At 43.5% G+C, this 144179-nt stretch overlaps 1 protein-coding gene across 5 annotated transcripts; it reads right to left on the reverse strand.

The window, feature by feature from the left end:
- Positions 1-20574: 20574 nt before the first annotated feature.
- LOC120937804 (serine palmitoyltransferase 3-like) lies at positions 20575-110478 on the reverse strand. 5 transcript variants are annotated; one of them, XM_040351293.1, is made up of 14 exons: positions 110376-110471; positions 92753-92823; positions 92424-92648; positions 75772-75960; positions 68629-68783; positions 66259-66407; positions 61733-61857; positions 57928-58021; positions 53799-53904; positions 46657-46876; positions 43488-43614; positions 37057-37192; positions 35773-35902; positions 20575-21914 (listed from the first exon to the last, which is right to left on the reverse strand). In XM_040351293.1, exons 3-14 carry the CDS (start codon positions 92580-92582, stop codon positions 21801-21803), a joined length of 1704 nt encoding a protein of 567 aa, XP_040207227.1. In that variant the 5' UTR covers positions 92583-92648; positions 92753-92823; positions 110376-110471; the 3' UTR covers positions 20575-21800. The 5 variants fall into 5 exon arrangements, with proteins under 5 accessions (XP_040207227.1, XP_040207226.1, XP_040207229.1 ...); XM_040351292.1 differs by having other exon boundaries at positions 92424-92823; XM_040351295.1 differs by lacking the exons at positions 92424-92648; positions 92753-92823 and having other exon boundaries at positions 110376-110478.
- Between the last annotated feature and the right edge of the window lie 33701 nt (positions 110479-144179).

A 144179-nucleotide genomic window follows, 5' to 3' on the forward strand; every position in this document is an offset into this window, starting at 1 on the left:
TTACACCCCCGCAAAATTTCTACCTAAGTGCCCGATCCACAAAGCACTTACCTTTAAATTTGCGGCGGTGTAACTTAAATGTGTCCGGCGCAAGGCGTGCCGAATCTAATGGGGCGAGTCCCATTTAAATTAGGCGCGCTCCCGCGCCGGACGTACTGCGCATGCTCCGTCGGGTAACTTACCCGACGTGCATTGCGCTAACAGACGTCGCTCCGACGGCATTTGCTTAGACGTTAACGTAATTGGCGTCCAGCGTCATTCACGGACGTCTTACGCAAACGACGTAGAGTTTAAAATTTCGACGCGGGAACGACGGCCATACTTAATAGGGCTTAGTCAAATAGGACTTAGCCCTATTTTTACACGGCGTAACTCGACGTAAACGACGTAGATTTAGCGCGACGGGCCCGACGGAACGTTCATGGATCGCCGTAAGTGTTCATTTGCATATTCTAGGCCGGCCGCAATGGCCTCGCCACCTAGCGGCCGGCCTAGAATTGCATCCTTAAGATCCGACAGTATAATTCAATTACACATGTCGGATCTTCTGCCTATCTATGGTAAACTGATTCTGTGGATCAGTTCCATAGATAGAAACAGGGATACGACGGCGTATCAGTAGATACGCCGGCGTATCCCTTTTGTGGATAACCCCCTATATATTTACCCTTTTCCCAGCCATGTAAAATTGGACTGAAGAACCAAAAACAATTGGTTTCTGATGTCATAATTATATCATCACAATAACATCGTACCTATGAGTAAAGCAATAAACAAGTACAGTGCTCAGCATAAATGAGTGCACCCCTTTAAAAAATACCACTTGCCGACCGACTCACGCGGATATACGTTGGCAAAGTGTCATGTTCCCGTGAAACCCTGTATGGGTACTTTGTCTGCTTTAGGACTCAAAGCAGGCGCCCGCTGCAGGGTGGGGAACCCGATGGCAGCCGGCCACACGCAATCGTGAGCAGGAGAGCCAGCATGGGGATTTGTGTGTGTAAACACACAAATCCCTGTGCTGACAGGGGAGGAGATACAGATTGTCTGTTCCTACTAAGTAGGAACAACAATCTGTCTCCTCCTCTAGTCACTCATATCCCCTCACAGTTAGGCTTGTTTCACACGGGGGCCTCACGGGCATTGGCTGTAAAGCACCGCTACTTTTTGCGTCGATTTACCGTCGTTTTGTCGGGCTCTGCCTGGGAAAGAAAATTAAAAGTCAGCAGCTACAAATACTGCAGCTGCTGAATTTTAATATAAGGACACTTACCTGTCCTGGGAGCCCGCAATGTCGGCACCCAAAGCTGACTTGTCCCTCGGCTCCGGCTTATTAAGGGAATTTCTGGGTGAAACTCCACTTTAAGAGGTTAAGTAACACCCTACTACAGGACACACACCAGTTGAACTGTCCACTAGGGGGAGCCATACAGTTGGGAGCCTATGGGGTAGATTCACAGACAAGATACGACAGCGTATCTCCAGATACGCCGTCGTATCTCTGAGTTCGGCCGGTCGTATCTATGCGCCTGATTCATAAAATCAGTTACGCATAGATTTCTATTAGATCCGACCAGCGTAAGTCTCTTACGCCGTCGGATCTTAACTGCATATTTACGCTGGGCGCTAGGGGCGTGTACGCTGATTTACGCCTAGAAAATGTAAATCAGCTAGATACGCGAATTCACGAACGTACGCCCGGCCGACACAGTACATTTACGCCGTTTACGTTAGGCTTTTCCCGGCGTAAAGTCACCCCTGCTATATGGTGGCGTAAGTGCGGTGTACCAATGTTAAGTATGGCCGTCGTTCCCGCGTCAAATTTTTAATTTTTTACGTCGTTTGCGTAATTCGTCCGTGAATGGGGTGTTCACGTCGAAACCAATGACGTCCTTGCGGCGTACTTTGGAGCAATGCACACTGGGAAATTCCACGGACGGCGCATGCGCCGTTCGGGAAAAACGTCAATCATGTCGGGTCAAGCCTGATTTACATAACACACGCCCACCTCTTCACAATTTGAATTAGGCGGGCTTACGCCGGCCTATTTACGATACGCCGACGCAACTTTCTTTTAAGAAAAGGGCACTTGCCTATAAAAGTTGCGGAGGCGTAATGTAAATAGGATACGTTACGCCCGCACAAAGAAACGCCGATCTACGTGAATCTACCCCTATGTGTTTCTTTTATATAATTGCTTGCATTGCATTGTGATCTTTGTTGTTTTAACAAGACCTGGTGGACAGGTGCCCCAGTGTTGATGTCATCGCATTGGGAGATTCCTCCACCATACTCTCACTCAGATCAAGTCATTTGAGTCTGATTGCAGGGATATTCTGAACCAGCTGTATTCCAGTTACAATTGCAGAAAGCCGTATGTAATGAATGTTCCTTGCATAATCATTGTTCATTGTGTGTACCAGGCATAAGGCTCCCTTCACACTTATCCGCTGCAAAAATGCGTCAAAAATGCATATGCGTTTTTGCAGCGATTTTCCTATGTTTGCAGTGCATTTAAAAAAAAAACATGTGACTCAAAAATCCGCACCAAAAAAGCATTGTGGGTGCGTTTTTGCCACGTTTTCTTTTGCTTTTAATGGGAAGGTGTGTTTTTGGTGTGTTGTTTTTAACTCTCCAAACATGCTCCAAAAATGCAGTAAGCCAGATTTTTTTTTTCACCACCACGGAAGTGCACCACCCCAGTGGGAACACATTTATTGATTTAAAAGGGAAGCGTTTTTCTTTAGCTTTTCAGGTGCTTCTTTTTATTGCAGAAACACTTGGAAATCTCCTCCATGTGAAAGTAGGAGGCTGGGAGGCTAGTGGATATTTAATTGCAAACGGTTGACAGGAGGAAGACAGAAGGCAGGCCTCAAACAGAGTAATGGCGCGTACACACGGTCGTTTTTTAGCATGAAAAAATAAATACATTTTTTAGCATGTCCAAAAAATTATGTTTTTCCAACTTCATCATTAAAAACGACGTTGCCCACACACCATCATTTTTGAAAAATGATGAATAAAGCGTGGTGACATACAACACGTACGACGGCACTCTAAAGGGGGAAGTTCTATTCGCCTTTGGGCTGCTTTTAGCTGATTCCTTGTTAGTAAAAGACGATTTGCGCTTTTTTGTCTGTTACAGTGTGATGAATGTGCTTACTCCATTATGAACGCTAGTTTTACCAGAACGAGCGCTCCCGTCTCATAACTTGCTTCTGAGCATGCGTGGGTTTAAAACGACGTTTTTGCCCACACACGACCATTTTGTACAACACGAAAAACTACATTTTGAAAAAGGACATGAAAAAATTGCGCATGTTCGAATTTTTTTTTTTGTCGTTTTTCAGAAGCCGAAAAATGATGTAAAGCCCACACACAATCATTTTAAATGACGTTTTAAAAAATGTCGTTTTTTTTTATGCCGAAAAAGGACCGTGTGTACGCGGAATTAGAGGAGACATTTATTGCTGTATGTAACCTTTGGAGATTTTATTAATACTTTTGCCATATTCAAAGTTTGCATCTAAATGTAGCCAAAGGGCTCTTTCACACGGAGCGGATCCATATTGATCCGCTCCGTTAGCCCGTTTGGCTCAGCGGGGATTCCTCCGTTAATCCCCGCTGAGCTGTCGGCGGACAGGGCGGTCCCCGCACACAGTGCAGAGACCGCCCTGGCTCACCCCTATGGGGAATCGGATGAATACGGACCGCCTGTCCGTATTCATCCGATCCGTCAGATGGAAAAAAAATAGGGTTTTCTTCCGTCTGAAAAACCGGATCCTGACGGAGGCGGGTGATTACGGACGTTAGCGGATGCTCCATCCGCTAACGGCCGTGATCCCATAGGGAACCATTGTAAATGGACTTATGAAAAGCGGACCGTTCGTCCGCTGGTGTGAAAGGGCCCAAAAGGTCCAGTGAAAGTGGCAGCTATTATTTTTTTTCCCTTTTTTGCTTATCTTTTAAATAACTTAGAACCTAGCATGCTACTTGTTCATATATAGACCTAAATTAAGTTAACTAATCATCATCCTTAAAGGGGTTGGTAAAGGTTTGTTTTTTATTTTCTAAATAGGTTCCTTTAAGCTAGTGCATTGTTGGTTCACTTACCTTTTCCTTCCATTTCCCTTCTAAATGTTTTTTTTTCTTTGTTTGTTTCTTTGTTTTTTCTTTGTTCTCTTTGTCTGAATTTCTCACTTCCTGTTACTCCTCAGTAAAGTGTTCAGTAAGCTGTGCTAAATGACTTTCCAGCACCTGGATGATGGTGGCAAGTTTACTGAGGAGAAACAGGAAGTGAGAAATTCAAACAAAGAAAAAAAACATTTAGAAGGGAAATCGAAGGAAAAGGTAAGTGAACCAACAATGCACTAGCTTAAAGGAACCTATTTAGAAAATAAAAGACAAACCTTTTAAGACAAAATAAAAGCAAAGTAGTGTATCAGTTCTCTTATTCTGATATCACATTTCACCAGCAGGTGGGGCAGCAGTGATGCTTATATTACAGTACAATCACCAGTGTGCATAAAATTAAAGCTGTTTGTTCATTTTTTCGGGGCGGTGTATCACATGTCCTGCAGGATGCAGATTCATGTGAAAATAAACAGTTATTGACCCTTTTCTGGAGGCAATACATGTTTTATGGAACGGCACCTTTTCCCCGGTGGTTGAATGACGGGCCCGCAGCATTGTAGGTGCCATCATTTTTTCTTCCATTTGCTGATCAGACAAACTGCCTCATCTATGGTTCAATATTAGTGATAGCTGAAGATGTGTATGCTTTTGATTATTACATCTCTGCACATCCTTCTCATGTAGCATTCTCATGGATCCAGTTCGGCTACAGAGCAATTTATTTTTTATTTTTCACATACATGTACAAATCTTAATTTTGGCAATAAAATTTATTTAACTCCCAGAAGATTATAAATTCTCTGAAAGCAGAGGCCCTATAGAAAAAAAAGGTGATTTTTTTTTCTCATGATATTTAACTGTTTATTAAACACAGGGCTCAAGTCCTGCGGGAATGCGTGGGAACGGAGTTCCTGCACTTTTTTGACAGCAGGAACTCAGTTCCCTTTGCAGGACTAGAGCAGCCGAGCCGCCCGAGCCAATCCTTCAATAAGCGGCGATGCCCAGCTCGAGTCACTGTCAGGGGCAGGCGAACCTTAGTAATCCTTTGTTACTGGCGGCTTCCTGTATATGGATTCATCGGGTAGTGTGCCGGTATTCCGTCACTTCCTCGATGCCGCAATGTCAGCTCGGAGCTTTTGTCATTGGTCCCAGGAGACATTGCGGAGGTCTGCCGCGAGTTACCGCGGGATTTAGAAAGAACTTGCTGCCGGATCAATCCAAATACAGGAAGCGGGCAGTAACATAAAGGATTACTAAGGTAAAGTGGATCGAAAAGAAAAAAAACATGCGGTTTAGTAATTATGCATATGAGCGTATCATTTATTTATTTTTTTGGTAGGGGAGTGGATCTTGGGTGGGAGTTCCCACACTTTTTTCCCCGGGACTTGACCCCTGATTAAACACAAATTTTCAGGAAAAAATTGAATAAAATGAATTGTATTGCAAAAGCACAACATATAATACCCATTTTAGATTAAAATATAAAAGATGAGGTTGCATCGAGTAAATAGATACCAAACATTCCATGTCTTATGTAGCGCCCCCTTACTTTCAGTACGGGCACTACACTAAAGTTAGCGGGGAATGGGAGAGTTACTTTGCTCCCATTCTAAATTTGTTAAAATTGAGACTTCTGTCACTCCATAAACGTCCACTGGGTCAGTCTGTGACCGGATGCCAGGCTTGTGAGAGGGGTTTGTCCGGGGGCACTTTACCCACTCCAACTAGAGTGGCGACGAATAACAGTTGGTACTATATTGAGCAAGTACTGCTCAATTAATATCCGGGCCTGACACTGCAAGGTTCTTCTTTCTTCTTTATCAACCTGCTCTTCCCACTAAATGTTGATGTTGGCCGTGTTTGGCCTGGAATAAAGCATTGGAAAACCCTTTATTTACTTTCTGGACATTCACTCACTGCTTTGTTATCCACCTGCACCCATACGCCACATTGGGGTAACTCAATATGCCAATCCAAAAAACAAATCAGCGGCTCCTTCGGGGTTAGCTACACTTAAAATTGCTTGTGCCCGCAATTTCGCCAAAAACATCGGTGCCCAAAAATCCCCATAGGTGACACTTTAAAAGCCTTTGCAGCTCATTGGTTTAGAGTTGGTGTTTTTTATTGTTATTTTTCTCTCTCCGACATTCATGGCGTAATGTCACATGTGTGATGCGACTGTGGCTTACATGCACGTGCACACCCTGGGCTCACGTTTCCAATTTGCGCAGGTGTTCCGGGCTCCGAGGGTTTTCACTCGGGTTTTCATTTATTTTTTTAAAATTTTTATATATTTTATTTTTTATCTTTTCTTTTTATAATTGCCTTCTAGGACTGGGGTTGTCCACAAACCACTATATCCACTTAAGCCCCGAACCTTTTTGTAGCTAAAGGACCAGGCCACTTTTTGCGATTAGGCACTGCGTCGCTTTAACTGACAATTGCGCGGACGTGCGACGTGGCTCCCAAACAAAATTGGCGTCCTTTTTTTCCCACAAATAGAGCTTTCTTTTGGTGGTATTTGATCACTTCTGCGGTTTTTATTTTTTGCGCTATAAACAAAAATAGAGCGTCAATTTTTTAAAAAATTCAATATTTTTTAATTTTTGCTATAATAAATATCCCCAAAAAATATATAAAAAAAATTTTTTCCCTCAGATTAGGCTGATACGTATTCTTCTACATATTTTAGGTAAAAAAAATCGCAATAAGCGTTTATTGATCGGTTTGCGCAAAAGTTATAGCGTCTACAAAATAGGGAATAGTTTTATGGCATTTTTATTAATACATTTTTTTTTTACTAGTAATGGCGGCGATCAGCGATTTTTTTTTATCATGACTGCGACATTATGGAGGACACATCAGACACTTTTGACACATTTTTGGGACCATTGTCATTTTTACAGCGATCAGTGCTATAAAAATGCACTGATTACTGTGAAAATGACACTGGCAGTGAAGGGGATAACCACTAGGTGGCACTGAAGGGGTTAAGTGTGCCCTAGTCTGTGATTCTTACTGTAGGGGGGGGGCATTGCCTGACGTGACATGTCACTGATTGTCGTTCCCTATGACAGGGAACAGACGATCACTGACAAGCCACTAGGAAGAACGGGGAGAGGTTTGTTTACACTTACCTCTCCCCGTTCTTCAGCTCTGTGACCCGATCGCGGGACACCGGCGGCGATCGTGCCCGTGGGCGCGGTCACGGTGCTCTGGACCTGTACGTACTTATGCCCAGCTGTGCCGTTTTGCCGACGTATATCGTCATTCGGCGGTCCTTAAGCGGTTAAAAATAAGAGAAAGAGGCGCACTGACTTAGTGTATTATACCACAATTTTTTTTATTAAAGATGCGATAAAAATTACTACTCACAAGCATAGGTAATAACGGTTCTCATCAGGCCACTCTCCGTGGCTATACACTTCCAGACTGGCCGATGACACAAGCATAGGGGGAACCTTACCATGGTCCCTGGAGGCCGACGAGTTTAGAAGGAATGCTGAAGAAGGACATTCCTTCGAAACGCGTCAGCCTGCAGGAACCCTGGTGAGGTCCCCCCTATGCTTGTGTCATCGGCCAGTCTGGAAGTGTATAGCCACGAATAGTGGCCTGATGAGCGCTGCTATTACCTATGCATGTGAGTAGTACTTTTTAACACATCTTTAACCACTACCCGATGGCCGTACGACTTTATATGGCCGCAGGGTGGTTGTGAATCTCTAACTGGCCGTAAAAAGATGGCCTGCGCGCGCATCCAGCGGCACGGGTGCGCGCGCGTCCAACGGCGGCGCTCGCGTGCTCGCCGCATCGCTGAGATGCCGATGCGAGTGCCTGGCGGCCGTGATGTCCGCCAGACACTCGGGATCGGCGGCTACAGGGACAAGACGTGGAGCTCTGTGTGTAAACACAGAGATCCACGTCCTGTCAGGGGAGAGAGGAGACCGATCTGTGTCCCTTGTACATAGGGACATAGATCGGTCACCTCCCCCAGTCACCCCCCCTCCACCTACAGTTAGAACACAATTTAGGGTACACATTTAACCCCTTCCTCACCCCCTAGTGTTAACCCCTTCAATGCCAGTCACATTTATACAGTAATTAGTGCATATTTATAGCACTGATCGCTGTATAAATGCGAATGGTGCCAGAAATGTGTCAAAAGTGTCCGATGTGTCCGCCGTAATGTCGCAGTCACTAAAAAAATGCTGATCGCCGCCATTAGTAGTAAAAAAAAATAATAAAAAATAATAATAATTCTGTCCCCTATTTTGTAAGCGCAATAACTTTTGCGCAAACCAGACGCTTCTTGCGATTTTTTCCCCCCCAAAAATATGTAGAAGAATACGTATCGCCTAGACTGAGAAAAAAAAATGTTTTTTTAAAAAAATTGGGCTATTTATTATAGCAACAAGTAAAAAATATTGTTTTTTTTTCAAAATTGTCGCTCTATTTTTGTTTATAGCGCAAAAAATAAAAACCGCAGAGGCGATCAAATACCACCAAAAGAAAGCTCTATTAGTGGGGAAAAAAGGACGTCAATTTTGTTTGGGAGCCACGTCGCACGACCGCGCAATTGTCAGTTAAAGTAACGCAGTGCCAGAAGCTGAAATTTCACCTGGTCAGGAAGGGGTATATGTGCCCAGTAAGGAAGTGGTTAATAAAAAAAATTGTGGGATAATGCACTAGAGGCCAGTGCTCCCCCTTTCTCTTATTTTTCTTTTAGTAAATCATCTGTGTGTGTTAATTATGCTTTTTGACTTCAGACCTTGGAACAATAATGCCACTTTCACACTGAGGCGCTTTACAGGCGCTATAGTGCCTGTAAAGCCAGAGGGCTTTCACACTGGAGCGGTGCGCTGGTGAGACGGTAAAAAAGTCCTCTAAGCAACATCTTTGCAGCGCTTTAGGAGTGGTTGTTGTGGTTTTCCGTTGTTATTTTGTGTAGTGTGCTCTGTTATTTTGTAATAATGTTGTTACTTCTACCTATAATAAGTTTAGTTGTTTAAAGAGCAATTACAGAAAACCACAAAAGCAAACAGTAAACTGGTAATGCCATCTAAAAAAACATTGCAGCAAGTCACATAGACCATCAAACACACCTTATAACATTATTCACATTCCATTTGGGTGACAGTAGCCCTGCAAAGGGACAAAACTTCAATGCAGCTTGAAAAATGTTACTTTACCACTTAATCGCCGGACCATTTTGCTGGTCAAAGACCAGGCCACTTTTTGCGATTTCAAAAAATATATATAAAAATGTTTTTTTCCTCAGTTTAGGCCGATACGTATTCTACATTTTTTTGGTAAAAAAAATCTCAATAAGTGTTTATTGATTGGTTTGCGCAAAAGTTATAGGCCTGGATTCACGTAACACTTATGCGGCGTATCTCGAGATACACCGCGTAAGTGTAAATGTGTGCCGTCGTATCTATGCGCGGTACCCATAGACCTAGATACGCCTGAAAATAGGCTTCCTCCGACCGACGTAACTTTCCTACGCCGGCGTATCTTGGCCGCATATTTACGCTGGCCGCCTCATTGCAAATGAGGGAGATACGCCGATTCACGAATGTAGTTGCGCCCGGCGCATAATATACGCCATTTACGTAAGGCGTACGTCCGGCGTAAAGTTATTCCACATATAGGAGGCGCATCCCATGCAAAGGTATGGACGACGGAACAGCCGTCGTATTTTACGTAGTTTACGTAGTACTACGTGAATAGGGCTGGCCGTAGGTTACGTTCAGTGATTCGACGTATCTTAGGTGTTCGTTCCGACGTGATTATGAGCATGCGCACTGGGAAGCATCCACGGCACGGCGCATGCGCCCATTATTTGCATGGGGTCACGGTTCATTTAAATGGATCACGCCCACCTTCCACCTACTTTGAATTAGGTGGGGTTACACCGACGATTTTACGTTACGCCGGCGCAACGTTGGGAGCATTTGCATTGTGAATTGGGTGCTTGCCTCTCAGCTTTACGTCGGCGTAGCGCATATGAGTTGCGCTACGCCCGCCTAAAAATGCGCCGATCTACCTGAATCCAGCCCCTAGCGTCTACAAAATAGGGAATAGTTTTATAGCATTTTTATTAATATTTTTTTTTTACTAGAAATGGCAGCAATCAGTGGTTTTTATCATGACTGCAACATTATGGCGGACACATCGGACACTTTTGACACCTTTTTGGGACCATTGTCATTTTTACAGCGATCAGTGCTATAAAAATGCACTATTACTGTAAAAATTACACTGGCAGTGAAGGGGTTAACCATTAGGTGGCGCTGAAGGGGTTAAGTGTGCCTAGGGATGTGTTCTAACTGTAGGGGGGATTGGCTATGTGTGACACAACAGTGATCACAGCTTGCGATTACAGAAAGCTGTGTTCACTGTCATGTCGCTAGGAAGAATGGGGAAATGCTTGTTTACATAAGCATTTCCCCCTTCTTCCTCACCGTGACACGATCGCGGGTGTGCCCGCGGACATCGAGTCCGCGGGACCCACGATCGGAGTCACGGGGGGTTCGCGCGTGCACAAGCCGGCTTCTTAAAGGGGACGTATATATACGTCCTTTTGCCTGCCCGTGCCATTCTGCCGACGTATTTCTGTGTGCGGCGGTCAGCATGTGGTTAACTGACAATTGCGCGGTCGTGCGACGTGGCTCCCAAACAAAATTGACGTCCTTTATTTCCCACAAATAGAGATTTCTTTTGGTGGTATTTGACCACCTCTGCGGTTTTTATTTTTGCGCTATAAAAAAAAAAATTGAGCGCCAATTTTTAATTGGTTTGTGCAAAAGTTATAGGGCCAGATTCACAGAAGAGATACGACGGCATATCTCCTGATATGCCGTCGTATCTCTGTGATCCGCCCGTCCTAACTATGCGACTGATTCATAGAATCAGTTACGCATAGCTAGCCCTAAGATCCGACAGGTGTAATTGACTTACACCGTCGGATCTTATGATGCAGTACCTCGGCCGCCGATGGGTGGAGTTCGCGTCGTATTCCAGCGTCGGGTATGCAAATGAGGTTTTACGGCGATCCACGAAGATCCGCGCATTCGTCGCAATCCCGTACGTCGTCGCTAGTCGTTTTTACCTGTCGCAAAGTTACACCTGCTTTAACATGGCTTATCTTTAGATCAGCCATGTTAAAATATGGCCGTCGTTCCGGCGTCGAATTTCAAATTTTTTTTTTTTGCGTAAGATGTCCGGGAATACGAAATGCCGTAACGCACGTCGCATTAAAAAAAAACGTTGGGGCGCAGGTTTCTGCACAGATGTCAATGTAAATCGCGGCCCGAAATCGCAAAAAGTATTACAGAAACGACTTTTTGAAAATCGGTGCAGCGCCGCAGATGCGGTGTCGCACCGATTAGGACGGTGTCATTGCCGACAAATGCCGCAGATTTGAGATGCGTTTTGACATGTGAAATCGCATCTCAAATCGTACCAAATCGTTCCCAGTGTGAACCTGGGCGTATGGAGGAAATTAGGACTGTAAAGCAACTCAGCTTTCAGATTTTCTTTTAACCATATTCACATCTGTGCATGGGCCTGACACAAATTCCATGTGAGAGCGGGGTGTTCCCAGTGATTAGCTGTGGGAGGCAGCCCCATTGAAAGCTATGGGAGGATGCAAACTTCCGCAGCAAATTGTGGCCCCTTGCATGTGATTACTCATCCACTGATCACCTGTGAGTGATCGGCTCTGGATGCAGACAGCCTGAACCCATGACCGATTACTCACAGGTGATCACTACATAAGCAATCACATGCAAGGGGCCACAATTAGCTGTGGAAGTTTGCATCCTCCCATAGCTTTCAATGGGGCTGCCTCCCACAACTAATTGCCGGGAAACCCCTGCTGGGGTTCTCATGTGTAATCAGAGTCAGGGTGCATTAACTGGTGTGAATATAGCCTTAAAGAGTTTCTAAACCCAGGACCCTGCATTCACTATATCTGGTCTCCCTCAGTACACAGAAAATGGAAATGCAATCGTTTTAAGCCTATTACACACGGGTTGAATGTCGGGCGACATTTGATCCATGTGTATGACAGCCAGTCTGATGGCCGCCTTCTGTCAGATGTGCATACTGGAAAACCAGTGGCCAACTGGCTCCCCATCAGCACTATCATTCAGTGACTGAGATTGCTGACCAGAGTGTTTTGTTGAGAGACTATCCCCCTGTTAGAACACAATAGCTCAGCGAGGAGATCACTGTACTAACATTGGATTGTTAGTACATTGGCTCCAACCTGTCATTTTTTTCTTTCAACTTGCTGGGGACGTTTTTCCTCTCAGAAAGCATCGACTGGGAATGGAGACCCAGTCAATACCTTCTGAGAGTAAACACTTTGGGACGGATCATTCTGCAGACGGCCGTGCAGTTTTTCGATACTTGTCTGCTGAATACAAGCAAATGCTCTGTAAGTGCATTTCGGTTTTCATTAAAATATATTTTAAACATTAATGCACTATGGGTCCTCTCCATTGCTTTTACTATTAAACACTGTGCATGACGAGAGCTTGGATTCACTCCAAATCTCAGAGGCTGGCCGGCAATCAACCTTTGGCTACATCACTACACCGTCACGTGTCGACTGCGGCCATCTTTGTGGTTGGAAACAAATGCTATTCATGACAGATTGCAGCCTTTGATATGCCTGTTTTTATCTGACAAAATGTGAGTACCCTGGCTGTTTTTTTTTAGAAACATTTTTTGCCTAGTTTTAATACTACAGAAAGAAAGGGAAAATATATTGTGCTAATCTAAAAAATATAATAAACCAAAAGGTGAAATCAAAACAAATGAGAGCAGCTACATATAATGTGACTAAGATTAAAATGTGACTGTAATAGAAAATGTAGCGCTAACATTAAGGCCCGGTACACACGGGCAAACATGTACGATGAAACCGGCCCGTCGGACCGTTTTCACCGTACATGCCTGCCAGAGGGCTTCTGTACGATGGCTGTACTAACCATCGTACAGAAGTCCGCGCGTAAACAATACGTGGGGCGTGTCCGCGTCGTCGCCGCGACGATGACGCGGCGACGTGGGCGGGCCTGCCATTTAAAGGCTTCCACGCATGCGTCAGTCATTCGACGCATGCGAGGGACGGCGGGCGCTCGGACATGTACAGTAGGTCTGTACTGACGACCGTACATGTCCGAGCGGGCAGGATTCCAGCGGACGGTTTTAAAACACGTCCAGGAATACTTGTCTGCTGGGAAAAGGCCCGGCGGGCAAATGTTTGCTGGAATTCGGCCCGCTCGCGCCTACACACGACCGAACATGTATGCTGAAATTGGCCCGCGGACCAGTTTCAGCATACATGTTTGGTCGTGTGTACGGGGCCTAAGAGAGACCAAATCATGCATGGTGAGGTTGGCCTCAAAGTGCAACAAAAGTGAATGAAAATAAATAAATAAGTCCACATTAAGGGTCCATTCAAAAAAAACATAGAATGGGATGGTGAAACCAGACGTGTAGCAATATGGGTCATCATATGAACCTTCTTGCAAAGGAGTGAGGGAGAAAACTCTTACCAGAACCGTTGGATCTACTGGTTAGGCAGATCGTTAGAGCGTATGAAATACCAATGGCCAGTCACATCAGCTTGTCTGAAGACTCTAGATGGACCAAACAGATAGCAGCTGACAACTCTTTTAGAAGATATCCCGAATTCGAGGGAGACTCTGAATTCACTGGATGTCCAATGGTCCTCAGACGATAGTAGACCGACTTCCGATCAAGGAATCCTTTTCCGGATTGAGGATGGCATAATGGAAAAAAATCCAAACAGCAACTCAATTACCCAAACATGGAAGAAAGAGGAAAAAGGAGGTGCTCCGATAGTGCAGGTCAAATGTGGATTTATTGAAAAACCAGCAAAGCTTAAAAGTGATCACAGTACAACATTTTTAAAAAGGGGCAATAAATGGAGTGGTGTACCAAGCCTGACGCGTTTCGTACACAAGTACTTCAACTGGGGCATCAACCTGCTCCCACGAATTGCCTTATATTTATAATAAACACTCCAAACCTAACTGAAATCTAACCAATCAGTCTCTGATTGGTTAGATTTCAGGTAGGTTTGGAGTGTTTATGGTTGATGGCCCAGTTTAAGCGCTTGTGTATGAAATGCGTCGGACTTGGTACACCACTTCATTTATTGCCCCTTTTGACCTGCACTATCGGAGCACCTCCTTTTTCCTCTTTCTTCCATGTTTAAGTGATTGAGTTGCTGTTTGGAGTTTTCTCCAATGTGCCATCCTTAATCCGAAAAAGGATTCAGTGATCGGAAGTCGGTCTACTATTGTCTGAGGACCATTTGGACATCCAGTGAATTCAGAGTCTCCCTCAAATTCGGGACATCTTCTAAAAGAGTTGTCAGATGCTATCTGTTTGGTCCATCTAGAGTCTTCAGACAAGCTGATGTGACTGGCCATTGAGATTTCATACGCTCTAATGATCTGCCTAACCAGTAGATCCACCGGTTCCGGTAAGAGTTTTCTCCCTCACTCCTTTGCAAGAAGGTTCATGTGATGACCCATATTGCTACACGTCTGGTTTCACCATCCCATTCTATTTTTTTTTGAATGGACCCTTTATGTGGACTTATTTATTTACATTCACTTTTGTTGCACTTTGAGGCCAATCTCACCACGCATGATTTGGTTTCTCTTAATTTTAGCGCTACATTTCCTATTATAGTTTTAATACTACACCAAAAGGAGTTGCCTTTCTTGTACTTTATGTATGCACCCATGATCTTCCATTTGGTGAGACTACAAGATCCAGCCATCTATGATCCAATTGAAGAGGTTTTGTGGCGCTTGTTTGACCACCTCTAATACAGTGGTCCGTTTTCTTTGGTAAGAGGTCCGGTGTGTTGATGTTCGGTGGAGGATAATTTCATGCTCACCTGATTGTGTCTTTGTTTACACCGTTGGGTGATTCCAGCTTCTTTTCCTGAACAAGGACTTTACTTTAAACACTATGGACTTTTACTTTTAATTCTATGCTACTAGAGCTGCATACACCCATTTTTTATGCTTTTTTATTGTCGCCATACAATTTATGTCAGCTGCTTCTGTAATACTAGCGCAGGGATTAATCTTGAATTTATTAACCTTTGACTACAACCTTGATTATGTGCATACAATCCCCTCTGTGGGATCTATATATCTGGTAAGTGGCCATCCTTCTGTTTTGAAGCACGGTGGTGATACACAAGCATTTTTGATATTTTTGTTTTGCACAAGGACACTTTTTATCTTCTCGAATGTGGGGAAGTTGGAACTACAAATCAAGTTTATGCAAGGAGATGGTATGAACTGTTTGAGCTCATTATTGATTATATGCGTTGTGAAGCACAATGTTCAATTAGCTAATTGTATTTATGCACCATATGCACTTTTGATTAATGCACATAGCGCTTTATTTATAAGGTATAGATTTCACAGCGTGTAAATGAGTTATTATGGGTTATGTTATGGATTGTCACTTTATTAAGTTGTTAGATCCATGATGTAGCTAATTTTTATAATTACATCAAAACACTTGAGGTGTGTATTGTAAAAACCGGCGCACCATTGCATGATTTTACATATTTGATATTTCTGAGTATTGAAGGAAGTTTTTAGGTGCAGCAGTTTTAATTTTCTTTTTCAATATGTATATGTGGCCAATCGCAAACTTTTAGAACCCTTACCAGCTGTCTGTGATAGATGAGACCCAGTGCTAAGTCCAGTATCTGAAACGATCAGCTCTTGGGCAGAACGCTATTAGCACAATGCTTCTGCATCGTTTTTACATTCAAAAGGGATGTGACGTCTTATGTGACATCACATTACTTCCTCTTCGTAGGGAGGAGGGGACACAGCTATTTAAACTCTGTCTATCTCCCTGCAGCAATATAGCATTGCTATAACATACCTCCCAACCATCCCAGATTCTGCGGGACCGTCCCAACATTTTAAGTAAGTCCCAGGGTCCAGCAGATCTGGGCTAGAGTCCTGGATTCCAGTACCAGAACATATTCCAGCACTGGGCTCCACTCGGTGAGAGTATCATCAGTGAGTTCAATGTGTGCTCTAACATACTGTACCCAGTGAGGATTCTAGTCAGCAGGGCATTCCTGCACACTGTGCTTCTGCCCCTCCCTCAATCTTCTTTGCAATCATTGGTTGCTAGGACTGCCGGCATCCTAGCAGCTGATGACACGCTATGCAGGTGCGCACAGCAGGAGGAAACAACCCCCGTACAGAGTGGCTAGTCCTCTAAGCTCCTCCCCCTGACTCTGGCTCCCGGTTCCTGCCTCCAGGTGGCTTCTGCACTCAAAGGAAACAAAGGACTCTTGATTGTCGGCAATAGCCTGAAACTGACAGTGCCAGTGTCAGGAGGAACAACACAGTCTCCCATGGGGTAAGGTGCGGAGGAGAGGAACACAGCAGAACTGGGGAGATCAGATTAGAGCCAGTCTCGCCAGCCCCTCCCCTCCCATCTCAGTGACAGATGTCCTGTAAAATTCTCTCTCTCTCTCCCCATAATATCTTCAGGAGTACAAGGAGCTAGATACTATGGGGGGTACAAGAGATCAGGCGTTATATAGGAGTACAGGGGGTATATGGGGGGTATGGTGTTATCTAGGAGTGGTGGGTATGTGTCTGTGAGACTCTTGCTTGTGGCACAGCAATCAATGCATACTTTATAGCTACAAGGAAGCCCGGGTTTTGCTTAACTGTGCCTTTTTAGCTGCTCCCACTGTTAACAGCTTGGCCGGTCACTGTCTCCCTAAAGTGTCCCTCATTCTCAAGTTCTAAAGTTGGGAAGTATAATATAATGATCTATTAGTTTCTGATTGCAGCCAGAAATAGGTCACTATTAGAATTAATCTGCTGCTGCACAGATTCATGAGGGCTTTTGATCTGGCCTTCATTGGCCATATTCAGACCCTTTATAAAAAAAGGGTAAACAAAAATTGATTCTTCACTGTGGTCATATTTATAAATTCTGTTACAAAGCAAGGACATTCTAAACAGGAGCAGTGTGACAGAATTACTACCAGTTACAGCTTGATTCCCTCAAATACTCTACAGTAGCCCTGCGACAGTCCTGACGTTGACCACTTCTTAGTTTCTGTTATCACAGCTGAGCATTTAGTGACCTCTTGTGGTCATTTTCATTAACATAAATGTTATGTGTAAAGAGTTTCCCTTATTTGGGCTAAGAACGTTTTCAGCAAGTATAGCACCGACACAGTGATCTTTCCAAAAATGACATATCCTTGCTACTTTCTGTGAACTCAAAAGACTGTATTTTGTAAAGTACTAGTCCCATCAATCTAACATGTAATGGAGATAAGCAAAAGAAGACATGATTAAAGTTCAGCCACCAATGAAAATACTGCTGTGGATGGACTACCATGGACATCATTGATACCAGTGTTTCTCAACCTTTTTTCAAACAAAGCACCCTTTAAAATTATGGATAGTCTTGAGGCACCCCATTCTAATATGTAAAAATTATTCTAATAGCTTTACATAACGCAGCAACATTCACAAATGTACGACACCCAGTGATAGAGGCGACTTATTCTTCCAAAGCTAATACAATTTTGCACACTGGTACTGACTAGTATTCCAATGTTCTTTTCTCCCTAAATTTCTCTCCATCAGTCAGCCAATGTGCTGAGGGAGAGGGGCACAGGAAAGTGACAAACAAGGATGTTGTGGAGGCAACAGACATCCTCCTTATTAACTGATGAATCATTGGTTGTTAGGATGCCAGTGTCTAGAAAGTCGTATGGTGCATAATGAAAACCCGTGGTCTTGTGTAACTAAAAGGCAGGCTCAATCCACCTGCTGGCTTGTATACAATTTTTGAGCCAGGAATATTAATAGCCCAGTCATGAGAAGAATGAAGCCAAGATTCAGCAATACCAATTAGGTCATAGTTTCCATTTTGCTTGGCAGACTTCTGTCATTGGTGAACAAACACTTTAATTCATTGTCACATTTTGCAAACGTATGTTGCATATTTTATATTTTATTACAAACTAGCTGAATACCCGGCGTTGCCCGGTCTTCCTATCTTAACCTTTTGGGGAGGAAAATCATAGTAATATAAATATACCCATCTTTTATATAAGGGTGTAGGTAAGGGTTAATTTAACTGTCATATATTTTTATTTGGCATATAAGTAATATGTGTACCAGGTATTATTGAAATATCTCCAGGCGTACAGAAGTTATGTGGGAACATACATTTCCCATTGATTTGCATGGGACTTTAAACAAAAACCCCGACCCTCACAAATGGGGGTAGTTAAGGGATAAATTAACTATCCTATAGTTTAAGTGGACATATAAGTAACATGTGACCAAGTGTTATCGAAATATCTACAGCCGTTTGGAAGTTATGAAGTAACATGTATTTCCCATAGAGTTGAATAGGACTTTAAAGGAAAACGCGACCATGGCAAATGGGGGTGGGTAAGAGTTAAACCACCTATCCTTTGTTTGTTGCTGACATATAAGTAACATGTGTGCCAAGTTTCATGTTAATATCTTTAGCCGTTTGGACGTGATGCTGGAACATGAAGTAACATGTATTTCCCATAAAGTTGAATGGGACTTTAAAGAAAAACCCGAACCATGGCAAATGGGGGTGGGTAAGGGTTAAACCACCTATCCTATGTTTGTTGCTGACATATAAGTAACATGTGTGCCAAGTTTCATGTTAATATCTTTAGCCGTTTGGACGTGATGCTGGAACATACTGTACATACATACACACACACACACACACACGTTGAGTTTTATATATATAGATGGTACCATTTCCAATGGTTGATTGTAACATAGGAACCTTCAGATCACCTGCCAAAGCCCCCCCATCTTTCCCCATTCCACCCACCAATAGGGGTTGACCCCTGTCTGCCCCATTATAATCTAACTTACCCTCCCCCACAATCTTAATTTAAATACTCCTTCAGCCTTCCCCCAGCACAGTAGACCCCCTTCCATTTAGGTACAAACCATCTTTAGCATATAGGTTGCATCCCAATGAAAAGTCAGCCCAGTGCTCTAAAAACCCAAATCCTCCTCCTTACACCAGATCTTTAGCCATGCATTCAGTTCTCTAATCACCCCTGCCTTTCCTGTGTTGCGCATGGCACAGGCAATATGTCAAAGAATATCAACTTGGAGGTCCTTCCCTTCAACTTGCAGGTTAGTTTTTTAAATTGGTTCTTAAGGAACCTTCACCTTCCATATATTCTGTTATTGGTTCCAACATTGACCAAGACAGCTGGGTCATGTCCAGCCCCTCCCAGTAATTTATCAACCCGGTCCATCACATGCCAAACCCTGGCAACGGAGACAGCAAGCCATTCGTTTGAGGCGATCCTGGCGACAAATTATTCCATCAGTCCTTCTGATTATAGAATCCCCTATTACTACCAACTGTTTAGGCCTACCTGCACTCCCCTCACCACCTCTACTAGATGGGCTGCTCTTTCGGCTGTTAGGGGGAGCAGTGAAATCTAGGACTGCCACCTCTGAGCTTGGTACCCCCACACCTTCCCCCAACCTGGCAAATCTGTTAAGGTGCTCAAACTCAGGGCTGGCCTTCCTTTTCTGTGAGCCCCTACCAATCCCTCTAACTGTATTAACCCATCTTCCTACCTCATAATCCTGACTTACCCCTCCACATGCAAAGTGCAAAGGCATGTCTTATATAGGAGGTTCATGCGAGGAGCAAGGAATTCAAGGCTCACCAGAAACAAGACAGGTTGCCCAAAATATCATCAGGGAGCTGTCCAGAAGGTGTCACAGTAAAAAGACCTACTGCCTAATGCAACAGAGGGCCTTGGTTTAGATCTGGCCACTGACACTAGTAGTTACAAAACGGGCCGATTTTAAAATCCTCTGTCTGATCTACAGGGGCTACCACCAGCTGGGCCCACAGTTCCTATCAGATCTGACTCCACACTATATACCTAGACGCTGTCTTCGCTCAGCCGACAAAGCTCTACTCATTGGCAATACTGACAGGCTAATTTTTATAGGAGGAAAACGGATTGGCTCCGCGGGGGCGACTCTCTGGAACCAAATCCCGCTTAACATTCGCATCTCCCGAAGCCTATATACGTTCAGGAAGAAGCTGAAGACCTGGCTATTCTGCCAAGCATTTCAATCCTAGGCCAATTTTTCTTCACTGATTTCTTGTCTTTTTCTCCCTTCTCTTTTATTTATGCTCCCCTCGCCAGAACATCCGGGCTATTTTGTCACAAAGCGCTTTGGCACCACCGACCGGTGGTATATGCGCGCTTCCCAAACAAATAGTAATAAATAAATAAATAAATAGTAGTACTGCATAGTTACAAGAATTGATAAGGTATAAAATGCCAAGCCATAAGAGCTTAAATACATAGTTTATTTTAATTTCATAGTAGTAAACAATGTAATCACTTGCTGGCTTTCATCTTGCAACATATTGTTTCAATTGGTTGCAATTGAGTTGACTGGTAGCACCTAAGGACAAAAATGTAATATATTGAAGCTTATCAGTCCTTGTGGCTGGTGTGGTGGCTCCATTTATTACTCTGTTTCAGGCTTTTTCCTTTATTTTCACCTGGTGATCTTGCCGGTAACATACGTCCTGTTCTAGAGAAACAGCACCCACTAACCATACTGTACATATGGAGGAGAAGCATTGTTGCCCTTGGAAAGGATGACAGTTAGAACTATAGAACAACCCCCTGTCCTTGCTGCACATGGGGAGGTGTTTTGTAGTTCTTATATTATTTCTGATCATATTGATCGACAAAACACTGTAGAGTGCACAGGACTGCAATGCAGACCTGACAGACTCATCAGATATCGTTTCCACTTATTAAACAGGTATAATAAAATACTTCCTGTGGTATATTTAACAGACCGAAAGAAAGTAAATAAGAAAACCTCATTGTTAATCTTGCGTAAAATGGCTTAGTTGCATAGGATTAAAATAACTAGGGATGAGCAAATCTGCCTGGGTTTGGTTTAGAAACAGTTTTGCAAATTTTGCAAAGTTTGAAAACTTTCCAGTGAACCTCTTTGAAGTCAAAAGGGAAGGGGGTTAGTGAGGGTGAAACTTGCTATTTAGTTTTAGCCATGGAAAGGTGGGCACAGCCATTGGCGTCATATATATCTCCCTCCCTCCCCTTTTTATAGAAAGAGGGCTGGGTTATCCATTCCTTCAAATTACTGGCTCTTGTGAGTCAGCTGACCAAGGACAACAGCTATGCACTGCATTATAGGTTGCTCCTTACTGCTGGTGGTACACCTTGAGAACTTTGTGAATCCTGAAGATTTGATGTAGACCCATGATGAACCTAAACCTCGTTCCTGAAAAAAACCCTTGTAGTGGTCTTCGGTTACACAACTGAAATCCAGCCGTTTCATCCTCAAGCAAAAACATAAGTATGTGGCTAATACCAATCATTCAGTGTGGAAATTCAGAAAATCTGTGGGACTACGTTGTGGTTTTGCAGTTGTTTTCCCAAAAAGCAATAAATAATAACATTATATATGCCCACCAATTGTGACTGTATAGAATCTACAGCACTACTGATTGTATCAAAAGCCAAACAAATGTTCTCATTCATCAAGTTCAATATCCGTTTCTTCATAAGCCAATGTACGGTTTACTGTTGACTGCCTTGAATGCTTCACATTTAGGATGTCACCCATCTTGTCAAGCTCATCCAAGACCTGCAAGGCACACAAGGAAGTTATTTAAAGTGGTTGTAGACCTCTGTAATGATAAATGAACAAAGCCTATCTTTCTTTAGTGAGTACTAGCCTCAATCAAAAGCACCAAATGGCATTTTTAGCTTTTATCTCCTCCGTTTGCTATCTGCATGAGTTACTTCTGATCATTTATCCCAACACCAACCAATCCCAGTAGGCAACAACCCCCTAGCACACAGTAGGTGATTAACAACCTCAGCTGTGCATGTTTCCCTATGAGAATGTGTGCATGTGCGTCCACTCTTTCCAACTCTCCTCTATGTACTGTGCAGTGTGTGGCATCAGATCTCCGTCTTCTGCCTCCTAAAGCTCAGAAATGCTATGTAAACTGTGCACTTTGAAAGGGGTTTAGAGGTGGAAAGGCTGCAGATAAACAGGTACAACTTATGTGGGAGGATTTGTTCACCTCTGTGTATCAACTGAGGCTAGTCAATTCAGTTGGTATAGAGGGTCTGTCCAGAAAAAGTTCAGCCATTGGTAATATAACAAGAATGCCTAGTACACACGTACGGGAAAAGTCCACCGTAGTCTTGAGGGCAAAACCGAGAACTTGCTCGATAAGTTTTTCCCCCTACACACCAGAGGTTTTCCCTACAGGAAAACTGCGATGGAGCTTTGGTCGTGAATCCCGGCCGTGTGTATGCTCCATCGCAGTTTTTCAGATAGGAAAACTGTAGGGAAAAAAGAGAGCTGAGAAAACTGCAATGGAGCATACACCAACGGCGGATCCAGGGGGGGGGGGGGTGTGATACATTTGCCTATATGTCTCAGTTTACTGCTCCCTGCTAGCCATATGGGTAGGTACTTCAGAGCCATAACCTGCCCCCTCCCATAGCGGGACACCTAGACGGCGGCGCACAGACCCATTCGCTGTCTTCACACTGACTTCTGGTGACTTTGCAGATCACACACAGACTTGGACTGACCGGCGTGTGATCTGACGACCCGGTGACATACCTGAGTCTGAAGCAGTTGTCAAGGGAGTTAACCTCGGACTAAAAGCTCTGAACCCGTCAACCCTACTGGACCAGGGAAGGTCCAACCGGGTTTGCCGGAGCAGGGAGCAAAAGGGGGGCCATTGTGATACATTTGCCTATATGTCTCAGTTTACTGCTCCCTGCTAGCCATATGGGTAGAGGTAGAAAGGAATTTCATGTGTGATTCATTCCTCTGACAGGTTATTGACGTGCTAATGTCCCCTCACTATTCTAAACGTTAATTGATCTATTGTGTTGTGTGAAGAAGATCTGTGTTTACCCTTAAAAGATGTGTATTGTATCATCAGGCTAAATGATTAGAGAAGTAGTATGTTAATTATTCTGATTGCTTCAGTGTATTAATTAACTCCACTGATGTCTTTATCTAAAGAAACGTGTCTGCATGGTCGGCTCCGACTTGTCTCCTATAATCTGTATGGGAAACCCCACTGTGTGAGGGGGGGCGTTCCTAACAGGTTGTAACCACATATAAGCTGAGTTTTTGTGTCATTAAAGTGTCTTGTTCTAGCAGTAAGCTTGGCATGTGTGGCTTTCTGGGCGATTCCAGGGATATCCCTCCTCGTGGAATATTGGGGTGATTTTCGTTATGGGAAGAAGGGAACGTTGACGGGGATATCATACCGATACCGTCACAATTGGTTGGTAGCAGTGGGATTTTCCCTTCTATTCCCCTTCACACCCGGATTCCAAGCAGACACTGGAAGAACTACTGGAAGTTTGTGGAAGGATTGCTAGCAACAAAACCAAGCGGGTCATCATAGCAGAAGTAATGGAGCTAGACCAGGAGAACATGATTGCAGCAACGCCAGCAGTACAAGAGATGGAGACACCAGTGATTCAGGAGGAGGAATCGCCAGCCAACAAGCTAATGAGAGAGAAGCTAGCGTGGTTCAGCCCGAACCCAACGCCGGATGTGGTGCTGAAAGTGATGGACCTGTTAGTAAACGCAGAGCTACAGAAGGCTAAACAAATAAGAGACGCAGAGCTACAGAAGGATAAAGAAATAAGAGACGCAGAACTACAGAAGGATAAACAAATAAGAGACGCAGAACTACAGAAGGATAAACAAATAAGAGACGCAGAGCTACAGAAGGATAAAGAAATAAGAGACGCAGAACTACAGAAGGATAAACAAATAAGAGACGCAGAGCTACAGTTAAAACTGGCAGCAGTCCAACAAGCAGCCGCACATCCTCCAAACAGTGAGTACAGCACAGCAGACACAAGGAAGATCCCGTTTAGCGCTTTTAATGAAAAGGACTGTGAGATTGATAACTACCTGGCAGACTTTGAGCGACAATGTAACCTGCACCGAATAACTAGAGGAGACTGGGTTGCAATATTGTCAGGCAAACTGTCAGGCAAAGCTTCTGATGCTTTCCGGACCGTGCCAGATCAGGATATCCATAGCTACGCCCGGGTTAAAGAAGTGCTCCTAGCTCGTTATGCAGTAACCCCAGAGTCCCACCGACAGAAGTTCAGGGACTCACGCAAAACCACGAAAGACTCTTACGCGGAGTGGGCATGCCAGTTGTCCCTGTCGGCCTCTAACTGGGTTAACAGCAGCCAGGCCACCACCGCAGAGGACATTTTGCAACTAATGCTCCTGGAGCAATTTTACAATCACATCCAGACGGATGTCAAAGATTGGGTGAGAGATCGCAGGCCCATGACTCTACCAGAGGCCGCGAAGTTGGCGGATGAATATGCGGATACTCGCAAGACGAACCAGGTCACACCACGGGTACAACCTCCACGACCAACGGCGCCCTCACACCCACCAGCCGCTAGATACCAACCTCCTAACAGACCGATGACATCTAGCCCTCGCTATCCACGCCAGGAGGACAACGAACAACGCTGTTTCCGGTGCAAACAGCTGGGTCACTTCAAGCAGAATTGCCCCCTGAGTGACAACACCAGGTCAAATTGGTCTCAACCTGGGTACCGCCCACCAGCAGCAGCCCATTGTGTAGACTCGGCTTGGGATCTCCAGGAGCTGGGTCCGGAAGAACCATCGGACACCGTTTACGAAGTCCTCACGGTACAATCTGGTATTACGGACAACAGGGAACACCATTGTCAGCTGGTCATGGGCGACAGCCATGAGACAGAGGGGCCCTGGAGGGAGCTGGGCAGAAAGAGGCACCGCCAGCTACCCCCCAAGAAGAAGAGGTCCTGGAAGCCGTATAACAAGCTGACCTGGGAGGAGAAGAAGCGACTGGAGGAGAGGGAGTCGCAGCGGGCATCCCAGATGCGGGCCGAGATGTTCACCAAGGGCCCACCGGTGGCCCCTTACACCACCACCCAGTTCCTGATGATGAAGAACCACGTGGAAAGCCTGCAGGACATGAGCAAGCAGGAGCTGATCCGTGAGTACATGGAGCTGGAGGAGTGCATAAGCCGCATGGAGGAGGCGAACAACCACCTGAGGTCACAGCAGGCTGACCCCCCCAGGCTCCATGAACTGGAGATGGAGCTGGAGAAGCTCCAAGAGGAGAACCGGCGGCTGCGGAGGGAGCAGGGGGTGGCTGATCTTATGGGGCTCTGATTCCCCTCCCCCCCGAACTCTGAGCACCAGTGCTACAGCATTTCAACAAATATAACTTTTTCTTTTTATGAATCTCCTGTGATTGTCACTTCAGAGCCATAACCTGCCCCCTCCCATAGCGGGACACCTAGACGGCGGCGCACAGACCCATTCGCTGTCTTCACACTGACTTCTGGTGACTTTGCAGATCACACACAGACTTGGACTGACCGGCGTGTGATCTGACGACCCGGTGACATACCTGAGTCTGAAGCAGTTGTCAAGGGAGTTAACCTCGGACTAAAAGCTCTGAACCCGTCAACCCTACTGGACCAGGGAAGGTCCAACCGGGTTTGCCGGAGCAGGGAGCAAAAGGGGGGCCATTGTGATACATTTGCCTATATGTCTCAGTTTACTGCTCCCTGCTAGCCATATGGGTAGAGGTAGAAAGGAATTTCATGTGTGATTCATTCCTCTGACAGGTTATTGACGTCCCCTCACTATTCTAAACGTTAATTGATCTATTGTGTTGTGTGAAGAAGATCTGTGTTTACCCTTAAAAGATGTGTATTGTATCATCAGGCTAAATGATTAGAGAAGTAGTATGTTAATTATTCTGATTGCTTCAGTGTATTAATTAACTCCACTGATGTCTTTATCTAAAGAAACGTGTCTGCATGGTCGGCTCCGACTTGTCTCCTATAATCTGTATGGGAAACCCCACTGTGTGAGGGGAGGCGTTCCTAACAGGTTGTAACCACATATAAGCTGAGTTTTTGTGTCATTAAAGTGTCTTGTTCTAGCAGTAAGCTTGGCATGTGTGGCTTTCTGGGCGATTCCAGGGATATCCCTCCTCGTGGAATATTGGGGTGATTTTCGTTATGGGAAGAAGGGAACGTTGACGGGGATATCATACCGATACCGTCACAGGGGGCAACAGGGAAATTGCCCCCCAGAGACAGTCATGTCACATTGTCTTTAAAAAAAAAAAAAAAATTATAATTTTTTTTTTAAACTGCTTTGCAGTGCCTGCAGCTGCCACTGCCGAGTCTCTCACTCTCTCTCTGTCATCACCAGGGCCGATCTGGCGCAGCCCGGTAGGCTGCCTGTCCTGAGGCTGCTTTGAGCTGTAGCTGACTGCAGCGCTCCCCCTCTCTCCTGCGTGTATGACACCGGGCATCTCTCGTTGTGTGTGAGAGCTGGGTCTGTGTTTGGCTGTGCTGCCTGTGCTAGACCTGCTCATGTGATAGTAGATGGAGATGGAACACAGATTGAATCAGTGTTTTGTCTATCACACAAGCCCATCTAGGGGAGACCTTGCTAGAGCACACTGCCCTGCCAAACACAGACCTACAGCTCCTGTTTGTTCCATGACACACGTCGGGAGAGGAGATACCTGCTGTGTGTGATCGAGGCAATGCCATGGTGAGTGCCATGCACAGTGAGGCTTCATTCATATACAAAAGTGGGGCTGCATTAATATACAAAGTGGGGCTGCATGCATATACAAAATGGGGCTGCATGCATATACAAACGTGAGACTGCATTCATAGACAAAAGTGGGACTGCATTCATAGACAAAAGTGGGACTGCATTCATAGACAAAAGTGGGACTGCATTCATAGACAAAGTGGGGCTGCATTAATATACAAAAGTGGGGCTGCATTAATATACAAAAGTGGGGCTGCATTAATATACAACAGTGGGGCTGCATTCATATACAAAGTGGGGCTGCATTCATATACAAAGTGGGGCTGCATTCATATACAAAAGTGGGGCTGCATTAATATACAAAAGTGGGGCTGCATTAATATACAAAAGTGGGACTGCATTCATAGACAAAAGTGGGGCTGCATTCATAGACAAAAGTGGGACTGCATTCATATACAAAAGTGGGGCTGCATTTATATACAAAAGTGGGGCTGCATTTATATATACAGTGGGGCTACATTTATATATACAGTGGGGCTGCATTTATATATATATACAGTGGGAATGCATTTATATACAAAAGTGGGACTGCATTAATATACAAAAGTGGGGACTGAATTTATATACAAAAGTGGGACTGAATTTATATACAAAAGTGGGACTGCATTAATATACAAAAGTGGGGCTGCATTCATATACAAAAGTGGGGGCTGCATTCATACACAAAAGTAGTGCTGCATTTATATACAAAAGTGGGGCTGCATTTATATACAAAAATGGGCCCTGCATTTATATAAAAAAGTGGAGCTCTATTTATATACAAAAGTGGGACTGCATTTATATACAAAAGTGGGACTGCATTCATATACAAAAGTGGGGCTGCATTCATATACAAAAGTGGGACTGCATTTATATACAAAAGTGGGACTGAATTTATATATACACAGTGTGACTGAATTTATATACAAAAGTGGGACTGCATTTATATACAAAAGTGGGACTGAATTTATATACAAAAGTGGGACTGAATTTATATACAAAAGTGGGACTGCATTTATATACAAAGGTGGGGCTGCATTTATATATAAAAGTGGGACTGAATTTATATACAAAAGTGGGACTGCATTTATATACAAAAGTGGGGCTGCATTTATATACAAAAGTGGGACTGCATTAATATACAAAAGTGGGGCTGCGTTCATATGTACAGTGAGGCTGCAATGATGGGCACTGATGAGGCTGCATTGATCTCTTGTACCATGTCTTCAGTCTCTGACCATCTCTTGTACCACGTCTACAGTCTCTGACCATCTCTTGTACCATATCTGCAGTCTCTGACCATCCCTTGTACCACGTCTGCAGTCTCTGACCATCCCTTGTACCATGTCTGCAGTCTCTGACGATCCCTTGTACCATGTCTGCAGTCTCTGACCATCTCTTGTACCATGTCTGCAGTCTCTGACCATCTCTTGTACCATGTCTGCAGTCTCTGACCATCCCTTGTACCATGTCTGCAGTCTCTGACCATCTCTTGTACCATGTCTGCAGTCTCTGACCATCTCTTGTACCATGTCTGCAGTCTCTGACCATCTCTTGTACCATGTCTCCAGTCTCTGACCATCCCTTGTACCACGTCTGCAGTCTCTGACCATCCCTTGTACCACGTCTGCAGTCTCTGACCATCTCTTGTACCATGTCTGCAGTCTCTGACCATCTCTTGTACCATGTCTGCAGTCTCTGACCATCCCTTGTACCATGTCTGCAGTCTCTGACCATCTCTTGTACCATGTCTGCAGTCTCTGACCATCTCTTGTACCTTGTCTACAGTCTCTGACCATCTCTTGTACCATGTCTGCAGTCTCTGACATCCCTTGTACCACGTCTGCAGTCTCTGACCATCTCCTGTATCATGTCTGCATTCTCTGACCATCTCTTGTACCACGTCTGCAGTCTCTGACCATCTCTTGTACCATGTCTGCAGTCTCTGACCATCTCTTGTACCATGTCTGCAGTCTCTGACCATCTCTTGTACCACGTCTGCAGTCTCTGACCATCTCTTGTACCATGTCTGCAGTCTCTGACCATCCCTTGTACCACGTCTGCAGTCTCTGACCATCTCTTGTACCATGTCTGCAGTCTCTGACCATCTCTTGTACCACGTCTGCAGTCTCTGACCATCTCTTGTACCATGTCTGCAGTCCCTGACAATCGTCTACAAACTATGGGATAGATTTATGGCATTTATATTTAAATATTTTTTACTAGTAATGGCGGCGATCATTGATTTTTTAGCGGTACTGCAACATTGCAATGGACACACCGGACACCTAATTGATTTCTGTAAGCAACACCTTATTTTCTGGCAGTGCCCCTCCCGAGACTAGACTCTGGATCCGCCCTTGGCATACACACGGCCGGTTTTCCCGGCCGAAAGCTCTCATGGCAGTTTTCCCAATGGGAAAACCGGTCGTGTGTACAAGGCAGAACAGTTTGCACAACATCAATGTAACTTGGCAGTCAAGGACAGTTGACTGTATTGCGTATGTGTGAACCATGACAACTTCACTGTACTAGCCAGTGGGGGTGCTAGACACTCTTGAGTTACCATGTGTACTGTGTGGTCATCTCATTCAAAATGACTGAGCAAGTAAAGCATTGAATCTGCATCAATTTTACATTAAGTTTTACATAAAAGAATAATATGCGGCGCCCAACTACATAATAGTAGATTCATGCAAAGTCCATTCAAGATAGTGAGAATTGATTGAAAGGGATCCATGTTCTGGAAGGCCTGCAACAAGCAGAACACCTGAGAATGTTTAACAAAAACAAAAGTTTTGGGCCTGGATTCAGATACGAGTTACGACAGCGTATCTCGTATCTATGCGCCTGATTCTTAGAATCAGTTATGCATAGATTTCCCTAAGATCCGACCGGCATAAGTCTCTTACACCGTCGTATCTTAGGCTGCATATTTACGCTGGCCGCTAGGTGGCGCTTCCGTAGATTTACGCAAGAAATATGCAAATTAGGTAGATACGCCCATTCAGAAACGTACGTCCGCCCGGCGCATTTTTTTACGTCGTTTACGTAAGGCTTTTTCCGGCGTAAAGTTACCCCTGCTATATGAGGCGTATCCTATGTTAAGTATGGACGTCGGGCCAGCGTCAAATTTTCCGTTGATTACGTTGTTTGCGTAAGTCATTCGCGAATAGGGCTGTACGTAAGTTACGTTCACGTCGAAAGCATTGCCTATTTGCGGCCTAATTTGGAGCATGCGCACTGGGATACGTTCACGGACGGCGCATGCGCCGTTAGTCAAAAACGTCATTACCATACAACACGGACCACATACGCTATGCCGCCTTAACTTAGGGCGCAAGTTCTTTCTGAATACGGAACTTGCGCCCTAAGTTACGGCGGCGTAATGTATCTGAGATACGTTACGCCCGTCGATAGATACGAAAATGTATCTGAATCCGGGCCTTAGGTTTTAAGAGGACAAATTTTGCTAATATGGGGACATTTCTAAAAAATGTATTGAAAGTTTGGAGTAAATAATCAGTGGGCACTATAAAAGTATACCACCCTGGAGGCAACTAGATTATATTTCAGGCAAGTTAGAATAAATTGGAGAAAAAAAATATGGTTCACTAGGGCTGCTTTCACACTGGGGTGGCGTTCTTTTTCAATATGAAAACCAAAATCAAGAACCTGGGAACATGACCTCAAACTAACTGGAGGAAAGTTCAAAACGAATCTTTAGAAAGTATTACATTTACTGAAAGGGTGATGCTTGGAATAAACTACCGGCCGAGGCAGTGAGACAGTCAACAGTAAATGACTCCAAACATGCTTGGGACAAACATAGATCTATAGTCAGACAATAAAGTTAATAAAAAGAAAAACATAAGGAAAATAAATAAAAAATAAATACAAAAAAATGGGCAGACTCAATGGACTACTCAGTCTTTTTCTGCTGTCACTTTTCTTTGTTTCAATGTAACATATACGGGCTGCAATCAACAAAGATCGCCACTGTCCGTGCGAGATGGCGCTGATGGCGACTCCCACAAAGGATTTTACACAGTCTTTCAAACAGTGGGAGAGACACTGTGAGATGCCAAGGTGCCTACTTTGAAGGGGACTGAGGTGTCATTGTCCGATGTACAATATTTCTTGGATCTTGTTTCTTCTTCAATAAATGGCTCAATATTTTCCGTACTACATGGCTTGATACTTTACAGACAGACCTTGTATATAAGGGTTTGCAACCACTTTAATATAATAATAATAATAGTAAATTAACAAAGTACAGGGTTCGTGTACTAGTTTTAATTTTCCAGCTGGTGCAAAAGAAGTGACAGCTGTAACCTATTTATGTGGTTTAATTGAGGGGCAAACTGCTATACTCTGACCTTTTCCTACCACCACCATCAGGCTCCATCCCGCTGCAGTTGGAGAATATACAGATTATTTATTTGATCATTTTTTATTTCTTATTTATTTGATATATTCTTACGTATTTGATTCCTTATCAACTGACACCTAGACTAGGTGCAGGAATTCCTTGTCAGCAAAATTTAGTTTTAAATAGGCAGTAAATTATATTCAGTGAAATTCTGCTGTATTATATTGTATACAGCACTGTCATCGAAATTACACTATGGCGGGGGTCAATCACGTTCCACCTGTCGACTGCAGGCAGGTGACAGGTAGACCGTGAACAGGTTCCTGCGCCGCAGACCCTGTCTTCTAAGTGCCGGTCCTTGTTTCCCTCCTAGCCTTCTCCGTGGCTCCACTGCGCCATCTATGTTCCGGTCTCTCTGTCTCTTTCTCCTACCACCATCCTCCTCCGCCACTGTGTTCAGTGAACAGTGGAGCCCGAGAGGAAGCACAGCTCAGGACGGAGGGCAGGGGGAGGAGATGACCAAATTAACTTTTCATGTTAAACCGCTGGTGATTGGTTGCTAGGACACAGGGTGGTCCTAAGCAACCAATCACCAGCTTGCTAATATGAAAAGTCACTCTGTCAGGCCCTGCCCTCTGTCCAGAACTCTGCTGCCTCCCAGTCTCCGCTGTGGAAACAGGTAGAACACTGTGCTATGGGAGGCAAAAGGTTACTGCTATAGGGGAAAAGGGGGGGGGGGCAGAAGACACCACTGTATGTGTGTGTGTGTGTGGGGGGGGGGGTGATGTGATGAAGCAGAGGACACTGTTATGGGCAGGGTCATCCCCATAGCAGTGTCCTCTACCACCCTTCACATCACCCCCCCCCCTGCATTTTGAGTGCAACGCATTCCCGAACCTCTGCATTCTGAGCGCAACGCACCCCTAAGCCCTGCATTCTGAAGGCAACACACTCCTGTCCCTGCATTCTAAGCGCAACGCACTCCTAAGCCCTGCATTCTGGGCGCAACACACTCCTGATCCCCTGCATTCTGAGTGCAACGCACCCCTAAATCCTGCATTCTGAGCGCAACACACCCCTAAACCCTGCAATCTGAATGCAACGCACTCCTGATTCCATGCATTCTGAGCACAATGCACCCTTAAACCTTGCATTCTGAGCGCATTGCACTCCTGATCCAATACATTCTGAGAACAATGCACTCCTGAACCCTGCATTCTGAGTGCAACGCACTCCTGATCCCTGAATTCTGAGCATAGGGCACTCCTGATTCCTGCATTCTGACTATAACGCACTCCTGAACCCTGCATTCTGAGTGTAACACACTCCTGAACCCTGCATTCTGAGCGTAATGCACTCCTGATCCCTGCATTCTGAGCTTAATGCACTGGTGAACCCTGCATTCTCTGCATAACTCACTCTTAAACCCTACACTCTCATGTAATACTTATTTTTGTTCTAAATAAAAATATTTTATCAAAAGGTCAGTCCTACTGTCTTTTTTTTGGGGAGGGGGGGGGGAAGAGACACTGTGCCCAGTGATCTTTGTTCATCATTGTTGTTCAAATCGATCTCCATAACTCGAAGGTTGCCTACCCCTGCACTATGGCATTGGCATGGACTATTAAGGCACAGCATACATTTTACTGTTAAACAAATATTAACAATAAAAATGTGTTTTAACAACTTCCGGGTTGCCCACTGTACATATACTGTGGCAGAGCGGCTCAGCTGACCAAAATCACATACCTGTACGTGATTTTGTTCACGCGGTGTAGGGGGTGCGTGCACCACCAGAGTGCCACTTCCACTGTGCTTAGACACAGCGGGAGCCAATCAGTGAAAGTAGCAGAATGTATGTAGCAGAATACATATTGACCTAAACTGATGAAGAAATTTGATATATATTTTTTTTATGTTTTATAGCAGAAAGAAGGGAATATTGTTTTTTATTCAAAATTGCTGCTGTTTTTTTTAAAACTCAAAAAATAAAAACCACAGAGGTTATCAAATACCACCAAAAGAAAGCTTTATTTGTGGGGAAAAAAAGGACATTTTATTTTGGTACAGCTAAAACAATGCAGCGCCGCATTGCAAAAAATGGTCTTGTCAGGAAGTGGGTAAAACCTTTCTGTGGCTAAAGTGCACAAAAAAAGGTATATCATATAAAAATTATATAATATTAGGCTGGGTTCAAATGGAGTGGCCCTGTCGGACTGACTTCGCTAGCTCAGTGGGAGATCGCTCTGTTGATCCCCGCTAAGCAGGCGGATGACAGGTCCGTCTCCGCTCACTGTGCAGGGACGGACCTGTCAGAGCCCTGCTGTTCTCTGTTGGAAGATCGAATGAAAACAGACAGCCTGTCCATTTTCATCCAACCCGCTGGACGGATGGCGAACATATCGCCATCTGGCTGTTTTGAGCGGATCTTGTCGAAACGGATGGCAGGCAGGTGTCAGCGAACACATGTCCACTGATGGGTGGCCCGCTCAGATCCACCTAAAAAATAGACAGGTGGATCCTAGTGGGCCGATTGTGTGAAAGGGGCCTTATATCCAAGCGGGAGAAGGGTGAGGGTTTGGGACCTCCAGGCACCTGTATTTATGGGAGTTTCCTGTGGCCCTTTGGGTAGCCTGCCTGTATGCTATCTTCCTTCCCTTCTCCCCCCCTTCCATCTTGGTAATGGGAGGGGAGAATCTTAATGCAATGGGTGGTGGCATAACCACCAACTATTTCAAATGTGGTTGCTGACAATTTTTTCTCTCACTTAGATTGCATAAATATATAAAGTCTATATAGGTGGCTCCTGACAAAGAGCATAATGCCCAAGAAATGCATTGAGTTGCAAAGACTATTATATGCAAATATACTGCAGTACTAATGCTGACCTCTTTTTAGATTATTGCATTTTATCATGAAGTACCTTTGTTGTGCAATAAGAGTATATATTGCTGTTTCTTTCAAACAAATCTGAACAATAAAATTGTGTTTTAACAGTAAAACGTATGCTGTGCCTTAAAAGTCCCATGCCAATAACATAGTGTAATGTTGCTGACTGTTCTAATTCAGGGATGTGGGACTTAAATTTCACAAATGTATGATTGGGCTTAGTATACAGCACTGTGCAATATGTCTGTGCCCAAAAAATGAGAATAATCAAAGTAAAGCTCACAAATGTTTTTGGGTGTACAGTTTCTGAGTTTCTACTGATCTAATGACAAAGTCAACTATGCAGGTCCATGTACACGGGACATTTTTACAACTGCTCCTAAGTGATAAAACTTGACAGATACTAACCCATGTTTAAAACTTTTGCCGCGTTTACATGTCACGTTTAGCGGTGTTTTGCTGCGTTTGCATTTAGAAGCGTTAAAAAGAAACGAAAAACACCAAAAATGAAAAACGCCTATAAACAAAATGCTGCTAAACGCGGATTACTGCGTTTAGTCGCGTTTGGCCTTTATACATTGAATTCTGCGTCTGAACCATCTTTCAAAGAAACGCTGTTAAACGCAACTGCCTAAAAATGGAAATAAACGAGACTGTGTATATGGTCACATAGGATAACATTGAATGAGTTTAGGGGCAGTTGAAAAAAAGCATCCAACTGCATCTGAACGTACGTTTAGCAGCGTCCCGTGTACATGGGGACTTTTCTTTTTCATCAAGAACAGAGTGAATGAATAAATCTGCTAGGAAATACATTTAGGCCCGGATTCACGTACAGCGGCGCTACGCCGACGTAAATCAGTGAGGCAAGAACTGTATTCACAAAGCACTCGCTCCCAAACTTGCCCGGGCCTAACGTAAATTGGCCGGCGTAAGCCCGCCTAATTCAAAGTAGGAAGGTAGTGGGCGTGATCTATTATAATGAAGCGTGACCCCATGTAAATGAAGGGCCGAACGAACGGCGCATGCGCGCGCATGCTCAGAATCACGTCGCATATACTCCCTAAGATACGACGGCTCAATGCCTACGACGTAAACGTAACCTACGCCCAGCCCCATTCACGTACGACTTACGTAAACAACGTAAAATACGACGGCTGTTCCCTGGTCCATACCCTAACATGACTTACCCCTGCTTTATGAGGTTTAACTTTACGCCGGACGTACGCCTTACATAAACGGCGTCGATTACTGTGACGGGCGTAAGTACGTTCGTGAATCGGCGTATCTCGCTCATTTACATATTCAACACGTAAAACAATGGAAGCGCCCCCTTGCGGCCAGCGTAAATATGCGCCCAAGATACGACGGCGTAGGGGACTTACGTCAGTCGGATGGAGCCAAAATTCAGGCGTATCTAGCTTTAAGAATCAGGCGCAACGATACGACGGCTCACCCGTTGACTTACGCGGCGTATCAGTAGATACGTCGGCGTAAGTTCTTTCTGAATCCGGGCCTTACTGTATAAATCTGTGTAGATTTTATGAGTGGAAATTATACCTTGTCTAACATTTCCTTTGTATGTGCTGCAGAGATGCAAAATCTGACTCTGGCTTCAGTTATGGGTGTTGCTGGGAAACCGACTATGACAACACCGATTTTCTTCTTCAGCATATGTCGCGCAAAGGCCCTGTAAATGAAACAATGGAAAAAATAATTATCAACATCTCCAGAATCTTTTTAGTTAATTCAGGCAAACATGAACAAACAATGTGAAACAGGATGCTGCCATTTAGTCTAATAAAAGAGTGTGAAAACATGTTGGTGCATGTCAGTGATCGGAGCTGTGCTGCAGCTTCTATAGCAGTTGGCAACATTTAAAGGGTAAGTTCACCTTTGCATAAAGAATTAAACCCTCCCCAATCCCCAGGCCCCTTGTTTAACTTATCTATAATGATCACCTTCTCCCGTCCCCTACCCCAACCGAAGTACCAGTCAGCACGCTTAAAAGTTTCACTATCATACTAAGTTTCACACCATCATAGTGCATATAATCAGAGGTTATCATTGGTCAACAAGGTCACGTAACCACTATGAACAATGGGAAACACTTTCTTCTGCAATGCTCAGAGCGATTGAGAAGAGATTCCCATTGGCTGCAGTCTCCACTCTGTCCACCACTGCCATCTTCTCCGTTGCTTTTTTAAGCTGTTGTGGGATTCCTCCTTACCCATTGGATGCCCGCTGACTGTGTACTTTGTGCGCCAACACAGAGGAGTTACACCCAGGTCTATTCTCGGTCTATGCTGAGAGTGAGTCAATATGTGCTCTGCTTGGCACATGCACCGCGCACTGTACATTGGAAGTAAACAATTGCTAGCAGCGTGGAGGGGAAATTCTTTTAGCAAAAGAAAGTTTGCATGTCTCTTCTGCCAAAACATTTCTGACTGCCAGATATTTTTTATACTTTCACAAGCTTGGTTAAGAAAACAATTAGAGAAGCAAAGCACTACTTGCCAAATCTTATTACTCATAGCAACCAGTTAGAACCTACTTTTCTGAAGAACAGCAAGTACAAGATATATACTGATTAATTGGTAATTGCACTTTGCACTTACATCTTTGCTACTTGCACTGTTAAATTAAACAACCCAATAACAGTTTTTAAAAAAAAATTGATCGTTGAGTTTTTAAAATTGCATTTTCATTATGAAATCAGAATATTTTAAAGTATTGTTTACAAGAATTATCCTAGAACTAGGAGTTATACAATTAATATTTTGCAAAGGTGTATAGTACATCGAGTGACACTGAAAAACGTGAAAACAGCATTATAGTGCTTACCCTACTTTGCTTGGCATGTACATGAGTACAGGGACAACAGGAGAATCTTCATTGCCGTAGGTAATTAGATTTAATTCACGCAGCCTCCGTCTGAAGTATGTGGTGTTGTGTGCCAACTGATTCACTCTCTTCTGTCCTACAATATGTGCATTCCCACTTGTCATGTAAGATATACAGTCTGTTCATTATTACACTGAGAAAACATCCTTATTGTATTAGAGAATTAAAGTGGTTGTTAAGCCACTCTAATCTGTATACACCATTAGCACTGCTTCCTATTGTAATGTCCCCCTCTGTGTGTGATTTATAAAAATAAATGCTGCAAATACCTAATTTCACTGCCGAGATTGCGATCACATGACTGGCCAGCTTTCTCCATTCCCCCTATGAGATGCAGCGGGTGGGGCTGAGATTCTCCTGCTGATGTCAGTCTGGAGGGCAGGAGGAGGAAGGGAGGAGAGAGCTGGCTGGTAATATGATTGCAACCTCAGCTCTTAAATTAGGTATTTACAGCATTTATATTTATAAATCATTCACAGAGTGGGACACTGCAATATGAGGCAGTGCTTATGGTGTAAACAGGTTAGTGTTATGAGAGCAGCAGGAGGGGGGAGGGTGGCTTACACAGACAAAGAGGAGAGTGGGAGGAGGACACAGGAGCAGAGAGGAGAGCAGATAGCAGGCTACTGACAACGGAGGCACATAAACTGACTACGGTATCGGGGCTCAACAGCCGTGATACACTGTGGTCAGTTTACAGAGGGGTGGAGAGAAACTGTCAGGATCAGCCAGGTTTTTTAGGTGTTACAGGGGGCCAAATGAAACAGGACAAGCACTGTGTCATATAACATACTTTAAATGAGCAGGATCCATTTTTTGGGGGGGTGAACAAACGCTTTAAGGAAAATAATCCCTCAACTTCTGAAAAGCATAATTTAAAAAAATTGCCTTAAAGTAGAACTATTGGATTTTTTTTTTCATTTTTGATAGAGTAATGGAGGGTCATAACCCATGTAAGTTTATTTTTTGCCATATGTGTCCCATTGGGGAGCTTTCTCTTCACTTCCTGTCCCATAGCCAAAACAGGAAGTGAGAGAAAATCTCTGAAGATTCAGGGAATTCCTTGGGGACCCCCAGGTCAACAGAACTAGTGTCCCCATTGGAAGATTTCACCCTTGTACTTTTCTGGGGACAATCCAAAATTCAGGATTTACTTTCAATGATAATGGTAACCAGGACAAATATAGAGGGCAACTGAGCAACAGAAAGCAATAAAAACAAATCCCTCTCCACTCTATCCAAAAATATAAAAAACAAGTTTTGCCTTTAGTTGTACTTTAAGACACAAAACAAAAGCAGAATGTCAAGGTTTTAAAGCTCAAAAGGGGTTGTAAAGCTTCATGTTTTTTCACCTTAATGCATCCTATGCATTAAGGTGAAAAAACATATTGCAGTCACCGCCCCCCGAGGCCCGAATCTCCATGGGCGCGATCTTGCGTTGCTTTCCCCCAGCTCTTGTCAGCTCTACATTGGATGATTGATAGCAGTGCAGCCATTGGCTCCCGCCGCTGTCAATCAAATTCATAATGCGGCGAGCCAGGAGGCAGGGCCGAGTCATACACTTAGCGGCTATGGCCGCCGGGTGTATCACACGGGAGCGCGCCCACAAGGTAACCCCCTCGGGAGAGAGCTTCCCAGAGGGGGTTAGCTCTTGCGGGGAGGAGCCGCGAGAGCCGCCGTGGGACCCCAGAAGAGGACGATGGTGGCCACACTGTGCAAAACGAACTTCACAGTGAAGGTAAGTATGATATGCTTGTTTTAAAAAAAAAAAAAATAATACATGTGGCAATTTTAAGGCAAATTTTACCACTTTCATGTTTCCTAAAATTGCAAGAACAGCTAAACTCATCCAGGCAACTTATCCTTAAAAGAGAAATATGAAAAAAGATTTTTTTTTACCATACTTCTCTTCTGGGTCACAAGAGTAAATATACTTTATACTCCCGAGTCACTTTATAGAGGGCTATTGCCTTCTACCAGCTGACGTGACAGGACCATGCCAGGCTCAATATTGTTGAGATCCAATACACTGCCTTATTGACAGCTGGCTCCGCCTTTTTACCACATATCTGAGAGCCAGCAGTGCCCCCCCCCCCCACTCAGAAGCCTAGCACTCTAGTGAGTGTTTTAGGAGCAAAGTGAAGAGCGGTGACTGGCAGTCATCACTCTGCTTGGCTCTGACCAAGAACTGAGCCATCAGTGCTCATGTGATCGCTTGGTTCTCAGTGTTAGGGTCAGCGGGGGACAGCTGCAGCATCCCACAGATACTCCAACATGGAGGTGATAATGGATGTTTGCCTAATTCCAAAGCCCCTCATTCTCCCTTAACAGTTTTAATTGTTTCACAGTGTTTATATAAATTGTTAGTTGTTTTTGCTATGGAAAACTGGTTGAAAGTTTTTAAATCGCTAGAATGTTTCAGTGTCTACGGCCAATATAAACTTTTGCCCTTTATAAATTTTACGTGAGGCAGGCTTTGATCCCCTATCACTTAGTTACAAGTGACTGACATTGCTGCAGGAAGCTTTCTGAGTATGTGACAGCTGATGCTTGACTATGAGCTAAACATCTTGTTCTTTCTTCTAATGCCGCATACACACGACTGTTTTTCATGATGAGAAAACTGAAATTTTTTGGATTGAAAACCGGTCGTGTGTATGCCTCATAGCAGTTTTCTCGACGAGAAAACTGGCCGCAAAGAAATTTGAATCTGCTCTATTTTTTCTCGTTGTTTTTCCCGTCTCAACGTGAAAATCGCTTGTGTGAATGCTTTTCCGAGGGGAAAAAAACATGCATGCTCAGAAATGAGCAAAAGCATCCCAAAGTGTGGTGCCATTCGAATGAAACTTCCCCTTTACAGTGCCGTCATACATGTTGTACGTCACTGCGCTTTGCTTGAGCATTTTTTTTCATGGACGTGTGTATGCAAGGCAGGCTTTAGAGGAATTACGACGAATCATGTTGAGAAAAGCAAAGTCTTTTTGCAAGACAGGAAAAATGGTCGTGTGTACGCGGCATAATGCCGCGTACACACGGTCGTTTTTCGGCATGAAAAAAAAAGGCATTTTTAAAAACGTCATTTAAAATCACTGTGTGTGGGCTTCATATCATTTTTCGGCTTCTGAAAAACGAAAAAAATAAAAAATTCGAACATGCTGCATTTTTTAATGTCGTTTTTTAAAATGTAGTTTTTCGGGTTGTAAAAAATGATCGTGTGTGGGCTAAAACTACTTTTTAAACCCGCTCATGCCCAGAAGCGAGTTATGAGACGGGAGCGCTCGTTCTGGTAAAACTACCGTTCATAATGGAGTAAGCACAATTATCACGCTGTAACAAACAAAAAAGCGTGAATCGTCTTTTACTAACAAGGAATCAGCTAAAAGCAGCCCAAAGGCGAATAGAACTTCCCCTTTAGAGTGCCGTCGTATGTGTTGTACGTCACCGCGCTTTGTTCGTCATTTTTCAAAAACGATGGTGTGTGGGCAACATCGTTTTTAATGATGAAGTTGGAAAAACGTTGTTTTTTGGACATGCTGAAAAATTTCATTTTTTTCATGCCGAAAAACAACCGTGTGTACGCGGCATAAGATCCACTTCTCCACACATGGTTATCAAAGCCCAACTCTACGCAAAAATTACATTTAAATTTTTTGCATCATTTACCGTACTTTACTCCTCAGTCTTGATTCCAGACACCTCTTCCTAAGCCATCCTGCAGTGTAATGGATCAAAGCCACAGTTTTTACTCCCTGAGCCAAGCTAATACCAGACTATGGGGCATTTTTACCTGCTTATCTTCTTGAAAATTGGTCTCCTCACTGCCCCCCTGTGAGTCCTCCTGCCTCTGAAGCTTATGAGAGAGGACCCAGCTGTTGAAGCACCACCTCCAGCAGATGTCCACATCACGCAGACAGTAATATGTACACCCAAAAAAGAATCCCAGGAAATAAGGAGAAAAGAGAGAAGGATTGTCTTGTGACTGGGGATTCAGATAAGTAAAATGGGCATTTGGACAGTTTTGTTTCTTTTTGCTAATATCCTGAGTTGGACTTTAAGAATCAACTACGGGTTTGGTGGTTTGCATTGGCATACAAGCCAATCTTGAAGAGGAACCAGGAAACTTGGCTTACTGGAAATCCCAATCTCTCAGGATTGAGATAAGTGTGGAAGGACACATACCTCCTAGAATCACAAACACACAAAGGAGAGACCCTGCCTTACTCCATTTATAATTAAGCAGTTGTGCATTGAGTTTCACTTTGAATACTAAAGATGGCAGTGCATATAATCAATGGGATCATATAAAGCTGAACTGTTCTTTAAAATGTAAATATTTTTTAGCTTTGATTAGAGCTTGGAAGAATCAAAATGTCCATTAGGTTTCAATGTCCCTCACCAAAGATATCCTCTCACTCCCTGTCCCTCTGACATCAGAAAAATAATGGGGGTAGTAGTTTTCATTAGGACACAGATGCAGACATTGATAAAATATTCTCGGACATTTTTTCTATTCCAATAAAAATTAGTTTTTCCTTTGTGTCCTTGCTGGAGATATTTCCCATAATTTTCTGTTCTAAACCCTTCTTAATTGTATCCATAATAGTTTGGGCTGGAGTTGGATTCTTACCGCTTGCAGACCAGCGCACGACGTTGTACATCGGCACAATGGCACGGCTGCGCAAATGGGCGTACCTGTACGTCCCATTTAAATCGCAGGCTAGTGGGCGCATGCTTGCAGCCAGCAGGGTACGCGCCCGCGGGTCCTGTGGACTCGATGTCCGCCAGTGGCCCACGATCATGACACGGAGAGGCCGAACGTGGAGATTCCTATGTAAACACGGCATTTCCCTGTTATTCCAACAACATGACAGGGATCTACTGCTCCCAGTGATCTCTGTCATGTTCTAGTGAGACCATCCCCCTACAGTTAGAACACAGTGAGGGAACACACTTAACCCCTTGATCGCTTCCTAGTGTTTAACCCACTCCCTGCCAGTGTCATTTATACAGTAATCATTTTTATAGCACTGCTCACTGTATACATTTCAATGGTCCCAAAATAGTGCCAAAAGTGTCCGATATGTCCGCCGCAATGTCGCAGTCACGATAAAAATCGCAGATCGCCGCCATTACTAATAAAAAAATTATAATAATAAAAATGCCATAAATCTATCCCCTATTTTGTAAACGAATCAAATACGCTTATTGCGATTTTTTACCAAAAATATGTAGAAGAATACATATCGCCCTAAACTAAGAAAGATTTTTTTTTGGGGATATTTATTATAGCAAAAAGTAAAAAATATTGTTTTTTTTTTCAAAATTGTTGCTCCTTTTTTGTTTATAGCGCAAAAAATAAAAACCGCAGAGGTGATCAAATACCACCAAATTAAAGCTCTATTTGTGGGGAAAAAAGGACGTAAATTTTGTTTGGGTACAATGTCGCACGACCACGCCATTGTCAGTTAACTCGACGCAGTGCCGTATTGCAAAAAGTGCTCTGGTCAGGAAGGGGGTAAATCCTCCGGGGCCGAAGTGGTTAAAGCATCTAATGTAACAACTGAATTTTGTTCAATCCATAGTCCAGCTGTTTCTGAAGATGTATTTCATCATTTTGCCATTGGGAGGGGTGACTAACAGTTCACTGAGTTTGCAGTAAAGATTCACACCACAATGTGTGGGTCAGTGGATGTGTGTTGACATGCCCTGATGATACAGTATGTGTTTCTGCAATACATTGTTATGTGCATTGCTGTGCTCCTTTTGCTTTTCGTTTTTTGAAGAGACACCTTTGGGTTCATTTACTAAAGGCAAATAGACTGTTTACTTTGCAAGTGCAGTTTCACTCATTTTTCCCCAGAGCTTAGTGAACGGTGAAGCTCTCCTGATTTCCATCCATGTGCAAGGAAATATACTGTTTATACTGTTTTTTTTTTTTTTTTTTCCTTGCTGAGGGTATATTCTTTACAAGGCTAAGCTTTGCCACATTTACTAAGCTCTGGGGGAAATTAGTCCAAGTGCACAGTCAATTCGCCTTTAGTAAATCAGCCCCCTTTGCTTTTTCCCAATGCAAGATGCAGTGTATTGGAACATGCTACAGTGAAATAAATTGCTGCCTGCCTCATTTTTTTTTTCAAGTATGAGTAGCGGTTGGGGAAATGGCTAGAATGCTGCTTAGTTTTATAGAAAAACGTATAGCACTTTCAGAACCATGGCAATTTTGTTTTTTGTACGTAAATACAGCTACACATATACAAATGGTAAATACAAACATTCAAGGACAGTCCAATCAAATCAAATACAACTTTTGTGCCCAGTTTTTAATATGTTGTTCACATAAAAATATGTCAGAAGGCAATCTGTAATCTCACCAATTAGAGTCCCATCACGTCCCATAATGCACTTCATTATCCTGAGGATTTGTTCCGCTACTGAAGGAGACATAGATGTTGCATACACTGCACTATGAGAATGGGTTCTTAGATATGTCACAAGTTCCTGGTAAAGAAAACATGGGGAGTAGTTTGATAATATAGTTGTGCTTTATTTTTACAATTCAACTCTTTACAAGAGTGTGAGCATGCCTCATTCATTACTCCTCATGCTTCGTCAATATTTTAGGTAATTAAAACCCAAAGGATATGCAAACTTTAGAATATGATTAACAATAAATAAAAGAGTTTTACAATAACCTATAACTGATCTTTGTAGCTACAGGCACTATGGAGCATTCACCCTCAAATTTAATAGCACATGCACTTGGTTCATTCAAGCCATCCTCTCAGCAGGACCATCCTCCCTGCTCCCCCTTAGTAATGACTCAATAACCTTCCAGCCTACTAAATCGCAATTCCAAACACACAACTTTGGTAGTGGGGAGAAGGGTGAGCTGAGCTGTTAAATAAATAAATTGAACAACTTTAGTTCCTATACTGGATACTTTGAGGTTTGATTGATTCACAGTGCCTACAGCTATAGACATAGAAGAGGGCTTGTTTTAAAGCTCATTTATTGGTTCTAAAGTGAATATCTAAAAATTTGTTTTTCTCTTACTTTTCTCTTGCTCCCTGTAATTAAGCCCTACCTCCAAGGGTTCTCTTGTGTGCAGCACAGAGTCTATGTTGGTATTTCAGAGCCCAGGCTACTTATTAGCATAGGATAACACCTCCTTGATCAGGATGTTTAACCCAAATGTTAAAATCCAAGCCTCCCTAATATTTTTACTGATAAAATAAAACCAGACACAGAATATAGTAAATATAACTCAATATATAATTTCAATATATTGTGCACTTGTTAATAATCCTTAAAGTGGGGGTTCACCCAAAAATCAATTTTTAACATTACATTCAGCCGAGTTGTCCTAATGACAATCGGCTGTTTTTTTTTGTTTCTTTTCCCGTACATACCTTATTTTCAACGCCGCTTCCGGGTATGTCTTCTTCGGGACTGGGCATTCCTACCTGATTGACAGGCTTCCGACCATCGCATACAGCGCGTCATGAGTTGCCGAAAGAAGCCGAACGTCGGTGTGGCTCTATACGGCGCCTGCGCACTGACGTTCGGCTTCTTTCGGCAACTCGTGACACGTAGTATGCGACGGTCGGAAGCCTGTCAATCAGATAGCAACGCCCAGTCCCGCAGAAGACAAACCCGGAAGCGGCGGTGAAAATAAGGTATGTACGGGAAAAAAAAAAAAAACAGCCGACATCAAGTGTCCATCAAATCATATTGTGCTCTGTGCTTCTTCTTGTACTCCTATAAAATTCTTCTGTTAAGACAAATCGTCCGTGTTCAACAACCTTTAACCTTTAACCACCCCCATATACGTCGGCTTAGGTTTTAGGTCTGGACTTTCACGGTTTTAGGTCTGGACTTTCACTGGGCCATTCTAACACATGAATATGCTTCTTGCCAGTCTTCCATAAAGGCCAGAATTGTGGAGTGCGTGACTAATCGTTGTCCTGTGGACACATTCTCCCACCTGAGCTGTGGATCTCTGCAGTTCCTTCAGCGTTACCATGGCCTTTTTAGCTGCTTCTCTGATTAATGCTCTCCTTGCCTGGCCTGTGAGTTTAGGTGGATGGCCATGTCTTGGAATGTTTACAGGTGTGCCATATGCTTTCCATTTTTGGATGATGGATTGAACAGTGCTTCGTGAGAGGTTCTAAGCTTGGGATATTTTTTCATAACCTAACCCTGCCCTAAATGTCTCCACAACTTTATACCTGACCTGTCTGGTGTGTTCCTTGGCCTTCATGATGCTGTTCGTTCACTGAGATTAAATTACACATAGGTGGACTCTATTCACTAACTAGGCGACTTCTGAAGGCAATTGGTTCCACTCGATTTTAGTTAGGGGTATCAGAGTACTGGGGGCTGAATACAAATGCACACCACACTTTTCAGATATTTATTTATAAAAAATTTGGAAAACCCTTTATCATTTTCCTTCCACTTCACAATTATGCGCCACTTTGTGTTGGTCTATTACATAAAATCCCAATAAAATACATTTATGTTTTTGTTTAGAATATGACAACATTTGGAAAATTTCAAGGGGTATGAATACTTTTTTAAAGGCACTGTATGTCAATTAAGGTGTCTGTCCCTTTAAGAACTCATAACTAAGAAATATAACTCTCATACATAATATCTCAGCATGTACATGTGCAAACATATTAAAAGAAAAAATCCATATGATTAATAAAATACATATGTGAAAAATAGCAATTTGATTCATAAAATTGTGCAAAAAATAAATAATTGGAATCCAATCCACAGTGCAGATCTCCAGTAACTGCTAATCAGGCTTCACACTATTTATGGGCTTTTCCCCACCTTCTGGACACACCTTCTCAGGGGTTGGCTGGAGTTCCATACATTTTCAGACTGCAATCTCTGTCCTTCCCTTTAAGACGGGGGAAGTAACAGAGCAGCAGCCTGTGAAACACAGAGCAGCCCTAGGCAATCCACTCTTGCGCCTCTAAATACAGTGGAGCTAAACAAAATTTGGCCTAGTAGCCTACACTAAACTAGGAGGGTGCTACACATAAATAGCTCAGGCATTTTTCCCTGTGTCATCAAAGCTGCTGACTATACGTCCCATGGGCATTGTGGGCAGACGAGAATATTTGTGAATATATTACAAAGTAGAGGAAGGCTATCAGCAGTGCCAACGTTGATAGCCTTGCCCACTCCCATCCAAGCAGCAGCACATGGTGACAATACTCTGGTGAGTTTACTGCAAAAAAAAAGCAGCATTGTTACCCCATTAGGTAGTAGAAAATCACCAGATTTTCTAGCAGAACCAACATATGAAAAAACTATGTTGCAGGGGGATAGGTAGCAATATGGTACAGAGGGCTCAGAAAACAAAAACTTCTGTGTTAATTCTACTGACAGACTACTGCATATAATCCCGTTATATGTTTGCTTACATCTGTAATTTAACTTGGCTACTTAATTTGTTCATTATTAATAGACTATTTCACTGTAAGGTCAAAAATCATAATAAAGACTTTGGATTGATTTACTCACCCTTTTCCCCGCAATATATCCTCCACTGGCACTAAAGCTTTTTGTGAACGTTCCCATCATTACATCAATATCTGCAGGGTCCGTCCCAAAGTATTCTGCCACCCCTCTTCCTGTTGCCCCCACTGCTCCGATACTGTGTGCTTCATCCAAATATAAGTAAGCATTGTATTTCTTCTTGAGTGCCACAATCTCTGGAAGGCGGACAATAGATCCCTCCATACTAGAGCAAGAAAGAAAATGTAAAATTTATCAAAACATGATCTAGTTCTCAGCCAGTATTTAAAAAGATGTTTATTATCCAAAAAAACACACAATCAATTCAACTAACGTACCTTTCTTTAGGGACAAATTTAATTATTTTTAGATGTAAATTAATTGCAAGGGATTGCCCCAATACTGGCAAAGTTTTACAAGGTTAGTTCACCTTTACCAAAAAAAAAATGCCTATGCAGATATAGGGCATTTATAGATTAAAACAAATTGTGCAACTTAACAGAAGTTGAATAATGCCCTTGTTATAGATGTAGGCCATTTACTTACCTCCTGAAGTCTGACCAAAAACTCCCAGAGATGGCATCCCCCATCTTCTTTTGCTGCTAGGATGTTGCTAAGGAACTCCCAGCTGTAACTGCTCAACCCCATCGTCACAGAAGCAAATTCGTTCTCCAGTCCAACCCTCTTCGTATGTGTCCTCTCTCCCCTCTTCTGAGTAGCTACGTATGAGCTAATTGTTGCAGAAATGGAGGAGATGGTAAATTTGCACATGTTCGAGGGTTTGGGAGCTTGCTCCTATGAAGGTGTGATGGTGAGGGTAAGCATGAACAGATGGGGCATGGTCGGCGGGTCCCTGTGGTGACACAATATAATCAGCATGCCTATGCAGCGCAGCACATCACTCAATGGGAGCAGGGCAGTTTTCCTGTACATGGCAGGACACAACTACAATTTGAGGAGGAGCTGTCCATTGGGCAGAGTATTGAAATTATGCGCTAGAAGCTTCTTGGATACAGCAAGCGGCTTTACTTATGGAGGGTATCTTTTATCATGTCTTTCAGCTAGGGATGAGCTTCGCATTCGAGTCAAACTCATGTTAGACTCGAACATCGTATGTTCGATCGTTCGTCGAAATTATCAACGTTTTGGGCCGTTCGCGCCAAATTCAATTGGCGTCTCACGGCCCATAATTCACTGCGGCATCGCAGTGCATTGCTGGCTGATGATTGGCCAAGCATGCACTATGACACAGATTGCAAAAAACGGAGGGTGGCTTTGGCCAATTATGGCTCAGGGGGTTTAGTACACGCCCCACACTATAAAAGGCCGCCTGCAGGTCGGCCTTGTGTAGTGTGTTGCGGTGGTTAAAAGAGAGAAGACAGAGAGAGAGAGAGTGTAATTTTTAGTAGGTAGATAGAGCAGGCAGGCAGGCAAGCTAGTCAGTTAAAGTTACAGTGTGTAGAGGATATATATGCAAGCCGCAAGCAGTTTCAAATTACTTTTTTCTTATAGTAATCTCATTTTGTGCAGGGACGGTTCCAAACGTGTGCCACTTCACACGCATACTATAGACACCCAGCAGGTACGATATTTAAAGGAATTTTTCATTTTATTTTTCACTTTAAGCATCATTAAAATCACTGCTCCAGAAAAAAACGTTTTTAAAAGTTTTTTTTCCCATTGGTACATATTCCCTGGGGCAAGACCCGGTTTCTCAAAGACGTTTTACGACAATAACTTACATATTAGGCTTTAAAATGAGCACTTTTTAATTCGAACTTTCGAGTCCCATAGACGTCAATGGGGTTCTAAATGTTCGTGCGGTCCGTTCGAAGGTTCTGGTGCGAACCGAACGGGGGGGTGTTCGGCTCATCCCTACTTACAGCATTAGAAACATGAAACAGGAACAAGGAGCATACAAGTACATATAATACAATAAGGATGGTACTTCCTCTGATAACCATACCACATATTATAACACTGCAGTGCCACCTACTAATATAGATAGGTATAATGCATATATATATATATATATATATATATATATATAGTTCACAATATATAAAGCTACTTGCTGTTGCTTCTTCCAACACCCCTTCTCAACAGCATGTGCTGTTATATTCAGCTTCCACTGGAAATAACTATGAAGTTTATTCAACAAAGGTTTGGTGAGTGTATTGGCAGTCATCTCCTCTGATTTTCCCTCAGTAGGTGATACTTGCCATTCATGTGTTTGATCCTAGGATTGACCCTTTCTGATTGTGCAAGCTTTATACAACCCTGGTTGTCTTCAAAAATGGGAATTGGTTTTGACATGTCTATCCCAATGTCCACAAAAATTTGATGAATCCATATCGCTTCTTGACAAGCGTGTGCTGCTGCAATGTACTCTGCTTCAGTTGAAGATAGAGCGACAATTGTCTGCTTTCGACTAGATCAACTTATGGTTCCTTCCCCATACTGGAAGATTAATCCACTTATGGATTTGCGGTCTGGGCAATCACCATCTACATATCCGACCAGTTTTGGATTAGATGTTGCTGGTAACCGTATCTTCATCTGAATTGTTCCTTTGAGGTATTGCATCACTCTTTTTATTGCGTTCCATTCATTCTGAGGGGGAGCTGAGACTTTCCTGCATAGTATGCCTACTGCTACGGCTATGTCTGGTCTTGTCACAGTGGCAACATATAACAGTTTACCGATTGCTCTGTGATACGTGTAATTTTTGGGTAGCAAGTTTTCTGCTTCATTGCTCTTTTGGTAGCCTGGTTTTCACTTCCTTTGCATCTTGCATATGGAATTGTTCCAAGATTTCTGAGATTTTCTGAAATTGGTTGAGAAGATAACTTCCTACTTCTCTCTCTATTTGGATTCCCGGATAGTAGCTAATATTTCCTAGCTCTTTGATTTAAGAATTTTCTTTTAGCTTGTGAACTATCTGATTGTAATCCCCTTCTTGTTCAAAACAGGTTATAATAGCAACATAGATAAGGATGTATATCCATCTGTCTTCTTGAATATTAGAGTAGAGACAGGGGTCTGCTTTACTTCTTGAGAATCCCTCTCTGGTAATTACTTTGTTCACTTTCTCATTCCACATCCTTGCAGATTGCTTAAGACGGTAGATGCTCTTCTGAAGTTTACACACAAGGTTGTCTCCTGGCTCAAACCCTGGTGGTTGCTCTATTTAGAGGTCTTAATGTCTCCATATAGGAAAGCAGTTTTAACGTCTAGGTGTTTCACTTGCATGCCCTTCCTGGCTGCAATGCTAAGAAGCACTCTGATGGTGGAGTGTTTTATGATATTCCCTTCTATGTTTGACTTTACTTTAAAAGTCCACTTACTTTCTATAGTGTTGCGGTTAGGAGGGAGCTCTGTGAGTGTCCAGGTTTTATTTTCTTAAAGTGACTTTTATTCTTCTTCTGCTGCCTCTCTCCATTTATTGGCTTCATGTTTCAGCAGTGTTTCTATTTCTTCCCAGGATGTTGGTTCAAGTATGCTGTGTGTTTTCACAGTATATAACAGCTTGTGAGGTGGTATCCCCTTTGTAGTCCGAGTGAATCTTCTGACTTCAGGCAGTCCAGCAGGATCTGGTGCGGAACTTGATTTAAGCATTGTGAGTTCCACCTCTCGTTCTGACTTCTGCACAGGTTCGCTTTGACCAACCTTTTCTTCTGGTTTGCTTGGCATATTCATTACACAGCTTTTAGGGATCGGTTTTTCTGGTGATGGGCTACGGCTTATTGTTACTTTGTTAGTTATTCGGTGTAGGATTCTGTAACCCTTAGTTTTCTCACTGTAGCCTACTAGTATGCCCTCTATGGCTCTATTCTCCAGCTTGGATCGCTTTTCATTTGGAATATAGACATATGCTTTACATCCAAACACTCTGATGTGCCCTATGGTAGGCTTTGATCCATGCCACATTTTGAATGGAGTACTTTTATTGGCTTTTGAGAGTAGTCTATTCTGTAGGTAGGTTGCAGTCATGACTGCTGCTCGCCGTACTTGTGAACTAGGTTGGCATCCGACAACATGCATCTGTCCATTTCTATGAGTGAGATTTTTCCTTTCTGCTACGCCGTTTTGTTCAGGAGTGTATGGTGTGGTTGTCTGGTGTACTATTCCTTGTCTCTTCAGCTATGAGGCCACTTCTTTGCTTATGTATTCTCCCCGGTTGTCGGTGCGTATTATTCCTGGTTTCCATTGAAATGTGTTGCTAGACATGGCAACGAACTCTTGAAGTTTCTCTGATGAATTATTTTTGTGTTTCACCAGATATAGTAGTTGTGTACCTGGAATAATCATCAATGAAGTCAGTAGATATCTGTTCCCGCCTGACATGGGAGTGTTCATTGAACCGCATACGTCACTGTGTATGGGCAGCAGGGGTTGGGTGGTTGTTCTTTGAGATGCCTGTGGAAGGGGAGCATGTGTGGTTTTTGCTTCAATAAGGATGGTACTATAACACACTATAACACAATAAGGATGGTACTTCCTCTGATTACCATAGAATACATATTATAACACAGCAGTGCAACCTACTGGTATAGATAGGTATAATGCATATATATAGTTCACAATAAAGCTACTTGCTGTTGCTTCTTCCAACACTGTCTGGCTAGTGTGATAACCCTCTATTTACCCCATGGATGTACAAAATAGAGATTAAACATATGCAGGTTATTGGTAAGCATTTTGTGAATTACTACCAATAACTTTATTAAATGTTAAGCCAAGCAAGCTATTGATAAGTGCATTTATAAATTATGTGGGCTTAAATAGATTGTAGTACATCTCTGTGATGGTGTGGTTTATTGGACATAGGGACTTAGTAACCAAGCTGTAGCTTATATAAGAATTACTTTGAGGCCTGGTTCACACTGGTACGATTTGAGATGCGATTTGAGATGTCAAAATGCTCAAATCGGCGGCATTAGCCGGCAATGGCATCGTCCTAATCGGTGCGACGCCGTATATGCGGTGCTGCGCCGATTTAAAAAAGTAGTTCCTGTACTACTTTTTGCAATTTCGGCCCGCAATTTACATTGACATCTGTGTAGAAACCTGCACAGATATCTCTGAAATCGCGACCAAAATCAGGACTGCCAGCGGGAGTGAAATCGTGCGAGTTCAGCTGAACTCGCACGGCTTCACTCCCGAAGCCCAGTGTGAACCTGGGCTTAGACACATTCTATTTATTTATTTTTAATGGGGAGAGGGGGTAGGGTTAGTGGAGCAGATAGGTCCATCACAGGCTCCCGCTATGGATCACAGTTCTGGATTATGGCTGATACTGTATATACCCACTGGTCTGCTTTTTTAAACTCTTGTTATTGCTATTTCCTATGCACCCTACAGGGGTCAGTTACTTAGTAATTTAGTAATGCTGTCACATACCTGGTAGAAGAGTCTGATACGATGAGGAAGGCCTCTCTTGCACCTCTGACTCGGGGCCCACAGGTACCGCAAGAGTGCAGAGTAGCACGAGTGCCTGATGGTCCTACTAGCCACAGGGTTGGACAGGACCTCCTGGTTAACCCCCTTAGCGGTAAACCCGAGCGTGACTCGGGGTGGATTTTCGATGCTAGGATCGGTATCCCTGAGTCACGCTCGGGGTGGACGTGCAAAGTTACTTACCTTGTCCCTGGATCCAGAGATGCCACCCCGCTGTGTGAGCGAGCCGGTCCTCCTCGCTCGATTCACAGTCTCCCCGTGTGCCGCCGAGCTCCGTTCCCTGCGACGTTACGACGCACCCCCGTGCGTCGTAACGTCGCCAAATTCAAAAAAGTAAACAAACACTATACATACAGTATACTGTAATCTTATAGATTACAGTACTGTATGTAAAAAATACACACCCCCTTGTCCCTAGTGCCCTACATGTACTTTTATATAATAAAAACTGTTCTTTCTCCCTGCAAACTGTACATTGTCCAAAAGTGTCCCTTTATGTCAAAAATGGTTTTAGAACAGCTAGAAAACAGCGATAATAAATTATAATCACTTGCAGAATTGTGCGATAGCGATTTGTGGGGAAATACGTCATAAAAAAATAAAAGTAATGACAGCGACAATTCTGCAACTGAGCACATTTCAGTGATTTTGAGTTGATTACATTATTGAATAATTTTTATTATAATTATATTATTATTTGTTATAATTATTTATAATTATTTATTATATTATAATTTATAATTTTGTTTTTAAAAAAAAATCATACCCGGGATGCCTACAAGACTCTTGTTTGGTCAGATTTAAGTGAGTTATTCCTAAAAATTACAGGCCTACAGTATAAAACACCAAATTTCCTTGCAAAATAATTGTACCGCTTTTGGTACGTAATTCCAGACAGAATCATACCGCCAGGGAGGTTAAGCAGTGGATGGTCATCAATGAATTTTAGCAAGCAGCGTTGCCATGTAGCAGCTGATGAGCAGTAGGCAGGAACAGGTTTGCACTGGTGACAGCAAGAAGATGAACTGCAGGCAGGTAACAGGAAGATGCAGAACAGGCACCAGTGGATAACAGGGAGATGCTTGCAGCTTGGAAGGCAGACAGATAAGGTACAGATGCAGAAGCAGGAGCAAAGTCACAGTATAGGCCACGGTACAAATCAGCAAAGTTGCAGTAATGGGCATAGGCAGAAGCAAGGTCAGGGACAAGCTGAGGTCAATGCAGGCGCAGTTCAAGAGAGGTCAAGGCAAGCCGGGTCAATAACTGGAGACAGATGCAGAGTAACAGGTTGCAGGTTAGCATGGGAACGCTGTAGACAAGACAACACTGATCCTGAGTACTTGCCCAGTTTAAATAGTCAATTTGGCTTTCAGTGGTACAAAGATGTATTACACTAAAAGCTGGGGCATGATTACATTTTAGTCAAAGCTGCATGTTTTTTTTTACCCTCAATAGACACTTACCTGCCCAAGCTATTGTTTGGTCAAAGTGAACTAACCTTTTAAAGATTCTGTAGCAAAATACAATTCAGTCTGCCAAAACCGGCACTATATATACATGCTTTTGAAACTGATTTAAAAAAAAATCTATAGCTCTTTTGTAGAGCTTAATTAGGTTCTCCTCTGTGGTTGGGAATACGGCTGGGTCTGTGTTGCTTATATTAGATTTTGTGTATTTGTATTCTTAACCTATAAATTCCTTCAACAACGATAAGGATTTTCTTCCAAGCTCGATGGCTGCGTGGCTGACCTCTGATCACAGCTTCCCGTAGTAACTTTTCTAGGTTCTTCATATCTAAAAAACAAAATATTTAAATTTAAACAAAAAAATGTAGTTAAAAAATATTTATTGAAGTCGATATCCAACAACTTTTAAAATTTTTGTACATCAAAGTATTACCTCGAATGTGTAAAAGAGGAACAGCTCAATATATACATCCTGAAACCCTTACCCTGCTACTCCAGTGACCTCTGTGTTACCTCCTAAAGGAGCTATGGACTGATAAGTATCTGTATATCTTTACCTCACAATGGCATATGGGCACCTTTTGACCTTCACCATTGGATGATCAACATATAAGCAGGTTGTGTTAATGCTGGTTCAGAGTGAAAAAATATGTGTGCTAAATACCGCGCTGTCCAAAGAAGGGGGGAAGCTGCCAGCACCGCAAATGATAATTGCAAAAAGTAGAAGTGGAAAAAATGATGGTGCAGCGCTAGTGACAATTTTAAATTTTAAATGGGTGATCTAAAGTGCATAGATAACCTGATACACATCTAAATATATCAAAGTTAGAATAATTGTGAAGATATCAAACTAACAATATACATGTGCAGTATTGAAATAATGATAACAGGTGATTAGAACAATGTATACTATACATATAAAATGCAATGATATTAGGTGATTAAACCAGTGTATGCCATACATATACAATGCAGTGATGTCAGGTGATTAAACCAATGAATACCATACACATACAATGCAGTGAACAACTTATTATAAACTGTACAAAATAATAAAGAAAATTAATAAAGAAAAAGTCCACTGAGTGAGAAAGAGTGTTTGATGAAAAGGAAGTGTCCAAAAACATATGTATCTTGACGCCCCAAATGGTAATTTTCAAGCCACCGCTGAACGTGCATGACAAGGGGGAGATGGAGCACCGCCACCAATAACACTGAGGCTTACCGGAAAGTGTGGATTCAGTAGGACATACGCCCTATGAATTAAACAGACTTGTCGGTGATTCTTCACCAAAGATAGTAGGGCCCGGATGATACAATTGGATAAAATAATCTTCTCACAAGGACCACCAGTCAACAAGAAAGGAAGCTCCAAGATATATAAAACGTCATGTGTATTCAAACATATAGGGCCAAAAAGTAATAAAAAACGCACATAGCGTGAATCCGCATAACAAAAAATGTATTAATAAAAATTAAAGATTTACACTTACATTTAGAAGAGGTAAAACAAGTGCTTTTTAATCAATAAAATGATGCAATGGGAACAGCAGGCTCGAACTAACGTGTTTCATCCACAAAGATATTGTCTGGGGTGGATGCTGGTTTAGAGAGCTAGCGGCTGTCCCAGGGTTAAAATATGTTTGCTCAGTTCCCACAGCCAGCCTACCTGTGGTATAAAAAGGGCTGAGGTCCAGGGCTCTTGGACTAGATTGGCAGATTGGACTAGATGGTTATGTGAAGCCCCCTGGGCTTACTTGATTCTATGGTTGAGTTCAGATATATATTATACCGGAGTGATTTTTTTCTATATTGACCATATGGAACTACATACATAAGCTTTTGTATATGAAAGTTAATCATGCTACCGAACGATTCCTGAACAGCCTCTTTTATATACATGAGCCATGGTTGTTGGTTGATCTATTGGCTTTTTCAGCCCACATAATTCGTATGACAGTGTTCAAGTTCTATTGAACATACTGTATATCAATTACTGTGAATTGTGCGGACTGTCACCCATACTCAAATATAATGTGAACTTATATGATGACTATTCATTGGGCCCACATATTTACCAGATCTACCAGGGCTAGTAGATTTTGTAACATTATTCTTGCCCAAGACTTTTACATATCTCTCTTTATTTTATTTTAATTATATATATATATATATATATATATATATATATATATATATATATATATATATATATATATATATATATATATATATATATATAATTATTATTATTATTATATTTGAAGGTTCAGGTATCTTGATGTGCTTAGCTTTATACCTCCTTTTTTATCCAGGGGGTTTGGTAGTCGTAGACAGGTTTTTTAGTCATTTTAAATAATTTTGCAATACATCCTGAAACCTTTAAACAGCTCACTTGGAAGAAAAAGTACATCTATTCCCCCAGTATAAAATACGTTTGGAAATAACCGTTTTATGAGAATTGATGCTCAGTACCACCACACCAAGTCATTGTTAAATATCAACAGAAAGCCTGAGCTGGTGTCTTTTCTAAATTTTGCTTGGGCAGTCTGCAGTGGGAAGCTCGGAACTCTGAAAATTTTGTGCAAAAAAAAAGCAGGCGGAGGACAAAGGACTACTGTCTGTGGTCTCAGTGCTGCTGGTCTTTCTCCGCTACTGGTTTACTCTGCCTGATTTTGTACTGTGTCTTGGTTTGGAGGTGACCATCTTTGTAAAGGTAGGACTTTGCTTCCTCATGTCAGAACCTCCAAGAAAGAGAACATAAGTTAGTACAGTAGAGATTTTACCTAACCTCACTGCAAATTTCCTGAAACTTGCAGTAAAAAAGCTGACTTTGATCTCACACTGCATATATACAGTTATAACGGTGTAGGCACAGGAGTTCCTAGACACTCTCACATTCCATGACGTGCACTGCTATTTTTCAGTAGGAATTCAAGATGAAAGGTACATTTTTAGTGCTTAGTCACAATTAACAGTTCAAAATGTTCTATGTAACATAGCGAAACGTAACTTTTTTGAGATTAGGTTAACTTTAAGTTTAGATATGAGTCCCTCAAAGTGATAGCAGCACAGTGGCTAGCACTTTGTCTGGCAGCACTAGGGTCTTTGATTCGAAATCTAACCACTGCACCACCTGCACAGAGTTTGCATGTTCTCCCTGTGTCTGTGTGGGTTTCCTCCCACACTCCAAAGACATGCTGGTAGGTTAATCGGATCCTGTGTAAATTGGCCCTAGTATGTGTATGAATGAGTGTGAACTCCTTGAGGGCAGGGACTGATTCGAATGTATAATAAATATGTAAAGCACTGTGTAAACTGACAAGTACCTGTAATATTAATAATATAAATATTTCACTTAATATCGGGGTATATTTCTTGGGTAGCATTGGGGATGTTCAGACAAGCCAATCATTTTGTAGCTGACACTATATCTTTCCTATCAATCTACCGTATATACTCGAGTATAAGCCGACCCGAGTATAAGCCGAGGTACCCAATTTTACCACAAAAAACTGGGAAAACGTATTGACTTGAGTATTTGCCGAGGGTGAGAATGCAGCAGCCACTGTAAGAGGAAGATGGTCAACAGCCCATTTGCACGCCTCACTATGCCCATTGCAACCTCACTGTGCCAATCTCACTGTGCCCATTGCAACCTCACTGTGCAAACCTCACTGTGCAAACCTCACTGTGCCAATTGTCAATGTGCCAATCCTCACTGTGTCCATCCTCACTGTGCCCGTCGTCACTGTGCCCATTGTCACTGTTCCCGTCATCTCTGTGCCCATTGTCACTGTGCCCGTCATCACTGTGCCCATTGTCACTGTGCCAGTCATCACTGTACCTAAAATTGAGAGGCTGCGGGCGTCCATTCAATGTTTAAAACTTGCGGTCTCCTCCTGGTCCCTTCCGTGATAGGCGTTTCTCAGCTGACACAGTTCCGCCTATCACGGACGTTCTCTCATCGTCGGACTCAGTTTCCCAGCAGACACTGTGTTCATTGTTCCAATCACGGATGTCCGAGGATGAAAAGGCATCAGTGATTGGCGGAACACTGAACACAGTGTCCTCTGGGATGGGTGAGGATGAGAGAACGTTTGTGATAGGCATTTCTCAGCAGACAGCGTTCGGCCTATCACGGAAGGGACAAGAGGAGACCACGAGTTTTAAATGATGGACGCCCGCAGCCTCTCAATATTTCCAGGTACACTGACTTGAGTATAAGCCGAGGGGGGCATTTTCAGCCCAAAAAAAAGGGCTGAAAATCTCGGCTTATACTCGAGTATATACGGTATATTATATTGTTTGTAGCATTCTATAATTAAGGGCTTGGTAATAGTATACTTACTGTTGTGCTGGAAAACTCGAATAGTTGCTCCTGAAAGCCTGGCTCCTAGAATCAAAGATGCGTGGTTTAACTCATCACTTAGAATAAGACATCCCTGCAAAACAAGATATTATATTAATTTGGCTTTGCAGAAGTCAGTTGGCAAAACATTTTTCTGTTTTTGCCAAACAATGTATCAATTTAATGTGTAAAGAATGGAAGACAGCCCAACATGGACACATGACAATCTGTCTTACTCTAGCAAGGAATCATTTGTGAATGTGTATAAGTATATAAAAATAGTGAAAATCGCAAATGTTTACTTTCATATAATGTGAAATAGAGTGATTTTATTAGTGTTCCACTGGCTTGCCCTAACGTTAGTCACAGACACATTGCATAATTTTTTTAACACGTATAAAGAAATTATAATAGTCATACGGTAATAACAAAATCAAAATACATGAAGGTGGACTGGACAAGGATGGGGAGCATTTTAAGAAAAACATGTGGTGCTATTTTAATTACCAGGAAAAAAAACTCTGGCCTTCCAGTCAGCTTTGGTATCGCTAGTGGACATAAGTGGCTGTAGTTAACATCGAGATTCCACATGACCATCCATATAAATGATGTGCAATGTGTAAAATGTATGCAAATTTGGATAAATGTACTTTAAAATAACTTTTCTTTGGTTCTTAAAGTGGGATTAAACCCTTTTTGGGCACTTGTACCTACAGGAAACCATACAAAAAGGCTAATTTCCAACAGAAAAAGTCCGATGGGAGCTTTTCGTCGGATATTCCGACCGTGTGTATGCCCCATCTGACTTTTTCTGTCGGAATTCTGTCGGAATCCGACAGACCTAGATAGAGAGCAGGTTCTCTATTTTTCCATCAGAAATTTCCGACTGAGTTTTTCCCGTTGGAAAGTTCGACCACGTGTACGCGGCATTTAAATATAAAGTCATCACCTCAAAACATATAGAATAAAGGTGATCAGCAGCGCTTTAATAACAGCAAATAAAGTTCAAAGGATGAAATAGAAATTCAGTGACACAAATTCATATGATGCAAGTGCAAGAGAATGTCCATAGAAAAATCTTGCAAAGTATGATAGAGTCTTCACACTACACCATGTGTGTCTTGCAGCCTGCTCCCTGTCAATAATAAACTCACCAAAAAATATTGCCTTACACTCTCGTGTTCGGCAGTAGTACATTACCCACAAAGGGTTAAGCCAATGATCTGCTCCTCTCCACACACAATGGACGATTAGATGCAATCACATGGGGAGAGATAACAAAGAAAAGGCTCTACTAGTGCGATAACGTCAAACACACCAATGTTTATTCAAAAAAACAACCTTCATACATTGCACTTACAATATATATAAGTAAAATCAGGTTAAATATCAACCAAAGCTTTACCACGATGTCGCTGCACCTGCCAATTTAGATTAGATGTCTCTTGTTTTACTGAAATGCTCTTACAACAAGAGATGTCTAGGCTGTCTACCAATCCTGGTAGAGCTCTGGTTAATATTTAAGCTGATTTTACTTATATATATTGTAAGTGCAATGTATGAAGGTTGATTCTTGAATAAACATTGGTGTGTTTGACGTTATCACACTAGTGGAGCCTTTTCTTTGTTATCTCTCCTCGCGTCATTGCATTTAATCGTCTATTGTGTGGAGAGGAGGAGGTCGGGCTTAACCCTATGTGGGTAATGTACTACTGCCGAACACGAGAGTGTAATGCCGTGTAAACACGTTCATTTTTTCCGATGAAAGAAGTCCGATTCATCGGAAAAAACGATCGTATGTGGGCCCTATCTGACTTTTTTCCATCAGTGTAAAAAGATTTAACATGTTTTAATTTTTTCTGATGGAAAAAAAAATGATAGGAAATTCTAATCGTCTGTGTGGAATTTCCTCTGAGAAAAATCCACGCATGCTCATGTACGCGGCATTAGGCAATATTTTTTGGTGAGTTTACTACTGACGGGGAGTGGGCTGTAAGACACACATGGGGGGTTATTTACGAAAAGGCAAATCCACTTTGCACTACAAGTGCAAACTACAAGTGCAAAGTGCATTTGAAATTGCACTGAAAGTGCACTTGGAAATGCAGTCGCTGTAAATCTGAGAGGTAGGTCTGAAATGAGTGGAAGCTCTGCTGATTTTATTATCCAATCATGTGCAAGCTAAAATGCTGTTTTTTATTTTCCTTGCATGTCCCCCTCGGATCTACAGAAACTGCACTTTGATTGCAATTGCACTTTGCACTTGTAGTGCAAAGTGGATTTGATTTTAGTAAATAACCCCCTGGTGTAGTGTGAAGACCCTATCACCCTTTGGTTTATTCTTCTATGGACATTCTCTAGCATCATATGGATTTGTGTCACTGAATTTCTATTTCATCCTTTGCACTTTATTTGCTGTTATTTAAGCGCTGCTCATCACCTTTATTCTATATGTTTTGAGGTGATCATTTTATATTTTTATACAAGTAGCTGCTGTTTTTATTCATTTTGAGGGTGTTTATCCTGAGTGCAATGGTGAACAAGTGATTGTTATATCATTGGCTCTTCTTATTTTTTTTATATAAGAAGGCTTCCTGTAGTTACAGTGAACATCTCCTAAACCTGTGCGGTTTAGGAGATATTCACACTGCATGCAGCCGTCACAGGTGCATGTGCTCTGAAGGGACGACATACCTTTGCTGTCCCTTCAGAGGTCTGTGCCGCGGTCTATGACTCCTGCGCACATGTGCGGGAGTGACATCATATACAAGAACAAGTCTCCTGCGCTCTGATATTTCAAAAGGAAATGCTATGCAGTGGTGCAGTTCGATTAAAAGTTATCATCTAGAGTCTTGCAGCCCTCCTCAGAATCGTGGGTATTCATAAAACTATAAAAGAGAAGAAAAAGAGCGGAGGGCGCACCGACCTCGTGTGATACTGATAAAAAAATATTTATTTGAATAATAAAATCAATGGTTATACTCACACATTAGGAGTTAAAAACAGGCTTTAAAAATGAATACAGCAGGTCTCCAGCATCGTCAGTGGAACATGAGTGATCGTTTGGACCAATCAGTGGAAGTAAAAGCTGACGCGTTTCGGGGGCGTGAGCACTGGCGTGAGCACTGCAGACCACGTCAGCTCTGAGGAAAGGGGTACGCCCCCGAAACGCGTCAGCTTTTACTTCCACTGATTGGTCCAAACGATCACTCATGTTCCACTGACGATGCTGGAGACCTGCTGTATTCATTTTTAAAGCCTGTTTTTAACTCCTAATGTGTGAGTATAACCATTGATTTTATTATTCAAATAAATATTTTTTTATCAGTATCACACGAGGTCGGTGCGCCCTCCGCTCTTTTTCTTCTCTTTTATAGGAGTGACATCATCGCACTGCGGCCAATCAGACGGCCAGAGGTTGCGAACCTGGAAGATAGACCAGGTGAAGATGGAAGCGCCTTCAGGACTGACAGCCTGCCGTTGGAGGGCTTCATTCTAAGGTAAGTATTTCATAATGTGCTAGTATGTGATGCATACTAATACAATGTATGCATTTACTTTGAGGGGTTTAAAAAATAAATAAAATTGGTCTGGTTTACTACCACTATAAGTAACCTTTTACACTCACTGGATAATCTGTCCAGATATCAAATTAGCTTGCTAAAACTGGTAGTATTGGTCAATATTTTTTAAAATATTTTAAATATTAAACAGCAATTTGGAAATAATTCATTCTTTAATTAATTTAGCTGTTCAGAACTAGTCAACTTTTGTATGTTTACTTTAAGTAAAGTGTAGTAAATACCTTGCCCACCAGTGCTGGAATATTTGTTGAATTTGTGGCAAAGCCCATGCTAAACACCATTGCTGCTTCTACATTAAGAAACTCTGCCACCAAATCCTCCACCTCTTGATGTTTAACCAAATACCCTGAAAGGGAAGATTGAAATTAGCACACGATATTTGCCCTTATAAGAATACTGGGCTTACTTACAAAACTGTCTATAAACGTGTTTGTACCATGAGAAGATAATATTTTTTTTCAGTCTAATGCAAGTTACTTAAAAATAACTTCCCTGTTAAAGGACATTTAAGGCCCAAACTTGACTTAAAAGACCCCTTTGGACAGTATTTTATAAAAAAGTTATCTTATTACAGTCCCAGTCTTATTAGATAAAAAAAAAAGTTTAAGTTAAGCAGGTAACAAATAAGATTGCCTTTGGTTAACCAAAGATTATGCAAGATGTTATTAGTGTAGCCATGCCCCCCATAGGGGTCCCTGAATGTTGTGGTTTACCTGTCACCCTGCCCAGCCCGACATCCATCTCTAAAACACTCAGAGACATAGAACAATCCATAAGCTTTGTTTTTGTTTTGTTTTTTTATTGAGGTGATTGAACTTGAATGGGTACCAACATTATGGGATGTCCATGAATATTCAGCACAACTTGCTCTGGACTTCTATACACACTCTAGTATATACACTCCAGTCTTCTCTCCAACACAAACTCTGAGGCCTCGTACACACGACGGAGGAACTCGTCGGGCGAAACACATCGTTTTCCTCGTCGAGTTCCTAGTTAGGCTTGTCGAGTTCCTCGACAAGCTTGCTTTGCGTACACACTGTCAAGACAAAATCTCCTCGTTCTCAAACGCGGTGACATACAACACATACAACAGCAGGGGAAGTTCGATTCCACTGGCACAACTCTTGGGGCTGGTTTTGCTAATCTCATGTGTTTGCATGTTAAGTAAAAGTTTGTTAAGAGACGATTTGCACTTTTCAGTCTGTTACAGCTTAAAAAATGTGTTATCTCCATTACAAATGCTACTTTTACTCCCGTCTCATACTTTATTCTGAGCAAGCGCAGGTTTCTTAGCATACACACGCTCAAGTTTCTCGTCGAAAACCAGCCCGACGAGGAACTCGACGAGCAAATTGAACTTGCTCTCTTTTTTGCTCGTCGAGTTCCTCGACAGTTTCCTCGATGAAAAATGTACACGACCGGTTTCCTCGGGAAAAAAGCTCTCCCACCAAGTTTCTTGATGGATTCTGCCGAGGAAACCGGTCGTGTGTACGAGGCCTCATCCTTCACTCCTCCAACACTTTACTTGCTGCATACCGTTACTCCTCCAGCACTTCACTTGCTGCAGACTGTTACTCCTCCAGATTAGCTAGCACTGCATGGTTAGGCCTGACAATAACTCAGCCAATAAGAACAAAAGATGTTTTTTTTTACCTTAAAGTTACGTTGGATTGGAGTGCGGCTGTCCTGATCATCTTTTGTTCTTATTTGCCATGTGCATTGCTAGCACCCTTAGTTCCTGAGAAGAAGATTGCACCCAACAAGACCTGCCTGGAGCGGCAATCTCTGTCTCTTAATAACTCAGCCAGGCCTCAATGAACTACCCTTTGCGGGCAAGGCCCTCGGGTCCCTGTGGTGTAGAAATAGTTCAGATGCTAACTGTCCTCTGCACAGATACCAATCCCAGATAGATCTCTTTAGGTCTTGCCAGCCAATGACCTATATCCACTGCCCTTCCCACAGCCCTCTCTTCTGGTTCTGCACCCACTTCAAACTGCAATCTCCCCCTTCTCTCAGGCGAGGCTCCCCAGTCCTCCTGACTGTGCTCCACTTACCAGCCCTCCCAGCTTCAACCAGTTGTCCTCCCTGGAGTCTCTTAACTGTATTTTCTCCCACTGTCTTCTCCTTGCTCTCTCATGTGCCTCTCCTTCCAGGATCTCTTCACTCCTCCTGGATGCACCTGAGCCCTGGCCCAGGGTCACCCCCCCCCCCCAGACTGGGGAGCTCCACGTGGGCCAGACAGCCTGGAGCGGCAATCTCTGTCTCTTAATAACTCAGCCAGGCCTCAATGAACTACCCTTTGCGGGCAAGGCCCTCGGGTCCCTGTGGTGTAGAAATAGTTCAGATGCTAACTGTCCTCTGCACAGATACCAATCCCAGATAGATCTCTTTAGGTCTTGCCAGCCAATGACCTATATCCACTGCCCTTCCCACAGCCCTCTCTTCTGGTTCTGCACCCACTTCAAACTGCAATCTCCCCCTTCTCTCAGGCGAGGCTCCCCAGTCCTCCTGACTGTGCTCCACTTACCAGCCCTCCCAGCTTCAACCAGTTGTCCTCCCTGGAGTCTCTTAACTGTATTTTCTCCCACTGTCTTCTCCTTGCTCTCTCATGTGCCTCTCCTTCCAGGATCTCTTCACTCCTCCTGGATGCACCTGAGCCCTGGCCCAGGGTCACCCCCCCCCCAGACTGGGGAGCTCCACGTGGGCCAGACAGCCTCCACACTCCCTCACTCCAACTCCTCTCAGACTGGGTTCACCCTGAGTATTTAAGTAGGTCAAAGCTCTTTAAAATACCCCAGGCAGCTCCACCTTTACTCTCCTCCTCTCTTTCTAGCACCATCAAGAAAGAAGTGAGAGGTGAAAGTGAGTCACCCAGCCCTGCCCTGAGCCACTTCCAGCCTAGAATGAAAACAAACATGCCTAGCCACCAGCTAGGCCTCCCTAAATTTTCCTACTCTCCAGAAAAATCTTCACTCTAGCACCTACCTAACTAGAGGGTGCTACATTAGGTTATGTTTAGAAAAGTCTAATTAAGTTTTAGGAAATACGTTAGGTCTCTTCACTGCAGTCAAACCAATACAGCATGAACAATTTTGTAATTGGATAATAAAAGATCAGTAGACTAATGATGAAGTCATCTTTGCAGTCTCTCTCAGCATTTTTTGTTTATTTAGATTAACAGTACTGGGTAGTGCAGAAAAGCCTGGTTGGCTAACAGAGACAAAAATAGTTTTACTGATTTTATTTTTGTCAATTTAAATTTAAAGAGACTGATAAAGCTGGTTTGATGGAAATACAACGTATTTCAAACCATAGGCTCTTCTTTTTTCCTGCTTTTTAATTCTAGCCATTGCATATATAAAATCGAAATTTATGACAAAGGAAACAGAACTTTCACCAATGGTTTGCCAAAACGTTTTTATCTGTAGTTGGCAAATGTATTATTTTTCTGTGGGAATCTAATTGCACATATAAAACATTATCAATTACGGTATGTATGACTTTAGCTACAATCTGAATTTTCTAGCAGAAATGTTTAATTCAAACGGAAAAATATTTTCAATAAAAAACAATTTATTGGAACAATTAGTACATTAAAAAAGTTAAGTAATTAAACAAACAAAAAAAAAAAATAGGACTTTAAAACTATTAACCAATTATAGTTAACTTAGGGAAACGACTAATGAGTACTCAAGTTTTGTTCTGACTATTACCTGCTGCTGCCTGGAGAACCACAGTTTGCTATTTATTTATTTTTTATTATATATTTTTATTTATTTTTGCTATATTTTTGGCTGTGCTAGACAACATATTATACAGTACGAAAACAATGGGTGAATGTTTAAAATGTATATAAAATACAAGCAATATATGATTGTATGAGTTTGTATTTTTCTTTTGAATTACTGTATTTATTGGCGTATAATGCCCTGTACACACGATCAGTTCATCTGATGAAAACGGTCTGATGGATTTTTTCGTGCCTACACACCATCAGTTAAAAAAACGATCGTGTCAGAACGCAGTGACGTAAAACACAACGACGTGCTGAGAAAAATGAAGTTCAATGCTTCCGAGCATGTGTCGACTTGATTCTGAGCATGCGTGGATTTTTAACCGATGGACGTACCCACAGACGATCTTTTTTTTTCTATCGGTTTTTTATCCTATAGATAATTTTAAAACAAGTTCCTAGTTTTTTGACTGATGGATAAAAAACCGATGGGGTCCACACACGATTGGTTCGTTTGATGAAAACGGTCCATCAGACCGTTTTCATCAGACGAACTGATCGTGTGTACACGGCATTACACTCACTTTTTTACCCTGAAAATAGAGGATAAACTGTGCCTGCGTGTTATACGCAGGGGGCTGTAGAACGTTTTTCTCCTGAAACTTCCCTCTTAAAGTTAGGGTGCGTGTTATACGCCTGTGTGTGTTATATGCCGATAAATACGGTATATGGTATTGTATTCCATTTTGTATACATAGTGTGGAAATTTATGGATAAGATTTTTTTAAGATCAATGACTTTACAGCTGCTATAATGAGAACCCTTGGGATTTACCTGACTCTACTCCACCCAATAATGGTGAAAAATATAATGCAGGTCTTTCCTCGTGAGGGGATTTTTCTTTTTTTCTTTATAGTGTTTATTACAGCCTTGTAAATGTATTGTCATAATAAATCTCAGATTTAGTTTAAGACTTACACCACAGTAAAACATTGTGACCATCATTCTTACCCATTTCTTGTCTGCTACTACATATTCCAGCTCCATAGGCCTGCAAGATCTCCTCTATGGTCACCAATGACTCTCTATCATTTTCTGCAAAGCCAAGATAGTTGTATGATCCCATATTGATCACATTCTTAATGACTTTTCCAGTGTACCTAAAAAGCAAAAATATTTCATCCATTCAGTATTTTGTCTATGTTCATTTAACCATAAATAGAAGTGTGCATAGATGTTTCTATTGTATGGCAGAACATGCCACTAGTTATTTGCTCACAATTGTTAAAGGGTAACTCCAATTTTAAGCAAAATGCAATGCAATATGGCAATTTGAAGGCGTCCTGTACACAGATGGTGTACAGAACGCCCTCCTGAAATGAAATTTCCTGCTTGTGTGAGAAGCTTACTGATTTTCCCAAAAGTCTGCGCTAAGATACAAGTCAGATTTTGGGCATCTCCTGCAACAAAAATACATTTTGTGGTGAGATACTCCCAAAGGGAAATCACTTCTAAAGGGATGCAGACCTTGCCATTTTCCCCAATAGAATAGATCGCCGAGAAGGGGATTGTTTTTTTGCTCAACAAAAGTGGACTTACTCTTTAAGGCTATTGTAAGAGGCCATACATATTCCACATAAATGAGGCTGCAGTATTTCTCCATTCCCCTTATAACCATCACCATAAGAAGTATCTTTGGTTTCTGTCTTGGTCCCATGGATATATCCTGCCTTCAACTATTCCTAGAGTGAGACACTGTCCTTTCCAGACTGTAACACACATTTTTATTTACATATGGGTAAGTTGGCACCCTAGCCAATTAGAATAAACCTTGGGCTATCAAGGATCTCTCACTGGATATGGAACCGGCAGGTGGGCAGTATTTAGCAAAATGCATAGGTGCGGCTTATAACCCAAATGAAGAAAGTCGAGCCTCCATAGTGAAGTGAAAAAGTGAAAGAAATTTCATCTTGGGCACTTTTTTTGACAAAGAATATAGAAGATTTAGTAGTAGGCGCTTTGTGGCGCTTGTACTTGCGCAATGCTTTTAGTTCTGGGTAGAGTGGAGGACAAGTTCATTTCGGGACAGGTTCATGCTGTGTTGGTTGGCATCCTTGTACCCCCCACCCCCCCTTTGATGTGTCCAGGCACACCTATATGTTTTTGTAAGCAAACTCTTGTTGAATATGATGTTGATACATTTTACATTGTCCATTTGCACTTATATAATGATAATTATTTGTTTTCTCTTTCTGTATAGAAGAACTATGTATGTTTAAGGCTCCTGAAGAAGAGTTAACTCGCAAAACATGTAGAGCTACCCTGTTGTGATTCAGTTACATGACCCTTGTGCACAGGAACACCTAACTACAGGGCCTTGCATGTGTTGGTATAGGGTGAATTACATGTTTTTTATATATGTGTATGTTTCTTTTTTCTATACATTTTTAACAAATTTTGTAATATATTTGTATGGTTTTAATAATCATATCCAGTGCCATTAAAGTCAATTTTTGTACTGAATTATTCTCCTAATTTTAATACTAAAAATCTATGCAAAAATAAACGTAAAATAAAATGTGAAACATGGGTGTAATCCTGTTTACTATGTAAGTCCAAATGCACAGTCTTTATTAACACTTATCAAGCTAAGGCCCCTTTCAGACTGAGGCAGGAGCTGCGGTGGCGGTATAACGCCGCTAAAAATAGCGGCGCTATACCGCCGGGATTGCTGTGGGATTCGGCTGCTAGCGGTGCGGTATTAACCCTCGCTAGCGGCCGATAAAGGGTTAATACCGCCCGCAATGCGCCTCTATAGAGGCGCATTGCGGGCGGTATTGCCGCGGTTTCCCATTGTTTTCAATGGGAAGGAGCGGTGAAGGAGCGGTATACATGCCGCTCCTCTCACCGCTCCAAAGATGCTGCTGACAGGAGATTTTTTTGTCTCCCGCCAGCGCATCGCCTCAGTGTGAAAGCCCTCGGGCTTTCACATTGAGTCTGCAGTGAAGGAGTTTTTCAGGCGGGATAGCAGCGCTATTTTTAGCGCAGTACCGCCTGAAAAACTCCTCAATGTGAAAGGGGCCTAAAAGTATGGTCTCCTCTGCTGAAGCATTTCTGATAAATGTGGTCTTATTTGTAGCTTTGACAGCTACCACTAGGACCAGGCTTGGCTGAGATACATCAACTGGAGACCTTTTTTGATGTGTGTCAATAAAGACTGCATTTGGATTGTATGTTGGTTTTCTGAGACTTGCTCAGGTGAGCTGACCATGTGCTCTTTCATGTGACATTCCAATCTCAATACTAAGGTAACAATATACTACACAAATAGCAAATGAATAACACCGGACACCAAAAATATAGCAACAGCAGAATGATGACCTGAACGTCCAGTTGTAGTCATCTGTCACTCGCTCCAATAGATCCAATTCCGCTCCTGGTACGCTGCTGACAGGTCGTTCAAAGGCATCTAAAAGTCTTCTGTAAATATTTCTTGTGTAAAAATTTTCAAAATCTTGGTAGAGAGGCACAAAATCCTTTATTTTGAAAGAATAATAATGGAATACTGTTTTACATATTATTTTACAGACTTTTTTTTTGCACAAATTCTTACAACGTATAAATTATATTTGTCCTAAAGTGATTCTAAAGCCTCACGATTTTTTACCTTAATGCATTCCATACATTAGGGTAAAAAACTTTCTGTACTGCAGGGGCCCCTCAGTCCCTCTTTTTTTTACCTGAGCCTAATCCAATCTTTTTATCTGCCTCTCTCTCTATCCATTTCTCTGCCCCTCTCTCTGTCTCTTTCTCTGCCTATCTCTCTCTCTGTCTCTTTATCTGCCTATCTCTCTCTGTCTCTTTCTCTGCCTATCTCTGTCTCTTTCTTTGCACCCTCTCTGCCTTTCTCTCACTCTCTCTGTCTCTTCCTATGCCTATCACTCTTTGTCTGCCCCTCTGTCTCTGTCTTTTTCACTTCCTCTTTTTCTGTGTCCCTTTTTCTCTCTCTGTCTCTTTCTCTACCATTCTCTATCTTTCTCTGTCTCTCTATTTCTCTGTCCCCTCTGTTTGTCTCTTTCTCTGCCCCTATCTCCTTCTCTGCCTTTCTCTATCTCGTTGTCTCTTTCTATGCCTCTCTCTCTTTCTCTGCCCCTCTTTCTCTGTCTTTTTCTCTCTCTCATTCTCTGCCTCTATATCTCTGTCTCTTTCTCTTTCACCTTAATCTGTCTTTGCTTTTCTCTCTTTCTTCTCCCTCTCCCCCATCTCCTCTCTCTCTTGTAATCTCCTCTTCCCTCTCTCTCTTCCTCCCAGTATCTCTCTCTACCCCCCATGATCTTTATTCATCCATCTCTCTTCTTTTTCACCTGTTGTCATACCCAATGTTCCCTGGTCCTTATGTTCCATTCCATGATGCCCCAGGTCTTCATACTCCTAGTCATGCTCAAATTCTTTTACACTGTTTGACGTTTTAAATGCTAAGCTGGGATAATAACTTGTTATGGGTATTGTTAATATTTACATGGCATTTAAATGTTTAAATACTGATTGGCTTAGTTACTAATAGGAGTTACAGGGGGTGTGTGGATGGAGAACTTCTCTCTTGGGTGGGGGGGTGCCAAACTGAGTTTTTTTCCTCTGTGTGAAAGAATGCCATTCAATTTGAAGAGCCAGTAGCTAGCTAATGAAGCACACTAGGATCCACGGTAACTAAAGTATCACTTTTGAATGGACTAGCCATTTAACTAAGTAAAATAATAAGTAACATATTGGCAACTGTGACTGTGTACTGTCATGATTTGTAGATTAATCACATGAATACTTCCTGATTGCACTGTAAGAAGTCTTTTTTGTTTGGTAGAGTTTGTAGATATGGCTAGGTCACATTATGTGTTTGATCATACCTGACTTGCCTAAGGTGGTAACATTTATTTAAGGCTGCCTTTTGTGTGACCCTTTTAAAATATTTAGTTACTTTGTGAGCATTTAAGCACAAATCATATATATATAGATCCTGCTCCTTTACAGCATGTTATACAGCACAGCGCCCTTGCTGTGAAATTTAGCCCCCTGTTACACCTAAAAAACCTGTCTGATTCTGCCAGTCTCTGCCCACCCCCTGTAAACTGACCACGTGTATCATGGCTGATAATCCCTGGCACCGTGGTCAGTTTAGGTGCCTCTGTTATGCGTTCTCTTCACTTTCCTTCTCTTTGCTCCTGTGTCAGTGGGGGATACTCGGCCCCACTCACTGCAGCTGTAAGATCGAGTGAGGAGAGAACCAACGGGTCACGTGATCACTGACCAGAGCTCGCAAATAGGGTATATAGCTGCTTATTTTTACAAAGCACAGACACAGGAGCACTTTATATAATTAAACATAGCGGATGATGAAGTGTATATAGTGGCTTAAAAAAACACTTTAATTTTTTTCTTATAGAAAACAAATATAATACATTAAATAAGCCAAGGTTAATGCAGCTCTTGAGGGCAAGAAATAAAATATTCCCATGTTCCCTTCTGATTTAATTGATTTGTGCATAGAGGCAGTCTGACTGCATTTTAAGATATTAATTTCAGAATATTTATCTATTAAATCTGTATCTTATCATTAAGCATGGCCAGCTTATATGTACATATACTGTATATAGCTTAGTGGACTCCCACATGCCTCTATTTAAATCTCTTCTGTTGGAATGAAATATACTGAATTTGTAGTATAATTGTGTGTACAGCATCCCTGTCTCATACCTGGTGGAGATCGAGCTTAAGAGAGGGCTTCTCTTGCACCTCTTGTCCCACCCCCCTGGTAGTGGTGACAGGGGATGTGAGGACACAGACTGCATGGGGGCCAATGTTGCAGGCATCACCAGCTGTCAAATGCAAGGGACAGATAACTGTCAACCTCCAGGTAAGAATCAGATGCAGGAACACAGTAGTATGTGCACAGCAGACAGGAGTGAAGCCAGGACACAAGCCAACATTTGTCAACAACTGGGAAGCAAGGTGCCACATCAGAAGGCAGGGACAACACCATGATGCAGGCCAAGCTCAGCAACATCCAAACATAACGGTGCAAGAATATAAGAATAGTCAGAATACAGGTCAGTTAACAGCTAAGCAGCAAGGTACTGAATCAAAAGGCAGGACCCAGATAAAAGCCCAGTCACTGGTGAATCACTTCTTAGGGCAAGGTAAAAGGGTCAGATGCGCATTTAGCAAATTGATAGTCACAAAAAAAGCAGGTGGGGTTAGACACGTACTAATATACATACTACTACTACATAGCCTCGATCCTCATACAACTAAAAACATGGTTCCCGCAGGCCCAGAGTACTTGATGGGGTGAACATGATGGGGTGTCATTCCTGTCCTCAAAATCACACAATGAGAGTACTTAGGATTAAAAACAATCACAAACATTATGATAGGTCCTACTCCCAAAACATTCAGGTCTATTCAAATAGAGTCTGGTATACCAACTCCTGATACATATAAATACCTACAAATTACCCACTTTCTCTGTGAACCCCAACTCTGAAATTGCATTGTCCTGGCAAATAGTCCAATTGTACGCTAGTCCTAATACCAATATTAAAGGAATATCACTATTTTATAACACACTGCCTAACAAATCTGAATTTACCAAAACCACAACTATTAAAGCGACTTAAGTAACTTAGGTAGCAGTTACACTCCTGCTCAATGGAAAACGGCACTTAAAACTATCTACGTGGCCACAAAGAGTGCTAATCTATGGAAACTATCACAAAAAATATTGCTTAGATGGTACCTAACTCCCTATAGACTTGCCAAATTCTCACCCCAGACGCTATCACTATGTTGGAGAAACTGTGGAAATGTAGGCACTCTATTCCACATCCTATGGTCATGTGGTCATGTTCAGCTATATCCATCTTTTGGACAGCAATCTTCAGGAACCTCTCACAAGTTCTAGGGATAAACGTTCCATTATCACCTGGACTAGCTCTCCTTAGGGATTGAATCAATTCTGGGGGACCTAAGATCCATAGCAATTCGCATCCTTTTAGGAGCTAGACTATTATTAGTCAGAAACTGGAAAGCTTCCATAGCCCCCTCTATTAGGGAAGTGACAAATACAATTCATAGACATGCCATGTACGAAGTGATGTTCGCCTACTCCTTAGGAAGCCATTGAAAGGTCAACCTGAGATGGAAACCATGGTTTGACTGGTATAAGATAGCATATTCAGATTAATCATACTCTTTGATATAATTGTGACTGCGATGTTCCTAGCCTCTAAGTTTCTTTTCTTTCTTTTCTCTTTTTTTTATTTTTCTGTTTGAGGCCTTGTACACACGACCGAGTTTCTCGGCAAAAACCAGCAAGAAACTTGCTGGGAGATATTTTTTTGCAGAGGAAACCGGTCGTGTGTACATTTTCGTAGAGGAAACTGTCGAGAAACTCGACGAGCCAAAAAGAGAGCAAGTTCTCTATTTCCTTGACGGGAATGGAGAAAATTGGCTTGTCGAGTTCCTCGACGGCTTCACAAGGAACTCGACGAGCAAAACGATATGTTTCACCCGTCGAGTTTCTCGGTCGTGTGTACGAGGCCTAATAGTTAACTACAGTTTCAGATATAGGGAGGAATCTCTGTGTGTTCACATTCAGTTTAAATTAGTATATTGCTAATTAACACAGTATTACCTGTTTTATTGGCAACCCTATATGGGTCTGAACTAAAGTCGTTGAATGATAAAATCTATGCATGACTTGTAATGCTTTATACTTTAATAAGGAAATATTGAAACAAAAAAAAAAGGCAGGACCCAGAGCCTGAAAGAGAGCTCAAGGTCACAAGTAGACAAGAATTCAGACCTTAATAACAGTTCATTCTGAAACTTACACATTAAGTGAACAGTTAGACATTAGCAGAATTGAGAGTTTCTGCTTTGTTAAAATCTTGACAAAAATCATGACATTTGGCTTCAGGTAACATATGACTATCCTTAGACAAAAATATTAAAATAAATGGTGGCAAACTGTGTGTAGCACTTTGTTTTCTTCCATCTGTCTTTTATGTTTCTATAAAATGTATTACTACTTTTATTAAAGGTTTATTTCTAAGTGAATTTCAAATACACTTAGAAAGAAATATAGTCAAAATTTGTAGATAAACAAAGCCATGTCACTTATATGTTGTTTTTTTTATCAACTCCATCATTCGATTACCATGTTTATCATGTTGGTTCTGGCATAGTGATGAATGGCCTTGTTGGTAAACAAACCCTTTTATCACAAGTTCAGTGCTGTTTGTGAACAAATGTGATCCCCATATCAGAGCTGACATGGTGATTAGCATCTTTGTTTGATATAGAAGAGTAAGACCCCTTGAACACTGAAGGCCCCCTTTTAGACGTTTTAGCGCTAAAAATAGCACCTGAAAAGAAACTCTCAAGCCTCCCCTGTGTGAAAGCCCAAGTGTTTTCACATAGGGGCAGTGCGCTTGCAGGACCGAAAAAAAAAGTCCTGCAAGCAGAGCCTTTGGGGTGGTGCAGGAACGGTGTATACACCACTCCTAAACTGTTCCTGCCATTTAAATCAATGGGCAGCACTGCCGAAACGCCTGCAAAACGCTTCAGCAGTGGCTCTTTGCAGGCGCTTTTAACCCTTTCCTTGGTCGCTAGCTGCATAAAAGTGCCCTGCTAGTGGCGGAAAAGCGCTGTTATAACAGCGGTAAAGCATTGCTAAAACTAGCGGTGCTTTGCCGCCAACGTGGCCGCACTAGCAGTGTGAAAGGGCTATTAAGGTTACTGTTTTAGAGTTAGGAATAGGGTTAAAGTTAATGTTAGGATTACAAATAGGGCTAGGCTTAAAGCTGAATTCATGTATGCTTTTTTGCCTAGTTACATTGGTCCAGCTTGCACATTCCATATCTGACTTATAGCTGTGAAAGCGGACAATCACTGTAGTAGCCCCCCGCTACTATGGTGATTCTCACTGTCTTTCGGATACTGTGTCAACCACAGAGTGTCCTCTGAATGGATGAGGTAGACAGGCAGGGCAGGAACTGGAAATCAAAAAGAATCATTAAAGTAGTTGTCACTACTACGGTTAAGCAGGGTATACACCTTCAGTATGTTTTTGTTCAGACAGCAGGTTGAACAAAATAAATTAAATCATCGTACACACGACCGAGGAACTCGACGGGCGAAACATATCGTTTTCCTCGTCGAGTTCCTTGTTAGGCTGTTGAGGAACTCGACAAGGCAAGTTTCTCCATTCCCATCGAGGAAATAGAGGACTTGCTCTCTTTTTGGCTCGTCGAGTTTCTCGACGAAAATGTACACACGACCGGTTTCCTCGGCAAAAAAAATCTCCTAGCTAATTTCTTGCTGGTTTTTGCCGAGAAACTCGGTCGTGTGTACGAGGCCTGACAGATCCCTGCATCATTACAAATGATGTTGGTGCAAGGATCTCGCCTGTTTTGTCCTAGTATCCTGACAGGGGGACTCCACCAGAATACATCAATCAGAGCTTGATTGACTCTTTGACCGGCTTCTAACGACCGCCTTCTGTTGAACAGTCAGCAGTGCACCCAAGCCAGAAGTCGGGCTGTTCCTTCTGAACCAGCCCATGTATAACTTGCTTTAGTCTCTACTTCCACACGGATTGTTTGGGTATGGAATATGTACAGTATATATACATTAGTCCAAATTGGATCAATTTACTATGCAAAAACAGAAAAAAATAGTTAGTGTTTGTGCTAAAGTTAAGGTTATTGTAAGCATTAAAGTTAGCATTAGGATTTGTCTTTCCTTGTAAATTTTTTTTTTTTTCTAGCAAGCAGTCTGCAAAACAAAATTACACATTGAATTAGTACTTGTTCTACAAAATCATTGACTCTGCCCCATGAGTAAGTCCAGGCAGTGACTCATTCCTCAGTTGGCTTTGTAGAAAGTTTCCACCACAGAGACAGAGGGATTTATTTATGAAAGGCAAATGGGCTTACTCTGCAAGAGAAGTTGCACGGTGCAGGGGAATTTTCTCCACAACTTATTAAACATGGTGAAATCAGGGTAAAAAAAAAAGCATTTTTGGGTGAACATAATTGATTAGCGAAGGCAGCAGAGCTTAACCATATTTACTAACCTGTGGGAAAAATTCCCTTGCAAAATGCAACTTTGCCTAGAAAGTGAATAGTCTATTTGCCTTTAGTGAATTAACCCAAGAGTGCCTAAAAGCAAGCAAAGTTTGATGTGTTCTATATTTACAAAACCCATTTCCCTATCTGGATCTTTTGTTAGTACTGCAACCTTTAGAAGAGACCCTGTTGAAGTCCATTACAGCAATAATTGAAGCAGGTCTAGCACAGACAGTTATTAGACACTCCAAGAAGAAGGGAGGGTTATGATGATAAATGTGGAAGCAGGCAGTGCTAGAAAACTGATACTTCCTGGATTTCATAATATTTCAAAGGCACATTGCAAGCGAAATAAAAAGACAATAATTAGACATCATGTTAAGACACAGTTTAAACGTACTTTCTGTTCCTCCCTTTCGTCAGCCATGTGACACTTCTCCAGTCCCCATGCTCTCATAAAGTCACGTAAGTAGCCAAATAGGATGAGAATTCCATAACAAATATATGTGAACACAAGAATGTACATAGGTGCATCTTCAAAAGTCTCTTTAAACTCTTTCTTGCGCAGGCTGTCTTTAACGACTCCATTCTGTGTAAAGAGAGGAAAAAAAAGTTAAAAAATGTGACGAGTAAACAGCTTTATCCTCACCCAGATAATTGGGTGTATTCACTGCAGGAGGAATTTTGGGAATAATTTGCAATGTACTAAAGAAACATGTAAAGGGATCTAAAAACACCAGTAGCATAAATGAGTGTACCTTCTGTATGATCTACAGAACTTTATTAGTACAATATCTTGTTTGTATGCATATAAATGAAAGTTCCATAGTTAGGTTGAAAAAACACACAAGTCCCTCTAATTCAACCAATAAAAAATAAAAAAATAAATCATAAAATCCCATATACACAATTCTATACCCACAGTTGATCCAGAGAAAGTGAAAAATCTCAGCAGAGCACGATCCAATTTGCTACAGCAGGGGAAAGTATTCCTCCCTGATACCCCGAGAGGCAATCGTATTTTCCCTGGATCAACTTTACCTATAAATGTTATTACCCGGTTATATATCATGTACATTTAGGAAAGAATTTAGGCCTTTTTTTAAGCAATCTACTGAGCGTGCCCCCTTGTCCTCTGTAAGGACCTCAAAGTGAATAACTCAACACCAAGTTCACTATATGGACCCCTTATGTATTTGTACATAGTGATCATATCCCCCTTAATCTCCTCTTCTCAAGAGAGAATAAATTAAGTTCCTCTAATCTTTCCTCATACCTGTGCCCCTCCATGCCTCTTTTGGTTGACCTTCTCTGCACTTTCTCTAGTTCCCTGATATCCTTTTTGACAACTAGTCCCCAAAACTGAAGCTTGAAGTAAGACCAGTTGAGGTCTTACTAATGATTTGTACAGGAGCAAAATGATACCTCTTAATACAAGAAAGGACTTTGCTTGCTTTGGAAACTGCAGCTTGGCATTGCATGCTATTATTAAAAGTGGAGTTCCACCCAAAAATGGAACGTCCACTTTTTGGAACCCCCCCCCCCTCCGGTGTCACATTTGGCACCTTTTAGGGGAGGGGGGAGCAGATACCTGTCTAATACAGGTATTTGCTCCCACTTCCTGGCATAGATCACATTAGTGATCTACGCCACTTTCGGCGCCTACTCTGTGCCCCCACTGGCTTCTGGGAGACACACAGCTCCCAGAACACACGGGCACCAGTGAAGACGCGCAACGCTACTCGCGCATGCACAGTAGGGAAACGGGAAGTGAAGCCGCAACGCTTCATTTCCTGATTCCCTCACCGAGGATGGCGGTGGCTGCTGACATCACGGGCACCATGGACAGGTAAGAGTCCATATATTGAAAGTCAGCAGCTGCTGTATTTGTAGCTGCTGGCTTTTAATATTTTTTGAACCTCCGCTATAAGCTTATGATCTACCAAAACCCCCAGGTCCTTCTCCACTATGGATTCCCCCCATTTTACTCCCCCTAGTATATATGATGCATGCATATTATTAGCCCCTAAGTGCATAAATTTACATTTATCAACATTAAACCTCATTTGCCACATAGTTGCCCAATTGCATTGAGGTCGGCTTGTAAGTTGGAGACATCCTATAAAGACTTTATTCCACTGCATATCTTCATCTGCAAACACTGAAATTGTACTCTTAATCCCAGACCCTATATCATTTATAAAGATATTAAAAAGTAAGGGTCCCAACAATGAACCTTGGTGTACACCACTGATAACCTTAGACTATTCAGAGTAAGAATCATTAACAACTACACTCTGAATTTTGTCTTTTAGCCAGTTTTCTATCCATTTACAAACTGATCTTTCCAAGCCTGTAGATTTTACCTTACACATTAGCTGTATGTGGGGAACTGTGTTAAATGCTTTTGCGAAATCCAAGCATACCACATACAAAGCCCTCCCTCTGTCCAAGATTTTACTTACCTCTTAATAAAAAGAAATCAGATTTGTCTGACAACTTCTGTCTTTCATGAATCCATGCGGTCTGTTGCTTAAAATAATTTTTTCCAGCATGAACACTATGTGGTCTAATATTAAACACTCCAGGATCTTCCCGGCTTTAGAAGTTAAACTAACAGGTCTATAGTTACTTTGTAAAGACTTTGATCCCTGGTCTATAGTTACTTAGTAAAGACTTTGATCCTATTTTAAATATGGGCACCACATTGGCCCTATGCCAATCCAGTGGTAGCATGGCAGTCATTAAAGGATCACTAAAGTAAATAAAAATTTAAATAACAAACATGTTATACTTACCTCCACTGTGCAGCTTGTTTTGCACAGAGTGGCCCCGAACCTGTTCTTCTGGGTTCCCTTGGTGGCTGTCTCGGCTCCCCCCCGCAAGGACTCAACACCTTAGGCCCCATACACACGAGAGGACCCATCCGCTGTACGTTCCAGCGGATATTTCCGATTTCCAGCAGATAAAAATTTGTAGACATGCTAACAAATCTATCTGCTGGAATCGGCTCCAGCGGATCGATCCGGTGGTCTGTACAGACTCACCGGATCGATCCGTCCGAACCCATCCCTCGCATGCGTCGTAATGATTCGACGCATGCGTGGATATCCTTATATGACAGCGTCGCGCACGTCGCCGCGTCATCATCGCGGCGACGGCGCGACACGTCACCGCGATGGGAATTCGGCGCGGATTTTGATCCGATGGTGTGTACACTCCATCGGATCAAAATCCTCAGAGGATATATCCGCGGATACGGTCCAGCGGACCGTATCCGCGGATCAATCCTATCGTGTGTACCAGGCCTTAATGCGAGTGAGCATGGTGTTGAGTGCTTGCGGGCACGCTCCCGTGATACGCCCCGCCCCCCGGCGCGCCGCGTCATTGGATGTGATTGACAGCAGTGCGAGCCAATGGCTGCACTGCTTTCAATCAACCAATGAATGAGCCGGGAAGACAGCCGAGAAGCCTGCACGTTCACGGCACGGGACTTTCGAGGGGTCAGGTAAGTAAAGGGGGGGTTCGGGGGGCCTCTAATTCACAGATGTTTTTTCACCTTAATGCACAGAATGCATTAAGGTGAAAAAACTTTTACCTTTACAACCCCTTTAACGAGTTCCTAAAAATTAGAAACAGTGGTTTTGAAATGACAGTGCTCAATTCTTTTAGGATCCATGGGTGAATGAATGAAATGAATGAAATGAATGAAATGAATGAATGAAAAAACTTATATAGCGCGGCACATGCGAACTGAATCGCTTCTGGGCGCTTGATGTTTCGTGTCTCATGACATCAAAAGAGCAGAGTTTTGATCTGTCTTCTGAAAGTCAGGTGGTTTTCCTCCAACCGAATGCTGGTTGGTAAAGCGTTCCATAGTCTAGGACCCTGAAAAGCAAACCTTCTTTCTCCTTTGGACTTGTATTTGGTTTTTGGCACCTTGACCAGATTTTGGTCAGTGGATCGCAGAACGCGATTAGAATTGTGAGGTTCTATCTTGTCGCAAAGATATTGCGGCGCCTTCCCATGGATGCACTTATGTGTCAGGCAGAGTGCTTTAAATACAATTCTGTATTTTACTGGCAGCCAGTGAAGGGTTCTCAGCGAAGGTGAGATTGATTCCCATGTCCTTTTCCCAGTCACCAGTCTGGCGGCCGTATTCTGTACGACTTGCAGACGAGCGATTTGGTACTTTGGGAGCCCGAGGTAAAGGGCGTTAGCATAGTCCAGTCTGGAATTCACGATTGTTCCCACCACGACTGCTACGTCTTCTTTGGGGATAAATTGAATAAGTCTGCGTAGTAGGCGCAACAAATGGTGCGATCCGCTGACTACTGACCCTATTTGTGCGTCCATTGTCATGAAGGTGTCAAAAATGACTCCTAGACTTTTGACTTTGGAGCTAGGGGTGATGATTTGGCCCAGAATGGGCGGCGGTGTCCAGGTTGTTGCCAGTTGACTCTTTCGGCTGGCGTGAAACATAAGAAGTTCTGTTTTGGAACTGTTGAGTTTAAGATAACTCTTAGTCATCCAGTTTTCTATTGAAGAGAGACATTTCTCTAAACTGAGATGATGATCCTTTTTGTTGCAGATGCGAAAATACAGTTGCGTATCGTCTGCATAAGAGTGATAGAGTAGTTCTTGGCTACTGATAATATCAAAGAGAGGGCGAAGATAGATGTTGAAAAGCACCGGCGACAGGGGGGATCCTTGGGGGACTCCACATGGCACCGTGCGTTTTTCCGACGTGAAAGATCCCAGTTTCACTGTTTGTGATCGGTTTTCAAGAAAGGAGGAAAACCATGGTAAATCACCTTCTGCGATTCTGGCTACCTCGGCCAGTCGCATCAGTAACATTTTGTGGTCTACTGTGTCAAAGGCTGCGCTTAGGTCCAGCAGAACCAGGAGACAGGATTCTCCCTCGTCTGCGGCCTCGAGGGCATCGTCCCATATTTTGAGTAAGGCCGTTTCTGTCCCGTGTCCGGGACGGAAACCTGATTGAAATGGATCGAGTAGATTGTGGGTATCCAGATGCTGTTGCAGCTGTTGTACCACTACTTTCTCCATTATCTTGGAGAGAACATTTAGGCCTGTTATGGGGCGGCGGTGAGTTGGGTCCTTGGGATCCAAGTTAGGTTTTTTCAGGATGGGCTGGATTGTGCCCTCTTTCAGCAGGGATGGCACTATGCCTTCCTTAAATGACTGATTTATAAGCTGTGTGATGGGAGGCGCCAGAATGTCGGCGCATTCCTTCAGCAGCTTGGTGGGAATGATGTCATTGGGTGCTGTGCTGTTCCGCAACGCACCAATGATATTTTTGGTGGTATCGATGGAGATGGGTTCCAGAGTGAACTTAGTTGATTGTAGAAGGTTTCTGTTGGTGTTTTGTAGTTGATTGAAGAGGGGGCTGAGGGGGGTATTATTTTGCAGAATACTTACCCGGATTCTTTCGATTTTGTCGATGAAGAAATCCGATAGTTCATTACAGAACTCTTGGCTGTCTGAATTGGGGACTTCAAGACATCCCGGATTCATGGTCTGGGTGACCATATTGAATAATTCTCGGGGGCGGTTCATGGCGCTGTTAATCGTCATAGAAAAATGATGTTTCTTTGCTTTGAAGATTTCTTTATGATATTGTGTTGTTATTGCCTTGTAGATGATGAGGTGATCTTCTGAAGGGCTTCTTTTCCAGGCGGCTTCCGCCCTTCTGCGCTCTTGCTTCAGTAGGGACAGCTGGTTGTTGAACCAGCCGGACTTTTTTTTCCGGATGCGGACTTTGCGTTTCGGTGCTACTAAGTCGGCTGATTGTAGCAGAGCGGCATTTATGGCATCCAGTGTATCTGAAGCTGTTAACTGAGGATGAATAGTTTCGATTCGGTTTCCCAAGGTAGATTTGAAGAGTTCCGAATGGAGCTTCTTCTGAGATCTAGCCCAGTGTATTGTCACCGGCTTGGGTGCTTTTATCACTGGTGGAATTTTGGAAATTATGAAACTAATTGCATGGTGGTCTGTCCATGGCAAAGGTTCATTTCCCAAAATGTTTATTTTCAGATTTTGTCTGAAAATTAGGTCGAGTGTGTGACCTGAAGCATGCGTGGGTCCGCATATAAGTTGCTGTAGTCCTAACCCTTCCAGGTGGTCGATGCAGGCGTCCGCAATGGGATCCTGTGAGGAGTTGGCCCACAGATTGAAGTCCCCGAGCAGCAAAAGATGTTTGCTGTTAAGGGTATAAGTGGATATGAACTCCGTTAATGATGGTAGAAGCTGCGATTTTGGCCCAGGTGGCCTATAGCAGAGGAGAATGTGAACAGTCTCCTGGGGGTTAGTTTGAAGTTGAAGAGTAAGGGTTTCCATAAATGGAAGAGGATTTTGAAGGACCGGCTTAGTGATTGCAATATGAAACTTATGGATCACCGCCAGGCCTCCTCCTCTTTGCCCTATTCTGTTTTCCGTTATAATGCGATAGTTTTCTGGCACCAATTCTCCGAGAATGGTGTTGCAGTCGTCTGAAAGCCAGCTTTCTGTGATAAAGAGGCAGTCTAGATCGTTTTGTAGTAAGAAATCGTGGATTTCTGATCGGTGTTTTACTGTCGATCTTGTGTTGATCAAAGCACATGATATGTGCTTGAGCTGGGTTAAATGGTTTAAATTTTTGATGGTCGATCGTTGATCGAATCTCAAAAGTTGGTCTATTTTTAAGGCCTTTTTGGTGACGGCTGGTAATACTGTTGCGAATTGTCTCAGACCCCAAATCGTTTCTGCAGAGTATCGCAGTTTAACCATTGTTGCCAGTCACCGGGGGGGGGGGATTAATTGCAATAGAGGGAAGATTCGCTGAATCCTCTCGCTTGGCCTTGGTCCAGAGGAAGGCAAAAAAACCCTGGCAGTGCTAAGCCAATTTGCTGCCGCAGGGAAAAAAATTCCTTCCTGATCCCTGAAAGGCGATCGGACGAAACCCTGGATCAAGTACTGTTTGGAATGGGGGGAAGAAGGGTGTCACTGTAGCTGAGGAGTACCAAGATGGCTGCCGACCGGGCCATAGGCCTCAGGTTTGGGGGCTGTTTGGCTTGGTGGGTATGAGCTGGTTGTTAATCCAGGGGAGGATTGGATCCTCCAGGGATAGGGGGATGATCCCTGACAATTCCAGGAAAATTTCCAGGCTGTCAGTGCTCCTTTTTGCAGCGCACCGCTAGGCCGCGGCTGAAGCCGCGGTCTTTCCTAATTGCGGCGGCCGCGAATAAGGCCTGGTCTGGCGCGGATGCGGGAAAGAGCCGCAGATCGCCAGAAAAAAGCGCTGCTATGCGCGGCGGGTGGCCGGGGTGATTATGGGTGACTGATTGGGGTGCATGCGGCTCTAAGAGAAGGTAAACAGCCGCAATTTGGATCGCTGGAGTGGCTGTCCTGAAAAGGACGGTCACTAGCGATTCCTGGGGGTGGAAAGATGGCCCTGAAAGACAGGGTCTTACCTGAAGAGAGGGGCCCACGAAGGGAAGGAAGGAGCCGGTCCTATGGGCTGCAAGTTGATTCATGCAGCAAAGATTGTAGGAGCCTGCCTGTCTGCGGTGTCTAGCTGGCTATCTGTCTGGTCCCTGGAGAGAGCAGACTCGTCGGGAAGCGTCCTACTCCCTCACTGAACTGACACTGACTGATTATCCAGCTAAGCCTTGTCAGCTGTGATGAGCTTGGGTGTGGATGCCACCTGGTCCAGGTGCTTTATCCACCTTCATTCTTTCTAAATATTTCTGGACCATATCACTTTTGAGCCATTGTGGATCATTTGGGGCTGTGTCAATACCATCCCCATTATGGACACGAGTTCCCCCATGCTCCCTTGTATACACAGAGCTGAAGAAAGTATTTCATAAGTAGATATCATGATTTAAAAGACATCGCCATCACCATCAGTCATAAAATGTAAAGTTAGGTGAGCCAAAGTTAAATAAAATGTAAATGATAAAGTATAACTGACAAATGTGTGCCCATTCCTTAAATTGGTAATTGGAAACTTGGTAAAATTATTTTGCATTTAAATTTTAATAGAATTTTACTGTAATCCAAAGGTGTGTTGGCTTACAATAAAATCCAGTACACTCATTAACAGCTTCCCGACCGGCTCTTGTATATATACGGCGGCAGAATGCCTCTCCTGCACGAATCTCAGTATATATACGGCAGCTCCTTTGAGAGCTATAGCAGGTACACGAGTGCACCTGCGGCACAGCGGTGGGCGCGAACGCTGCCAGCCACCTGCGATCAGGGGCATTAGAGCAGGAACAGGGAATTGTGTGTGTAAACACGCAAATCCCTGTTCTCACAGGGGAGGAGAAACAGTATATCTGTTCCTACTAAGTAGGAACAGCGATCTGTCTCCTCCCCCAGTCATTCCCATCCCCTCATAGTAAGAAAACACCTAGGGAACACACACTTAACCCCTTGATTGCCCCCTAGTGTTAACCCCTTCCTTGTCAGTGACATTTATACAGTAATCAGTGGCTATTTTTAGCTCTGATCGCTGTATAAGTGTCAATGGTCCCAAAAAAGTGTCAAAATGTCCGATCTGTCCGCCGCAATGTCGCAGTCCTGATAAAAATCGTTGATTGCCGCCATTACTAGTAAAAAAATGAAATAAAATGCCATAATTCTATCCCCTGTTTTGTAGACGCTATAACTTTTGCAGAAACCACTCAATATACGCTTATATATTTTTTTTTTACCAAAAATATGTAAAACAATACATATTGGCCTAAATTGATGAAAACATTTATTTTTTTAAATTGGGGATATTTATTATAGCAACAACTTAAAAATATTTAGCTAGATTCAGAAAGACTTAGACTGGCGTATCAATAGATACGCCAGCCTAAGTCTGAATCTGCGCTGACGCAAATTTAAGCGTATTCTGGTAACCAGATACGCTTAAATTAGGCTCAGATACGAGCGGCGTAAGTGTCTTACACCGTCGTATCCTAAAGTGTACTTTTTAGGCTGACTGCTAGGTGGCGCTTCCATTGCGGTCGGCCTAGAATATGTAAATGAGTAGATACGCCGATTCACAAACGTACGCTTGCCCGACGCAGTAAAGATACGCCGTTTATGTAAGGCATTTTCAGGCCTAAAGTTATTCCATAAAATAGCTGGAATAGTAATAAAGTATGGCCGTCGTTCCCGCGGCGAAATTTGAAAATTTTACGTCGTTTGCGTAAGTCGTCCTTGAATAGGGATTTACGTCATTTACGTCCACGTCGAAACCAATAGGACCGTGCGGCGTACTTTGCCGCAATGCACACTGGCATATGTACACGGACGGCGCATGCGCCGTTCGTAAAATACGTCAATCACGTCAGGTCACCCCCATTAACATAAAACACGCCCCCTCAGCCGAATTTGAATTAGGCGCCATTATGCCCGCCCGATTTACGCTACGCCGCCGTACCTTAGCAGGCAAGTACTTTGTGAATCATGTACTTGCCTCGCTAACTTACGGCGGCGTAGTGTAAACACGATACACTACGCCGCCGCAAAGTTAAGGCGCTCTACTTGAATCTAGCTAATTGTGTTTTTTCTAAATTGTCACAAGGAGTAAAACTTCAACCCTTTTTATCCTCTCTTTATTCGCTCAAGTGACTAAAGTTATTTTTAGCACAAAGGGTCTGCTCTCGCTTTCTCTGGAACTCTATTTAAAGGAGCTAATTTAAACACAATCCTTTGCATAATGTTTGTCATGTTGTACTGATGTTAATGTAAATTAAGTGTCAGTTCCATACCCTTCTGCTGACCTGTTCACTGTGACAGAAACAGGTTCTGGCACAACTTGGGTAATTTTTTATACTTTACATTTCTCTCTACTACCAAAAGGTTACCAATTGCAAATAGTATTAATAAACAGTGCTATATTGTTAAGATAAAAATACCTTTGCAATTTACAGTGTTATGTTTTACACTTTTAGGTGTCCCTTTTACCACAGAACTGTTTCACGGGTATTGTGTAAGTTTCTTATTATTGGTGACAGTTGGTAAAAAAATTACTGAACTCAGGGTGTCAGAGATGACGGAGGATTTGCAGAGTCGGGGCAACCAGTGGGGTATAGATTCTATCAGTGGCCCTTACAAGGGTAGCACTACATAAATACTAACAATTATGCAATGGGTGGAATCTGATCGGTTGTACATTGAATTGGTTGTTTAAGTGACCTTCAGACTACACTGTTAATAAATAAAAATAGATTACAAAGATATTTTAGAATCCATTTGTGAGAACTGTCATACAAAAAAATAAGAGGCTGCCATTGTTGACCTTTTTTATGAAATACTAGTTTTATGGTTGTCTTTAGCTTCAGTAAACCCTGGTATTTATTCCGGCTCCTGATCATTGACCTAAAGGGGTTGTAAAGGTACAATTTTTTTCCCTAAATAGCTTCCTTTACCTTAGTGTAGTCCTCCTTCACTTACCCCATCCTTCCATTTTGCTTTTAAATGTCCTCATTTCTTCTGAGAAATCCTCACTTCCTGTTCTTCTGTCTGTAACTACACACAGTAATGTGAGGCTTTCTCCCTGGTGTGGAGTGTCGTGCTCGTCCCCTCCCTTGGACTACAGGAGAGTCAGGACGCTCTCTACGTTGCAGATAGAGAAAGGAGCTGTGTGTTAGTGGGCGTCCTGACTCTCCTGTAGTCCAAGGGAGGGGGGGGATGACACTCCACACCAGGGAGAAAGCCTCACATTACTGTGTGGAGTTACAGACAGAAGAACAGGAAGTGAGGATTTCTCAGAAGAAATAAGGACATTTAAAAGCAAAATGGAAGGATGAGGTAAGTGAAGGAGGACTGCACTAAGGTAAAGGAAGCTATTTAGGAAAAAAAAATTGTACCTTTACAACCCCTTTAAAGAAGTAAGGCCAAAAGATGAGCATGATAACCAGGCAACTATTTTTTCAGAAGGGAAGCTCAGTAATGACAGCCTAAATATTTCTGAATGGTTTATTCCAAGACACAAAACATGCTTCAATCTGCTGTCTTATTTCTTAGACATGACATTTGGATATCATCCAGGTTGCTCAGCAATGCAGTACCACATTTTTATGAACAACAACAATAAATTATGGAACTCGTTTATTTGATATGGGAAGATTCCAGATGCTGTCACTCAAAAAGCAAACAATTGACTCGTTGGCTTGTAAGCATTAAACATTAACGTTAAACATTAATGTAAATATTATCATTATGAGTCAAAAGAAAGTTTTGAAAGGGGGAACGAAAAATACATGTCCTTAGCTCATTAAAGTGTAAGTAACCCCCCCCCCCCTATCGTTTTCAGCCAAGGAAGCTGCCATCTTTGCCTCTGTTTAATCTACAACTGCCATAATGCTGCACATGTGATCAGTTTAGACACCAGCCATTGGATGGCTTGACAGTTTGGTTAAGAGCACAACCATTGGGAGTGTTAAATTTTCGGAAATGAAACTGTATGCAAGGGTTTACTTCAGCTTTAAGCAAGCACATACCTATTTCAAATTTGAAGAACACCTTTGGAACGGACAAATTTGGAATAGTTCAAAACCGGTTTTATTTAAATACGTAGAAATGTATAGCCTGATTGTGTATCTGGTATATTTTGAATTATCAGCTTATCTGTGTGTCAAATATGGTCAATTTGTAAACAAATCAATTACATTTAATTTCCTCTTGTATCTGCCAATGTGTGGCTTGTAATATTAACACAATACTGACTCCTCTAGCAGGTTCCACTAGTTTCACGGGGTTTGATACAACATCTGTTATTACAACCAGGAGAGTCATGATGAGCAACATACCCCATGTCCTCATAGTTGCCCGGAAAAGATGAGTATTGGAGGGATCATGGATCCAAGTCATAGGTAATACAGTATTGTGATGATGTGATCCATCTTTTTAATAGCTTAAATGTTTTAATTCTGTACATAATTTGATTATAAATGTGACTTTTGTCTGAATAACAGATTCAATTAATAATCTCTGTATAGCCTTGTGTGGAACCTGAAATTCTGGTGACCTCCGATGTTCCTAATATATTTATAAAAACAGCACAGAACCTAACTAGCCTATAGCCATACAAAACAGAAATATCAGTGTAGCACATACCCCCAGAAGAGTCGCTTGGTATGACGGGTAGGTAGTTGTACAGTTTCTGGCACCTGGTCTACAGGCTTCAGCTGGCTAACAGTGAAGCCCAGTCTGTACAGTGGTGCACTTAATATATGTGAATGATTCTCTGTGCAACCTATTATTAATGTGTATCACATGTTCTATTAAGTGCAATCTTACCAGTCTAAACTAATATGTGAAGTGCAAACACTCAACCTCAGATATTCTTATTTTAAAAATGCATAAAATCGAATTTATGTGAAAGTGCAATACATAATGAGACTGAAGCCTCGTACACACGACCGAGGAACTCGACGGGCGAAACACATCGTTTTCCTCGTCGAGTTCCTTGTTAGGCTGTCGAGGAACTTGACAAGGCAAGTTTCTCCATTCCCGTCGAGGAAAAAGAAGACATGCTCTCTTTTTGGCTCGACGGGATCCTCGACAGTTTCCTTGTCGAAAAATGTACGGTTTCCTCAGAAAACATTAAATCCCAGCAAGTTTCTTGCTGGTTTTTGCCGAGAAACTTGGTCGTGTGTACGAGGCCATGCTGGAAGAAACTGACACTTGCCACACAGTGGTCTGTTAATATTACATCACAAGACTTAGCAAAAAACAATGAAATAGTGGTGTATGTATTTATTTATTTTTTTTGCATTTTTTTGTGATGCATTTTGGAAGCAGCCTCTGCAGGACAAAACAGACCATTTGGGGCTTGGACTAGCCATGAAACGTTTTGAACATTACAGACATCCATTTGAATGTCAATACTAACTAAGCTAAAAGAGAATGGAATGATTGTATCTACTGTAAACCCAGTTTTTGTGCAATGAGTGGTAAAGGGTTAGAATCCATGCCCAGTTTTTATTGCCTGTCTGTTTACCATCTGACAAGATTCACCCTCTCTATTAGTCCTGGACTCCTGGTAACCATTTTGTGATGTCACCAGAACAGGAATAAAGGGGAAATCTTCCAATGGGGACACTTGTTCCAGAGACACCTGTCTAAGGACCCATTCAGACCTTGGTGTCCTGGTGTGTTATTTCACACATTTACATGCATTGCGTTAAAAAAAAAAAATAGACTGACAACAAGCCACAGTGACCACAAAAATCATATTTGTTTAAGCTGTCTTGCTTTGGTGCACAAAATGACATAATGTCCCTTTGGGTGGACATAGTAAATTACGCCATGCTAATGTCCCTTTGGGTGGACATAGTAAATGACACCATACTGATGAAGGAGATGCAGGCACAGGAATCGACACTTAGTGCAAGTTTACCACTTTGTGGTATATCTGGATGCACTTTTCTACCTTAAAAAAATGTGCTCCCTCAGTGATTTCCCTGGAGCTAGGTGGTGTAGGGGCCCTCCTCTCTCGGCTTCCCCTCTGCACTTGAGACTTGGACACCTTTATTATAGCTTTTGCACTATATGCTCTTTAGCTCATTTTTTTTTGAAAGCTGTGGAATTCATTGATGCTGTATACATGTTCTATGTAGCTCAATGCTCAGCGGTCCAGTTACGTTTCCTTCTCCCCTCTTTTTTCTATTCTCTTTCTTCTCCTCCTTTTCCCTTTTTACTTAGCTCAGATTCCCTTCTACTCCTTGCCTGGTCCTCTGATAGGCCCATAAGCCCATTATTCCTTTTTTTTTTCTGCCTAACATGTTGTCCTATCGAGGTCCCTGTGGCCCTAGCTGTTTTTTGCGATGACTTTACCCACAGTTATGTGTATATGCCTACCTTCCTCTCACTTCCTGTTGTGTTTACAGGACAGGAAGTGTAAACATAGATGGCCTAAATAACTTGATAGGGCTTTTAACCATTTTCTATTCTATCTTAAAGTGGTTGTAAAGTTTTTTTTAAAATAACAAACATGTCATACTTACCTCCGCTGTGCAGTTGGTTTTGCACGGAGTGGCCCCAATCCTCTTCTTTTGGGGTCCCTCTGTGGCGCTCCTGGCTCCTCCTCTTCTCGAGTGCCCCGTCAGAGAAGAACTCTCCTTCGTGGACACCCGTTCGGGCGTGCTCCTGTGTCCTGCCGTAGACATAAACAGCAGGACTAGGCTCCGCCCCCCGGCGTCCACATTATTAGATTTGTTTGACAGCAGCGGGAGCCAATGGCTGCGCTGCTATCAATCTATCCAATCAGGACATAAAACACCGGCCGGAGCTGGTGTGCTCGTTCCCTTTGTGGGAAATACGGGGCTCAGGTAAGTATAACGGGGCGCTGTTGCAGCACAGGAGGTTTTTCACCTTAATGCATAGCATGCATTAAGGTGAAAAGCGGCAAGAGTTTACAACCCCTTTAAATGATTAAAAAAATTTTGGGTTTAGATACCTTAGTAAATGTTCACGTACAGCTGTGGCCAAAAGTTTTGAGAATGACACAAACACATATTCATTTTCACAAAGTCTGCTGCTCAAACGGTTCTCGGATGATTGGGAGAAGTTGCTCTTGAAGGATGTTTTTGTACCATTCTTTATTCATGTTCTTAGGCAAAATTGTGAGTGAGCCCACTCCCTTGGCTGGGAAGCAACCCCACACATGAATAGTCTCAGGATGCTTTACTGTTGGCATGACACAGGACTGATGGTAGTGCTCACCTTTTCTTCTCCGGACAAGGTTTTTTCAGGATGCCTTAAACAATGGGAAAGGGGATTCATCAGAGAAAATTACTTTACCCCAGACCACAGCAGCCCAATCCCTGTACCTTTTGCCGAATATCAGTCTGTCCCAGAGGCGAACTGACCATTCCAGTAGGGGGCCCCATTAGAGACTCCTTTCCTAGACTTCACTGACTCCTACGTCCTACGAGGTGAGGAGAAGTGGGCTGACATGGGACAGGGATGTGGAAGTGAGCAGTGGACAGGGACATGCACAGGGACACAGAGGTAAGCTGTGGACAGGGAATCAGAGGTGAGCTGTGGACAGGGACACAGAAGTGAGCTGTGGACAGGGAAGCAGAGGTGAGCTGTGGACAGGGACGCAGAGGTGAGCTGTGGACAGGGACACAGAGGTGAGCTGTGGACAGGGACACAGAAGTGAGCTGTGGACAGGGACACAGAGGTGAGCTGTGGACAGGGACACAGAGGTGAGCTGTGGACAGGGACACAGAGGTGAGCTGTGGACAGGGACACAGAGGTGAGCTGTGGACAGGGACACAGAGGTGAGCTGTGGACAGGGACACAGAGGTGAGCTGTGGACAGGGACACAGAGGTGAGCTGTGGACAGAGAGAGAGAGTTAAAGAGGGAGACGTGGGTGTGCCTTGAGTGTGGACGGGGACACAGGGGGCCCCATGATCTCCTATTGCCCAGGGGCCCCATGAGTTGTCATTCCACCCATTGGTTTGACACTGATGTCTTTCCTGTAGAGAAATGGCTTCTTTGCTGCTCTTCTTGACACCAGGCCATCCTCCAAAATACTTCTCCTCACTGTGCGCATGCAGATGTACTCACACCTGCCTGAGCAAGCTCTGCACTGGTGGTGCCCCGATCCCTCAGCTGAATCAACTGTAAGTGACAGTCCTGGCACTTGCTGGACTTTCTTAGGCGCCCTGCGCCCTGAAGCCTTCCTCACAAATGCAGTGGAATTTTTTTTTTATGGGATTAAATTCATTTTCATGGCAATTCATCTGATCACTCTTCATAACATTCTGGGGTATATGCAAATTGCCATCATAAAATCTGAGGCAGCAGACTTTGTAAAAATCAATATTTATATAATTCTCAAAACTTCTGGCCATGGCTGTAGGTTCACATTATGAATCACATATAAATCATACAGAAAATCGCTGCATTCCTGTACAACTCACCTGCTATTCAGTGGGGTAGATTCAGGTAGCAATTGCGTCTGCGTAACCATAGTTACGCAGCGCAATTGCTTACTTGCACCGGCGTTTCGAATGCTCCTGATTCAGGAACCTCGTTACGCCGACTGCAGCCTAAGATATGACTGGCATAAGGCTCCTTATGCCGTCGTATCGTAGGCTGCATTCTTACGATGGCCGCTAGGGGGTGTTCCCGTAGTGGTCAGCGTATAGTATGCAAATTGCATACTAACGCCGATTCACAACCCTACGTGAGCCCTGCGTACGCAGTTTACGTTGTTTCCGTTCGTCGGGTTCCGCGTAAGGCTGCTCCTGCTATTAGCAGGGGCAGCCAATGCTACGTATACCCGTCGTTCCCGCGTCGCGAATTTAAAATTTAACGTCGTTTGCGTAAGTGAATCGTGAATGGCGCTGGACGCCATTTACGTTCACTTTGAAGCAAATGACGTCCTTGCGACGTCATTTGCCGCAATGCACGTCGGGAAAGTTTCCCGACGGAGTATGCGCACTACGCTCGGCGCGGGAACGCGCCTAGTTTAAATGATCCACGCCCCCTATGGGATCATTTAAATTACGCGCGCTTACGCCGGGCATTTTTCAGGAGCGCCCACGCAAATTACGGAGCTACTGCTCCATGAATCAAGCGTAGCGCAGGAAATTTTGTTAAAACGGTACACTGCGCCTCCGTAAGAAATGGGCAAGTCGTACCTGAATCTGGGCCAGTGTGATGCAATATGAGCCCATTCAGTTTGAATGGGCTCAAATCGCACTGCATCGTACCAAAGATTAGAAATGTATTTAAATGGATCGCATGGCCATTCTTTTGTGAACTGAGGCTTAGTCAGTAAAGTTAATGCCTATGTTTATGATCCAATCATGAGCAAAAAAAAAAAAAAATCCCAGTTTTGTAAGTCCCCTACACTTGATTCAAAATAAAATAGCTTCACTGTATTTACTAACATTTTCTTTTAGTAAATCAACCCTATTGGATTCTATGGTCTGAAATCTGGTCAACAAAAATCTATGACATTCCTCTGTACAAAGAATATGTCTAGGTGGAGAGGAAAACAATCTTTATAGAGTTCAATTTGTGCCTCCTACCTTAATGATGTTCTTCACATCCGTCATGGTACTGATGGTAAACGAATTTGAATATTTTGTTTGTATTAGGAGTTCCGTCATCCTTTTGGTCCTTGCAGTGCCCAACGCTGTTTTCAAATACCCGCCACAGAACAAGAGGGACAGTCTTCTAAATGTCATATACTGTTGGCCTTCTTACAGCAAAATGTTGATGGTCGAGGATTGCATCAACAGTGCCTACAGCAACTGTCCAGAATAATGAAGTGGTAACTTCAACGTGGTGCCAATCAGAGTGGATTCTGCAGCTATGTCCTATGCTGTGCCTGGCACTGCTATTTAGAAATAGTTACCTGGCCTGCAGCCCAGACATCAGGAAACAGAACTCTGGAATCATCAATGGGACTGGCACTAGCTAGGCATTCTGTAATACAGCAGGCAGTTAAAGCTGTTAAGCCTTTGACAGTGTGATAAGAGATGATTGTAGTGGATTTAGTCACAAGAAATGAGGCAGTCAACGGACACACTTGCCAAGTATAAAGATGACCTTTATTACTTAAGCAACTTCTAGTTAGGTGTATTTAACCACTTCAGCCCCAGAAGATTTTCCCCTTTAATGACCAAGCTATTTTTTGCGATATGGCACTGCGTCGCTTTAACTGATCAATTTGCGGTGGTCTTTTGGTAGCATTTGATCACCTCTGCGGTTTTTATTTTTTGCGCTATAAGCAAAAAAAGACAGAAAATATGGAAAAAAAAACAATATTTTTTATTTTTGCTATATTGTGTGTAAAAACAGTGTAGCGCTGGAAATTAAAGCATAATGAATAGATCAATCGAGCAGATTGAATAAAATATTGTGACCATCAAAACAATTAAATGAAAAATTGTGACATATACAAATGATATGTAAATAAACAGTCCATGAAATATTAAATCCAGTGGATCCACAGATGAAGATCCAAAGAAAAAGTTAAAATAAAAAGGTTGTAAGCATCCAATGTGTAATGAATGATTCCAAAAAACGTGAGGACAGTCCAACACCTGAAGGTAAAATGAAGGCTTACCAGAAAGCCAGTGACCGCCTTTCTCAGGGGGGTCAGACAGGCTTATAAGATGAATGAATCCTGCACGGCAGCTGAGGGAATCCTCCGTCTCACACATTCTCAATGGCTCCAAACCCCAGCTCATGACTCCTTCCAGAGATATCGCAGGTGTGTATTAGGAGGAATGGAGTCCACACTCAGATTGGGGGCGAATAAGCCGCAATGGAAATAAAACAGAAAAAATTCCATAGTGCAGGCGTTTAAATGCTAAAAAAAACAATTTTTTGTGGCAATAAAATACAATCGCCCGACGATCATTTCGTCACACTGACGTCATCATGGGCACCTGATGACGTCAGTGTGACAAAACGATCGTCAGGCGTCATGCCATAGGCGGATTGACGCCAAACTGAGCTTTTTCATCTGTTTTTATTCCTTGCAAGGATTTTCATTATCTCTCTTTTGATTGAGAGAGATTGTATTTTATAGCCACAATAAATTCCTTTTTTATCATTTAAACGCCTGCACTATGGAATTCTTTTTCTGTTTTATTTCCATTGCGGCTTATTCACCCCCAATCTGAGTGTGGACTCCATTCCTCCTAATACACACCTGCAATATCTCTGGAAGGATTCGTGAGCTGGGGTTTGGAGCCATTGAGAATGTGTGAGACGGAGGATTCCCTCAGCTGCCCTGCAGGATTCATTCATCTTATAAGCCTGTCTGACCCCCACTGAGAGGGGCGGTTGCTGGCTTTCTGGTAAGCCTTAATTTTACCTTCAGGTGTTGGGCTGTCCTCACATTTTTTGGAATCATTCATTACACATTGGATGTTTACAACCCTTTTCTTTGAACTTTTTCTTTGGATTTTCATCTGTGGATCCACTGGATTTAATATTTCATGGACTGTTTATTTACATATCATTTGTATATGTCACAATTTTTCATTTAATTGTTTTGATGGTCACAATATTTTATTCAATCTGTTTGATTGATCTATTCATTATGCTTTAATTTCCAGCACTACACTGTTTTTACGCATCTATTTTTGCACTTGGTATCAAGGTTTTTAGTGTTTTAGCTGCAGGAATCCCTCAGGGATCATTATTAACATTTAATTATTTAATAATTTTTTCACGTAATTATCACTTTATTCTCTACCTAGCGCAAATTCTCCCCTCCCCCTTCCCCCCTTTTACATTTTTGCTATATTAAATATCCCAAAAATGTATAAAAAATTATTCATCAGTTTAGGCCAATATGTATTCTTCTGCATTATTTTGGTAAAAAGAAATCGCAATAAGCGTATATTGATTGGTTTGCAAAAAAGTTATAGTGTCTACAAAATAGGGGGTAGATTTATGAAATTTATATTATAATTGTATTTTTTTTTACTAGTAATGGCGGTGATCAGCGATTTTTAGCCGGTGATCTGACGTGCTGGTTCCATGTATCATGGAAGTTCCAGCGCATGCGCGAACTGATGCGCTGAGATGGTTCCAGCCATCGGGAAAGTTCCTTCAAACACTGCGCAGGTGCAAACTTGCTGACGGAAATCCCCGAACGGCGGCCTGCATCCAGGGCGACGTGGATTGTGAGGTAAGTGGCCAGTCGGCCTCACGTCCTCGCTGCGCTCGGACGGCTCGCTTCGCTCGCTCGGCCTCCTGGCTCTTTTTTTAACATCCTCCAATCCACGGGGATGTTAAAGAATGAGCCTGGATGCCGGGCGAGGTTCGGGGATTTCCGTCGGGAAGCTTGCGCCTGCGCAGTCAGTGGAGGAACTTCCCCCATAGGGGAACATTCAGGACAAGTCACCGGACTGTGCCTTTGCGGTGGACAGATCGAAAACTTTTGACACTTTTTTGGGACCAGTGACATTTATACAGTGATCAGTGCTATAAAAATGCACTGATTACTGTATAAATTACACTTGCGGAGGAGGGGATAACACTAAGGGGCGATGAAGGGGTTAAATGCGTTCCCTGGGAGGCGTTTCTATCTGTGGGGGGAGGGGATTGACTGGGAGTACAGAGCGATCACTGTTCCTAATACTGAAACTAGGAACAGACAATCTCACTGTACTATCCTGTCAGAACGGGGATCTGTTTTACATTGACAGATCCCCATTCTGGCTCTCTGTGGAGCGACCTGGGGTGGCCGGTGGACATCGTGGTGGCTGGCCATGAACATCAGCTTCCCCGCCGTGCAGCGCGTGCAGTGTGTTAAATCTGGGGACATTTATTTTTTATTGATAAATTGTAAACTATTTTTTACACATATTTTCCTCAAATTATATATGCAGTCAGTGTTGAAGTGTGGGTCGTCGGTGCCTGGGACAAGGCAAGAAATTTTCACCCCCTAAACCGCAGACAGAGAGCACTCCCTGAGTCCCTTCCACTAGTACAGTAGTATTAACCAATCTGATTCCTACACTAACATACCTGACCACTGCACTAACCTACCTGATTCCTACACTGACCTACCTAAATCCTATACTGACCACTACACTGACCTACCTGACCATAGCACTAACCTACCTGATTCCTACACTGACCTAACTGATTCCTTTACTGACCACTACACTGACCTACCAGACCACTGCACTAATCTACCTAATTCCTACTCTGACCACTAAACTGACCTACCTAATCACTACACTGACCTACCTGATTCCTACACTGACCACTACAAACCGGGGAAGTCTAGTTACCCTACCGGGGGGGGCATGCTGCACATGGCCGCAACACAGCACAGTAATAAATTTGCACCCCCCCTAAATGTTGCACCTGGGGCAAGAGTACAGGCTTCCCCCCATGCCACTTCAATCCAGGGACAATTCCAGCAACAGGCTGGCTCTGCGAACAGTGTCCTCAGTCCGGGGACTGCCCCCCAGAAACCGGGATGTCTGGTTAACCTATGCTATATATGTAAAAAAGACCTACGTACAGCTACAGCGTTTCGCAGGAATGAGCCGTCCTTCCGCAGCATAATGACTGTGGCTGGTCGGCAAGCGGTTAAAGCATAAGTTCAAAAATACAGAATACCTTAAAAATTCATGCCTAACACTGATTACATTCTTAATGTGCATAATTATTTTTTTGTAAAAATTGCTTACCTTACAAATTTTCAGAGGCATTTCAAAAAATGCATTCAGAGCTTCTCTTTCTGCTTCCTACTTACTACTAGCAATGCCATCTTGGAATGTAGTTCACCGAGCCAATGGGAAAGGAAACAATGATTTCCCTGAATCATTGCATTCTCTGTGTGCCTGGGACGTGAACTAGCATTTCTAGGAGGGGCTGGCACACAAACTAGCATTTCACTGCTCAGCTCTCTCTTCCCCCTGTCATCTCCATTTTGACACACACATTCTGTCTCACTCGTATCTTATAATAAGAATAAAAATGCGTGTTAAAAAACATCACAAATTCCCAGTATGTATATGTATGTATATATATATACACACACACAGTTGTGTGAAAAGGTATTTTCCCACCCCTTTTTCTTTTTTTTGCATATTTCTCACACTTAAATGATTCAGATCATCAAACAAATTTTAATATTACACAAAGATAACCCAAGTAAATCCAAGATGCAGTTTTTACATTATTATTTCATTTATTAAGGGAAAAAAGCTGTTCAAACCTGCCTGGCCCTATGTGAAAAAGTAATTGCCCCCTCCCATGCTGAATCATATATAACTGTGATTAACCACAATTGTTTGGAAAGCTGAGTTAAATTTCACTTGCCACACCCAGGCCTGATTACTGCCAGACCTGTTGAATCAAGAAATCACATAAATAGACGCTGTCTGAAAAAGTGAAGCATGCTAACAGATCACAAAAAGCCACACATCATGCCACAATCTAAAAAATATTCAAGAACAGATTAGAAACAAAATAATGTACATGTATCGGTCAAGGAAGGGTTTCAAAGTAGTTTCTAAGGCTTTGGAACTCCAGTGAACCACGGGGAGAGTCATTATCCACAAATGAAGATAACATGGAAAAGTGGTGAACCAGGAGTGGCCAGCCTACACAAATTACTCCAAGAGCATGACAACAACTCATCCAGGAGGTCATAAAAGAACCCAGAACCACATCTAAAGAACTGCAGGCCTCACTTGCATCAGCTATTGTTCATGATTCAACAATAAGAAAAAGACTGGGCAAAAATGGCATCCATGGGAGGGTTCCAAGGCCAAAGCCACTGCTGACCAAAAAGAACACAAAAACTCATCTCACATTTACCAAAACACATCTTGATTATTCCCAAGACTTTAAGGCAAATATTTTGTGGACTGGTTGTACTTTTTGGAAAGTGTGCGTCTCGTTACATCTGGCATAAAACGAATACAACATTTCATAACAAGAACATCATACCAACAGTGAGACATGGTGGTGGTAGCGTGATGGTCTGGGGAAGCTTTGCAGCTTCAGGACCTGGACGACTTACCATTTTTGATGAAACCTGAATTCTGAGCTCTACCAGAAAATCCTAAAGGAGAATGTCAGACCATCAGTTCATGACCTCAAGCTCACGTGCACTTGGGTAATGCAACAGGACAATGATCTGAAACACAACAGCAAGTCCACCTCCAAATGGTTCAAACAAAGCAACATTTAGGTTTTGGAATTGCCTAGTTAAAGCCCGGACTTAAATTCAATTGAGATGCTGTATCATGACCTTACACAGGCCATTCATGCTGGAAAACCCTCCGATGTGGACCTAAATTGCTCCACAGCAACGTGAAAAACTCATTGCCATTTATCGCAAACACTTCATTGCAGTTGTTATCGCCAAAGGTGGCACAACCAGTTGTTAGGTTTAGGGGGCAATTACCTTTTCACATAAAGCCAGGCAGGTTTGCAAATATTTTTTGCCTTAATAAATAAACCATCATATAAAAACTGCATTTTGTATTTACTCGGGTTATCTTTGTGTAATAATAAAATTTGTTTGATGATCTGTATCAATTAAGTATGAGAAATATGCAAAAAAAATATCAGAAAGGGTGCAAATACTTTTTCACACAACTGTATATATCACAGAAATAATAATATAGGGCCAGATCCACAACCAGCGGGCGCAACGTAACTTTTGTGATTTAAGTTACACCGCCGCAAATTACACAAGTTAGTGCCCGATCCACAAAGCACTTACCTGGAAATTTGCAGCGGTGTAACTTAAATCCGTCCGGCGCAAAGCAGGCCAATTCAAATGGGGCGAGTCCCATTTAAATTAGGCGCGCTCCCGCGCCGGACGTACTGCGCATGCTCCCGACGCTATTTTCGAGACGTGCTTTGCGCGAAGTTATGTTGCGCCAAGTTTTGTGAATCGCGACGTGTAAAAAAGAGATGCGGCGGGAAAAAAAAATAAAAAAAAAAATTTGACAGCGACGCGGGAAAGACGGGTATACTTTTACATGGTGTACTAACTTTACACTTTGTAAAAGTAGCCCTATCTTTGCGACGGCAAACTAACACTTACGGCGACTTAACGAAGGGAAAAAGCTTCGTGGATCACCGTAAGTGCTAATTTGCATACCCGACGCTGGATTACGACGAGAACTCCCCCCAGCGGCGGCCGCGGAACTGCATCCTAATATCCGACAGTGTAAGTCCATTACACCTGTCGGATCTTAGGACTAGCTATGCGTAACTGATTCTATGAATCAGCCGCATAGTTAGAAACAGGGATACGACGGCGTATCAGCAGATACGCCGTCGTATCCCTTTTGTGGATCTGGCCCTTAGTGTATATTTTGAAGACATTATGTAGTTAACCACTCCAGAAGGTTTTACCCCCTTAATGACAAGGCCATTTTCTGTGATATGGCACTGCATTACTTTGACTGTCTTGTGACATTGTACCCAAATAAAATTGATGTCCATTTTTTCCCCTCAAATAGAGCTTTCTTTTGGGGATGTTTGAGCACCTCTGCGGTTCTTATTTTTTGAGCTATAAACAAGAAAAAAACTTGACCATTTAGAAAAAATAAACAACAATATTGTTTACTTGCTGCTATAAAACATCCCAATAAAATAAAATAATTAAAAAATCTAATTTCTTTATCAGTTTAAGCCAATATGTATTCTGCTACATATTTTTGGTAAACAATTCCAATAAGTGTATATTGATTGGTTTGCGCAAAAGTTATAGTGTCTACAAACTATGGGATATTTTTACGGACTTTATTTACTATTTATGGCAGTGATCAGCGATTTTTAGCAGGACTGTGATATTGTAGCGGACAAATCGGAGACCTGACAATTTTTGTGGCCCAGTGACACTAATATAGCAATCAGTGAGCATACACATGCAATGAGAGAGAGAGAAAGAAAGAAAGCAAGAGCATGAGAGAGAGCATTAGAGAGCAAGCATAAGAGAGCAGGAGAGAGAGCAATAAAGAGAGAGAGAGCGAGAGCATGAGAGAGAGAGAGGGCATGAGAGGGAGCTAGAAAGCCCAGATAGCAAGGATAACTTGCCACACATTTGTGGCAGTATTGAATTGTAGGTCTTGTCAACTTGCTGCACATCTTCCCTGGCAAGTTGAAAACTTTTAGAGCACTTGAAGCACAAGTTCTAGACACATTTCCAATTTGTAGCAAATTTGTGCGGCAAGTCTCTAGCAAGAGCGAAGTTGCAGTGGTGAGTCCACAACAAGAGCCCTGCAAGTCCATAGCGAGAGTCTACAGCAAGAGCCCAGCAAGTCTGCAGCAAGAGCCCCGCAAGTCTACAGCAAGAGCCCCGCAAGTCTGCAGCAAGAGCCCCGCAAGTCTACACCAAGAGCCCCGCAAGTCTACAGCAAGAGCCCCGCAAGTCTGCAGCAAGAGCCCCGCAAGTCTACACCAAGAGCCCCGCAAGTCTACAGCAAGAGCCCCGCAAGTCTGCAGCAAGAGCCCCGCAAGTCTACACCAAGAGCCCCGCAAGTCTACAGCAAGAGCCCCGCAAGTCTGCAGCAAGAGCCCCGCAAGTCTACACCAAGAGCCCCGCAAATCCACAGCAAGAGCCCCGCAAGTCTACAGCAAGAGCCCCGCAAATCCACAGCAAGAGCCCCGCAAATCCACAGCAAGAGCCCCACAAGTCTACAGCAAGAGCCCCGCAAGTCTACAGCAAGAGCCCCGCAAGTCTGCAACAAGAGCCCCGCAAGTCTACACCAAGAGCCCCGCAAATCCACAGCAAGAGCCCCGCAAGTCTACAGCAAGAGCCCCGCAAATCCACAGCAAGAGCCCCGCAAGTCTACAGCAAGAGCCCCGCAAATCCACAGCAAGAGCCCCGCAAGTCTACAGCAAGAGCCCCGCAAATCCACAGCAAGAGCCCCGCAAGTCTACAGCAAGAGCCCTGCAATTCTACAGCAAGAGCCCCGCAAATCCACAGCAAGAGCCCCGCAAGTCTACAGCAAGAGCCCTGCAAGTCTACAGAAAGAGCCCCGCAAGTCTACACCAAGAGCCCCGCAAGTCTACAGCAAGAGCCCCGCAAGTCTGCAGCAAGAGCCCCGCAAGTCTACACCAAGAGCCCCGCAAGTCTACAGCAAGAGCCCCGCAAGTCTGCAGCAAGAGCCCCGCAAGTCTACACCAAGAGCCCCGCAAATCCACAGCAAGAGCCCCGCAAGTCTACAGCAAGAGCCCCGCAAATCCACAGCAAGAGCCCCGCAAATCCACAGCAAGAGCCCCACAAGTCTACAGCAAGAGCCCCGCAAGTCTACAGCAAGAGCCCCGCAAGTCTGCAACAAGAGCCCCGCAAGTCTACACCAAGAGCCCCGCAAATCCACAGCAAGAGCCCCGCAAGTCTACAGCAAGAGCCCCGCAAATCCACAGCAAGAGCCCCGCAAGTCTACAGCAAGAGCCCCGCAAATCCACAGCAAGAGCCCCGCAAGTCTACAGCAAGAGCCCCGCAAATCCACAGCAAGAGCCCCGCAAGTCTACAGCAAGAGCCCTGCAATTCTACAGCAAGAGCCCCGCAAATCCACAGCAAGAGCCCCGCAAGTCTACAGCAAGAGCCCTGCAAGTCTACAGCAAGAGCCCCACAAGTCTACAGCAAGAGCCCTGCAAGTCTACAGCAAGAGCCCCGCAAGTCTACAGCAAGAGCCCCCGCAAGTCTACAGCAAGAGCCACGCAAGTCTACAGCAAGAGCCCCGCAAGTCTACAGCAAGAGCCCTGCAAGTCTACAGCAAGAGCCCCGTAAATCCACAGCAAGAGCCCCGCAAGTCTACAGCAAAAGCCCTGCAAGTCTACAGCAAGAGACCCGCAAGTCTACAGCAAGAGCCCTGCAAGTCTACAGCAAGAGCCCCGCAAGTCTACAGCAAGAGCCACGCAAGTCTACAGCAAGAGCCCCGCAAGTCTACAGCAAAAGCCCTGCAAGTCTACAGCAAGAGCCCCGTAAATCCACAGCAAGAGCCCCGCAAGTCTACAGCAAAAGCCCTGCAAGTCTACAGCAAGAGACCCGCAAGTCTACAGCAAGAGCCCTGCAAGTCTACAGCAAGAGACCCGCAAGTCTACAGCAAGTCTCCATTTTTGTCAAGAAAAAAAAGAAGGAAGCAGAGCAAATCTATAATCCCACAATCCTAGTGATAGTGAACCCACTATTATTAACCTAATCCCTTACTGTACATGTGTGAAATACATTCACTCCAACAATCATATATAATGATAAACCCTGTGTCATTACATAAAAAAATTTATCTATCATACAAAAATGATTTATTTCTATGAAACAATCCCAGATAGCAACTAATTGTCCTGCAGCAAGTTGACATTGCATGACTCCAGATCAAATTTCTTTGCAAACATTTGGTTTAGTTATGTTGTATAATAGTCATCCCACCACAGAGGTCACTGTGGCTGAATTGTTCCCTGCTGTGTGTAAGGTTTTTCTTTAATTTGTGCTGAGCAGCCATAGAATCACTTTGGGAGTGTGCAGAGAGCTGAGTGGTAAGCAGAGCTTTTTTTCTCAGAAAATAAGTGCAGGAACTCAACCACGACCCCGTTCAGATTTCAAAAACAGTAGAAGGGTCTTAAAAGGGCATTAAATACCAGGATTGCATTACATACAGAGTGCAGAATTCAGGGGGTTACACACAGAATGCAGAGCTGTCACTTGTAAACACAGAAACCAGACTTCTGTGTTTACAAGTGATTGTGGTGAGCAGGCACCAAAGGGTCTGAGCCAGAGGTGGTGGAACTGAGTCCCCCCAGGTTCCCCCTGAAAAAAAGCCCTGGTGGTAACCATGAGATGTGATATGGAGTTCAGGGAGGTAGAAATCAAGGAGTGAGTAACCTGAATATCCCATTTGTGGAGCACCATTTGGAATGTTTTTTTTTTCCTTGTTTTCATGCTGAGATTTAGCAGAAAGTGTGTGTATTTAACGAGAGGATGAAATAGAAACTTTATAGAGGACTACAAATACCAGCAATACAGTAACAATAGAATACCACCAGCATAGTTGTCAACAGTCCCGATTTTCCCGGGACAATCCAGATTTTGGGACCCTCGTCCCGATTTGGGATTTTGCCTTTTTGTCCAGGAAATCGGGAATGTTTGGCTTTATACACTTAGCTCCAACAAAATGGCCGCCACAATATCTTTCCCTCTGTGTTCAGTGGAGAGGGGAGAGGGCTCGATCAGTGCAGCCAATGAATCAGCTTTTCTCATCACAATTCTGAAGCTGGGGTTAGCTGTACGGATCGGCCCCTGGCCTCTCCACTGAACACACAGTGCCGCTCGTGGAGTTTGTTTTGTACAGGGGGGGGGTAACTAAGTACAGGGGGGGTAACTAAGTACAGGGGAGGGTAACTAAGAACAGGGGGTAAATAAGAACGGGGGGGGGGTAACTATGTACGGGGGGTAACTATGTACAGGGGGGTAACTATGTACAGGGGGGGTAACTATGTATGGGGGGTAACTATGGCTCTGCTTGGGACACTGATGTAAGGACGCACTCTGCTGGGTGCACCTGATGTAAGGACGGACTCTGCTGGGTGGAACCTGATGTAAGGACGGACTCTGCTGGGGGCAGATGATGCCATCTGGTGGCAGTCGATCTGGCAGGTGACACGCTTAGGTGTCCCACTGATTCTGCATTATGGTGAATTGAATGATTTCATTCTATATTACAATGTAATAATAAAAATAATGCGCTGCAATCATCCTGACACCATAACAACCATGGTGCCGTGATGATTGAAGCGCCATGATTGAAGGCCTGCTGTCCGTCCATCCCCCTTTCCTTCTCTCCCTCACCCTCTCCATCCATCATTCATCTCAGACTCTAACCAAACCCCATCTGAGCCATGCCTATTTAAGCAACGCCCACTATTTCACGTAAACCATGCCCATTTAAAAAAAAATGGTGCGCTAATTTAAGAAGCTATGCAGCAAAAATAGACCAATATGCAGGAATAATTATTCCTAGTTAAAAGAAAAAAAAATGCAGTAATTTGCAATAATGATGTGAAACCAATGATAAAGTGCACTAATTCAAGATGCTATGCAGCAAAAAGAAACAAATTTGCATGAATGACTATCCCTCATTTAAAAAAAAAACATAAAATGCGATAATAAGTGAAACCGTGATGAAGTGCGCTAATTCAAGAAGCTAAGCAGCAAAAATAGAAAAATAATGATCAGTGTTTCACATATTATCGCATGTTACTGCAATTTTTGTTTTGTGTTTTTTTTTTTATTAGGGGCAGTCATTCTTGCATATTTGTCTATTTTTGCTGCTTAGCTTCTTGAAATAGCGCATTTCTTCACGGTTTCACTTATCGCATATTATCATATTTTATGTGAGGTTTTTTAAATGAGGGATAGTAATTCATGCACATTTGTTTATTTTTGCTGCATATCTTCTTGAATTAGTCTTCTTGAATTAGTGCACTTTATCATTGTTTCACAACACCATTGCATATTACTGCATTTCTTTTTATTTTGTATTAGAGATAGTGATTCCTGCGTATTTTGTTATTTTTATTATTAGTATTACACATACACAAATACACAGGGCAACCCATGATGGGAATCGTTGTGTTTTCAGGTCGAGGGGCAACAGATGCATAAATCCAGAGATTGCAGAGAATAGCCAGCCAGGAATAAAGCTACAAATGGTAGACATTGCACACAATGTAGGAGGCAAATCTAGCCATTTATAGACCAAGCCCAATACAGCACAATAGAGGAACCAGTGCTAGGGGATCCCTCCGCTCATCTCTCTGCTTTACTGTCAGGGATATAAAGCATGCCTAGACCAGAAAGGTCATGTGACCTGAGACCTCTATAGAGTGGGGTGAGACCAGTATAGATGGTGACAAAAGTATCCACCTTTTCCTATTTCCCATGAAAGGGATCTCTCTGTATACAGCACAATGCATGGATCTCTCTGTATACAGCACAATCAGGGATGGCGCTACCAACTAGGCAAACTAGGCAGCCGCCTAGGGCGCAGCCACGGCCGCTGGCTTAACCACTCTCTACTGGGAGGAGAGGGCGTCTGGAGCTTGTCAATGCACCTTGTCCTCTTCCCGGCTGTCTAGCACCAGAAATGTCTGTGGCGGTGCGGCAGTGGGCAGCAATCAGCAGCACCCTTGGGGAGGTGTGGGCGGCCGGGCATCCACATGGCAGTGAACAGTGAGGGGCAGAGCGCAGATAAGCACGGGACTCGGGAGAAGAGCTCCACCGTGGCACCGCCTCCTCCTTGACTTCGCCCCTGACCTCACCTCCCCCAGGAGACAAGCGGACACAGCGTACCCCATGCTTCCAGAGCATGGACTGCTCCAAGTTCCTCTCCGCGCATTGATGTGAGGCCCGGAGCTGGAGGACAGACAGGCTCGCCACTCACTAGGGGCACAGAGTTGTCACAAAGGACGGGCGGGAGCCGCTGGAATTGGACGGATCGAAGCAGGAGACTGGTATCATGGTATGGAAGGTAGTACTGTCTGTCATCTTACACACCTGCAGACAGAGACTGGGACAGAGATGGGACTGCAGGAACAAGGCTAGGGGTCTCTCATCTCCCCTAAACTCCCCCTCCCTCTCTCAGCTCCCCTCCCTTCTCTCTCAGCCCCCTCCATTCTCTCTCAGCCCCCTCCCTTCTCTCTCAGCCCCCTCCCTTCTCTCTCAGCCCCCTCCCTTCTCTCTCAGCCCCCTCCCTTCTCCCTCAGCCCCCTTCTCTCCAAGCCCACCTCACTTCTCCCTCAGCCCCCCTCTCTCCAAGCCCCCTTCTTTCTCAGCCCTCCCCTTCTCTCTAAGCCACCCCTCCCTTCTCTCTCAGCCCTCCCCCTCTCTCTAAGCCCCTCTCTTCTCTCTCAGCCCTTCCCTCTCTCTCAACCCCTTCTCTCTCAGCCCTCCACCTCTCTAAGCCCCCTCCCTGCTCTCTCAACCCCCCTTTCTCTAAGCCCCCCTCCCTTAGTTCTCAGCCCCCCTCTCTCTAAGCCCTTCCCCTCTCTCTCAGCCCCTCCCCTGTCACCCCCTCTCGATCAGCCCTCATCCCTTCTCTCTCAGCCACCCCCCCCCCCTCTTTTAGCCATCCCTATACTCTCAGCCCCCATCTCTCTCTCTCAGTCATCCCCCCTCTCTCTAAGCCCCCCTCCTTTCTCTCTCAGCCCCCTCTCTTCTCTCCTAGCCCTCCCTATCCTTTCAGTCCCCCCTCTCTCAGACCACCCATCTCTAACAGCACACCCTATTCTCTCAGCCCTCCCCATTCTCTCAGCCCACCCGTCTCTATCAGCCCCCCTCTCTTAGCCCTCCCTCCATTCTTAGCCCTCCCTCTCTCAGCCCCCACTCTCTTAACCCCCCTATCTCTCAGCCCTCTCTTCTACCTCTCTCTCTCTCAGCCCTCCCTCCTACCTCTCTCTCTTAGCCTTCCCCTCTCTGTCCCCCCATCACTCTTAGCCCATCCGTCTCTTTTAGCCCTCCCTCCATTCTTAGCCAGCCCTCCCTCTCTCAGCCCCCACTCTCTCAACCCCCCTACTCTCACAGCCTCCCTCTCTCTCAGCCCTCCCTCCTACATCCCTCTCTCTCAGTCCCCCTCTCTCTTAGCCCCCCTCTCGCCTCCTCCCCAATTAGCTTGTCTTGCCTAGGGCACAAAATAGGGTAGCATACTAGCACTAGCAGGGGGGGGGGGGGGGGCGGCAAAATGAGGTTTCGCCAGGGGTGTCAAAAATCCTTGCACCAGCCCTGAGAAAAATGCATGGGTCTCTCTGTATAGAGCACAATGCATAGGTCTCTCTGTATAGAGCACAATGCATAGGTCTCTCTGTATAGAGCACAATGCTTAGGTCTCTCTGTATAGAGTACAATGCATAGGTCTCTCTGTAAAGAGTACAATGCATAGGTCTCTCTGTATAGAGCACAATGCTTAGGTCTCTCTGTATAGAGCACAATGCATAGGTCTCTCTGTATACAGCACAATGAATTAATCTCCCTGTATACAGTACAGTGCATGGATCTCTTTACAACACAGTACAGTGTAGTCATCTCTCTCTATACAATGCACAACGCTCTATATACACCCCCTATAGCTGGTGGTATTCTACATTGTTAATGTATTGCTGGGATTTGTAGTCCTCTTTAAGGTTTCTATTTCATCCTCTCGTTAAATACACACATTTTCTGCTAAATCTCAGCATATAAACAAGGACAAATTAAACATTCCAAATTGTGCTCCACCAATGGGATATTAGGGTTAGTCACTCCTTGATTTCTACCTCCCTGAACCCCATATCAGATATCATGGTTACCAATCACCTCTCTGCACACACCCACAGTGATTATATGGCTGCCCAGCACCAATTAAAGAAAACCCTTACACACAGCAGGGAACAATGATGACAATTCAGTCACAGTGACCCCTGTAGTGGGATGACTATTACACAACATAACTGAACCAGAACTCGCAGCAGATTTGCAGAATGTTTGCAAAGAACGTTGATCTAGGAACTGTGCAATGTCCTCCAGATGCAGACTTGCTTCAATTGTGCAACAAACATGTGAAGCCTGGCAAGAGCTTACCAAGTCATTTTCAAACTTGCAGCACAATTGCTTGCTATCCGGGAGAGAGAGGGAGGGAGAGAGAGCAAGCATAAGAGAACGAAAGCACGAGAGAGAGAGCATGAGAGAGGGAGAGAGAGCATGAGAAAGAGCATAAGAGAGAGAGACAGAGAGAGCAGTAGAGAGAGAGTATGAGAGAGAACATAAGAAAGCAAGAGCATGTCTATTCCCCTTTATATTACCCCCCCCCCCCCTTCCCTTTTTCTTATACAAACTCAACTGCTTTGGCAATGCTAACATGTATTTGGTCCTGCCAATAAAGCTTATTTGAATTTGAATTTGCATGAGAGAGAAAGAGAGGGAGAGAGAGCATGAGAAAGCAAGCATGAGAGAGAGGGAGAGAGAGTACGAGAGCATGAAAGAGAGAGAGCACAAGAGCATGAGAGAGAGCGTGAGGGAGAGAGAACCCAAGAGCATGAGAGAGAGCGAGAGCCTGAGAGAGAGCATGAGAGAGACCATGATATAGAGAAAGAGCATGAGAGAGAGAGAGAAATAGAGAGCTAGAGCATGAGAGAGAGCGCATGAGAAAGAGAGAGAGAGCATGAGAGTGAGAAAGAGAGAGCTAGAGCATGAGAGTGAGAAAGAGAGAGCTAGAGCATGAGAGTGAGAGCATAAGGGATAGAGTATGAGAGAGAAAGAAAGAGCAAGAGCATGAGAGAGAGTGTTTGACAGCATGAGGGAGAGCATGAGTGAGCAAGCATAAGAGAGCAAGAGCATGTTATGGGGAGAGAGAGCGCAAGAGCATGAGAGAGAGAGAGTGTGAGAGAGAGAGCATGAGGGAGAGAGATAGCGTTCGGTTGGAGGAAAACCACCTGACTTTCAGAAGACGGATTAAAACTCTGCTCTTTTGATGTCATGAGACACGAAACATCAAGCGCCCAGAGGCGATTCAGTTCGCATGTGCCGCGCTATATAAGTTTTTCATTCATTCATTCATTCATAGCATGCAAAAGAGCATGAGAGAGAGAGCATGAGAGAGCAAGCATAAGAGAGCGAGAGCATGAGAGAGAGAGAGAGCATGAGAGAGAGGGAGAAAGAGAATGAGAGAGAGAGAGTATGAAAGAGCAAGCATAAGAGAGCAAGAGCATGACAGAGAGAGAGCATGAGAGAGAGAGTGAGAGTATGGGAGAGAGAGCTTGAGGGAGAAAGAGAATGAGAGAGAGAGAGCAAGAGCATTGGAGAGAGAGCGTGAGAGAGCATGAGAAAGAGGGAGAAAGAGAATGAGAGAGAGAGCAATAAAGAGAGAGAAAGCATAAGAGAGAGAACACAAAATAGAGCACGAGAGAGAGAGAGAGCAGGAGAGATAAAGCATGAGAGAGATAGAGAAAGAGAGAGCTAGAACATGGGAGGGAGAGAGCATGATAGAGAGCACGAGAGAGAGAGAGCGTGAGAGCACGAGGGAGAGAGAGAGAGCATGAAAGTGAGAGCATGAATGAGAGAGAGGGAGAGAGAGAGAGCATTAATGAGAGAGAGGGAGAGAGAGAGCATGAGAGCACGAGAGAGAGAGAGAGAGCATGAGAGTGAGAGCATGAATGAGAGAGAGAGAGGGAGAGAGAGAGCGTGAGAGCACGAGGGGGAGAGAGAGAGAGAGCATGAGAGTGAGAGCATGAATGGGAGAGAGAGAGCATTAATGAGAGAGAGGGAGAGAGAGAGCATGAGAGTACGAGAGAGAGAGCATGAGAGTGAATGAATGAAAAACTTATAAAGCGCGGCGCATGCGAACTGAATCGCTTCTGGGCATGAAGAGTGAGAGCATGAATGAGAGAGAGGGAGAGAGAGGGACTACAAACTGGCTCCATACCTGGAGGTGCTACAAGACCCCAAGACCCCACAGCCTGGATATACAATTAGAACGGCACAGACAGACCTACAAGCCCAGGGAGAGTAGACAGCAATATGACGAGGGGGTCCTGGAGGATGAGGACCACTTCCTGCCACATTGCCCAAAGTACTCATCAGTGAGGGACACTTACTTCCAGAGACTCTCCGCTCTTACCCCGGACTTCAACTCTACAGAAGAGAAGAAGAAACTCCAATTTATACTGGGAGAAGAGGAGCCAATGGTGAAGATAGCTGCCCAATATGTGACAGCGTGTCACAGACTGAGAGGGACATGAAAAACGGAGGACTTAAAAATCCTTTCATAGAATTATGTCCATTCCCCTTTATATTACCCCTCCCTTTTTCTTATACAAACTCAACTGCTTTGGCAATGCTAACATGTATTTGGTCCTGGCAATAAAGTTTATATGAATTGAATTGCATGAGAGAGGGGAAGAGAGAGCATGAGAGAGAGGGAGAAATAGAATGAGAGAGAGCATGCAAGAGAAAGAGAGCGTGAGAGCATGAGAGAGAGGGAGAGAGAGCATGAGAAAGCAAGCATGCAAGAGCATGATAGAGAGAGAGAGAGCATGAGAGAGTAAGCATACGAGAGCAAGCATAAGTGAGTGATAGCATTAGAGAGAGCAAAAAAGAGAGAATGAGAGAGAGAGAGAAAGAGTAATAGTGGGCAAGGGGTTTACAAAATTAGATACACTCTTGCCTGTACGTTTCATCTCAAAATACAGATAGGGTTAATAGAAAATAACTTTACAAAGATGCTTACAATACAGCAATCAGGTTAAAAAGCCTTTAGGATACAGATATATAGATGCAACAAAGGGGTTAATGAGTTCACAAACACTCTTCCCTGTCAGTAATCTGAGCTCCTCGACAAACGTAGCATCTGATAGACTGCACCCAAACAGCCTGGTACGTGGCTGTCCTTCTCCGTGTCAATCCAGAGCAGCAGCAGCCACAATACAAGGTATACACGGGTCACATAGGACCTGCCTGTGAACAAGTTCTGCTCGTTCCATTTGTAGCCAGGAGCCAGCTATCTTACCTGCATTATCAGAAGACACTTTGCAACATTGCTGTAGTGAAACTGTTTCCCTCTAGTTGCAGCAAAGATTATGTCATCACATCCTACCAGCAGAGTGAATCACACCAGGAAGCAAAGCATACAGGGAATTGTAGTCTCAGGACTCAAGTTTCACATTGAAATTGCACTGTTTTAGGACTACGCCTTCCAGACTGCTGAGCAAGAGCAGAACAAACTGTTGGGAGAGGATATAAAAAATGTTGGTCTGGGCCAGTGCTTCTCAATTATTTTCTGTCATGCCCCCCCTAGGAAGAAGAAAACATTTTGCGCCCCCGCGCGACTGTAAATAGTATTATTTGTCTATAAAATTGTTATAAGTACACCTCTGCATAACACTGTATCCACATATCCCCCCACACAGTCATTCCCTAGTTCACAAATCCCCCCACACACAGTATTGCCCTTCTTTACATATCCCCCACACACAGTATTGCCCTTCTTCACATATCCCCCCACACACAGTATTGCCCTTCTTCACATATCCCCCCCCACACAGTATTGCCCTTCTTCACATATCCCCCCACACACAGTATTGCCCTTCTTCACATATCCCCCCCCACACAGTATTGCCCTTTTTCACATATCCCCCCACACACAGTATTGCCCTTCTTCACATATCCCCCCACACACAGTATTGCCCTTCTTCACATATCCCCCCACACACAGTATTGCCCTTTTTCACATATCCCCCCACACACAGTATTGCCCTTCTTCACATATCCCCCCACACACAGTATTGCCCTTTTTCACATATCCCCCCACACACAGTATTGCCCTTCTTCACATATCCCCCCACACACAGTATTGCCCTTCTTCACATATCCCCCCACACACAGTATTGCCCTTCTTCACATATCCCCCCACACACAGTATTGCCCTTCTTCACATATCCCCCCCCCCACACAGTATTGCCCCATCACATATCCCCCCCACACAGTATTGTCCCATCACATATCCCCCCACACAGTATTGCCCCCTTTACATGACCCCATCACATACCCCCCACAAAGTATTGCCCCCTTTACATGACCCCCATCACATATCCTGCACACAGTATTGCCCCCTTTACATGACCCCATCACATACCCCCCCACAAAGTATTGCCCCCTTTACATGACCCCCATCACATATCCTGCACACAGTTTCCCCCATCACATAACCCCCCTTTTCCCCCCACAGCACAGCCCCCACTCCTCGTCCTTAACATTTCCATATATTTTTCCTCCCTTCCTCCCTCTCCACTCCTACCTGTAACTTTTCAGCGCGGAGAGCAGGAGGCGGGACATTCGTCAAGTGAAGCAGCAGCAGCCTCCTAGCAGCCAATCACCTGCCGTCCAACATGACAGGCTGCTACCTCTCTGGTCCCGTCCCCCAGTTCAAAAATGTCCCGCCTCCTGCCGTCCGCTCCTCTAACTAGCGGAGGAGGCTGGGGACAGAAGCGGATACTAAATGGCGCGATCGCCGTGGTCCGGAACGAGCCCCCCTTTATGGAGCCTCGGGCCCCCCCTGGGGGGCGCGCCCCACTATTTGAGAAGCACTGGTCTAGGCCTAGATCTCTCTCTTGGGACCGGTGTGGGTCTGCCTGCAGGGAATCTGTGACAGGGTGAGCTGCAACTGAGTCGCAGCCTGCTCTGACAGAGTTACCCAGCGCATATCTGGATGGACACCTGTAGACAGTTCCCCTTCACTGTTCGGTGGCAGCCCGAAGGCTGCTCCTGTTCCATCCACCCTGCAAAGATATTGGATTGGTGTGAGCCGTGGTGGGGTGCGGCAGAGGCCAGATGTCATCCCTTGAGCCACATTCTTGAGAGGTCATCATCATCATAAACCAGCAACTTTATCATCATCATCATCATCATCATCATCATCATCATCATCATCATCATCTCCTGTTCCAGTGTAGTGAGCGGGCAACAGTCCAGTCTTATAGACACTGTACATAGACATCATTGTCTCTTGCACTCATTATTATCTTTAGTTCAAGGATCTGTATCAACATATTATAGACACTATATACAGACATCTTTGCAATCCATTGTTCTGCTGATGCTTGTAGTTCCACAGAATGTAATATCTTTAAGTCAGTGATCACGGTAAATCCAGTTACAGTTTTGATTTACACAGGAAGATTGTCTGCTGGTTATACACTGCCTATTGGATCAGCTACTTTGCCTTACCATTCAATATTTCTTGAATGGAATTAAACACCGAAAAAGCTAGCTGAAGATTAACCGGATTGCAACACAGCAACACATGACTACTTTCACCTCCCTCCATACTTCAGGGATTTGTTTCACTGAAACTCATAGAGCTGCAGTTCACCAAGAACTCTCTGTAAGAGCAGGTTGAATTGTAATACAGTTCCTGTTTGCTAAAAGCTATACTTGTTTATCTACTATTCTGTGATTATTTGTGGAGGAGCAGTAGAGAGGGATGATACTCATAAGAAACATTCCTCTGCTCTCCCGTAACCTGTTCACATAGGCATTCAATGTACTTAGTTGAGTGCAGAGATTATCGTTCTTACTGGTAAATGTTCAATATTTGGTATGGAATTACCATTTGATTATTGATTACATTCCTATAAGGGATATAATTTTAAACTGTAAAAGTTCATGTTGCCCACCCTTAAATGCTTTTATCTTATCAGTAAACATACCTTCTGGTTTACCACAGTTGTGTTTCTTTTCTACTGCTGTGTTTTGCATTAGTTCTGCAGATTAGGTGTGCCAGAGGGTCGGGACTGCTCTTGGGGTTGAGAGGCAGAGTACAGAACTAAATATACTTAAGTGGCTCCTCCGGCGGTAGCGCTAAACGTGGGAGCTCATCCGGAGTATACGGTTACTCTGCAATCATCTCCTCAAGACAACTTCTGCAGAAGGGGAGGCCTGGGCTGAAGAGCAGATCTGTGAAGTGGTGAGGACATTGTCCCCAGACAGGAAGGGGTGGGTGATTGATTTTAAACAAGACCATGGAACCTCTTGCACCCGCTCGCTGCTAGAGTGGAAGCAAGAAGTCCCTGACCGTTTCCGAGGTACAATTGGCTAACAATACTGAGTTTTGTCTAATTCAGTCGAAAGCATCAGATATATGTACAGCCAGTTCCAGCACCACGCCAGACCCAGTGGTCACCACTTCAAAACCAGCTACATCCTCTGAAGACTCCTCCTTCCTCCTAGTGGCTGAGTTTGGGAAGGTAGTCACAGAGCTCTTTAAAAATCCGGTAGTGTCAACCAATTGTGATTATTGTAAACTACAGTACTTCACTGGGAAAGTTCCCACACCCTCAGGAGAAGATAATTTTGATATCTATCTTGATAAAGCCATCCAAGCGGTCGAAGAGTGGAAGGTGACTGACACAGTAAAGAGACAGAGGGTGGTTGAGAGTCTGCAGGCCCCAGCTTCTGAAGCGGGATAAACCCAGCTGCTCTGTTTATCAGTGTCCAGAAGTGCTTTGTGAGGTTTATGGAAGAGTAGAAGACGGCACGGAGCTTATCTATATCTTCCACCACGCATACCAAATGGAGGGTAAGCGGCTGCTAGTAAAGCCTTCATGACACAGGTGCAATGGAAGAACAGCCACTAGATTCTTTTGTGCTATAGCTTCAAGCCAGGAGTTCAGGTGACCTTTTCACTTACTATAAACTTATGAAGGCAATTAGAAAGGAGGAGGCCCCCTCATTGCAGCCAAGCAGTGTTAATTTTGTCGACTAAAACATTTTAGTTGACTAATTGAATACGATTTTAGTCGACTAAAATACGACTAAAACAGTTGAGATGACTAAAATACGATTAAAACTAAAAATGGCATTTTAGTCGAAAGACTAAAATGGGACGAAAAACTAAAATGCCATTTTAGTCAAAAGACTATGACTAAAACTAAATTGAAAGTTAACTTCAAAATTAACACTGGTCTGTAGTGCATGTTTATACCTCAATACCATAAATAATAACATATTCGATTTTTCACTCCAGCAGTATATAATGAGTTTGGAAATTGTAGAGAATTGTTAACGAATGTATTACAATTTAATTGCACTCATTCGACTTTAGACAACTAAAATTAGTTTTAGTCTGGAGAAGGTCCTGAAGAGACTCCATGACGAGGGGTTGAAGCTCTCTCTGGAGGAAGTGACAGTTTTATCAACCTTTGCTCAAATAGCTTGGCCACATCATTTGTGCCGACGGAGTGGCCAAAGACCCCCAGAAGCTGGAAGCCGTCACCTCCTGGCCGAGGCCTACTCATGTGACCAAGGTTAGATAATTTCTGAGATTCTGCTCATATTACAGGAGATCTGTTACCGGGATACTTAGGCCCGGGGGCTCCTGAACTTGTGCCTCAAAGTCAGCACTTGGGAGATCTGGAAGGCCCTCAATCCCCTGCCAGCAGCAGGTCCTGGGGACTATCATTCCTTTGTTGAGAAGGAAGCTGAAGCTGATGTGGAGGAAGAAGGGGTTAATGAATCTACGACCTTTGAACCTAAAGAATAGAGAGAGAGAAAATAATTATTCACCCACCCAAGAGACTAATGTATGACGATTTGGGTGAAAGCTCTGAGGAGATCGTTCTTACTTCCAAAAGGACTCTAGAAGCGCCTGATACTTCTGCCGCTGAGACCCCAACTCCCCCCCTGGCCAAGGGTGGCAAAGCAACCTCTCTTCCTATGATAATTGGTGGGAAGTTCCTCTCCCAAGTTCTTATGCAAATTTACATTATCTGATATCCTGTGTGCATTAACCTGTTTTCCTCCCTACTGTATGACAAAAACATATAACAGGTCAAGGACTGTTCTTTTCTTTTGGGGGACCAAATGTTCTTTAGTGGTGGGAGGATGTAGCCAGGAGCCAGCTATCTTACCTGCATTATCAGAAGACACTTTGCAACATTGCTGCAGTGAAGTTGTTTCCCTCTAGTGGCAGGAAAGACTGTGTCATCACATCCTGCCAGCAGAGTAAATAACACCAGGAAGCAAAGCATACAGGGAATCGTAGTTTAAGGACTCGAGTTTCACATTGAGATTGCACTGTTTTAGGACTATGACTTCCAGACTGCTGAGCAAGAGAACAACAAACTGTTGGGAGAGGATATAAAAAAGCTGGTCTAGGCCTAGATCTCTCTCTTGGGACTGGCGTGGATATGCATGCAGGGAATATGTGACAGGTTGAGCTGCAGCTGAGTTGCAGCCTGCTCTGGCAGAGTTACCCAGTGGATATCTGGAGGGGCACCTATGGACAGTTCCCCTTCACTCTCCGGCAGCAGCCTGGGGGTCGCTCCTGATTCATCCACCCTGTAAAGATATTGGATCTGTGTGAGCCATGGTGTGGTGCGGCGGAGGCTGGATGTCATCCCTTGAGCCACATTCCTGAGAGATCATCATAAACCACCAGGTTTATTATCAAAGTCATCCTCTGTTGCAGTGTGGTTAGTGGGAAACAGCCCAGTCTTATAGACTCTGGCCCAGATTCAGGTAGATCAGAGCAATATTTGCGTGGGCAAAGAGCAAATATTTTTCTCTGCGCCCATGCAAATATTGCGTTTTGCCCGCGATTCACGGAGCAGTTGCTCCGTAAATTGCGCGGGCGATATGCTAAACAGCCGGGCGTAAGGCTGCCTAATGTAAATGATCCCGCCGGGGGCGGGAATCATTTAAATTAGGCGCGCTCCCGCGCCGAGCGAACAGCGCATGCTCCGTCGGGAAACTTTCCCGACGTGCATTGCGGCAAATGACGTCGCAAGGACGTCATTTGCTTCTAAGTGAACGTGAATGGCGTCCAGCGCCATTCACGGTTCACTTACGTAAACGACGTGAAATTTAAATTTCACGAGCGGGAAGCGCAGCTATACTTTAGCATTGGTTGCCCCTGCTATTAGCAGGAGCAGCCTTATGCTAAAGTCGCCGTACGGAAACTCCGTACCTTGCGTGCGCAGGGCCCGCGCAACTTTTGTGAATCGGTGGTAGTATGCAATTTGCATACTATACGCCGATCACAATGGCCGCGCCCTCTAGCGGCCAATGTAAGAATGCAGCCTGGGATGTGAGATGATCAAAGACTGCGGACATGTTACAGGAGATGATCAGAGACTGCAGACATGCTACAGGAGATGATCAGAGACTGCGGACAATAATGCAGAGTTGTGGTGTGATGAAGGCACATAGAAGACAGTTCTATCATATGGACCTGTGTTGGGTTATGTAGATCAGCTGAATGGTGATTGTCAGACTGGTAAGAGAAAGCAATACACACAGTGTGTGTCACCCCAGCATCATACTGGGAATAATAAGAGCAGACATTTGTGTTTTTATTTCTGATAATCTAATGGTGTCCTGTGTCCCCTCCCGAGCTGTCATCACATTCAGGAAATATCACACCATTCCTCCTCCTGTCTATATCTCTCCTCCATACAGCCCAGTCCCTGCCTGCAGTGACAATTACTTATCACAGGTGACACATATTACACAACATGCTTGTTGCAAAATAGCCTGGTCATTAAGGGGAAAAATCCTTCCGGTCCTTAAGTAGTTAAATGCACAATGATGAAACCGCTTACTTACTTACACTGTTCTATTTTTCTATCTTTGTTAGGGATATTGACAGACCCATATACTCCTGTTTTCCTACCTGCCTTTGTGAAGGCAATGGCACAAAATTCTGCAATTCCTTTACATGTTTATTAAATTATAGCATAAATATTACACACATCTATTGATCCACCACAACAAAAAATGAAAAATCTATACAATACACACTGGGCAATAATTTAAGACGCGTATATTCATAAGGTTCTAACATAAGTAATTAGTGTTACAAAATTTCCAATTTGGAGCTTTGTCTATGTGCAATTTGCCAGAAACTGACTCTAGGCTTTAATTTATATTTATGTTTTCTTAGAAACACAGAAACGGTCTCAGAAATAATTTTCATTTGTGATTTTCTGCAGTCCGGCAGCCTAATTAAAAAAAATAGCACAATAGCACAATATACTAAATGCACTTCCTATAAAAAAAACTGAAAAAATTAAATAGGTATTTGCTTGACTTCAGTTAAAGTGTTACTAGACACACAACAGTAAAATCAGTCTGTATGTGCATAAAACATGCTTGTTATACTCACTGTGTAACCTAAGGGGTTAATCCATTGTGTAAAAGGGCTTTTTGATCCTGTCTTCCCTGATCCTCCCCTTTTACTGTCCCCAATCCATCTGCTGATAGCACAGAGCCCTAGGAGGCACTCTGCACATGCTCATTTCGGTGTGTTTTGCTAGAGAGTTTTTGCTAGTGATCAGCACAGGGCCAATCAGCACTCTCCAAAAAGAGGGTCAGGGATCATGCAGCCTCCTAGGGTAGTCAGAGAAGAATGCAAACTCCTCCTACAAGCTTTCTGCTAACAGGGCGCTTTAAGCCCCAAAGAAGGGGTTAAAAACTCCTGTGTTGTGGCACTTCCAAAGGGCTTTTTAGGCGCTTCTGAAGTGCTATCCATTCATTGCAATGGGCGGGACGTTTTGGAAGCGCTGTGTACAGCACTCCCGAACCGCCGCAAAGATGCTGCTTGCAGGACTTTTTCTCATGTCCCACAAGCGCACCACCCAGGTGTGAAAGCACCCATTGCAGAGAACGGGAGGCAGTTTTCAGGTGCTTTACAGGCGCTATTTCTAAAACGCCCCAAAACTGCCTCAGTGTGAAAGGGGTCTTAAAGTGTTTTAGTGGGAACAAATAATTTAAATAGTAGCCCAAATATTGCTTAGAATATAAGGCTACATTCACATGGGAGATAGAACAATGTTTTAACCAATATATATATATATATGTATATATATATAAATATATATATATATATATATATATATATATATATATATATATATATATATATATATATATATATATATATATATACATGTATATATGTTGCATTTTTTATTTCCACAATTCTTCAATTAATTGACTTATGTTTAATAAACATTTTTATATAAATATAATTTTCTTAAAAGAAATAAAATTGGGGTTAAATCGCCTTAAAAATCCCAAACTAGAGGTTGAAACATTGTTCTATTACTAATACTAATAATATCTACTACTCTACTAAGGGATGATGGCAATTACACACCTAGCCACATGCGCCTTAAATTTACATTCACATGGGAGTGCAGGGTCATGCAGTATTTGTCCCTGGAGAATCCTGCATCCGGAGGTTACAGGTGTTGTGTACAATCACCTATACAAATTAATGAGAGGATGCGACTGGTAAAGACAAGTTCAAGAGTATCCATGCTTACAGGGATGAATGTACGCACACGGTACCTGTGCGCCTTAAGTATTGCCTGTAGCTCCCTTTGTTATGTTGCTGCACTAGACCTGGTTTTAAAAAAATTCTACTTTTCTTTCACCGACGACACTTGCGGGAGTGTTGGAGGCGCTGTCTGAGACCTTGCAGTCTCCCCTTCTCCCCAGGTCATGATGTGATTGTAAAGCTTTACATTTTTTTAATTAAAATAATAAATATAACATAAAAGAAAATATTTGGACATCCGCACTCCTGGAAAAGATTCTTGAATTGTCCTTTAACCTCCCTGGCAGTATGATTATGTCTGGAATTACGTGCCAAAAGCGGTACAATTATTTTGCATGGAAATTTGGCGTTTTATACTGTAGGCCTGCAATTCTTAGGAATAACTCACTTAAATCTGTCCAAACAAGAATCTAGTAGACATCCCGGGTATGATAAAGTTTGAAACACAAAATCATAAATTATAATATAATAAATAACTATAAATAATTATAACAAATAATAATGTAATTATAATAAAAATTATTCAATAATGTAATCAAATCAAAAACACTGAAATTTGCTCAGTTGCAGAATTGTCGCTGTCATTACTTTTATTTTTTTATGACGAATTCCCCACAAATCGCTATCGCTCAATTCTGCAAGTGATTATAATTTATTATCGCTATTTCTAGCTGCTCTAAAATCACTTTTGACATTAAGGGACACTTTTGGTTGCTATGGACAATCTACAGTTTGCAGGCAGAAAGAACAGTTTTTATTATATAAAAGTACATGCAGAACACTGGGCAGACCACTAGGGACAAAGGGGGTGTGTATTTTTTTCCATATAGTACTGTAATCAGTAAGATTACAGTATACTGTATGTAATGTATTTATTTACTTTTTTGAATTTGGCGCTGTTCTCCGCCCCTTAGCGTCATAACGTCGCAGGGAATGGAGATTGGTGGCACACGGGGACACTGTGTGAATCGAGCAAAGACGCAGCTCGCTCACTTAGCGGGGATGCATCGCAGGATCCAGGGACAAGGTAAGTAACTTGTGCCTGTGGATGCTGCGAGGCGGCCCCGAGTCTGGCTCGGGGATACTGCTTTTGGTATTGAAATCTTACCCCGAGCCAGACTCGGGAATACCGCCAAGGGGGTTAATGGTAAAATGGAATACACTACAATCCACATATATATCCAAATATAACATACTTACCTGCTCAGTGTAAAAGTCAGTGACGGCCATCCGTAGAGGGCGCATGGGTGCCGCCTCCTCTATCCATGCGTCCGGCCCCCTGATCTACATATTAGGTCACCGGACTGTGGATTCCATTGTGGGGTGGTGTGGTTTTTTTAAGCACATGATTAGAGGCTCTAATAGGCTTCAAAAAATTGTGGGCTCGGAGAGCAGGGCACTGGACCGCCCGCAGGGGGTGTTGCACTCATGCATACTCATTCCAAAGCCAGGCATCATTTGTATCTATTCAGACACACAACTCCGGCTTGCCCCCGTCCCCTGTTCTCTGCTCACAGGATTTGACTGACAGCAACAGGAGCCAATGGCTACCGCTGCTCTCAGCCAAGACTGTGAGACAGGGGAGAAGAGCTGCTGCAGCCCTGGATCGAGATCGGGTTCAGGTGAGTATTTCAGGGGGGGGTGGGGGAGCTACTTTTTGCTTGCACATGATTGGATAATGGAAATCAGCAGAGCTTCTGCTCAATTACTTTCTGGAGCAGCTAATGAGGACTAATGATCAAGAAGCAGCAGCAAGCACAGATCTGCATAATAAATGCAGCAGAAGCATGGAAATCCCTGTACTGTTGATCCTCATGTACAGCTTCCTCTCCAACAAAGAGAACAGTGAGCAATGCATTAGTGACATCACCAAATCTCACTCTCACTCTAAGACCCCTTTCACACTGAGGAATTTTTCATGCACTTTTGGGCTAGAAATAGCGCCTGTAAAGCGCCTAAAAAACACCTCACCTGCAGTCAGTGTAAAAGCCCAAGTGCTTTCATGGCGATGCATGGCAGGACGTAAAGAAAAGTTCTGCCAGCATCATCTTTGGGGCGGTGAAGGAGCGGTGTACACACCGCTGCCGAAGGGCCTGCAAAGCGGACAGACGCATTTAACCCTTAATTCGGGCGGCAAACGGAGATTATAAATACCTCGTTAGCGGCCGAATAGCACTGCTAAAATTACGGTAAAGCACCGCTAAAACTAGCAGCGTTTTACCGTCAATGCCCGCCTGCCCCAGTGTGAAAGCAATCTTAATCATAAGACTCTCATGCTGCAGATATATAAGTATGAAGCCCAAGACACAGGCGTGTCTAGGCGCAGTCACATGACAGGAAGTGTACTGCTATTTTTAGGAGGAATTCAAAAATTCAAGATCTTCACTTTTTTTAAGTTCAAGTCTACTTTACAAAGGCACCATTGAAAGAATGGTGTCTCGTTATGTAACCTGATTCTACTATGCTACTAAATCTATTGGATTAGCATCTCAAAGTAAGGCCACATTCACACTGAGTCTGGACAAATGCACAGTGTTTAGCACAAATAAGTGTCAGAACTTCTGAATTTATGGGGGCGATTTACTAAAACTAGTACACTCAGAATCTGGTGCAGCAGTGCATGGTCGTTAAAATGGAGCTCCAGTCTGGAAAAAAATAATTAAGGCAGCAGTTACAAATACTGTAGCTGCTGACTTTTAATATAAAGACACTTACCTGTCCAGGGATCCCACAATGTCGGCCCCCTGAGTCGATTCGTCAATCGGCTTTGGATGCAGGCGCCGGCATTGTAAGTTTTGCGGCCTGCTCCTGTTGGGCTGGCGCTATTTTAAATTTAGGGTGAAGTCTGAGAGTTAGTTGACTCAGACGTGTCTGATTCTGAGCAAATTTGGCTTCTGTTCCAGCCATGGCTGTGCTGTGAATGACCACTATTGTTTGCCTGGGGTGTAGTTGTTACTCCAGGCCAAGGGTGGCAATAGCCTTTATCAGATCACCTTTATTTTACTATATTTCACCATTGGAGGCATCCTTCTCTTCTCTCCCTCTCCTGCATACATGGTACGCTGAGCACTTTTCAGGTACATCACCCTTTGGGATCAGTGACATCACTAGGTGCAAAAGGCTGTCATATAGGAGAGGATCGGGAAAGGATTGAGCCACACATCCCTGGATATCCTCACACTCATGCTACATACACTACTCAGCAGCAGTAAGGTGAGAGTTTTGGAAGACTAGTGACAGATTTTTATTGCACTATACAGATTCACAACTAGGAATTCCAGGGAGGATTGGGATATTTGAACATTTCACCCTTTTGAAGAGGACAGTTCACATTATTTTAAGGACACTATTTTCCTTCTATTTTGCCATTTGGTCTTTAGGATTTATCGGAGATCTCTTTGACACAATATATCTTTCATATGTTATATCTCTATATATTTTTTGTGGATTTTCTTTGTGGATACCTACTCTAGTAGTTTTTTAACTACGGTTTGGAGTGCTTATCACCCTTTTTATTGCATTTATATTTTGTGTATTGTGAACACTATTAGATACAGCAGCTTTGAATGTCACTATTTATTATTTTTTAACACTGATTTACTCACAGTAGCGCAGAAGCTCTCACTCACATCACAAGGGTGGCAGTAGCTCGGTCAAGGTGATTTGGGTATTTCCCCTCGGCAGCCAATCACTGGGGGTTGATAGTCCCACTGTGCATGCTGGGGAGTGGTACTTAAAGGGGAGTTCCACCCACAATTTCACTTTTTAAATATAAATACCCCTGTAATACACAAGCTTAATGTATTCTAGTAAAGTTAGTCTGTAAACTAAGGTCCGTTTTGTTAGGTTGTTACAGCATTTAGATAGTTTATAATCTAGAAATAGACCGTGGCCATCTTAAGTGTGGGCATCATGAAGCCAGACTGTATGACTTCCTGGATTTCAGCTTTGCATATCTCGCACATGCTCAGTGCACAAGCAATGTAATAGGTTTCAGTCAGGTTTGCAAGGACTACTGGGAAACATGATGCCTATCCCAGAAACCCTTGCAAATAGCCTAGGCAAATAATGAGGAGGAAGTAATGAAGGACTACAAAATAAAGGTATTTACAAGCAACAAATTAAATAAAAATTGTCCATTCTGAACACTATGAGATTAGAGCATGCAGCACAGACAAACATAAAAAAATGGGTGGAACTCCACTTTAAGGGTCAGACGTCACTGGTCTGGGGTCATCGCCGATCCTGGGTCTATCGTCCCACCACCCCGTGTGTGGCCCTCCTGGATGGGGGTGCGTGTTTCTTGTAATCCTGGCTTTGGATCACGTTTGTCCGGGGTTGTGATCTTCTGAGTATGCCCAGTAAGCAGATTGGGTCTACGCTCTTGAGGGTGATCCTGTGCTGTCCGTCCTGAGGAAGGAAGCCGCTTGATGAAGGACCTATCTTGGAGAGGACGAGCACGAGGCCTTGAACTTCATCGAAGGACGCACCATTACTGAAAGGGTTGATGGTGATCGCCTGTCAGTTTCAAGAAGTTAATCTAGAGAGATCCGGGTGCTGAATCCTGTGCTATGGGAATTCCTGACCAAAAAGTATCTCCATTTGTGAGAAGGTCTGTGGCAGAGACTGTACCATATTCCGTGCGACATTCTGGCTGCTAGGTTAGTGAGAAAAATGTATCCGGGTGCGCAATACCCAATCTGGGTAGAGTGGTGACGAAAGCTGTGTCGCAGGAAGCAGGAGTGCTTCCCGACTGAAATACCGCACATGAACCTATTTACCTGTTACCCTTCCACCCTTTTCAACCACTTCTTTTATTCTTCTACCAAGTTCAGCAAATAAATCTTTAAAAAGGAAGTGTAAAGTGTGGACATTGAACTTTCTCTACTCTCATCCATTACCCTGGCCAACGAGGAAATAGAGGTAACATGCTGCCCGAAAATATCCAGCAGCTCTTTCGGGGGTAGTGCTACATAAGTAAGGGAAACCGGTTTCTTACTGCACATGCGTGAGTCGCGCCACCTTCTGGGACCTGTGTGTGTCCCAGAAGGCAGCAAGGGGAAGGAGGAGGGGCCGCAAATCCTCATTGATTGCTGTGGCGATCTTACACGGAAATGGCAGTGATTACCTGTCAAAGCCAGGTACCCGCTCCTCCCTAAAAAGTGCCAAATGTGGCACTGGAGGGGTGGGAGAGTGCGAACAAGCAGAGCTTCCCCTTTTTCAGCTTCTAACTTCAGCTTTTTCAATTAAGCTTTAACAATGAAACCTGGAAGCTGATAGGTTTCTATACACAACTGCCCCAGATATTGCACTCTCCACTTTTAGTTGTTCTCCTCCCATTCATCTTTCTGCTTTTGGAGATTTACATAGAAAGTACCCAAAACCACAGATGACTGCTTACCAGCTGCAACTAGATGTTTAAAAAGCAAAGGCGATCTTTTCATAGTTTCAGATTGTGATTTTATTTTACATATGACAGATTCTTTCTAAATGCGTTCGAGTTTTAAATATTACACTCTTGTACTTTTCAACCATTTAGTAAAGGTGGCCAGTCATGTAATTTATGCGCTTGAAGTTGACTTGTACACCCAAGACACCAGAAAGGTCTGTCATTCATCAATGAATAATCAGTTTAGTCTAGGGAATGATTCATTTTATAAAAATCATTTCATGCTATGTGTCCTGAGGGAGCCTCTAAAGAACGGCATGCATGCCAGAAAATGTTTAGTAAAGTGATGAAGTGATTTAGGACTAGCCATTGTGGTGAGAGTTTGATGGATTTCTCTGATGGTAATTCATTGAATGGAACCTATACTGAGACATTATGGGGGTTATTTACTAAAGGCAAATCCACTTTGCACTTGTAGTGCAAAGTGGATCTACTCCTCAGATTTACAGCGACTGCACTTCCAAGTGCACTTTGCACTTTGCACTTTGCACTTGTAGTTTGCACTTGTAGTGCAAAGTGGATTTGCCTTTCGTAAATAACTCCTAATATGAAGCTTGATATAGCTGAACTGAGAATACTAGTTGCTATGATAATGTAATGATGTTGATACTTTCTGGGTCACTGATTAGTAATCTACATCTTATTTGGGTTCAATGACTCCAAACCAGATCAGGCAAGGGCCTAGATTGGGCTAAGAAAGAAATGATTGTTTTTATTATATGTAGCACCCTCTACTTTAGGTAGGTGCTAGAAGTAGGTTTTTGTAAGTAAAGGTACATTTAATCAGGCCTAGCTGTAAGCTGTAGGGTTACATCCCTCTAGCTTCTAGAGGATTCTAGAAGGGAACGGAAGAGAGGTGGAGCTTCCTGGGGTGTTGTAAGGAGCACTGACCAATCCCCAACTTGGATTAGCAGGGGGTAGGCCTCATTAAATACCTAAAGTCAGCCCTGTTGGGCAGGAGTTGTCGGGTGGAAGAAGCTGGAGATGAGCACTAGGTTGTCGGGGCCTTTGAGGCACTCCCCAGTCTGGGGGGGGGGGTGACTTTGGGCCTAAGGGGTTTGGGTGCAAGTCGGAGCCTTGCCGATAAACAAAGAAGGATCTGGGCAGGAGGGGAAACGAGAAAGACAACGGGAGCTAGTGTTGCCGGGCAAGTCTACAGGTGGGATCCACCGGAGTGCAGCCAGGAGGGCTGGTGAGTGACAGGCACAGTTGGGAGAGCTGGGGAGGCATGCTGGAGCAGACTGGGAGTGTGCAGTCTGAGATGGATGTAGAGCCAGCAGGAGAGACTGTGATGTCATGGGCAGTAGATGTGGGCAGCTTCAGCCAGGAGGGCTGGCAGGGTCTGAAGACGACTGACTGGGAGCAGTAGTCAACCGGGGTCAGCTAAGGTATGACAGAGTCAGAGTTGGGCCTACCATGTGCTAGCTGTACCAGGAACCAAGTATTGTACAGGAGAGAGAGGGACAGTCTAGAAATAAGCATTGTGCTGGTAGAGGTTCCAAATCATCACCTTATTGATTCCATTATTGATGCTGGGCATCCCATAATTTTCCTTACCCTATCCCATACCTCCCAACTTTTTGAGATGGGAATGAGGGACACCTATCAGCAAAACTATGCAGGCATAGGACACACCTCTTGCCACGCCCCCTTAAAGGAGAATTTTACAAAAAACAAGATTGGGTAAACCCACAAGTGCTTTTTTTACCACAACTATTCCTTTATATTGGCTTTTGGACTTTACAAATGCAGCAATTTAGAAATCAGATGGAAGGTTTAGTGCTGTAAAACACTTTTTGATAGATAAAAAGTGCATTTTATTTCCAACTATATAGATCAGACCAAAACGAGGGACAAATGAGGAGTAATGAGGGACAGAGGGACTTTGCTTCAAATCAGGGACAGTCCCTCAAAATCAGGGACAGTTGGGAGCTATGCTATCCAAGTTCAAAATCCCTCAATAAAATACAAAACATTCATTGTCTCAAGAGTGACTGGGAAGTGAATGCCGGGCTGGGCAGAATGACAGGCGGACCACAATATTCAGTAGCCCCTACGGGGGTACCACTACATATAGTACAGAATTTATATAGCGTCAATAATTTGTGCAGCGCTTTACAATATAAAGGGAGACAGAAAAATTACCACACAGTTCAATACAGAAGGAATAGGGGGCCCTGCTCATGGAGCATACAATTTAAATTCAGATTGTTGCTATACATTACAGCACGCATGTTAACCACTTCCATACAGGGCACCTACGCACCTTCCTGCCCAAGCCAATTTTCAGCTTTCAGCACTGTCGCACTTTGAATGGCAATTGCGCGGTCGTGCTACACTGTACCCAAACAAAATTGGCGTCCTTTTTTTCCCACAAATAGAGCTTTCTTTTGGTGGTATTTGATCACCTCTGCGATTTTTTTTTTGCGCAACAACTAAAAAAAGACTGAAAATTTAGAAAAAAAAATAAATTTTTATTTTTTTCTGTTAATTTTTTTGTAAATAAGTAAGATTTCTCTTTCAATTACGGGCACTGATATGGCGGCACTGATGGGCACTGATGAGGTAGTACTGACGGGCACAGATGAGGTGGCACTGATTGGCGGCGCTGGTATGCGGCACTGATGGGCACACATAGGCGGCACTGATGGGCACACATAGGCGGCACTGATGGGCACACATGGGCGGCACTGATGGGCACACATGGGCGGCACTCATGGGCACACATGGGCGGCACTGATGGGCACTCATGGGCGGCACTGGGCACTCGTAGGTGGCACAGATGGGCACTCATGGGCGGCACTGATGGATAATTATGGGTGGCACAGATGGGCACTGATAGGTGGGCACTGGGCATGGATGGGCACTGTGGGGTGGCACTGATGGACACTGTGGGGTGGCACTGATGGACACTGTGGTGTGGCACTGATGGACACTGTGGGGCGGCACTGATTTACACATGTTGCCAATCAGTGCCCATTTGTGGGCACTGATTGGCATCTTTTTTTATTGCTTTTTTTTTCAGACTTTTTTTTTTTTTTTTCAAGACTTTTTTTTTTTTTTTAAGACTTTTTTTTGCCCGCTTCCCTGGTGGTCCAGGGTGGGCTTCCCTGGTGGTCCATGTGGCGATCCGAGGGGGGGCTGCGCTGATAAACAATCAGCGCGAACCCCCCCTGTCAGGAGAGCCGCCGATCTGCTCTCCTCTACTCGCGTCTGTCAGACGCGAGTGAGGAAGAGCCGTCGGCGGCTCTTCCTGTTTACATCGTGATCAGCCGTGGTTGGACACGGCTGATCACGTGGTAAAGAGTCTCCGTGAGAGACTCTTTACCGAGATCGGTGTTGCGGGGTGTCAGACTGACCGGGGGCGCGCAGCGGCTGAGAATCCTGAGGACGTCATATGACGTCCGGTCAGGATTCTACAACCACTTTGCCGCCGTCAATTTGTCATTGGCGGGCGGCAAGTGGTTAATGTGCGTTATTTTTTTAATACCATACTTTGTGGCAAGGCAGCCAATTCATTTTTAATGACCTGTCAAGGTATCAGAATGCAGATTTTAAAGGATAAGTTCATCGTTTTCAACATGTTGCACCCATATTTAGGGTATAACATGTAACATGTTGGGCATCTACCACCTAACACTCCCCCTCAATCTGCCTGCTCCTTGTGACAGCAGGTTAGGGAACCTCTCCCTGCACCCGATGTCACAATTTAAAAACAGCGCAACCGTGAGGTGCTCCGCCCATACAGTCGTGAATTCTGTGAATGAATGAACTACAACTACTGTCAGCCATTGCAGCTGACGGCTTGTAGTTTTCAATGAGCAGCAGGAGCACTGGTATGATCATTGAGCTTCCTGGACTTCAGTCTGAAAAGCTCCCAATACTTTTTTTTTTAAATGCTATTTTTTTACCTGCAAAAATGTGCATTTATTGTTATTTTTTAAGGGGGAACGTTGCCTTTAAGGGGCCTGCAGTATTTTTGGCAATGTAGTGCACCACAATACACAGATGGTTCACAGCTATGTACACAGCTATGTGTTGTGGTGTGCTAAAATGAACATTCATTGGGGTGCCCTTCCAAACGAATAGCACTGCAATGCACTGTACTGTGTTTCATGTGTTACCAATCTGAACAGAGCCTTGAGATAAATGCTAAATTGTAATGTAAATGTTAACCTACATGAGCCTGGAAATAAAGCATTCAATCACAATGAATGTAATGGCTGGATAAACAAACAAATAAAATTCACTAGGCAGCCACCTGGATTAGGTTTATAATGGCAGCAATAAAAAAAAGGCCATCTGGACTTAAACTATGCAATAAAATCTATTAACAAATCTTTGCGAAATTCATTAGCGCTCTTCAGATATGCTTATTTTATAAACGCAAGGACGTTTTTACCTTTGAATTCCGTGGGCTAGATTCAGATAGATTAGCGGATCTTTAGATCCGCGTAACCTATCTGATTTACGATCCGCCGGCGCAAGTTTTTGAGGCAAGTGCTGTATTCAGAAAGCACTTGCCTCAAAAGTTGCGCCGGTGGATCGTAAATCCCCCGGCGGAATTCAAATTCCACGGCTAGGGGGTGTATAACATTTAAATCAGGCGCGTCCCTGCGCCGATCAAACTGCGCATGCGCCGCCGGCTGAATTTCCCAGCGTGCATTGCTCCAAATGACGTCGCTAGGACGTCATTGGTTTTGTCGTGAACGTAAATTACGTCCATCCGTATTCCCGTAAAAAAAACGAAACTCCACCTAGCGGCCGGCCTGGAATTGCAGCCTAAGATCTGACGGTGTAAGTCACTTACACCTGTCGGATCTTAGGGAGATCTATGCGGAACCTGATTCTATGAATCAGGCGCATAGAGACGACGGACGGAACTCAGAGATACGACGGCGTATCAGGAGATACGCCGTTGTATGTCTATCTGAATCCGGGCCCAGGTGTTTACAATTTTTGCACCATATTCTAAAAGTACAACTCCATTTTGTAAAAAATGATTAAGTGAAAGCAATATTAACCGCTTGCTGACCGCCGCCTGTGCTTATATGTTGGCAGAATGGCACGGCTGCACAAAGCAACTCGAGGTCCGCCGGTGTCCGATCGTGTAACGGAGAGGCAGAACGGGGAGATGCCTATGTAAACAAGGCATTTCCCTGTTCTGCCTAGTGATAGGACAGTGATCTACTGCTCGCTGTCATCGGTAACAGTGATCAGTGTCGTGTCACTGGTAGCCCAGCCCACCCACAGTTAGAATCACTCACTAGGACACACTTAAAGCGGTGGTTCCCCCTTAAAAACAACTTTTTTTTATTCCATTGGCCCCCCACATTACAATCGAATTAAGGCTATTATTATTTTTTTGCTGCTGTACATACCTTGATACAGCATCTTCACCCGTGCATCCGGGTTGCGAGTCCCGCGGGAGTGGGCGTTCCTCACATGTGTTTGATTGACGTTTTTCCCAAAAACGAGCTCTCCCCCCGGCGCGTAAGCCGCGTCACGATTGGCGAAAGGAGCCGAACGGCGATGCGCATGCGCAGTATAGGCTCCTTTCGCCAACCATGACGCGGCTTACGCGACAGGGGGGAGCTCGTTTTTCCGAAAAACGTCAATCAACAGCATGTGAGGAACGCCCACTCCCGCGGGACTCGCAACCCGGATGCACGGGTGAAGATGCTGTATCAAGGTATGTACAGCAGCAAAAAAAAAATAATAGCCTTAATTCGATTGTAATGTGGGGGGCCAGTGGAATAAAAAAAAGTTGTTTTTAAGGGGGAACCACCCCTTTAACCCCTTCCTCGCCCCCTACTGGTTAACCCCTTCCCTGCCAGTGTCATTTACACAGTAATCAGTGCATTTTCATAGCACTTATCCCTGTATAAATGACAATGGTCCCAAAATAGCATCAAAAGTATCCGATGTGTCTGCCATAATGTCGCAGTCACCATAAAAATCGCAGGTCACCGCCATTACTAGTAAAAAAAAAATTATTAATAAAAATGGTGTAAAACTATCACCTATTTTGTAGATGCTATAACTTTTGCGCAAACAAATCAATATACGCTTATTGCGAATTTTGTTTACCAAAAATATGTAGAAGAATACATATCGGCCTAAACTGAGAAAGAATTTTTTTTTTATTAATTTATTATTGCAAAAAGTAAAAAATATAGCTTTTTTCCCCAAATTTTCGCTTTTTTTTTTGTAACTAAAATGTAATGAGTTTAGGGTTAAGATCTACTTTAATAACATATTCATAAACTACTACATCTTCTCTTAATTACTTCCCTAAAGTTAATATATTTCCACATCACTGCCACGCTTGTGCATTGCTAAGCCAGACATACCAAAGGTGCTGTTTACAGCTGGCCATAAACGCAACTCATTATAATCCATGTATGTGAACTTTTAGATCAGATCAGTAAAATGCTGAATGTATAAAAATGTTTTGTTAGTTTTCCAATCAAATTATTGATATATGATTTAATTTGCAATTAGTGTTGGGCGAACGGTTTGAGCCTAGCAAAAGTTTGGCCCAAACATCCCCCGTTCGCTCTTTTGGCGAACACCTTACTTGCAAGGAGCTCGGCAGGAAGGTTCGCCCACGAGCGCCCCACGATGCACTGCGTGCTTCACAGCATTCTAGAGCCCTAACTGTAGTGTGTTATTGTAGTGCAGTGTTTAATACAGCATTACATAACATTTAGTGCTGTATATACACCTGCCTGCCCCCCCCCCTTTTTTTTTTATTGTCTGCTGCTATTTTTCTGACTGTGACGCTGGTGTGTCCCCAAGTTCTTATTTAATTTTTTTTATGGTTTTTACATTTCTGTCAGTGACAGTCCTCAATTTAAAAAAGTACATCCAATAACACATTTTCCCAGTTTATTTTAAATTTGGGTAATAAGCCCCCCACATCATGTCTAGGATGACAACAAGGAGACACAGACGTTCACATGCCACTATGAGGGGGCCAAAAGCGTTTGTGTCCACAGGCAAAGGTGGACATGGTCTGTCCTCAGGCAGGGCACCTTTGGCTCTGTTTAGTGATGTTGCCCGTGCTATCCAGCCACAGCATGTAGAGGAGATGGTGGACTGGCTTACTAAACTATCCTCTATCACCCAAGCTGACACTAGTGCACAGTCCACCGCAGCTGCCAAACGGCTTATTCTGCCTCTTTGTCCACAGCTACGCCTGCCCTAGCCCCAGCATCATGCATGGAGGCGTCAGCTCAATTATTTGAACACAGCATCAGCCACTTGCTTCTTTAGAATGCACAGACATTACTTGATTCTGATGTTGAGGAAAGGAATAACATGAGTCTACAGAGAGCGGAGAACACTGATAAACAAAAAATGTACAGTCATTTTCCCCCAGCTGCAGCGTATTGCCAAGTTGGCTCCAGTCATGATGAGGATGGAGGGGATGATAATGATTAGGTCATTGACATGACTTGGATGCCAGAAAGGACAGAGGAGGAAAGTGAGGTTGAGAAACAACCCCAATGAGGCAGGATGTCCTTCAGAGGCAGGCATCATGAAAGAGTAGAGAGTAGCCACCCTATTCCATCAGATTATGGAGCTGGTATCTCCTGGCCCACTTTCCACAGCTCTGCTGTACGGGCCTTTTTAGCAACTGTGCAGCCTATCGCACAATTTGCAATCTCTGCGCAAGCAGATCAAGCGTGGCAAAAACACCAGCCATTTGGGTACCACATGCCTAACAAGGCATTTAACCTCCCACCACTCAGCCTGTTGGTAAGAGCACCTGAAAGCCACACACAAGGGACACAATTCTTCTCCTCACTCCCCTTTTATGTCTACCCCTGCTGTATCTCATGACCTCTCAGCAGCCACCACTGACAGGGATGGTGGGCAGGGCCCTTGAGGTAGGGCAGCAGGATGAAGAGGAGGACTTCCTTTGCTCTCAAGGCCTGCTTTATGCAGACACCATTCTTGCAATGCCACAGAACACACAAGAGGAGAGGGAGGAGAAGGAGGAGGATTCTGGCAGTTTTGGAGGCATAGAAGCAGAGAAGACATGCATCAAACCTTAAGAGATGGTTATTAGATCCCAGCAACCTCCGGAGTGTTATGTGGCTGGAAGGAGGCAGTTCCAGATACTGTAATCTCCAGTGACCCAGAGGACTCTGCTTCTCATGCCTCCACAAACATGCGGTGCATGGGCTCCCTGTTTTCATAAAGTCTGCAAAAGGACCCGAGAATTTGTGGCATTGAGGCTAAGGATCATTATTGGTTGGCAACCCTCCTTGACCACCGTTACAAGGGGAAAGTCTCGGAACTCACCCTGCCCTCACAGAGGGAGCACAGGCTGAAATATTTTGAGGTCACCTTAAAGATGAGTTTATATAACACCTTTCTAGAAGGTAGGTTACAGTCTCATCGAAAACTAGTTTTGAGTCTTCTGTTGGTCAAAAGTGGAGTAGTGGAGAAGGGTGCTGCCTCAGTGATGCATTTAAAAAATGTTTTAGTTCTCGTTGCCCAGGGTTGTCAGCAGGGACGACCTTAGGTGTTCAGGTGCCCTGTGCGAGCTAATCCTGTGGCGCCCCCCCCTATCTTCACCCCTTGCCCCCTGGTCACCTAAACATTAACAAAGAGGAAAAAATATTTGTAACAAATAATTTGTTTTTAGAACAGTTAATTTAAGTGCATGTACAAACAATTATCCTCCTCCCCTTTTGTGTGTAGGCTGGCTATAAAAAGTAAATACTTTTTATTTTTTATTTTTATCTCATAGTAGATGCATACAGGGCCAGGGGCTCAGTGGGACTTACCTTTCGGTGGACGGTGCGGTTTTGCATTTAAAAATGGCGCCGCCTGGAGCTTAGACGCCACTGCGCATGCGCCGTCTGCCCGAGAATAGCCAAGCGTTTTCGGGCTTTCCCGAGCAGCGGCGGTGCATGCGCAGTGTGCCTGTCGGGGCCGGCAGCAGCCATTTTTTTTCAGGTACCGCAGCCGATGCGTTGCTCTTCACCTAGTCCCAGGGCAGCGCCTGCTGCTGTGACTTGTAGGAGTCAGACTCCTGTGATGATCATGTGAGTAACTGACTGCGACTCACATTCTGCAAGCTCTGATGGGCACACGGCGCCTCTGTTGCCCATGGCGCCCTGTGCGGCCGCACAGCTCGCACACCCCAAAGGCCGGCCCTGGTTGTCAGCCTCAAGCTCCCATCTGCAGCGTCTGCATCATATGATGGCAGATTATCTAGGGGTGAAAACAGGCATGAAGAGGGGTTCTGGGTCATAAGAATAGACCACTGGCCAGAACTTGCCCAGTATGCTATTGAGCTGCTGGGCTGCCCTGCATCCAGCGTGCTTTTCGATTGGGCATTCAGTGCTGCTGGAGGTTTAGTTACTGATAGTAGAACGCGTCTGTCCCACATATGATGTTGAGCCTTCATAAATGGAAGAAATTAAATCCAATGAATGAAGGGAGAAAGGGGAAGATCACAGACAGTCATCCTGGGGAGAAAAGCACTAGATTATGTTAGATGTCCTTCAGCCGGGAAAGGAGGTGGGCTCTACAGTATATAACTTCCTGCAGCTTCTAAAGCACACTCTGAGAAGCTCACATTGTGCAGTGAAATCAGAGTAAGCTTTTTCAGTACAGAAGAGTCTGTACAAGTGTGCATGACTGAAGGGAAGGCTGAAGCTCGTCTAAGGGCAAAACCTTTCCTTTTATTTTTGGGTAGAGAAGAGCAGTGGCGGCCCGTCCATAGGGACGCACGGGCGCCGCCCCCCCTCCCACAGTCACAAAAAAAAAAAAAAAACGGGCCCTTTAAGAACTTTTATTCGGCTAAAATGTCATTTTGACATTTTAGCCGCAGTTCTGGCGGCCGTCTATAGAGGGCGCTGCAGCGCCACCCCCTCTCGCAAATAACACACATTCGTGCATAAATGCACAAATGTATGTTATTGTTGGTTGCCAGCGCTGCCTGGTCTATTCAGATAACCGGATGCGGGACGCCGGTTACCCGAATAGCGGCAGCTGGTTGGCTGAGGGGAACTGCCTATCAAAGCCAGCGGCTCTGATAGGCTTTTCTCCGGCTCTCAGCTGTCTATACTCTGAGCGCAGGCAATCTGCGTTCATTGTATAAGACAAACGGCCGTTTCAGCCAATCAGGTTCCCGGATTCTGGTTATCAGGAACCTGATTGGCTGAAGCTTCACCACAGCGGCAGAAGACATCGAGGGAGCACATGGAATCCTCAGGTAAGTGCTTTTTACAGGGAAAGGGGCACAGTGACATCATGGGGCACAGTGGTGACAAAGGGCACAGAGGTGACAATTGGCACAGTGGCATCATGGGGCACAGTGGTGACAAAGGGCACAGAGGTGACAATTGGCACAGTGGCTTCATGGGGCACAGTGGTGAGTGACAATGGGCACAGTGGCATCATGGGGCACAGTGGTGACAATGGGCACAGTGGCATCATGGGGCACAGTGGTGACAATGGGCACAGTGGCATCATGGGGCACAGTGGTGACATTGGGCACAGTGGCATCATGGGGCACAGTAGTGACAATTAAAGGGCACAGTGGTGACAATTGGCACAGTGGCAACAGTTGAGGGGCACAGTGGCTGCGTTTGATGGCATGGCACAGTGGTGACAATTGATGGCACAGTGACTGCGTTTGATGGTATGGCACAGTGGTGACAATTGATGGCACAGTGGCTGCGTTTGATGGCATGGCACAGTGGTGACAATTGATGACACAGTTGCTGTGTTGCATGGCACAGTGGTGACAATTGATGGCACAGTGGTTGCGTTTGGCATGGCACAGTGGTGACAATTGATGGCACAGTGGCTGCGTTTGATGGCATGGCACAGTGGTGACAATTGATGGCACAGTGGCTGCGTTTGATGGCATGGCACAGTGGTGACAATTGATGGCACAGTTGCTGTTTGATGGCATGGCACAGTGGTGACAATTGATGGCACAGTTGCTGTGTTTGATGGCATGGCACAGTGGTGACAATTGATGGCACAGTGGCTGTGTTTGATGGCATGGCACAGTGGTGACAATTGATGGCACAGTGGCTGCTTTTGATGGCATGGCACAGTGGTGACAATTGATGGCACAGTGGCTGCGTTTGATGGCATGGCACAGTGGTGACAATTGATGGCACAGTTGCTGTTTGATGGCATGGCACAGTGGTGACAATTGATGGCACAGTGGCTGCGTTTGATGGCATGGCACAGTGGTGACAATTGATGGCACAGTGGCTGCGTTTGATGGCATGGCACAGTGGCTGCGTTTGATGGCACAGTGGCTGCATGTGATGGGCACAGTGAGGCTGCAATTTTTTTTTTCCGTTTGCGCCCCCCCAAAAATTTTGAGCACCAGCCGCCACTGGAGCAGAGAGGGATTAGAACCCATGTCAGTTTTTATTGCTATCCGAGTCCCCATTAGGGAGATTCATACTCTCTATTTGTCCATGTTTGCCATTATCAGTGAAAGTAAAAGAAAATCACAAATTCTGGTTTGTCACCAGAAAAGTAACAAAGGGGAAATCTTTCAATGGGGGAACTAGTTTTGGTGACTGGGGGGACCCCAAGAAATCCCCTTAATTATCGGTGATTTCCTCCCACTTCCTGTTTTGGCTATGGGACAGGAAGTGAAGGTAAATCTCCTCCATGGGACAGAGATGGCAAAATAAAGCTAGCAGGGGTTATAACCTTCCCTTACTCTAAAATTAAAAAATAAAAAGTTTTACCTATAGCTCTAGTTAAAATATCTCAGCTGGGCCTGTTAAAACTACAGTCTGGCACTTTTTCTCTAATTCACAATTGTCTTGTATTTTTGTATTTATTTTTTAAATTGCCAGGCGTCACCTCTGCCTTACTTCCCACATTTATCAACATTATTTGTATGATGTTCTCCTGAAACGTTAGGGCAATTGTACAAGACACCTGTAAATATCCATTTATGAATGATTCATACTCAAGTTTTATTGCTGTCAGCACCAAGGTAACTCGGTTCATTGCCTTGCTACCGCCAAGCAAGTCTGTGGATATACAGTTTATAGAGCAGCTTGTATTGCAAAGCACCTAAAGTCTGTATAGATAACCATTAAACATATGCATCTCACGTGTCTCTGCTTTGTTAATACCTGACAGGGCAGGCGATGATGTAACGCATCCGCTGTAAAAACTGTAGTGCTGGGTGAAGTTCTTAAAATGTCATATTGTAAAACAACAACTCACATGATGACTTCTAAACAGTGTTCTTGAACTCCTGACTTCATTATCATGTGAGACTGGGAAACATTAGATAACAGCATTTTTCATTTAGTGTGTAAATGTTTTACAATTGCTAGCTCTACAAAGCAAATTTATTGGGGCTGATTTATTAATTAGGAATTTGAAAGCTTAGCTTAGCGAATGAGGTGAAGCTTATTAAGCTTATTATGAAGCTTATATGTCTTCATTTATCCAGTCATATCTAGTCACCCTATATTATTTTCCCTGCACATGATTAGGCATTCTTTTCAAATTGAATTTTCTCCACATTCACTAAGCTAAGGGAAAATTTCCTTGAAAAGTAGACAGCCTTTTTGCTTTTAAAGCAAACAATCCCCAGCTAAACAGTCAGTGCCCAGGGGCAGTTGTGCTATTTCCCAAAGCAACCAATCAGAAATACTTTCTTAGCTGATGTGACTACAGCAAATTAAAATGTAATTGATTTTCATGGGTTACAGTAACTTTTCAGGAAATAACAACAAAAAGGAGAGTATCCCCTGAAGACATGCATGAGCACGAAACGCAATGGGAGGAGCTGTGTGCTGATGTGACGCTGCGGCATTCGTTTTGGGGAACGACGGCTTCTTAGTAAGTGCATGTCCCCACATGGTAGATTTACGCTCTGCTATACCTGTAAACTTTGGTGTATGGATTTAATGGATGGATAGAAGCTGATTTTACGAATAAATTACTACGCTATATACCTATATACCTTTTTCTGTGTCTCCAGTGTGGTGAGCCTTTCTCCTAGGTGTGATATATCGGTGGTGCTGGCGGCCCCCTGTACAAGTGGAAGATTACAATGTGGATAGCATGCCATACTGTGATGCCCTGTCATTGCCAAAAATGCAAATTAAAACCAGCCACAGTTAATTAGCTAGTGCACAATTGCAGCTGTGCTATTTTCCAAAGCAACCGATCAGATATACATTCTTAGCTGATGTGACTCCGGCAAATTAAAATGCAATTGTTTTTCATGGGTTACAGTACCTTTTTAGAAAATAACACAACAAAAAAGAGAGTATTCCTTGAAGACGTGTATGTGCACGAAATGCATTGGGAGGAGCTATGTGCTGATGTCACACTGCAGCGTCTGTTTTGCGGCCATCTTAGTAGATCTTGGTAGATTTACTATCTGCTATACCTGTAAACTTTGGTGTATGGATTTAATGGATGAATAGAAGCTGATTTTACAAATAAATTACTGCACTATATACCTTTTTCTGTGTCTCCGGTGTGGTGAGTGTTCCTCCTAGGCTTGATACATCAGTGGTGTTGGCGGCCCCCTGTGCGAGTGGAGGATTGCAATGCTGATAGATTCTTATACTGTGATGCCCTGTCATTTCTAAAAACACTGGGGTAGATTCAGGTACAGCTGCGCGCTCCTTACGGAGGCGCAGTGTACCCTTTTTACCCTGCACCTACGCAAATTATTTGCGCTACGCTTCATTCATGAAGCAGTAGCCACGTAATTTGCCTGGGCGCTCCTCAAAAATGCCCTGCTTAAGAGCGCCTAATGTAAATGATCCCGTAGGGGGCGGGAATCATTTAAATTAGGCGCGTTCCCGCGCCGAGCGTAGAGCGCATGCTCCGTCGGGAAACTTTCCCGACGTGCATTGCGGTAAATGACGTCGCAAGGACGTCATTTGCTTCAAAGTGAACGTGAATGACGTCCAGCGCCATTCACGATTCACTTACGCAAACTACGTAAATTTCAAATTTTGCGACGCGGGAATGACGGGTATCCTTAGCATTGGCTGCCCCTGCTTTTAGCATGTGCAGCCTTACGCGAAACCCGACGTACGCAAACGACGTAATATCGTTACGCTCGCGTAACGTTGTGAATCAGCGTTAGTATGCAATTTGCATACTATACGCTGACCACAACGGGAACGCCACCTAGCGGCCTGCATAAGAATGCAGCCTAAGATATGAGGGCATAAGAGCCTTATGCCACGCATATCTTAGGCTGCAGTCGGCGTAACAAGCTCTCTGAATCAGGAGAAGTCGTTACGCCGGCGCAAGTAAGCAATTGCGCTGCGTAACTATGGTTACGCAGACGCAATTGCTTCTTGAATCTGGGCCAATGTCTGCTGCCTTTCTGATGCAGCTTAATAACTGGTAAATGTGCAAAGGGGGTGGTTTGGAGCAACACGTGGTGATAGAGTTGGACTGTTGGATGAATACTACACACGGACAACTGTTGGCGTTATTATTTACCACTGCATTTTTTAAAGTCACTCTTTTGTTGGGTATTTTTGTCATAAGTATATTATTTACACTTTAGTTTTTGATTATAAGATTATAAAATAATAAAATGAAGTGTGGGCCTCTAGAATATAAAGTAAGAAGAAGGATACAGGGGTACCATTATCCTTGTAATGGCAATAACAGAGACATGGGGAAGAGCCCACTATGTCCCCAGAAACAAAGGAAAAATTGACTATCTCGGTACCCAAACATTTACAATTACATAATGATAAAAATTTAGTTTTTATTGATAAAAAATATTTAAAAAGGACACATATTCACATACGTAGATAAAAGCAACAATATCATCTTCAAATCTTGTGTTATTGAACTAATAAAAACATACCGATATATACTGGTAGTATAGTACCCTCAGACATCAGCTGGGGGCAACAGGATGTAAACAATCCACAGTGTACAATATGTCCTCTATGGGCTAGTTTACACTTGCTTCAAAACAAGGCTTTGGGCAGGCTTTGTTAAAGCTCTCTGAATGATTTTCAAAGCACTTGTCACTAAATAAAATGGTTAGCTTACTGTCCTGTTTACACCTTGTGTTTGCTTTGCTTTGCTTCGGGTTTGCTTCAAAAATTATTCCCCATGTCACTTTAGTGGTGCTTCAAAGCCTCCATAGCCTTACATAGAACTCCGTGACAAAGCTTGCTTGAAGCAACTGCAGCTTTTGAGAGGCTTTAATTCAGTTTTAGCTTTGGTTTGTTTTGGAGAAATTGCAGGTATGAGGTATCCACACACACACAGTGCATCTGCCAAGCTTCAACAAAGCTTCAAAAGAGCATAACGGAAGCATCACCGATTCTCCACCGAAGCATCACCAAAGCTTCATCGAAGTGCCACCGAAGCTTCATCCAAGCACCACCGAAGCATCAAAGACACATCATAAAAGCATGTTAAAGCAATAGGCGCTTTAAAATGTGTTGTAGCCAAAGCAAGTGTAAATGAGCATTATATGTTTTGCAGGAGGAATAATATACAGTGCCATCTGTAACAGAACCTTAATATAACATATGTAATAATAGCAATGGTGGAGGGAAATGGTCACTAAGTTGCTTACCCAAGAGGAGCCAGCAATCAGCAGAAGCCAGGACAGGGGTGCCAAGGGGTCTCCCCCACGGTGAACACGGAGGGCAAATAAAGATTGTGCACACCAGTATTCCACTTAACTGCTGAAGATAAAAATTGTGTATTGAGCATGTAGCCAATTGTAGTTAGTCCTTATTTAAGAGTAAAAACAAACAAGAAAGTAGGAAAACAGAGAGGAAGAGAAGTAGAGAAGGGGGAAAGGAGAAGTGGGAGAAGGGAGGGGGGAAAAGAAGGGAAGGGAAGAGGAAGAGGAAGAAGGGGAAAGTATAGGAAAGGAAAGGAAAGGCGAGGAAAGGGGTAAGGAGAGGAGGGGGGAATCACTTGATCACTTATGCAATACACTTTTGTTTTTACAAAAAGGAGAGAGAATTTGCATACTACCCCAAACTAGGGATGAGCTTCGACTCAAACATCGTATGTTCGATCGTTTGTCGAATTACGAACGTTATGGGCCATTCACGCCAAAATCGAGTGGCATGTCACGGCCCATAATTCACTTCAGCATCACAGTGCATTGCTGGCTGATGATTGGCCAAGCATGCACTATGACCCTGCATGCTTTGGCCAATCACAGCGCGCAAAAAGACGGAGAGCCATAATTGGCCAAAGCCAGGGTGGCTTTGGCCAATTATGGCTCAGGGGGTTTAGTACACGCCCCACACTATATAAGGCCGCCTGGAAGTCGGCCTTGTGTAGTGTGTTGCGGTGGTTAAGACAGAGAGAGAGAGTGTCATTTTTTTGAGTTAGATAGAGCAGGCAGGCAGGCAGGCTAGTCAGTTAGAGTTACAGTGTGTAGAGGATATATATGCATCCCAGGTGTTGTATATATATTTATACATTGTATTGAGTTTAGCTAGATCCGCTATTCCTAATATACTGACAGGCAGGCAGGTGATTGTGCTAGCTGCAGTATTTTCACTTGGTGTACTGTGTCCTCTGCACAGTGTGCACCTAAAGCTAAGTGAATACAATTGCTGTTGTTCTCATATTAATATCACAGGCAGTGGCTGATCAGCAAGTATTTTCACTTGGTGTACTGTGTCCTCTGCACAGTGTGCACCTAAAGCCACGTGAATACAATTGCTGTTATTGTCATATTAATACCACAGGCAGTGACTGATCAGCAAGTATTTTCACTTGGTGTACGGTGTCCTCTGCAGAGTGTGCACCTAAAGCTACGTGAATACATTTGCTGGTGTTCTCATATTAATACCACAGGTACTGACTGATCAGCAAGTATTTTCACTTGGTGTACTGTGTCCTCTGCACAGTGTGCACCTAAAGCTACGTGAATACATTTGCTGGTGTTCTCATATTAATACCACAGGCAGTGACTGATCAGCAAATATTTTCACATTGTGTACTGTGTCCTCTGCTTAGTGTGCACCTAAAGCTACGTGAATACAATTGCTGTTGTTGTCATATTAATACCACAGGCAGTGACTGATCAGCAAGTATTCTCACTTGGTGTGCTGTGTCCTCTGCACAGTGTGCACCTAAATGTATTATTTATTTATGTTTATTTATTAAAATGCTTATTGAGAGCGCAGTCTTTACCCAAAGACCTCGATGCGCTCGTGAAAAGCTATGAAAGCTACGTGAATACAATTGTTGTTGTCATATTAATACCACAGGCAGTGACTGATCAGCAAGTATTTTCACTTGGTGTACTGTGTCCTCTGCACAGTGTGCACCTAAAGCTACGTGAATACATTTGCTGGTGTTTTCATATTAATACCACAGAGTATTAGCTCCAACTACAGTATCTGTGAGGGGTTGCAGTGTTGTGCCACCAACACCAGTGCCTAAGGCCCAATTTTTCTGCCCCTGTTTAACAGGGGCGTGTAATTACAATTTTTGATCCAATACTTCGCATCAGGGCTCATTAGTGTGCTCCAACTAGAGTATCTGCGAGGGGTTTCTGTGTTGTGGAACCAGTGCCTAAGGCCCAATTTTTCTGCTCATGTTCAACAGGGGCATGTAACTACAATTCTTGATCTAATATTTAACAGCAGGGCCCATTCCTGCGCCCCCAAGAGTAACTGTGAGGGCTTACAGTGTTGTGGCACCAGAACTACCACCACCAACAAAGGCCCAATTTTTCTGCCCCTGTTCAACAGGGGCATGTAACTACAATTCTTGATCTAATATTTAACAGCAGGGCCCATTCCTGCGCCCACCAAGAGTAACTAGGAGGACTTACAGTGTTGTGGCACCATCCACTGATGCTTTATCACCAATCCTTGTTTCACAAAAAAAAAAAGAATAAAAAAAAAACATTTGTCATTGGGCAAGAAAGTGAGGTGCAATCTTCTGAACAGATGCGCACAGACAGCAAAACAAATGTTACAGGGGTGATAACCCTTCTCTATGTTTTCCCAAAAGCTTAAAAATAGATTTTTTGGCTGGAGCTACACCTTAAAAAAGTACCAGTTCAAAATTACAAACAGATTCTACTTAACAACAAACCTACAGTCCCTGTCTTGTTTGCACTGCCCGTATACTGCTGTTCAAAGTATATAGGGCCAAAGGGTCTGGTAATTACCTGGGGGGAGGGGGGGAAACCCATGCTATTTTTCTCAATGATTTTCATCCATATTGCAGGGACCAGAGATTACATTAAAGCCGCAAGCAGTTTTAAATTACTTTTTTCCTATAGTAATATCATTTTGTGCAGGGACAGTTCTAAACACGTACGGGGGTTTTTCGGCTCATCCCTACTCCAAACCTAAAGAAAAGCATCAAATGCATGACAATTACTTAAAATAATAACATAAAGAATGAATAAAAAGTAAAACTTTATTGGCCAGAAATCCCTGCATTTTGCAGCTGTAGGTGATACTATTATCGACCATCAAACTCAGCAAACTACCATTTGGGAATGGCTGCGGTTAATAGAGCTTGCCGAGGAAAGGACTGGAATAATGCTGAAACTGCTATTTCTATAACAATTGTTTGTATCTAAGATCAATAAATGTAACTTGAAAGTGAATCTGCATGAATTATTGAATACTTTATATAGGGACCATGCTTAAACCCCATACACTATGAGCATTTATATTTCCTTTTGGTATCCAAATCCGTACACCAGTACTTTTAGCCTTACATCCAATTACTGTGCGAATCTTATATATTTCTCCCCATAACACTTTGCAGAAAATGCCCCTTCTTAAACAATGACGTCACCAAGCTACTAATTCACTTACTTGATGTCTCCCACCTTAAATACTTCAACTCTCTCCTCATTGGTCTACCTTTAAACAGACTATCCCTTCTTCATGAATGCTTATCAACCGATTACCAACCACTCAGTGTCTGCCACCCCTCTCTGTTGGTCACTTCACTGGCTTTCGCTCTCCCAAATTTTTTTTGAAGACCTCCTGCTCTCTAGTTCACTTATCACCTCCTCCAATGCTTCTTCAGAGCCTCTCCTAACCTCTGGAACTCTCCACCTCAACCTGTACAGCTATCTGCTACTCCATATGCCTTTTGTCAATTCCTGAAAACTCCTCTTTTCAGGCAAAAACAAGCATGTCCTGCTGCTAGCTAACAACTGCATTTTATTTTCTCAGACCTGATTCACACCTATGCAGGTTGTAGTATGCATTTTGTAGATGCTTTTCATCCACTAAAGTTTATGGAACAAAAAATCTGAATAAAAACCCTGGCCCTTTCCATAAAATGCACAGATGTGAACTACATCCATAGGAAACCATGTTAAATGGACTGTAGTGTTTTTCTGCAAAACTGAAAATGTGCTAAAAAATGCATAGGTGTGAACAAGGCCTCAAACAACTTATCCCCAACAGTTACTACCTTTTTATTACATGCCCTCCAATTTAGATTGTAAGCTCCCACGAGCAAGGCCCTCCTAACTCTCTTGTCTTGATTTGAATTGTAACTGTACTCTCTACCTTTATATTGTAAGAAACAGAGAAAATTGTTGGCGCCATATAAATCCTGTATAATAATAATAATAATAATTGCTAAGTTACAGGAGGAGCTTCTTAAAGTGAAACTTAGGCCGCGTACACACGATCGGTTAAACCAATGAGAATGGTCTGATGGATTGTTTTCATCGGTTCAAACCAATCGTGTGTGGGCCCCATTGGTTATTTATCCATAGGTTAAAAAAAAGCAATCTAATTTTAAATTTAACCGATGGATACCTAACCGATAGAAAAAAAACGATCGTTTGTAGGCACGTCCATCGGTTAAAAATCCATGCATGCTCAGAATCAAGTCGACGCATGCTTAGAAGCTCTTTCTAAAGTACAGTAGCAACACCTTTCAGCTCTATTCTTTTCAATATAAAATAAAGTAGATGTCAAATATGGGATAGCGGGTTTCCCTTCTAATGGGCACAGCAGGGAGGAAGAGCTGGGAATGCAGGTGCAAAGATTTTA

The sequence above is a fragment of the Rana temporaria genome, chromosome 4 (genome assembly GCF_905171775.1).
Source record: "Rana temporaria chromosome 4, aRanTem1.1, whole genome shotgun sequence".
In the NCBI taxonomy this organism is placed as follows: Eukaryota; Metazoa; Chordata; class Amphibia; order Anura; family Ranidae; genus Rana; species Rana temporaria.

What these genes read in the sequence shown, in the direction of transcription:
- LOC120937804 (XM_040351293.1), bottom strand. Translation starts at nt 92,582, where the DNA reads ATGACATTTAGAAGACTGTCCCTCTTGTTCTGTGGCGGGTATTTGAAA. An exon ending in TAGTAGCAGACAAGAAATGG is followed by an intron (nt 61,858 to 66,258) that starts GTAAGAATGATG and finishes CTTCCCTTTCAG; the next exon opens with GGTATTTGGTTAAACATCAA. An exon ending in GTTGTTGAAGGAATTTATAG is followed by an intron (nt 46,877 to 53,798) that starts GTTAAGAATACA and finishes TTCTTGCTCTAG; the next exon opens with TATGGAGGGATCTATTGTCC.